At 47.1% G+C, this 144,179-nt stretch overlaps 1 protein-coding gene, 2 long non-coding RNA genes and 1 gene segment (V, D, J or C); all 4 read left to right on the forward strand.

Annotated features, from left to right (window-relative positions):
• Nucleotides 1-6,013: 6,013 nt before the first annotated feature.
• On the forward strand, nucleotides 6,014-10,429 carry LOC139042518 (uncharacterized). The gene is made up of 4 exons (XR_011499309.1): nucleotides 6,014-6,876; nucleotides 7,453-7,594; nucleotides 7,986-8,071; nucleotides 9,716-10,429. It is a non-coding gene; the product is annotated as an uncharacterized lncRNA (long non-coding RNA).
• A 27,792-nt stretch (nucleotides 10,430-38,221) lies between these two features.
• Nucleotides 38,222-64,775, forward strand: LOC123287865 (immunoglobulin lambda variable 1-40-like). The segment is given in 3 exon segments: nucleotides 38,222-38,468; nucleotides 45,216-45,491; nucleotides 60,049-64,775. Coding segments are annotated over 3 exon segments (603 nt in total).
• Nucleotides 64,776-71,980: 7,205 nt separating this feature from the next.
• On the forward strand, nucleotides 71,981-109,796 carry LOC123284006 (rho GTPase-activating protein 20-like; the record flags this gene model as incomplete). The annotated part of the gene is made up of 17 exons (XM_070500820.1): nucleotides 71,981-72,159; nucleotides 78,783-78,932; nucleotides 79,914-79,955; nucleotides 80,584-80,668; nucleotides 84,650-84,727; nucleotides 86,969-87,035; nucleotides 89,461-89,616; nucleotides 92,344-92,513; nucleotides 93,893-94,054; nucleotides 96,823-96,932; nucleotides 98,308-98,497; nucleotides 99,707-100,424; nucleotides 101,322-102,763; nucleotides 104,389-104,589; nucleotides 106,706-106,827; nucleotides 107,692-108,835; nucleotides 109,742-109,796. Coding segments are annotated over 13 exons (2,256 nt in total), but the record flags the coding sequence as incomplete, so codon positions are not given.
• A 1,789-nt stretch (nucleotides 109,797-111,585) lies between these two features.
• On the forward strand, nucleotides 111,586-116,323 carry LOC139042523 (uncharacterized). Its single transcript, XR_011499317.1, has 3 exons — nucleotides 111,586-112,799; nucleotides 113,332-113,420; nucleotides 116,213-116,323. It is a non-coding gene; the product is annotated as an uncharacterized lncRNA (long non-coding RNA).
• Nucleotides 116,324-144,179: the final 27,856 nt, after the last annotated feature.

The raw sequence follows: 144,179 nt of genomic DNA on the forward strand, positions 1-144,179 counted from the left end.
ATCATAATAAGCTTCCCATTCTTTTGCTTTAGTTTTAGAGCTGGCTCTTTCTACTTGTGCGCACAAATACAGTAGCTTTGAGATATCGAACGTTCCCCACTTTGGCCACTTAAGTCATTCTTAGTTAATCCTTCCCATTTTGTTAGATACTTGCAAGCATTGTTTCCACACAGCAAACCAGCTGGAGTTCCATTGGGAGGTCGCCCATCCGGGAGCTGGCCGGCTTTAAAAAGCACGGTTTTCCCATTTTCTTTTTGCTTGTCTGTTTTTTTTTTTTAATAAAGTCTGAACAACTTCTAAGGACAGTGTAGTGGGTCAGAAGTGTGCTGCTTGTGAGTGTTACTCCCCATAGAAAGGTCATAAACACTCTTAAGTGCCTCGGTTTTTCCCTCCAGCCGCCTAATACTGCCGTGGGAGCTCGGAGCGCAGGTGACCAGCCCTTATGTGCGCGTCCCCGGACAAGCCTGTAATTAATTACCGTGAATGAGAGTGGAGTTCCCTATGGGACCGCTGCACGTCGCGAGGATTGATCCTCTGACACTCCCGCTGAGGTCCTTAGTCACCTAAGGGCGCCTTTTGGTAAAGGCCGGGAGGAGCAAGTGTCCCTTTTCTTCGGAGCTGAAGACATTCAGTCTCTCATTTCTCTATCAAGCAGTTTGTTCAGACTTTATAAATACAATTCTTTCCAATTCAAAGCCAAATTAAAAGGACAACCAACCCAGCTCACTCCAAGCTCCTCTAAGCCCCTGAGGCTTAGGAATTCTCTCTAGGTTTTTCTCCACCTAGGAACTGTACCGGTACCCCTCAAAACCTCTAGTCTTAAGACCTTAACCAGCTCATATAAACTCTTGGACCATCGACTTAAAATAAGGAGGTCCGGGTTTCAGGAGAACTCACCAAGGTCACCTGAAGAATGCAGTGATCCGGGGGGCTCAATGGGCCCTTATTGGTACCGAATGCCGGTTCAGTGTAGATTCCAGGTGGCCTCCGGTGGGTTTCTCTGAAATCCTGCCGCGACTAGGCCAAGAACTGTCGACGAAAATAATCCATAACCAATCTATAAATGAAAATTTGGGTGAGTTTATTCTGAGCTTAAATCTGAGGATTATAACCCGGGAGAGTCTTTCCACAAAGGAACAGAGCACTCCAAAGAAGTGGGGGTATAAGGGTGGTTATACACCCTCAAAGAGGATGTTTCACATAGGATTGAAATGTCCCTTTTACAATAGTCGCGAGACTGCTCTGTCGCCACAGCGATTGATGGAAATAGCAGGTAGGTCTTCTGTCTCTGTGAACACAGCAGGGTGGCAGTCTGTTGTCTCCAGCTGGGTGGTCACAGGTGAGCTGGGAGGTGAGTGCAGCAATCAGTTCCTAGCCTAAGGAAAAATGCTTATCCCTAAGGAAATGCTAATGTGGGGGAAAGTTGCACCTTTATCTCAAGGGCCTTTGTTCTGGCCATAGGAAATGTCTAAGTAGATATGCAATGCGTGCTCAATAGCCACAGTCAGGCCCTTTTGAAAAAAAAAAAAAGTCAGGCCGAATTAGGTTTATACCAAATGGCTTCCTCATATACTCCAATATATCCTATTGCTTGCCATTTTTATTTGTCAGGTGTTTCTTTACCTTGGCTGCACAGTAGAATCACATGGGAAGTAGTCTGAAATTCTAATGCCCAGGCTTCACCTTAAATCAGAGTCTCTGGGGTTGGGACCCAGGCATGAGTATTTTAAAGCTCATGGTGATCACAATGCAGCTAAGGTTGAGAACCCCTGCCAAGAAGACTAGAAACACTTTGATGCTTCTACTTGATTTACATTCGGATTCTGACATCTTTCCTTTCTCTCCTCCATCTGGTCTGTTACCAAGTCCCATTGATTTTTTTTCCATTAGAGTGTTTCTCATTTCAGTTTCTTTCTTTTCATTCCTGCCGCCTGCACCAGAATTCAGATCTTGAAGCAATGCCTGAACTTTTAAAATATTCTTGTAAGGGGTTTCTATACTTGCAGTCAGTTCCCCTTCAGTCCACCCTGCATATGCCCTGGGAATTTTCCCAAAGCACAGCTTTCTAAATCAGTGCTCCTAAAATATTAATGTGCATATGAATCACATAGGGATTTTGTTAAAATGCAGATTCTGAATTCAGTAGGTCTAGGTGGGACCTGAGATTCTTTTCTAACAAGCACGAGGTTGATGCTGATACCCTGGGTCAATCACAATTTGATTAACAGGATCGAGAATCAGTCACTTCTCAGTATCTAAAATAAGTTCTCAGTGCCTCAGAGTTGCCACAAGGTTTCTTAAGAGGATAGTTACTAAAAATTCCTGCAGCTAAAACACGAATATCAGATTAATTATTAAGTTAATTAAGGCAATGTATGGACTAATGATGATAGTGCTATTAATTGGGTTGCCAGATATAGGAAATAAAAAATACGTCCCATGTAACATTTAGGACCTAGTTATACTAAAAATTATTTGTTGTTCATCTGAAATTAAGTTTGACTAGAGGTCTTCTATTTTATCAGGCAGCCCTAGTTGTAAACAAAATGATGCGGGGTTGGTGACCCGAGGAGTCGAAAGAAAGATTTCTTAGACTCTCAAGATCTGGCAGTAGTGCTCTTTTATTTAGAGAATAGTGTGGAATAGCCTGGGGACAGGACCCATGGGCAGTCAGAGCTTCTGCTGCCGCCGCTTCTGCTGCCCCCGCTGGCATGGGGACAGAGCCCATGGGCAGGCAGAGCCGCTGCTGCTGCCCCCGCTGGCATGGGGACAGGACCCATGGGCAGGCAGAGCTGGTGCGTGGGGACAGGACCCACGGGCAGTCAGAGCTCCTGCTGCTGCCCGGAGTTGAGGGTTAGGGCTAAATTTAAGGCATAGGTATGTGAGTCATCTCTTTACAAGACAAAGGAAAAAAAGTTAAAATGGTACCAGTGCCGGTAGGGTCCGGCCATGGGGCGGTCCCACAACTTTTAGATAAGAATCAAACCGGATTGAGTAAATGGCAGAAGTCACCGCTCAAATATTATCTTCAGCTAAAGACAAAGGAGGATTTTGGGGTGGGGGGTTAGTTACATGAGGTTGCCAGACAGTAAACAACTTAAGTTCTTGCCTTCCCCATTAAGAGTTTCCAGAGATAAAGCCATCCCCCCTTCCTCCTGGCGCAGAGAGGGAGGCATGGAGATTTCCTTCACAAATGCAATTGTCTCTGATCAAAGGGCAAACAAATTCCACTCCTCGGAGCCTGCTTCTTATCTGTAGTTTTAAAAGTAACCAGCCTAAAAATCCTGAACATAAACTGTTTTAAAATTAAGCAGCCTAAAAATCCTCATCACAAGGACTATGATTCTGAGCTCTTAAGAAGACAATGTTCAGCTTTTAGTTAGTATTTATGCTTTAAAATCATGGCCCAAAACACAACTTTGTACTGGCCAAGAGACTCAGTTTGAATCCTACTCTGATTAAAGTCCTTCTAAATAGTGTGAACAGTCTCAACCTGTGTCGCTGTGTGTAGCTGGACCCAAGGCCCCTCTGCTGGCTACATGCCTTGTCCCCTCACTAGAGCTGTCATGCAGGGGGGCTGGAAACCTTTCACACAGCTGTAGGGCTGACTGCATATTTTGTGGGGCCCATTGAAAAATGAACATTCAGAACCCCTTATGCAGGAAGCAGGGGGAAATACGCAGTTAAAGGTACCAAAATAGGAAGCATTTTCCTTTAAAATATCTTATTACTTATAAAACATAACAGGACTGAAAAAGACATGAATAACATAAATTTACACATTACAAGGCAATCTTATCAGTCTTACTTTATATAACATATACAGTACATGACACTTTCTCAATATGTTGAAACAGATCATAAGATTTTTGTCTCACTTATGCAAATTCCTTTATTATGTCATGAAAATATATAAAGTTAGTAACTTTTATTTTAAATTGATACAGTTGAAAGAGGTATCTGTTATTTTTGGCAGATGCAAGATTGCAGATCACGTTCACTTATGCTGAGGAGAAGAGTCTGTGTTGGTATAAACACTCGTGGAGCCATGAAGAGTGTTTTATAGGCTATGACAACATTGAAGGGATTTCTGATAAATTATTTCAAAATACAAATTTTATTACACCTAGAGCTAATGATCCTTGTGGAAAAATTTTTCTAAGAAGATTTAACCCTTCAAACAAATCAATTTCATGCCATCTGAATTTAATTTTAAATGTAAATTTATACTTTGGCATTTCAATGTTTCCTCTGACATTTCCCATAACTTATGGAGGGTGTATAAATAACTGAAAGCGTGCTCTGCATTTGCATATAACTCAAAATGCCTTTTTATTCATCTACCATTGTGTCTTTGGTTACATGGAATATTAATTTTATACTTGTCTTTCTTATTAACACGTGGTTCTTCTGAAGGTTCATGTGAAAAAAGTGTTTTCTGCTGACTGCAATGATCTTTTAATTTTCTTTACTATTTCTGTTTGTGGATATTTACTTTGCAACATTGCAGCAGTTGTGAAACCAGAGATATTAAATCTTTTGAATAATTCTAACACTCTTCAATTCTCCCCGATATGATTTATTGCAATGCCCAGTATCCACTTTTATTTTGCAGGAATTTCTTGGTTCGAGTTTTCTGCCTGAGTACCACAGTTCGTGTCCTTGCATTCGGGCTTGACAATTGTATTTGTGCAGATGCCACGGGGACAGGCTCCTGGGACAGACAGACCAGACAGCCTGCAACCGCGGGTCCTGGCACACCCCCGTGCAGTGGCCCTCCTTTCTCCTAAGGCTGAACCTGCCGCTGCCTCTGCTACCACCACCACTTGGGGCCCTGCTGCCCCTGGAAACATCCCCATCAGCAGCCAATCTCCTGAACGGCAGGGCTCTGGAAACATCCCAGGGGTTTCCGCCAGGGGATGCATTGTCAGGGGCTGCACCTTTCAGCCAGGAGAAGGAGAGCTGAAGTACAGCGCTCCGGAGTCTGAAAAAAGGACTGGGGAGCAGATGAGAGCCCCAGGGCACCCCGGCTGGTCTCTGGGGACTGGGGCACTAGCCCCTCCTATGGCATCTCCTTCAGGATCTGTGGGTCCCTGAGTTGTGGAAAGCCGCCCAGCCTTCTGAGCTGGGGGCCCGCAGGGTTAGCTCTGGTTGCTCTTGGCACTTGTGGGAGAGCAGGGTCAGAGCAGAGGGCAGGAGTTGGGGGCTGAATGCTGGTGCCCACCCCTGCACACCCCGCGGTGGGCGAGGCCGCCCCTGCCTCCCTCTCCAAGGAGCCGACCACGAAGTCCGAGAAGCAGAGAGGGGAGATGGGGAGGGAAAGGCAGTGGGGCTGCAGGGCACGCTCGGGTCAGCACTAACCGCTGGTGTAAAGGGACGAGTGGCCACTTCTGGCGGAACAACAGGCGGCGGTGGAAGGCAGCGCTCAGGCCGTCAGCGGGCCTGCGGGGGACGCACTCACCGAGGACCAGCAGCACTTTCCGGCTAGGCGCCCGATGCGCACGGCAGAGCTCAGGGTCCGACAGCGCCTCGCAGGCCCGCACCCGGGGCTCTGGCCCCTCCCGAGTACACGTGCGCGTCAGGCCCCGCCCCCAGGCGCCCTGGCCCCGCCCCTCGCTCAACCACTGCGCTTCCCGTGGACCCTGATGTGGTGATGTTAGGAGACCCTCAGCTGCTGCGGTTCCTGGTGAGTCCGCGGCGGCAGTGGGTGGCGTTGGGCCCAGGGAAGGGTAGGTGAGCTCCCGGGAGAAAAGCGGGTCCGCGTGGGGAGGCCTATGCGGGGCCCGGCGCAGGGGCCAAGGATGCGGGCGCCTTGCACGTGGACCCCGCTCCCCACCCACTGCGTCCCAACCCAGGTTGCCGCCTCCCCCGAACTTGGTGGAGCCCGCAGGCCATAGACACTTAGGCAGCGTGGTGTCCCACCTTTAGACTCGCCGTAAGTGGCTTCGGGGTGGGGGCCATGTTGTGCCCAGAGCAGCCTCACAGGGGCGGGGATGAGGGGCAGTCTGGGGCCAACTCTGGGCAGGTGGTGCCAGGATCCTATGGATGCTGTGCACTCTGAGTTAATCAAGGGGCCTTGAGCTTCCCAGAACCAACTAGAACCCCTGGGGCCCCCTAGGATGCCAATGCCACAGGTGGGGGCGGGGGTAAGGCAAGGCCTCAATGGAAGACAGCCCCTCCAGCGCTGCAGTCCCCTTAGTGGGTGGAAGTCTCCATGGCTGGCCTTTGCAAAGCCTCGGGCCCTCAGGGCCTCCAGTCCTCCCACCCACACCAGCCAGAGGAGGGAGCCCCCTGGACCCTGCTTCTCTCTGCACTGTGCCTCCTTAAATTCCCTGGGGAGGAAAAAAAAAGCAGCAAGCAGATTTTCCTTGGAGGAAAAACTGAGTGTTTAGGATTCTTATTGAGAAACTGTTCATCAGCTAGGGTTTGGGCAAGTGGGGTTCTGGGATTCGGGGCAGGGGTGTGGGGACACTCCATCTTTGGTGGAGGCCCCCTCTGCACAGGTTTCTGGCTTCCTGTCTCAGACCAGCAAGGAGGTGGGATGTAGGCCATCTAGCTCAGACCCCCTGGAGGAGAGACAGATTGTGCCTCCCCTGATGCCCTGGATCCCCGCCCTATTGCTGGGTCCTCTGAGGCCCAGACACTGCTGGTCTGTGTTGCCCCTGCTCCATCCCACGCTGAGTGAGGCCAGGCCCTCAGGCTCCAGCATGGCCCTGCAAGACCACTGCTGCCCCCCTGCGGCCATGCAGAGGAGGCTGCCCATCCTGGCCTGGCTGTTGGACTCTGAAGATGGACTTCATCACTGGACTTTCAGTGGGGCTCAAGGTCATTCCCCACGCGCTGGCCTGTGCTGAGGTGACCTGACTCCTGCCCCAGGTGAGATGTCTGCCCCTGCTGCTGGCCACATCCCCGCCCTGACCCCACACTAGGCCTCATCACCTGCCCAGAAGCAGAGTAGAAATGCACAGTATCCCCTCCAGACAGCAGGGCACCCAGGGCTCCAGCCCCATGGGAACCAAGAAGCCTTGGTTTACAGTCTAGAGCATGTGACTGCCTTTGGGGAGACGCGCACCCTTATAACTTCTCTTGTCACACTTGTCACACACAGGTATCAGGGCAGTTCTGGGTTGTGTGATGGGGCCAGCAGGATGACTCACTGTAGCTTTAAGCATTATTTCTCAGACTCGCAGACTCACACAGAAACACGCAGGTCTTTGTGCTCCCACAGGTGGTACCTGTGGCCCCACTTGGGTGCAGGTAGAAAAGAGGTCCCCTCATCACAGCAGGTCACACTCATGGATGATCGAGGGTGAGTGGTTACCCTGCCTGTGTGCGCTCGTGTGCCCCAAGTACACAGTGGACACCGCAGACCCCTGTGCTCAGATGTCTACACCAGGGGCACCATGGGTGTGCCGAGTGCCTCCTGGGTGCTCATCACTCTCTCCCCAACAGTGTGGCTTCTACTCTGCCTTCATGGGTGCTTCGTGTAGTTCTTCCTGGTCACCTTCTGGCATGTTACCCTGAGCCCACCTGTGCTGTGCTGCTGGCTTTCCTGTGGGCTGCATGCAGTTAGCCATGGGGTCCCTGCGCTTGGGTAAGACTCTCAGGCCTTCATTCCATGGTGGGGGAGGTGTGGTTCTGCTCTTCCCAGAGTACCGAGGCCCCTGCCTCCTGAGGATGGCCCTGCCCTCAGCATTTCCTTCTTTGCATTCCAAGGGCTATCCCTGTGGGCGTGTAGTAGGGGCAGGGGGACCCTCACCCCTCAGCCCTCCCCTATTCTGCTGAGAGGCCAGGACACTTGGAGAAGCTCCCAGAGCCTCAGACCCCAGCCTCCCTTTCCTGCTCTCCAACCAGCCCAAACAGGGCATGTCATTCCAGTCCTCAGCCTCAGTCTCATCCACACTGCCTTTCCCCACCATGTCCACCCATGTCCTCTGGGACCAGGCAGAGCTCTGACCAACACAGTATTCCCTCTTGGCTGCCAGGGTTCCTGCTGGACTTCGTCTCCTGTGCCATCATTAAAGGTTTCACCTCTGCTGCTACCATCACCGTGGACTTCAGGCAGATCCAGGTAGGCTCACTGTTGGCACTGGGGCACCTGCAGGGTAGCAGGACCAAGGCCAGGTCCTGATATGTGTGGGTCAGTTGACCCCTTGCTTTCCAGAGCTGGAAGCACATGGTGCTCGCGTGAGTCTCCATCAATGAAAATGACCCTCAGGGGGGATGTTGGGTGAGGGTCAGATTGTGCAACAGGTAATCTGGGGGAGCGGTGATGACAACCCTGCTCTTGGTGGAGATTTCCCGCCAGTGCGCTTGGTTCCCGCACAGGGTGGTTTGTTCCGCTGCCTCTACTACCCTCTCAGCCAGCAGCCTGCACAGCTCATGAGCATCCTGCCAAGATTTTGACAAGCGGATAATACCTCCATGCTCATTTAGCTAGATGATTTCATTTTTTTTCCAATTTCTGTAGACTGTCTTTCAAATGGCTTGCTTCTTTATGTTTCTGTTTAAACCTCCACGAGAAGCACTAGATCAGTGACCACTGGTTACCCGAGGCCGTCATTGGTTCTCCTTTCCCTGGGTCTGACGTTCCTGGGGGGCAGGAGCTGTCTTGCTCCCGACCGTGGCCCCCAGTGCTGTGCTTGGTATAAAGCAGGTCAGCGCTCAGGTGGGTGTGCAGAGTGGACCAGAGCTGTCTTGTACAAATGAAGCTGTGGGGCCCCTGGTGGCAGACTCAGGGCCAGGCCTCTTCCTTGTGACCTGGTGTTCTCACCTGGGTCTGGTTCTCCAGGCTGGCCTGTGCAGTCTTCCCTGATGGAGGGCAGTGAGCAGATCAAGGCCAGGAGGAGGCGTGTGTGAGAATCCAGCAGCTGACATGTCTTCCCTCTCACTCTGTTCTGGGGCTGGATCCACACTTTCCCTGTGCTTCCTTCTCGCCACACCCCTGGGAGGGAGGTTTATCATCATCTGCATTTAGAGATGAGGAAACCCCTTAGAAAGGTGGGTGAATGCGATTTATGTGTTATGTACACACACGTCAGGGGAAGCTTGGCAAATGGTCTGTCCTAGGATAGTCTGTCCTTTATTCTATAAACAATGTCTTTCCTTTTTAGTGTGAGTAATGTCCCTTGATATGATCATAATACAGATAGAGGGCAGCTTCATTGTGCATTCATTACCTGGCAACCCTATGCCCACAATGTCATTAAAACCTTGACCACGTCATGACAGCCATCTGAGAGCCCCTAGGGTGGGGTGGGGTTCTCCTGACTGCCCAGGACAGAAGTGGAGGAGGCGGAGGTAGGAGGTGTCCCCTGGCTAAGTAGCCCAGACTTCCATGGCACCAGTGCCTCAGTCACCTTGGCCCTGGTGAGCGGTGTCTTCACCCAGGGGTGCATACTGTGATCGGTGATAGTCATGTGAACTGAAGGGACACCAAAGGCTGGTATCAGGAACAGGCACACGCCTGGACAAATCCAGAATGTCTTTGTATTTGTTTTTGTTTAACCGTGAAAGGTGCGTTAAAGCCTGATGAATTTTAATAGACACGTGCCCTGAAATATCCCGGCACACAGAGCTGAATTTTCCACAGTTCCTTGTTGCTCTGCCTGCTGGTTGTGCTGCTCTTTGTTCATGTCTCTGATCTTATATAGAGTTTAGGGTCAGACTCAGCTTCGAGAACAGCCTTTTACACACACTGTTGGACTCTTTTCAGTTTGATCCTGAAGGCATCTGTCACTTCTGGAATCCACTACAACGACGAGGAGGAAAGTCACTTCAATGCCTATGAAATGGAACCTTCAGGAGTTTTTAGTTATAAATCTTGGAATCTGGAAGATTCAATTCATGATTGCAAAATATTTATTTCCTAATATTTTGTTTTGTCATAAACTGATGCTTTTGAAAGAGATCTCATTAATTGGGCTGTTTGACGTCTCTCTGGGGTGGAGCAGTAATAAACGCGGGTCCACATTCATGTTCGGGGTGCAGATCCACATGATCCGAACTCTTCCACTTCTTTTCCATTTGATGGTTCCCTGTGTTCTCCTCCCCCTGAGCTACGATGATTCTTTTATGACACTTGTGAATATGTTTTTTTAAACTTTAGGTGCCTTTTTTAAAAAAATTAAAACATAGAAATCCTCATGGATGTTTCAGGATGTCCTAGTACCTAGAACATTCGCTACTGGAATTCCTCTGTGTTTTCATTGCCCTGGTTGGGACCCTTTAAAGTGAGTGAACGAGACTCTGTCCTCCCTTCTGGGGGATGTTTTCTGTGTTGCTGATTCACCGTGCAGTCTTTAGTCATCATTACAGCGTCAGTGAGATATAGTTCACATGTAATACGAGTCACACTTTAAGGTGTGTAAATCAGTGTTTTTAATATTCTCACAGAATTGTGCAATGTCACCACAATCGATTTTGGAAGCTTTCCATCACTGCTCCAGAAGAAACACTCTACTCGTTTGGAGACAGTCCCATTTCTGCTAAGCCCTCAGGCCTAGGCAAACAGAAATTCATATTCTGTTTCTGTGGATTGGCCTATTTTGAACATTGCCTATAAATGGAATCATACGATGTGTGGCCTTTTGAGTCTGGCTTCTTTCACTCAGCATGACGGCTTCAGGGTCCACCCATGTTGCTGCATGTGTGAGCCCTCCATTTCTTTTCGATGCTGAATGGCATTCCATCGTGTGGCTGCAGCACAGTCTGTTTATTCCTCAGCTGATGGACATTTGGGTTGTGTCCACTTTTTGGCTATTATGTATTTGTCTGCTATGAGCATTCACGTACAAGGTTTTGTGTGGAGATCTGCTTTCATTTCTTTTGGGTCTGTACCCAGGAGTGGAATTGCTGGGTCACATGGTAACTCTTGGTGTCACTGTTTGAATACCTGCAAGGAATTTTCCCGAAGCAACTGCACCATCGAGTGCAGACCTGCAGGACACTCAGGTTGCAAGGACATGTGGCCAGCAGGGGGCACCGTGGGGCTATCTCAGAGGTGAGTCTGCCTGGCCCTGCCACCTGGGAAAGTCTCGCAGGCCAGAGGGAAGTGAGCAGTGAGTTCACTGAGCTGTGCTGTGATGAGACTGCAGCAGTCAGGACCTCCGGGACCCTGGGCCATGAAGGGCCAGGCTCTCTCACCACCTGGGGCCTGGGAGGGTGCAATTCTCTTCCTCCTCCTCTTCCTCCAGGCAACAGAGACTGTGCCTAGAGCTGAGGGGTGCTACAGGGGGTCAGGGACCCACACACATTTGAATGTAGGAACTCCTCCCCTGTTGGGTCTTTTAGATAATGAAAGAGATATGGGGGACCCAAGAGTCCCTGAAGGGGTCTTGGGAGGGGAGCTCTTGAGCACCTGCATGGTGCATTGGGCCCCTTTCCCCATCTGCCTCCTCACTTTGCACAGGTGCTGGGGGCCTCTCCTGAGTGCAAGACTCTGGGGAGCCTCAGCTCACCTCTGCTTCCCCCTCACTCACTCAGCTCACTGTTCTCCCTGTGTCTCCCGCTATTGATTCTGGGTCCAGATGGGACTGACTCAGCCACCCTCAGGGCCCAAGTCCCTGGGATAGACAGGCACACTCACCTGCATGGTAAACAGCAACAGTGTTGGCCAACAGAGAGCAGCATGGCTGCAGCAGCTCCTGGGCCATGTCCCCAAACTCCTGATCCACAGGAGTAACAGCTTGCTGTCAGGGGTCTCTGAGAGATTCTCTGGCTCCAGGTCAGACAGTGTGACCTCCTAGATGTCACTGCGATGGCCCAATCCTTCATTCCTGAAAGGTACGGACAATCAGTAGACCTGCCTGAATTGAGTTGTTGTCATTTTCCAGTGACATTAATCCCAGGGCATGGCAATTGTAGGAGACACCCTAAGGGGTCTTCTGTGTTATAGACACCCTCTTCCTTACCTCACTGTGAAATAATGGTCTAATTTCTCCTTGGTAAGGCAGTCAGGAGAAGTCACCCCATCCAGCACAGTGATTTCCTTCTTATCCTGTTGATTTAGAGGCACGAGGAGCCCACAGTGGCTAGTTGTCAGTCTTAACTTCCAGTTCAATGAGATCATTGTTGTGTCTCCTGGTGGCAGCATATATCCCTTTGGAACTAAGAGCTTTAGGCCAACAGAACATAAGGTCAAGGGGACAGAGGTTAAACACTTGGCTAGTGGGTCACTAGGGGTAATAGTTATGTCATTGCCATTTCCACTCCTTGATTCCTGGAACTCTGAATACCGGATGTGGGAGAGAGGGCATCACATGTCAATTAACGATTCAGTGCATTTAAAGCCTCCTGAAAAGCCATGCCCCAGCCCTACAAGGGATCGTCCCCTCGCAAACACTGTACTGGGAATTCAAAAGGCCACTGCACCATTCTGCCAAGCCAGCTGCTTCAGGATGGACAAGTGAATGGACAAGTGAATAGACAGTTAAAAATGATAAGCCAAGTGAATTCCATGAGCATGGGCCCATTGTCTCACATCATTTGCTATGAACTGAGTTCCTTGATCAGAAGCAAGGCTATGTGGAAACCATAACTGTGGGAAAGAGATTCTGAGCTCACTAACGGTAGTTTTCGCAGAAATGTTGTATTCAGGGAAGCCAAGTCCATATTCACAGTGAGTGTCTGTTCAGGTAGAACAGCACACTACCTCTTCCATGTTGGATGCAGTCCAGTGTCATTACCCTGACCCCAGGCAGCTGACTGATGGCTGTGGCGATGCTTGCTGTGTGAGTCACTCAGTGTGGGTCTCCGCTGCCAGCAGAGTGGGTGGCCGGAGCCAAATCAGTCTCTGTGAGTGGAAGTCCATGATGCTGAGCCCATGCAAAATGTCCATCCCTGGCACCGCGTTCATCCCTGCCACCACGTCCTTCCCTGCCACCGCGTCCATCCCTGCCACCAGGACCCCTTTGCTCGTAGCTCATTGGGTGATGCCAGGGCTGCTGGGGAAGAGGCTGATTGGTATCCACAAACAGGCCATCCATTTGATTAAAATCCTCCTGTGCCAAGGTCACCCTTTGGGGAGCATTCACATGTGATACAAATCTCTGCGCATTTTTTGCCCATTCAGAGAGACCTGTCTGCATTTTCTTGGTCAGCAGTTTTCCAACGGTATTGCTTCCAGGGACCTGACCATCAGGCCAAGCAGTTGTCCACAGCCCATGTGTCAGTGCGTGATCCCACTCACGGATCACATTTCCTATTCCAAGCAAAGTGAGCAGCCAGGAGTGCTGCTGGAAGTCCTGCTCACTGGAAAGATTTCCCCTCATCACTGACCTTCGTGGATGCCCCAGAAAGGGGCACAGGGATGCTGCTGTGCACCTTTGGGTGGGACCTGCGTATCACAGAGTGCTCTGGAAATCTGGCCCAAGGCTTCTCCTGCTTCCCAAGCTGATCACAGGGGACTCCTCACGAGGCTGTTTCCACAGGGGTTGGAGAGGCTGCCTCCACCGGCAAAGAAGATTCATCAGAATTTAGAGCTGTTTTTTTTAAAGATTGGCGCCTGAGCTAACATCTGTTGCCAATATTGACTTTTTTTTTCTCCTTCTCACCAAAGTGCCCCCAGTCCATAGTTGTACATTCTAGTTGTGAGTGCCTCTGGTTGTGCTATGTAGGACGCTGCCTCAGCATTGCCTGATGAGCGGAGCCATTTACACACCCAGGATCTGAACCCGTGAAACCCTGTGCTGCTGAAGTGGAGGGCACAAACTTAACCACTCGGCTAGGGGCCTGACCCTGGGGGTCTTTGTGTTGAAGGATCCGCAGGCTGGGGGGTTGCTGGGATGCATGAGAGAGGTGCGTGGATGTCTCTAGGATGACTCATGTACACAGCTGGGGATGTGGACAGTCGATTAGAGCACAGATAAAAGAGGTCCGGCATAGTGTCTCTATCCATGCTTCACCCTGTGTGGGGGAGGGGAGAGGCATTTTTGTCTTTTTTGTTGACTCATTTACGTTTTCATTCAAAATTACTTTTGGACTGGCTACTACTAAGTCTCAGCACTCTCCCGGGTTTGAGTGCCACAGTAGTGAAACAACACTGTTAAGGCCACGGGCATCCTTTGGCTTTTAGTCTGACTCAGCGGTGGAGAAGTTGAGCAGATGTTTTCTGTGACTCAGTCAGTCGGACACAGTAAGTCCTTGCAGGAATAGAGTGTAGAGGACTGAGGTCAAGAAGCAAGCGCTTGGCTAGAAATATATGTATGTAATCGACTGAAGTTTATTAAAGCCATTGTAGCTACACTTGTGGATCTGCTCACTGGGAGAAATAACTTTGTTAATGTTCATAAAGCATGTAGGGTAATATCTAACACATGGCAGTGCCACAGAAGGATCTGTAGAGTAGGAATAAATGATGCATGGGCTGAGAGTAGAGGATTTAGACAAGAAATCTGGGGACATCTGTGCCACCTTCCTCACCCGTTTGCTTGCAGGTTCAGCCCTTCTGCACTTCCCCGGAGGTCCAGCCCTGTCCTAATGCACAGCCCGCATCGTGTGTGGGAGACCCATTCACCCTGCTGTCCACCCTCAGGGCTGTGGGTTCCTGGCTGCTTCCTGGGGGGACTGATGTCCCTGATCATCTTCCCCAGGGTGGACGAGCAACAGGAGAAGCAGGTCTCTCTCCTAAATAATAAAGGTTCTTCTGGAAGAATTCCTTGAGTGTAGTTATTAATGGACCCCTGCCCCACTGAGGGTAAAGGTGGGGACAAGTAAAGAAGGTTATGGAGACTGGCCTGCCATGGCTGGAAGTGACCTGTGATGAGGGAGAGAGGAACTGGTCACCTCAGGCCCCCCACAGAGAGGGTGTGGAGGAGGGTTAAAGCCCTCTGCCCTCTGCCCTCTGCTCACTGGCTGCAGGACATGGTCTCTCTGAGGGGTCAGTCACCCATGGCCCCAACACATAATTAACTAACGGTGGAAGGGGCAGAAGGGTGACTTTATACTGAAGAGGCCATATTTTTGAAGTAAGGAAAAGATGCGGTGACACCTGCAGCACAGCAAGGAGCCCCCTGGGGACGAGAAGCCCCGGCCCCTGTGTGAGGATGGGTGGGGTGCGAGGCAGGGCTGAGTCCAGAGTCTCTCTCTCTCCTTGCTCAGCCCTGGGGTATCCATCCCAGTCACAGGTGAATCTGGGCTCTGAGACAGCAGGGGGTGCTGTGGGCCTGTCCGGAGGGTCTGTGGGGTGATCTCAGCTGGGAACCCAGAGCCTGGAGCCCTGCCTTGTGCATCTGCTCTGTGCTCACTGGGGTCCAGCAGCTGGGAGCTCCCAGGGCCCTAGGAGAGGCTCCCCAGCCCCACCCATACTCAGCTTCCACCAAATGTGGGCCCAGGCACTCCAGGGGAAGGGGGTGGTTTGCATGAAGGGGCCCTCTCTGCTCTCCTGAGGGAAGAGATAAGAGGACTCTGCAGTTCCCTCACTCCTGAGGCTCTGAAGCAGAGCCTGGGTGTCTCCACCGTGGCCTGGACCCCTCTCCTCCTCGCCCTCCTCACTCACTGCTCAGGTGACTGGCTTTGGAAAGCAGGAGAAGTGATTATGGGGGACAATTTGGCTGCTCTTTAACCATAATTTTGTGCACATGCTGCGGGCAATAACCCCAGTCTCAACTCTCCGTGTCTCTACCTCCTCTGTTCCAGGGTCCTGGGCGCAGTCTGGGCTGACACAGGAAGCCTCAGTGTCTGGGTCTGTGGGACAGAAAGTCACCCTCTCCTGTGCTGGAAATAGCAACAACGTTGGAATATTTGATGTGGGCTGGTACCAAATTTCTCACGGTGCCCCCAAAACTGTGACGCTCAGAAGTTCTCGTCCCTCAGGGATCCCAGCTCGGTTCTCTGGCTCCAAGTCCGGCAACACGGCCTATCTGACCATCTCTGGGCTCCAGCCTGAGGATGAGGCTGATTATTACTGTTCAGCATGGGACGATAGCATCAGCAATAACACAGTGCTCCGGACCCATGGGGAACCGAGACCAAAACATGCCAACTATTACTGTGATCTGTATGTGGATCGTGGTGTTTCCACAGTGATGTAAACCCATGGGGAAGTGCAACCAAAACCTCCTCCTATGCTCAGAACGGCTCAGCCCTCGGAGGCAGGAGAGCAAGTGAGAAGGTGGAGACGGTAACACCATCATTGGGAGGGAGGCCCATGCCCCCATCCTCCTATCCAGAGGTTCATCTCCATGTGCCCCTTCCAGGTTCTCCCAGGCTGTGTCCATCCCTCTAGGGTGACTCCTCCAAGACTTTCCTTCCTCTCTCCCTTTCTGCCTGTGATGATGGAGGGAGGTTCAGCTCCAAAATACATCAACCGACAGTGAGACTCGGAGACCCAACCATGACTGTGAGACTCTTCTGACTCACAGAGCGTTAACAGGCCTACTCTCATGCATTAGTTTGATGTTAGAGACCAAATTAATGTTCAACATTTCTTCATATACATAAGCTGAATCCACAGCACATTTGCTGTTCTGTTTCACAGGCCAGATGCTCATCATCATTGCACATGAAGATCATGAAGGCAAAATGCACTTGGGAAAGTTCATTTTTTAATGCTGCCAGAGATAGTTCATGCTCCCTGATATCTATTTCTCAAGCATTTCAGTCCTTGTGATTTTGAGTATCACTTACTTAACCATGAAAAAGTGTTACCTTTTTAATAGTGTAATTTAAAGTCTTCTCTAAACTTCAATATTGACTGTGGTAGATTTTAAAATCATTTATTGACTTGGGAAGGTGTTTGCTCTCTGATAAATTGGACAATCAGATAATATCCATTACTTCGCTCACAGCAAGCCCCAGGAATGTTTGTGGTGACAGTGACCAGGTTTCAGGCGAGTCTCCCCCAACATCACTTCCGCTGAGAGACTGAAGTTTGACTAGGGAACAGAAGGGGGCACTGTTGATCTCCCCAGGGTCTGCACAGTGGGTGCCCCCTGCTGTGTAATCCCACAAACTCCCCAGGGCTGGGGCGTTGGAGCCTCCTGTGCTGATGGGGACCCTGCAGCTGTGTCCTGTCTGGGCTGGGCAGAGTCTCCTGCTCACAGGGCTGTGTAGGGTTCCAGCAGCTGCTTCCTGCCTGGTCCCTTCCACAGCAAACTCTGGGTCTCACCCTCAGACTCTAGTCTGTCTACAGAGCCCAGCTCAGACTTCAGTTAATGCTCAGGATGGAGCAGATTCTCCAGTAAGGGAAAGTCTATGTGAGCAGCTTCTCATCTTTCAGGCCTCTGGAGAAGATAGAAGAGGTCTGGGCCATCCAGCCCCAGCTTGGCACTCAGGATGGCTGTGTCCCCATGGCCTCGACCTCTCTCCTCCTCTGCTCCTCTCTCACTGCACAAACAGGGACAGACCTCAGCGACCCAGCCAGCTCTGACTAGATGTCAGCCCCTTGGACTCAGAACCCCAGCATCTTCTCCCTGTTCCCTCCCCATCACTCCTGTCTGTCTGTCTCCAGGTCCCATCTCCCCGCCTTTGCTGACTCAGTGTCCTCCCTCTCTGCACCTCTGGGAACATCAGCCAGACTCATCTGCATCCTGAGCAGTGTTCTCAGTGGTGGGGGCTTCTGGATGAGCTCATAGCAGCAGAAGGAGGGAGCCCTCCCCAGTATCTCCTGAGTTTCAAGTCAGACTCAGGTAAGAATCAGGGTTCCAGGCTCCCCAGCCACCTCTCTGGATCCAAAGTTGCCTCCACTGACTCAGATATTTTATTTCTCTGGGCTGCAGCCTGAAGAGGGTGACATTACTGTGACACATGCCTCAGCTACTCCAATACTGACTCAGGTCACAGCCCCATGGAGAGTGAGACACAAAGCTCCCTCCACCCTCCTGGCCTGGAGCAGCCACCCTGCACTGGCTCCCCCACGTCTAGCTCAGGGGGTGACTGCTGTTGCCACTTCCTCAGCCAGCACCTGACTTCCTCAGATGAGTGGATCCGCTAGTGTCTCACCTGGTTCGTGTTTCACAGGCAGAAAGCCCTTGATCAGAGACACAGTCTCTCAGTGGAGACAGTGGAGGAGACGAGGGTAGGGCGAATCTGGTCACACCAAGCTCAGCATCTAGGAGACACTCAGAGGTGCTTCTGGTCTGAGTGTTTCAGTCTGGGCTTCTGGAAACAGTACAGCACGCAGAATGGAACTGTGTTCTACATACTAGCAATCAGCCACTCAACATTGAAAATAAAAATCAGTACCATTTATGACAGCATAAAAATACATATTAATGAGGGAAAATATGAGAACAAATAGAAAGTGTTGTACACTGGAAACTAGGAAACGTTCCTGCAAGAAATTAAAGAAAACCTAAAGAATTTGCAGCTATATCTCCTTGTGGCAGAGCGTGGGCACAGCAGGCCTGGGGCTGGTGCTTCTGCAGCTGGGCCTGTGCCGACACCTGCAATGTGCACCTGAGTGATTGTTTCTGAGCATCACCTCCCCCAAGTGAAGGACCCTGTGACCTGTATCCCATCATAGGAGAATCAAGGCCCAGAGGGCTCTTTACAGAAGATGACATATGATTTCAGGATCCCTGACTGTGTCTCCAAGGCTCATCACTGGGACCCAAGTTCATAGTTCCAGGGGAAAGAATCCAGAACCTTTCATTAAATCGTAGATCACTCCGCTTCTGTTCTAACTGCCTCAGAAAGTGACAGAGTGTCCCCGCAGCACACGGTGTGCTGGCCTGGCCCTGGGGTGGTGCACCGTGGCGGTCCTACGCTTTGGGGAACCTTGCATCTCTGCCCTGTGCTTCCTTGAGACTCTGAGCTCTCAGGGTCTTTGTGGGGACTCAGGGTTCAGGCTGCATCCTCTTTCAGTGCTCATCTCAGATTGTTCTGTAAACAGAATCCAGGTCTCAGGGCCCAGAACAGGCTGCCCCTGAACACCCCACAAGCATATTCATTCCTTTGAATGAAAGTTACCTGAGAAGCACAAAGGGCATCCTGGCCCTCCTGTTCTGTTTCCCCTGAAACCAGGGCACACATCCCCAGGTAGAGGGTGCGCTCCCCGCGTCCTGAGCTCCAGAGCTGTGGATTCGGGCTGAGAAGCAACATAGACCTGCTGATGCCCCCCCAAAGGCTGAACTCTGCTGAAACACCTCACAATTACAGGCCCAAATCTAAGTTTCTTTGTCCTGTCATTCCTCACAAATGTATTGCTTCACTGTATAAAATATATACCTACTGCCTGCTTTGTTCACTCTCTGAGCATCATTTCTCTGTGATCTCCAATATGTACATATTAAACTGGGATTTCTCTTGTTAGTCTGGTCTTGTGTCAATTTTACTGTTAGTCCGGCCATAAGAACACAAGAAGGGTAGAAGAGGGATTTCCCCCACCCTGACTCAGGAAAGGCACAGAAAGATCAGAGGATGCAGATGTGGGTGAAGGGCCCCCACCTTTGCTCTGGGGCTGGAGTCCTGTAAGAGATTTGGGGCAGCTGTGACGTCACTTTGGAAACTAAGGAGCCTGTGATGGGATGTCTGCAAACCCTGGCCATGCTGGGGGTGGGGGTTCCAGGTACAGCACTAACCGAGCGCAGCATCAGACGCAGCATCTCACAGTGACTGGTGCCAGGCCCGCAGCCCAGCACTCCACCTGTGCAAGCTCCTCTACGACAGCATCGCTGTGAGGTGGCCACAGCCAGACTCACTGGGAGTGAGAACATGAGGCTCCAAAGGGACAGGGACAGAAATGTCTCAGACCTAGAGCTGTCTGCTGACCCCTGAAGAAGTCCCCTAAATGGCAGCCCATCCACCAAGGAGACAGGCTGATTTCCAGGTAACTACAATCAGGTGAGGTCAGAGAGGAATAAATGTGTACCCTCCAATCCCTTCTCTGGTCCTCCCCTCCTCCGCCCTGTCAGGGCCCAGTCCACACTAGGTCACCTCCTGTGGGGATGACCATGGTGGCAGTGTTGTGAAGCCCTTAGAAAAATGCCTGTTACAGAGTCGGTGCTAATGATTGTTCAATTAATAAATCCAGAAGTAAATTGGAAATTTAACCATGTTTCTTCCAGTGGCAGAAACTGGAAAGCTGTCAGGAAGGAAGGAGGAAACTCAGATTTTAATACACACACTTTTGTACATTTTGAGTTTTCTATGAGAGCATTATTCTTATTGCTATTACTGTACGAAACAAATCAACAAGGAAAAAATTTTTAAATTTCCCCAAAATATTGGCATAAAAACACCACTTAATTTTGCTCATGGACACAAGATAGGAATTCAGACAAGATGTAGTGGGGACAGCTTCTTTCTACTCTATCATGTTGGGGCCTCAGCAGAGAAGACCCCCTGGCTGGGCCTGACTGGAAAACTAGGGGTTGGAATCCAGGGGAGGTGACTTCACTCCCATGTGTGTAGTTGATGCCGGATTTGGCTAGAGGACCTACGTGAGACCTCCCCAAGTGACCTGGGCTTCCTCACAACAGGGCAGTCCTAGGGCATTCAGATGAGGGTTCCACAGGGGAGTGACCTGAGTGACCAGACAGAGTCTCATGGTCATTTCAAACAAAACTTTAAGCATGACACAATGTCATTTCCAAGCTATTGGGCAGTGACAAGGAGCACTAGAGTCAGCTCTGGGTAGAGGGAGGTACCTAGACCCCAGCTTTCAGTGGGAGGAATGTCAGGTGGTAATGCAGCCCTCTCCCTGTGGCATCAGTAGAGAGCTTGTGGGTGCTGGATTTCCACTCTCCACCCAGCAGTGAAGGGGTGGGTGCTCCTCCACATACCCACAGAGGTAGACACAGAGCAGGCCAAGAGCAGAGTGGGGACCTTTATCACTGCCATGTGGTAATGAGCTGCCCTGCTCTCCTGGAGTCAGTGTAGGCATATTTGCATCAATAAGGAGACACTCCTACCTCTCCCATCCAGGGAGTATCTGTGGAGGCTTGGTGGGAAGTCTGCACTCCTACCCCCTCCCAGCAGGGAAAAGATCTCCACCTGCAATGGGGAGTCTGAACATTTCCCCACACCTGGAAGGAATGAGGTGTTGCTCACCTCTTCTCCCCTGCTGGAGTGATGTAACAGAAAGCCAGCTAAGACAAAAAGTTTAAGTACTACCCAAAGTCTCATAATACAATACCCAAAATGTTCAGCTTTCAATCGAAAATAATTCTTCACACTAAGAATCAGGAAAACATCACACAGTGAAGAAAGACAAACAATAGATGCCAACACAGACATGACAAAAATGTTAGAATTACCTATCTGACAATGATTAAAAGCAACTATTAGCAAAATAAATTAACACACATATGAATAAACTTGAAATAAATGGAATAATTGAAAGTCTCAGCAAGGAGATGCAAAATATGTGAAGCAAAACTGATATCAGTGAAAAGAGAAGTAGATCCACAAATACACCTTATGACTTCAATAAAGCCTTCTTAACATCTGATAAAAACCTCAACAGAAAGTCAGCAAGAATATAAGAGAACTCAACGTGATGAACTGATAAGATCCAAGCAACATTCATAGACACTAAATCCAACAACATAGAAGACGTATTAATTTAAAATGCACAAAAATATATAGACCAATATCCCTCACAATTATAGACATAAAATTCCTTAATATATTATCAAATTATATTTTGCGGTATATAAAATATATATAGCATGTCCAACTGTGGATTACTGCAGGGATGCAAGCCTAGCTCAATATGAAAAATCAATCAACGTAATTAACTGTATGAAAAGATTAAAGAAGAAAACTCACATGATCATATCAATCAATGTATAAAACAATTTGACAAAATTTAACACATGATTAAAAAAATCTCAGTATGTTAGGCATAAAGAACAGCCTCACCCTGATAAAATTGATCCACAGAAACCTACAGCTATCACTATCCCTAAGGAGGAAATATTTAACATTTTCCTGCTATCACTGAGAACAAGGCAAGGAGGCCCATCCTCACTACTCTTATTTAATATCATACTGGAAGTTCCAGTGAGTGCAATGAGACAAGGAAAGAAAAGACATGCATATAGAAAAAGAAGAAATGCAACCATGCCTTTTTTGCAAAGGACATGACTGCTTCCATAGAAATTTCCATGGAATCTACAAATGAAAATTTCTATAAGTAATAAGTGGCTTCACCAAATTTGGAGGTCACAAAATTAGTATACAAAAATCATTTGGATTTCAGTATACTAGCAATGACGCATTGGCAGAAATTTAAAGTATATAATCAGTTACTATTCTTCAGAGATGAAAAACTTAAGTGTAATTCTAAGAAATACACAAAAAATTTGTAGAAGTCTTGTACAGATCTTGGATTCTGAGAACTTTCAAATGCAGATGAAATTAATCAAAAAAAGTCGATCTAAATAAATGGAGAGATGCAGTACATTCGTGAGTCGGAAAATTTAGTATTGTAAAGAAGTCAATTTTCTTTTAAATTGATACATGTATTTAATATAATTCCCATCAAAATCTCAACAAGACATTTTGTAGATACAGAAAAAATTATGCGAAAATGTGTATGGAAAAGCTAAGGAGCACGCATAGCTAAAACACTTAAATAAGAGAATAAAGTGGGAGAAATAAGGCCACAAGCTTGTAAAAGTCAAAGTTACAGCGTTTAGAGCTGAATGGTTTTGGTAGAAGGATAGACGCAGATCAAGAGCACACGGTAGGCGTGGTTGGCGGCATTTTGGATGTCCATCACGCAGCCCCGCACAGCCCTCCTGCATTACTCACCGCGACCAGAGAGGGCGCTAAAGGAACTGGCCCTGAGGAGAGAAGCGGATTCCCCCGCCAGCCGGAAGTCCGCGGTGGGCGTGTCAGGGGGCGTGGTCGGCGCTTGGAGGCGGGGCCGCAGCTGCCAGCCCCTCCCCCAGGGCCCTCAGAGCCGGCGGCGGCGGCGGCAGTTGGGCGTCAGCGGACTTGGCAGCGGGGACGTTGGCGGCAGCGGCCCCTCACAGCCTGGACCCTGGTGAGGGCGCCGACCCCGGTCGTGTGTGGCAGGCGACAGTCGCGGGCGCTGAGCAGGGACCAGACTCCGCTCGCGCTCCTCGTCCTGAACGCGCTGACTGACTGGAAGGTGTCGCCGCCCCGCGTGCCCCCTGAGGAGGATGTGCAGGTTTGTCCTCAGGGACCGAGGGCTCCAGGCCCGGCCGAGGGGGCACAGGGCGGGGCTCAGGGCGTCCGAGTGGCTCCTGAGCGCGGAGTCAGTGGGTTTGGCTCATTTAACTTGAGGCTTTGGGAAGCACGAGGGTAAAATAGGGCGAATTGTGCAGGATTTCAACTCTAAACAGCCTCGTCATTTAGGTCTTTTGGGTAATATTGAAATTTCAAAAACTGCAGAAAGTAGTTTGTCAACGGCTTTATCATCGATTGATGTGATAGCGATCACGGAAAATCACTGTTTTGCAGTTGCATTTCCTGTCGGTGTCATTTGGGGCTGTTTTGAGAGAAAACTACAAACTTTAGATGTGGTGGTTGAGAGGGTGGAACTGAAGGGCGGATGTCACTGACGTGAGAAGCTGGAGCAGGCGGATCAACGGTCAGAGAGCGGACCCGCGGGTCCCAGGGCCTGAGAGAGGGGGCTGGGCGTTCATGTTCAATGGGAACAGGGTTTGTATGAGATGGGGAGTGTTCTGGAAAAGGGTAGTGGTCATGGCTGCACAGCATTGCGGATGGACTTAATGCCGCTGCGTGCACACGTAAAGACGGTCGGAACGGTCAATTTTGGGTTATACATATTTTACCATAATGAAAACAGATGATTAGGAGTGGAGAGCCGTGCTTTTTGTGCCAGCTTGTCCTCAAAATGCTCCTTCCCGCTTTCCTGCGATCATTTGGGGCAGAGATCTCCTTTCTAGATCCATTATGCCTCCCAGGAAGTTTATCGTGGAGATTTAAACAGTGTAATTTCTTTTAAGTCTTAATAAGTTTGCAAAGAAATTGGCTATCTGGGGTGAAAAGCCATAAGGAGTTAGGATTGGGGGAGAAAGGATTCCATCTTTCTTTCTTTCATATGGTAGTTCAAGTATCAGTTTTTGAGGAATCTCCATCCTGTTTTCCAAAGTGGCTACAACAGTTAACATCCCACCAGCAGTATATGAGGTTCTCCTTTCTCCACGTCCTAAAACACACTTGCTATTTCTTGTCTGTTTGAATAGCCATTCTGCTTGGGTGTGAGGGGGTATCTCACTGTAGCTTTGATTTGCATTTCCCTAATCTTTTCAAGTGCCTGTTGTTCATCTGTATATCTTCTTTGGAAAAATGTCTGTTCAGATCCTCTGCCCAATATTTAATTTGGTTTTACTGTTGATGTTGAGTTGTATGAATTCTTTATGTATTTTGGATACTAATCCAAATATTAATGCAAACATCTTCTCCTAACTTAGTTTGTCTTTGCATTTTGTTGATGGTTTCCTTTGCTATGCAGAAGCTTTTTAGTTTGATGTAGTCCCATGTGTTTATTTTTCCTTTTGTTACTCTTGCCTAAGGGTGCATGATATTCAAAAAGATACTAAAGCTGACATTTAAGAGTATATTGCTTGTGTTTTCTTGTAGGACTTTTATGATTTCAGATCTTACATTCAAGTCTTTAATCCATTTTGAGTTAATTTAGGTGTATGGTGTAAGATAATGGTCTACTTTCATTCTTTTCCATGTGACTGTCCAATTTTCACAACACCATTTTTTGAAGACTTTCCTTTCTCTCTTGTACGTTCTTGGTTCCTTTGTCGGAAATTAGCTGCCCATGGATGCGTGGTTTATTTCTGGGCTCTCAATTCTGTTCCATTGATCTGAGTGTGTGTTTTTCTGCCACTACCATGCTGTTTTGATTACTGTAGCTTTGTAGTCTATTTTGAATTCAGGAAGTGTGATACCTCCAGCTTTGTTCTTTTCTCTCAGGATTCCTTTGGCTATTCAGAGTTTTGTGTTGTTCCATATAAATTTTAGGATTCATCATTGTATTTCCATGAAAAATGTTGTTGAGATTCTCATTCACAGTGCATTGATTCTGCAGATTGCTTTATGTAATAAAGACATTTGAACTCTGTTTATTCTTCCAGTCCATGTACGTGGAATAGCTTTCCATTTCTTTATGTCTTCTTCAATTTCTTCCAATAATGTCATATTTTTCAGTGTATGGGTCTTTGACCTCCTTGGTTAAATTTATTCGTAGGTATTTTATTCACTTTTTTGAGACTGTAAATGGATTTTTATTTTTGATTTCTCTCTCTGCTAGTTCCTTGTTAGTGTATAGAAATACAACTGATTTTCATATGTTGATTTTGTACCCTGAAACTTTACTGTATTCATTAATTATTTCTAGTAGTTTTTGGTTAATTCTTTAGGGTTTTCTACATAGAAAATCATGCCATCCAAAACTAGTGACAGTTTAACTTCTTCCTTTCCAATTCAGATCCTTTTTATTTCTTTTTATTGCCTAAATTCTCTGGCTAGGACTTCTAATACTATGTGGAATATAATGGTGAGAGTGTACATCCTTGTCTCGTTCCTGTCTTTAGAGGAATAGCTTTCACTTTTTCACCATTGAGTGTGATGTTGGCTGAGGGTTTGTGGTATATGGCCTTTTTTACATTCAGGTACTTTCCTTCTATTCCTACTTTATTGAGAGTCATTATCATAATTGGATATTGGATCTTGACAAGTACTTTCTCTGCATCTATTGAGATGTTCATGAGTTTTTTATTCTTCATTTTGTTAATGTGGTGTCTCACATTGATTGTTTTGTGGATGATGTTGAACCATCCCTGCATCCCTGGAATAAATCCCAATTCATCATGGTGTACGATTCTTTTAATGTATTGTTGTATTTGATTTGCTAATATTTTGTTAGGGATTTTTGCATCTGTGTTCATCAGCAATATCAGTCTGTAACTTTCCTTTTTCGCATTGTCCTTATCTGGCTTTAGTTTTAGGGTAATGTTGGCCTCATAAACTGAGTTAGGGAGTGTCCCATCCTCTTCAACTTTTTGGAAGAATTTCATAAGGATAAATATTAAGTCTTTGAAAGTTTGGTAGAATTCACCAGAGAAGCCATTTGGTCCTGGACTTTTGTTTTCTGGGAGGTGTGTCTTACTGCTTTAGCTTTCTTACTAGTGACTGATCTATTCAGGCTCTTTATTTCTTCTTGATTCAGCTGCAGGAGGTTATATGATTCTAAGAATTTATCTTATTCTTCTGGGTTATTCAATATATTGGCATATGGCTTTTCTTAGTATTTTCAAATAATCTTTTCTATTTCTGTAGTATCTGTTGTAATTTCTCTTCTTTCATTTCTCATTTTATTTGAACATTCTTTTTTTATTTGTGAGTCTTGCTAAGGGTTTGTCAATTTTGTTTTTCTTTTTGAAGAAGCAGCTCTTATTTTCGTGGATCCTTTCTTTTCTTTTTTTAGTCTATATTTCATTTATGTCTGATCTGATTTTTATTATTTCCTTCCTTCTGCTGACTTTGGGCTTATTTGTCTTTTTTCTCCTACTTCTTTAGGTAGAGTTAGATTATTTATTTGAGATTTTTCCTGTTTTTTCTCCATACTGCTTTTACTGCATCCTGTAAGTTTTTGTATGTTGTATTTTCAATTTCATTTGTCTCCAGGTGTTCTTTTGATTTCTCCTTTGATTTCTTCATTGATCCAATAGTTGTTCAGTAGCATGTAGTTTAGTCTCCATGTATTTGTGAGTTTTCTAGTTTTCTTCTCCTAGTTGATTTCTAATTTCACACCACTGTAGTCAGAAAAGATGCTTGATATGATTTCAATCTTCTTAAATTTATTGATGCTTATTTTCTTTTCCAACATATGGTCTATCTTTGAGAATGTTCCATGTGCACTTGAGAAGAATGTTTAGAATATCTATGCTGGTACTTTACAGTAGAATATTATATATAGAGAGAGAGAAAGTCCATCTGGTCTAGTGTTTGCTTTAATGCCAATGTTTCCTTGTTGACTTTCTGTCTGGATGATCTACCCATTATTGTAAGTAGGGTGTTAAATTTCCCTACTATTATTCTGTTGCTGTCAATTTCTCTCTTTACTTCTGTTAATAGTTCCTTTATATCGTTTGGTGCTCCTGTGTTTGATGCATACATATGAATATGTCATGTCTTCTGGGTGGAATGTCCCTTTTATCATTATAGAATGCTCACCTTTGTCTCTTGCTATCTTTTTTGGCTTGAAGTCTATTTCATCTAATATAAGTGTGGTGACACCTACTGTCCTTCAGTTACTATTTGCTTGGAGTATTATCTTCCATCCATTCATTCTGAGCCTTTGTGTGTCTTTAGACCTGACTTAGCTCTCTTGGAGGCAGCATATTATTGGGTCTTGTCTTTTAATCTATCCAGCCACTCTGTGTCTTTTGATTGATGAATTCAATCTATTCCCATTTAGAGTGATTATTGATATGCGAGGGTTTAATACTGCTATTTTATCTATTGTTATCTGGTCGTTCTGTGTTTCCTTGTTTCTTTTTCCTTGTAATTCTGTCTGCAGTTTCAGTCAGCTGGGTTTTTGTGATGTTTTTCTCATTTTCCTTTTTATTTATGATTTATGACTCTGCTCTGATTTTCCAGTTTTGTGGTTAACATAAGGTTTGTATAAAAGATCTCCTAGATGAGAGGTCCTTTTTCTCCTGATAGCACTTTATCTCCATTAGCCTATGAAGATACTATCCTTTTCTTCATCCTGTTCTATGTTTTTATTGTCACAAATTATCCTTTATGTGTGGTGAGTTTGTTATATTAAAGTGGTTATAGTTATTTTTGTTCTGTTTTTTTCCCATTTAGCCTTTATGGTATAACTGTTTACTTAGTATGATATAGAGTTGCAATTTTCTGATTCTGTCTGTGTCTTTATCACCAAGCTGAAATCTTGTCAACCTTTTCCTTTTAGTTTCAGGTACGATGCTCCTTTGAACTTTTCTTGTAAGGGAGGTCTACTGGTGATAAACTCTCTCAGATTTGTTTGTGAAAGCCTTTGTTTCTCCTTTATATCTGAAGGAGAACTTTGCTGGATAGAGTATTTTTGGCTGATAGTGTTTGTCTTTCAATATTTTGAATATATCATTCCACTCTCTCCTAGCCTGTAGAGTTTCTGCTGAAGAATTTGTTGATAGCTTCATGGGGGTTCCCTTTGTAAATTATTTTCATCTCTCTGGCCACCCTCAATATTCTTTCTCATCATTGACTTTTGACAGTTTTAATGTTACATGCCTTGGAGAGGTCTTTTTGCATTGAGATACTTAGGAGATCTATTTCTTTCAAGTACTGGTATATCCAGTTCTTTCCTCAGGGTTGGGAAATTCTCAGCTATTGTTTCTTTGACTAAGCTCTCTGCTCCTTTCTCACTCTCTTCTCCTTCTGGGATACCTGTTATCCTTATGTTGCTTTTCCTAATAGACTCATATATTCCTCATAGAATTTCTTTATTTTTTAAAAAATGTTAGTTCTCTCTCCTCTTCTACCTGAATCATTTCTATGTCTCTATCTTTGAGTTTGCTACTTCTCTCTTTGATATGGGCTGCTGTATTTCCAGTGCTTTCTACTTTATTTTTCATCTCATTTATCGTGTTCTTCTCCTGAATTTCTGTTTGTTTGTTTCTTTAAAGTTTCAGTCTCTTTGATGACGTACTCCTTCTCTTCATTAATTTTATTTCTGAGCTCATTGAATTTTCTGAGTTTTCTTGTAGCTCACTGTCTTCATGACAGCTATTTGAGCTCCCTGTCAGTCAGATGGCAGTCTTCCATGACTTCCAGTTTGATTTCTAGAGACTTCTCATTTCCTTTTTATTCTGCCTTGTTACTGTAGTTCTTCATGGTGTTTGATGAGTTGATCCTCTGCCAGTGCATTTGTGGCAGTAAACACCTTTCTTATTTGGGTAAGACTTTGGGTACTTTGATTCTAGGCTGCTTCTGCATGTTTTTGAGAGCCTGCACACTTCACCATCCACTGCCACTGCAGAGGCATTGTCAGTACCGTCCCTGTGCTGCTTGTGATTCCAAGGTTGTTGGTGCCTTGATGTTTATGATGTTCCTGCATTCTCAGGTGTCACCATCAGGGTGACCAGCCTGCAAACACTTCCTCTGCATTTGGAGTCTCCTGAGTGTCATATTTTCCCACTGGCTCTCCATGGGCTTGGGTGAGGCTGCCCTGTGCTTCACTTGTGCTGCTGCTCCCAGGTTTTATGGCAGCATTGCTGCCAGGAGCAGTAGGTTCACAGGTGTCACTGTCACTGCTGGGTGACCAGGGTCTTGTAGACATTCCCTGCTGCTGGTAGAGTGTGTGTCAGGAGTGCCACCACTGGGGGCTGGGTCGTGGGTTCTGCTGTGGCTCCTGAAGCCTCGGGTCTCAGGTGCCATTTGCCACTGCTGGAGAAAGGGCAAGGGCTAAGACATGAGTACCGTTGCTGCTCCTGCAGCATTTGGATGAGTTTGACTATTTTAGAAATCTCGTATAACTGGAACTGTGCCATATTACAGTATTTGTCCTTCTGTGTCTGGCTTATTTCACTTAGCATAATGCCCCTTGAGGTTCATTCATGTTGTAGCATATGGCAGGATTTCCTTTTTGTTTTTTTGGTTCCTCACTGAATTATATTCCATTGCATGTATATGTTAATTTTTCCTTACTGTTTCATTTGTCAGAGGACATTTACGTTGTTTCTACCTCATGAATATTGTGCGTAATGCTGCAATGAACACAGGAGTGAAATTTTCTCTTTATGATCCTGATTTCAATTTTTTAGATAAGTACCCAGAAGTGGGAGAGCGGCATCATATAGTAGTTGTACTTTTGGTTTTTGAGGAAACCCAGTACTATTTTCCACAGTGGCTGCATCACTTTACATCAAACATTTACCCATTTTTCAATCAGGTTATTTGACTTTTTCTGTTATGTCATAGGTGTTCTTTTATGTATTTTTTATAATAACCTCATATCAGATATATAGCTTACAAATATTCTTTTCCCATTCTATAAGTTGTCTTTTCACTTGCTGTTTCCTTTGCTGTGTATATTTTCAGATAATTGTGACCTCCCTTTTCTAATTTTTGTTTTTGTGTCCTGTGATTTGATGTCATGCCCAAGAAATCATTGCCAACACCAATGTCATTATCCTTTTATTCTGTTTTCTTCTAACACTTTTACAGTCTCCACTATTATGTTTAATTCTAATCCACTTGGAAATCATTTCTGTGTATGGTGTTAGATCAGACTCCTCAGTTTTATTCTTTTGAATATGCATATTCAGTTTTCTGCAAACCTTTTTTGGAGAGCTATCGTTTCTCCATTGTGTATTCTTGGCAACCTTGTTGAAGATCAGTTGACCATCTATGCGTGACTTTATTTCTGGGCTCTCTATTCTGTTTCATTTGTATAGATGTCTGTCTTTCTTCCAGTGTAATACTTCATTGACTATTGTAGCTTTGCAATATGTTTTGAAATCAGGAATTATGAGACCTCCAGCTTTGTTCTTTCTCAACATTGTTTTTTTCTGTTTGAGGTATTTCGTGGTTCCATGTAAAGTTTATGGTCAAATATTTTTCTTTCTGTATCAGATAGCATTTGGATTTTGAAAGTAATTGCACTGAGTCTATATAACACCTTAGGTAGTATAGATGTTTTACCAATACTAATTTTTCCAATGGACATTGGATATCTTTCTGTTGATTTGTGTCTTTTTCAATTTATTTCATCAATGTTCTTTAGTTGTCACTGTGCAGATGTTTCAGTTCCTTGGTTAAATTTATTTCTAAGAGTTTTATTCATTTTGATGTCATTGTAAATGGGATTGTTTTCCAAATTTCTTTTGCAGGTAGTGTGTTGTTAGTGTGTGCAAGCACAACTGACTTTTGTATTTTGTTTTTGTATTCTGAAAATGTTCTAAATTTGTTTGTTTATTCTAACAGGTTTTGGTGGAGTCTTTAGAGTTATCTATATATAATATCCTATCATCTGCAGAGACAGTTTTAACTGTTCCTTTCTGATTTGGATGTCTTTTATTTCTTCTTCTTGCCTAATTGCTCTAGCCAGGACTTCCAGTGGTATAGTCAATAGAAGTGGTGAGAGTGGGCATCCTTGTGTTCTTTCTGATCTTAGAGGAAAAACTTTCAGCTTTTCATCATCTGGTACAATGTTAGCTGTGATTCTGCCATATATGACCTTTATTATCTTGAGGTAGGGCCCTTCTATTTTGAGTTGGTTGAATTTTTTGGTCTTGTTTTTATCATGAAAGAGTGTTGAAACTTGTTGAATGCTTCTTATACATCAATTGAGAGGATCATGTGTTTTTTGTCCTTCATACTGTTAATGTACTATATTACACTGATTGATTTTCATATGTTAAACCATCCTTGCATTCTAGCAAATATCTTACTTGTCCATAATGTATAAATTTTTTAAGGTACAGTTGAATTTGGTTTGCTGGTATGTTTTTTTGGGGGGAGGTTGGACTTTTGTGTAAATATTAGGGATATTTTTGTGTTGTTTTGTTTATTGGTTTGTGTTTTCTTTATCTACATCTTATTTCATTGAAGATGGTATTTAAGGTGCTGGCTTTGGCCATTTTGGTGAGTTACTCGGTTTTCCTGCATTTATTTCATGTGTACATGTTATTTTACTTTGATTTTTCTCCTGTTATCCTGTCTCATGTCAACTTAATTCTTAGACTAACCAGAAGGACATAGAGGGTAGAGGAATTGTCATCCTCCCCTACAGTGGGAACACTGCCTGTCACTCTTCCCCAGGAAATACAGCACCTGATTCTTGGCTCCAGCTCCTCTGTGTGTTGAATTCAGGGATTTGGGGCTGGGTGTGTTCTCACTGTTTATATTCTCTGGAGGAGAGTGTTCAAGATTGGAATTAGGAAAGAGTACATTTTTCTAAATGGATACACAACTTAACACAACCAATTTGAATGAAGTTTCAAAAATATAAACTGAGGAATAAAAGAAAATTATAAGACGCATTTATAACTCTGCATAATGTATTGGAGAAGGGGACATGAAAAGTAGTGTCAAATATTCTGAGAAGAGTTAGACAGCCCATTTGTTGTCACCACATTCACAGAATCCTTGTGAACATACTTCTAGAGCAGCAGTGCTGGTTTCCCATCTTGGAGGACTCTTGGTATAAAGCTAAGAACTGTTCACCTGCCATCAAATCTGACCTCCCCACTGACAGAGTGACAAAATGGAGGACAAGGTGTCCATCAGCACAGAACCACTGAGATGGGTCATCATAGGATTATCAGAGTGAACATATGCCCCACACTGTGGCGCCCACCTGGTGTTCTCTATATAAGTGTGTTTTTATATCTTGTAGTGCATCATTGAAGAGTAAATAGTTTGTTTGAAAAATTGAATAGAGTGTCACAATAATTGTTCTCTGTTTCTGGAAACGAGCTATATGTAGGAAAAAGACCTGCACCCCAACTATAGTGGAGAGTGAAAATTGCAGAGTGAGAGGCCTAAAAGCTGACGTGATGGAAATAAATACAGTACATTTTTTTTATTTGAAATACCAACCCACCCATTTCTACCATTTCTGAGATGTCACCTGACATTTCTAGGACAAAGAACATAAAATTTGTTCCTATTTAAATGAAAAGTAGCAAATGGTATACATTTTCAGTATTAATATGAATAATTGCTGGGGCTGGCCCAGTGGCACAGCATTTAAGTTCGTGCACTCCGCTTCAGTGTCCCAGGGTTTGCTGTTTCGGATCCCAGGCACGGACCTATGCATCACTTGTCAAGCCGTGCTATGGCAGGCCTTCTACATATAAAGTAGAGGAAGATGGGCACGGATGTTAGCTCAGGGCCAATCTTCCTCCGCAAAAAGAGGAGGATTGGCAGCAGATGTTAGCTCAGGGATAATCTTCCTCAAAAAAAAAAAAGATGAATAATTTCTGAGGCTCTAATATATAGCATGGTGACTATAGTTAATAATACATTGTTGAACACTTTAAACTTGTTAAGAGAGTAGATCTTAAGTATTCTCACCAAATACAAAAAGGTGATGGATGTGTTAATTAACTTATTGTGGTAATCATTTGAAAATGTGTGTGTACATATGTATTAAATCACCACATTTCACACCTTAAATATAATACAATATTTACTTGTTAATTATACCTCCACACATTTGGAAATAGAATCATTGGAAATTCCATTTGAAAAGCCATATTTATCTGAGTTATCAAATTATGTAAATTCTTCTCTAGTCATCTCTATATATTACCTACTTTTTCTCTCTATGCAACGGAGACTATGTATTTAGTGGACTTCCTATCTCTATGAATTCACTGAGAAATTTGTGTTCATTGTCACTGTGAAAGGCTAAATTATTCACTGAGAAATTAGTAAAGAAATATCACAATATTTTCACTAGTACAGTTCTGTTAGAGTGAACAGGTTGGGTAAAAAATTACATAATTATTTTGTAAATGGAGTATTTTAGATACAAAAAAGAGTAAGATTAAAGCTGTGTTCTAGTTAATAAATTGATGCTCAATCACACACGTTTATTATTTTTTCACGAAAACTATACATAGGAAGAGAAGTGATGATACACAAAATACACAGAACAGGTAAAAATTTCAGGACAAAAGTGAGAGAGTAGCCAAGTTTAAAGCAAAGTTGGTCTCTTTCATGGTACGAAATTCTTCAGTACGAATGCCCATCATGGCTGATTCACGACACATTTCTACCTATATTTGTGTGTGTGTGTGTGTGTGTGTGTGTGTGTGTGGAAGGGAGAGAGAAAGAAATAAAAGGAAAAGAGTAGGCAAAATACACCTTTCTGAATGTTTCCTTAAGAAGGTGCCTGGTGGGGATAAATAGAGGCAGCTGTGCAGGTCCCCGGACCTCTAGCATGACCCCTGCTCAAAGTAGCCCATCACCTCAGCTCCATCCGCTCTACTGTGTGGTCATTCTCATCTTCTGATGTGAGGGTCCCTGTGGGCCAGAGGATGGTGTGAAACCTCCCTTCTCCTGTCACTCAGCCATGGCTCAGTCACTCAAAGTCTGCTTTCCTTGTCTCCTGTGGTCTCAATCCTTAAGCCCCCTTCACTCCTCAGTCTCTCCCTCCTACAAGGGTCTCGGTTTCACCCTGGGGACGCTGCCCTCTTCGTGGAGCCCCATCCCCTTAGGTCCCAGGGCTGCAGCCCCAGTGTCATCCTGGACAGCTGTGCTGAGAGGTGGGTCCCAGAGCAGCCGACCTCTGTCTTTCTGAGGATGAAGAACAGCCTCTTCTCAATACCTCCCTGCCTTGTTCCTGTTGATGGACCCCCATCCCCACCAGGGGGTACATGAGAGGCATGAAGGGGGAGGGTCGAGGGGCCTGCACCTGCCTCAGTGGAAAGTGGGGTCAGAGAGAGGGGGAGTACCTCCACCTTCCCAAACAGTGAGACGTGGCTGGTCTCAGGGCCTTTGTCCTTCTGCTGTGAGAAAGCAGCACAAATTGTCCCTCTGGGTCCAGTTCTCAGGGCCCTGCGCTCCACTGTGTAACAACTGAAGGGGCATCAGAGAGCCCACCATGTGAGGAGGCCTCTCTATGACACTGAGGGGTCAGCGTGGGGAGGAGGTTGCAGCCCAGTGAAGGCCTGGGTGAGGGCCCCACCCCTTTATGAGGAGGGGACTGTGGAAAAGGCAATGCTTACGGAGGCCCTGCCCTCCCGCAGGTGGGATGCTGACAGTGTATTCTGACATGGTGCAAAGCGCACCAGGGCCAGCAGGGGGCGCGGTGGGCATGTGTCTGAACCACATGTGATGAGATAGAGCTGTGACCCAAGCACCTGGCTGCTTAGCTGGTGCCCTCTGCTCAGTGACCCCTGGGCCCCAGCAGATCCTTCCTCCCAAGGTCCCAGAAGAGCCCATATCATAAGTTACCAGCTCCATGTCATCCAATGATAAACTCCAAGGCAAAGCGGATTGAATCTTGGTTCACAGACAGGCTGGGAGAGGTGAGGGGAGGAGAAGGGGAAACAATTTGGATGAAGGGCTCTTGCTCCCATCAGAGTGAGGGAAGGGATGAGGGATAGATAATTGGGCAGCCCTGTGTCATCTGGGGGAGGGAGAGAGAGCTCTGGGGTGTCTCCGTCATGGTCCAGACCCCTCTCCTCACCCTCCTCACTCACTCAAAGGTGACTGGACTCTGGGGTCAGGTCGGGTCCCTAGAAGGATACAGGGACGTTTCCTTCCCCTTGGTGTCCAGCCTGGGGTGTGGGAAGGGCCCTGACTCTCCACCTCTGTGACTCTGTGTCCCTCATTTCAGGGTCCTGGGCACGGTCTTTGCTGACCCAGCCATCCTCGGTGTCAGGGACCCTGGACCAGGAGGTCACCATCTCCTGCTCCGGGAACAGCAACATTGGATCCCATAGTGTGTGTTGGTTCCAGCTGTCAGTGGTGCTGCCCCAAAACTCTGACTCTTGGAAGTACCAGGCCCTGAGAGATTCCAGATGATTCTCTGTCTCCAAGTCAGGCAACGTGGTCTCTTTGACCATCTGTGGGCTCCAGCCTGAGGACGAGGTGATTGTTACTGTCACACATATGACAGAGACCTCAGTGTACTCAGTGCTGTGTGCCCACGAGGAAGTGAGACGTAAACCACCCCCCTGGGGCCCCTGATCACACCTTCACTCCTCTGTGATTGACGTCACCTCTGTCACCAGCATCTGAGGGTCTGAGCCCCCTACATGGGTCTGTCGATCTGAGCATGTCCGTTCCTCTGATCCCCTGTAGACTGAGCCATTCCCATCGATGCACCCTCTGCCTGCTCATGTCCACACAGGCAGGAGCTCCTTTTCCAGGGCACCCAGTCTCTCCAGAGAGACAGTGATGGGGACAGAGGGAGGCTGACTCCAGTCATGTCAGAAACAAGAAGGACCTAGAGACTGCGCTGGAGCCAACACGGATCTCACACGATCCCAAGCTCCTGGTGACGACAGTGTTAGGAAAATAAGTGTATTAAATTGTTGGGATCTAATTCTCATGAAAAACTGAAAGAAAACATTCTCCATTTTTGGACTTATAATCGATGATCTAATAAAATTCTGTGCATACTCTGCTGATGCAGCTGAAAGGCAAGCTGCTGTGGCCTCTTTGTAGTGACGGGGACATCCCTCAACCTACACCCCTGGTGTCTAGAATCCCAGCTGCCCAGGTCCCTCTCTGACACCAGGAGCAGCTTCATGAAGAGCATCGGGACAACAGTCCTCCTCTAACCGGAGGGCCCAGGTGTGTCAGAGAGGCCAGGTGGGGTGGGGTCTGAGGGCATGTGGGACAGTGTGGGACAATCCTGAGATGGCCCCTCCCAGCTGGGAAGCCACCCAGGGCTCCAGGGGTTCAGCCATCAGTGTGCTCACTGGGCTGTGCTGACCTCCAGGACCCAGGGTCATCAAGAGCCAGGGCCTCCACCCCCTGGGTCAGCTCATCCCTCCTCTACCTCCATCTCCCTGTGAGGACCAGGGCAGGGAGGCCAGAGGCAGACAGAGAGCAAGGGCTGATTTGAGTGTATCCACTCCACCCCCGATGAAAGTTTCAGGAGATCCAGAGAGACTTAGGGCAGCTCCGTCTCCACAGCACAGCTCTAGGGCTCAGAGTCTGGGTCTCTCCCGTGCCCTGGGCTCCTCTCCTCCTCACCTCCTCACTCCCCACACAGGTGAGAGTGACTTACCCTCGGGATGGAGATCCACCCCCAGCTCTGCCCCACGCCCCCACCCTCCTTCACAGTGAGCTGGGATCCTGCCCTCACACTCCTCTCTGTGCCCTACAGTGTCTGTGGCCCAGGCAGGGCTGACTCAGCCGCCCTTAGTGACCAAGTCCCCAGGACAGACGGCCACACTCACCTGCACTGGAAAGAGCAAAAATGTCAGCCATGAGGGGGCAGCGTGGCTGCAGCAGCAACCCCAAGGCCGTGTCCCCACACTCCTGACCAGCAGGAATAACATCTGGGCCTCTGGGGTCTCCGAGAGATTCTCTGGCTCCAGGTGAGGCAGTGTGGCACCCTGAGCATCTCTGGGCTCCAGCCTGGAACGAGGCTGATTATTACTGCTCCGTGTGGGACAGCAGCCTCAGTGCGCACATGGGGCCCCAGGCCAGTGGGGAAGGAGACACAAACCCTGAGCTCCCCAGGCTCACCCAGCGCATGGGGACCTCCCAGAGCAGCATTCACTGCCAAGGAAAGGACAGGGACTGGGTTCCAGCTGACAATTGTGTGGCCTATTCAGGAGTATTAAAAATAATACAATAAGTGAAAATTTCTTCATCTGCATGATTAACAAATATATAGGCAACATCATTGTGAATGCATTTGTGGCTATATGAAGATGCACATTCATACACCTTAAAAATGTGTAATAAAGGATTTCAAGGTTTAAGTAAGAGAATATTAATTTTTCGAGATTTTTCTTTTCTATTCCATTTGGAGGTGCTGGGTTCCCCTGCTTAGAGGGTCCATCTCTCCGACCTCAAGTGGCCATCTACCAGCGTCACCAGCAACCAGCCTCCCCTCTTTTCCTGACCTCGGTACATGACCTGACCTCTGATTTGAAGGCTCTTCCAGTCTTTCCCAGGGTGATCACTTGACTCATCCCACAGATCCCAGCTTACATATCACAGCTTCGTCCAGGCTCCTTTGTCCCAATATCCCAGGGCACACCCCACATGCACAATGTGCCATCTGCACACCCCACATGCACACAGAGCCATGTGCACAACCCACAAGAAAACACAGAGCCATGTGCACAACCCACATGCACACAGGGCCGTGTCAGCATAGGTGTGTTCCTGTTGCGCCCTTTCACTGTCCTCTCACACACCGAGGTCAGTGTCTGCCACAGCAGGCAAGGTTGGAGCTCTAGGGTGGAATGGACAGAGACTGACAGTTTGAAAATAATTATAGTTTTTCATGAAAATAGAAGTGCAGGTGTGAGAGCATCACTGTCCCCATGTAATCCTAGAAGGCCTTTCTCATTCCACTCTCTTGGGAGTAACGTTGGGGAAGACTGCTGTAAAATCGAACACTCTGCGTGGTGTGCTTAGGGATGTCACAGCGGCTGCGGGATGGGCAGTCACCAGCAGGGGCAGCAATGGAGTGTCCTCAGACTTAGGAGAGGCAGGTGTTGGGTCAGACAGATGTTCAACCACTCAGTGGGCTCCAGGGCAGTTGGGCAACCTGTGTCCTCACTGATGTGGGACTTGCCTTCACCCATGAGGCTTCCTGTGACCCTGTGAGCTCCTGGTTTTGGCTTCCTAACTGATGGTTTCCCATGTAGGTGATTGCCTCCTTTTTCCTCAGGGAGTCTTGAACAAGGTGGGGCTGACAGACCATTACGAGCCCCAATGCACTTCCAAGGAGGAAGTGGGCTCCTGGGAAGACTGTGCAGAAGACAAGACACAGCTTGTGGGCGGAGTCCGCACAGTGGACCCTCAGGAGACAGAGCTCAGTGGCGCCTCAACCAAACCCGGAAGTCTTGTTCTTCCAGCTTCTGGTAGGGGACCTTTACAAGATTTTACGCACAGGACCTGCCTTCTCCTTGGTTCCACATGGAGCAGGTGCTGTGACACCAGACTCACAACGCCTGTCTCAGTGTGTTGGTCACTTGGGCAGAAAGTCCACACTTTCTGCCCTGGAAGTCTGCATGTGGCTTATTCTGGCTCTGAGACAGAAGCCCCATAAGTGTGATGACTGATGTTACTTGGGATGCAGTGTGAGTGGGATGCAGATGATTACCCCAAACCTCAGGTGACTGCCTAATATCTTATAAGATGCTCTTCACTGCTGGGCAGGTGGACCAAGACCTCCCCTTTGCTCCCCCTGTTCCACTCACATGCCTCTGTCACTACCTGTTACCAGTACTAGTGAGTGTTAGTGACTAGTCACTCACTGGGGTGATCTCTGCTGTCACTTCTGCACCGGGACCAGAGTATCTAAGGCCACAACGTTCATTTGGATCATTAAGAATGTCTACTTCTTTGTTCCCATGAATTCTATGTCCAAACCATTGATATCATTACTTTAATTGGATTTTCTCATGCTTGCAGAATACTGTGGAATATTAATGGAGGTACATGGGCAAAGGGAATCACCTTTGCCTATTGCTGATCTTTTTGGAAATGCTGCCCTTTACCACTCCATTGACTAAGATGCTGCCACTAGGATTTCATTATACGTGTGTGAGAGAGTGTGTCTGGCCGTATTATAAATGTTTCTGTTTGTGGCTTTTAGTTTTATGTGGCTTTTATTAGGAATTGATGCTAAATTTGGTCAAAATCCCTTCCAGTATCATTTGAGACCGTATGATCATATCTATCTATCTATATTTATATTGTGTGTTATATTAAAATATTTCTTACTATTGCATACAACTTGCATCATTGGAATCAATGACACTTGGTAATAATTCATCAATTCATTAATCTAGTATTGAGATCTCTTCATTAATATTCTATTTAGAACATTTGCATAATATCTAATGTTGTTCATCTGCCATTTTTATTTTTCTGTAATTTAACTGTAACATGCATTATAAATGATATAACTGATCTCTAAAAGAACTGGTAAGTTTTCCATCCTTTTAAGTGTTATTTAAAAATAGAGCAAGTAGATTGGAACCCTCTGGTCTCTGATGTTTTTAGAGCTTCCATGTGAGAATATCTGTCTGTTCAGTCATTCTGTGGAGTGGATCCATAACATTTTGTATTTCTGTATTAAAATAGGTGAGCTTACTTGTTATATTTCCAGTAGAGCCAATTTTGATCCTTCCTAGAAAAGCACGTATTTTACCTATTTTTCACAGACATTATCTCTTGCATTTTCGGCATTTTTCATTTTTCCACATATGACCAGCAGGGGGTGATGTGGGACTGGCCTGTGGTCCCTACAGAGCGGCTCAGGGAGGATTTTTACTCAAAGCAGCGTGGGTACCAGCACAATGCACGGTCCCCTTCCCAGCATCTCCTCTACTACCACACGGATTCAGAGAAGCACCAGGCTCCAGGTCCCCAGCTGCTTCTCTGGATCCAAAGATGCCTCGGCCAACGCAAGGATTCTGCTCATCTCTGGGCAGCAGCCAGAGGATGAGGCTGATTATTACTGTGTGATTGTGCACAATAGGGCTTCTCACAGTGACACAGGCAGATGGGAAATTGGGACAAATACCTCAGCCCACTCAGGCACTTGGAATAGACGCTTCTGCAATTCTACGGTAACTTGTAGACGCAGTAGCTGTGCCTGGAAGTAGTTTCTGGTTCACATCGGCTGTCTTCCCAATTTTCCAGTCAATATACCTGCAATCTCAGGTAAACAAACACCAAAATGAAAACCAAACCAAACAAAATACAAATCTCATGATGACACTGAATCTTTGCCTGGTGACCCATGTGTGATAAAATGAGAGCCTTTGTAGCTGGGCTGTTTGTCTTGAAAGATGGGAAATTAGCCTTTGCTAGATTTCTTCTTGGTGGGAACCCAGGGTCCATCCAGCAGATACACAGTCCTCCACAGCAGGGACTCTGCTCTGTGAGGGGTCAGAGCGGAGACCTTCCCTCCCTCCCAGGCTCTTGTGCTCAGATCTGGCTGAGGCTCACTGTGTTCAAGCACAAAAGATTAAGATGTAAGATGTTGTGAGAAACATCCCAGGAGGAATTCCAGGCACAGAGCTGGCCTGACACACTTGCTCGGTGCCTGGACCTACGGTTGTGATGTCAGCAAGAAGGGGAGACTAAAATGGTGAGCCTGCAGCATGGAAGCTGGGTGAAGTATGTCCCGCAGTTGTGACTTTCCTACCACCGATCCCCCTCAGGGCACATGGGACTCCCTCCGGTGTGTGATCTGGAGCCTACAGGTACACACTTGAGTTCTTCTCTCCTCTTGTATCTCAGTGGACCTTTCCAATTAGACAAAGTGTAAGAGAATGACAGTGGAATATGAGCGAGCAGAAACTCCCTGATATGTGCATGAAGTCAATCCAACCCAGGAAGCTCTTTAGAAGGTCCCAAACCGTCTCCTTTAAGGGAATCAACAGAAACATAGGTTACAATGGAAATCAGCATCAAGGATTCCCAGAAAGAGCCCCTAAGTGTGTGTCCTAGGACAGCAGGGGTTCCAGACCAATCTCCAGATCCAGGTCTGTAAAGATAACCTCCTTGACTACTGCAGGCTCCAGCCAGAGGATGAGGCTGATTGTCACTGTCAAACAGCTGCATGCAACCTCGATGCCAATCCTAGTCCGTGGGGAGTGAGATCCACTCCCCGGTCTGACCTAACTCTCCTCTGTCCCTGCCTGGAGGCAACACCAGCCCAGGTTTTGGCTTCTGCTGTCACTTGTGCTACTAAAACCAGAGGGACTGATGTTTTCTAGTCAGTCCACCTGTATGGATGCAAAAAAAAAAAAACCCATTTTATTACTGGTTTTCCAATGCAAGCAAATCATTTTGTCACCAGAACCTATACAAGCACCTCCCTGCCTCATGCATGCATGGAGAAGAGAAGTCAGCCAGCGAGAGCCAGGAGACCCAGGTCCCCCTCTGCTCAGTCCCCTACATGTCCCATGAGCCTGGCCCAGGCTTTGCTGATCATGCCCTGAGTTCTCACACCCATCACCTCCTCACTTTCCCCAGTTTAATCCCACAAATCTTACCGGTTTTACAGCTACAGATTTTTTGTGTGTTTATTTTATTTTGGAGGGGGAGATGTTTGAAAGCATCTCAGGTCATTGGGATCTAGAGCCTATGACCCAACCCTCCTTATCACAGAGAGCCCTGAGATTACAAAACAATTCACAGACAGCCCTGTTCATTAATCACATCAGCATATGGAGCAGCTACCAAGTAAACCTGGTCAGGGCCCAGTGTGAGTTGTGTAACAGATCTTGGATGCCACTAAGTCAAGGAGGGAGGGCGGACCTCAAAAAAGAGAGATGCACATAGTAATGGTTTACTTATCAATCTTCAGACTAATAACATTGACAAAACTTGACTAAAATAGGGAAAACTACCAGAAATCTATCACAGATTCAAAAGAAGAAAGAATAAATCTCCAGAACAGCCATTAAGGGCAAATGAGCCCAGAGTGATCAGCAGGAGGGAGGGCGCCTTTCTCCAACAGCGCCGTGTTCCAGTGGCCACTGGAGAAGGCATGACCAGCACTTGTGCAGTGGGGTTGGGGGGGTCTAACAGGAGTCCCCCACAACAACAACAGCAACAATAATGGTGACAACAACAACATAAATCAGCCTGTCAGGGTATCCCAGACAGATTTCTCACCAGTATGAACCAACAGAGTACACTGTAGAGTCTTAGGCCTTGAACTTGGTTTAAGATGCTCCAGACATATGGCAGAAGCAAAGTAAAATGTTGGGTAAACCTGAAATATCTGGCGCCGTGAGGACTGTGCGATGCATCCCGTATTTATCCATCTGGAGGTCATTGGTTATCTACAGGCAATTAATGTCTCAGACTCAAATCCCATGAAACGGCCTACTTGTTTTGCTATTCTGGGTAGTGACATCACAATGATCTGTGAGCAAAATCAGGACATCCTCCAGGAGAGTTGAGTGGAGTCAGAGGCACTGGCCCCTGGATCTGAGACCAGCAGAAGTGCTATTGGACAGGTCCTGAGAGGGCAGTGTTCTGGGCAAAGCAGGCACAGAGAATGCTCTACTGGCTCTTGCAGACTTCGGCATTGAGTTTTCTCATTGAAGTGAGGCTTTTTGATACCTTAGTTTGTTTGTTTGGCCTAAAACTAGGTTCTCATACCCAGTCTAGGGAACATGGTGTACAGCTTGTAGCCCCATCTTCTCAGTTTATGCTCCCAAAGCCCATCCTTGGCAGCAACAAATTATCTGATCGTCTCACATTCATCAGATATTCCTCAATGTCAAGGTCAGGCTGCCATGAGGCCAGAGTCCACGATGGGTCAGGGAAAAACCAGAGACACATAGTCTAGCTGTGTTTGATGCAGGGTAGCCGAATGTTCATGGGTACATCCATCCACGCCATTTAGGAAGCACCAACAATTGGCTGGGCTAGATGGGGAATAGGAAGCATTAGAGGATTTGACATGGAATATATGAAATCTGATTAAGTTTATGAAGTCCTGATGCTGCAAAGAAGATGAGTGGGTAGGTGGTGAGAGTGAAGGCAGAGACCTTTCTGGGGTTGTGGATTTGCTACAAATATTAGACTGGCGTCCTGGATGCCGTGTTCAGTGGTGACACAGGAAAGTTTTCTCTTTAGTTGTCAAGTGTGGAATCTCAATAAGCTTCACTCCTTCTTCTCTGAGATTCACTTGAGATGTTCTCTCTCCATTATCTCTTGTGTCCACAGGCTGATTTATCACATGGATCAAAAATGTCCCTGCAGTCCTAGGTATCGCATCCACACAACAAATCCTCTTGAATGAGAGAGACTTCCCTCCCTGATCCATTGAACAGGAATCCTGGTTGTCATGAGGTCCAGACCAGAGCACTTAGACCATTTCCCCTGATTCCGTCATGGCATCCAAGGAGGGGATTTTCTGATCGGTTTGGGAAATTAAAGGCCTATTTCTGGAGCTGCAGTGGGGTTTTTCACATGCTCACCACATGGTTAGGAAATTAGGGGTCTAGAGAGGACAAGAAAAGGCAAAATGTTTGCCTAAGTGGTCCCCACCCAGCACATCACTCTGTCCTCCATCGCCATCATTAGTTCATGTTGATCCTAGCACTGTGGACACTGGGAGCTGAACCGGGGACACAGGCCACAGGTTCCTGTCTCACAGAACTCTGCTTCTGGCTCCCAGACCTTTCTAATGGTCTGCAAAGGATCGATCTCAGTTGAAATCACACCCACTTCCATCAGTGAGGCATCAATCTGAAATTCAATATTCTCAGGAAAAGTAGAAAGAAGCAAAAATCCCTCATGAGGACATCCTCTCTCTAGAGGGAGTGAGAGGATGATTAAGGTTCAAGAAACCACAGTAGTGGCTGGTGCCAATCATCACATGCGCTCCTCTCCACCATCTACCCTGTCCCTCAAGTGAGGACCAGTCCCAGAGGGTCAGCTCATGAATCTCTGGATGCATGCTCCATTCCTGGCCCCTTCTACCCCCATCCCCAAGCACATGCTCCACGAGGTCAGTGAGGGGTCATTGCTGAGATTCTCCACCTCATGGGGTCCAGGTCACAGGTGCTCTATCGAAGTCACCTACCACTTCTATGTTCGGGCATTGGGATCAGAGTGACCCTGAATCAAAAAGGTAAACACCTGACTCTCATACAAGTATAGAATGAACCAGTGTAAAATATTTTATTCAACTCATACATTAGTGAGGAGACCAGTAAATGGTAAGGATTGGTCACAGAGCATAGCAAAAATCAAAGTCCTTATATTTCGGCAGGAATAGAAGCTTTGGAGCAAAGTTTTTGAGTGTTGGAGATGCACTGCTTAATCTCTAACAAGAGAGGGATCACATACGAGGAAAGAATCTGGGTCCTGCACAGAAGGGGACCTGCCTCCATGGGGCCGGTCACTGCTCTGTTCTTGATCCTGATCTAAGAGGAGTTTGATAAGAGACACCCCCTCAGTCCTGACCGCTGAACAGCCAATGGCCACACGAACATGCTCACCCCTGAGGAGGCTGAGCGGAGCATAAAGACTGCCTTTGGGTGGTGGGGAGGCAACATGAGGGGCCACCTGGCCTGACCCTAAGGCAAGGGGAGAGTGGACAGAGCAGTGGGGACTAGAGCTGTTTCTAATTGGCTTTAGTCACTGTGTCACACCTGATGAATCATGGCCTGGACACCGGGGGGTGCTCAGTGCTCGTTCCTGAGGTTTTTGTGGCTCATCACAGCTGGGACCAGCCCCCTGGCACTGCCTGGTGCCCTCTGTTCAGGGATCACAGCTGTGAACTCCCCACTCCCTGGCCATCGTTAGGCAGTGAGACCTGAACCAAGGCCCAGTGAGAGATCAGAAAGCTGGGAGGGTCTGATGTGCATGTGTGGGCCCTCCCTCTGTTAGAGTATGAAGAGGGGAAGGGAGAGATCTGGGAGAAGCTCTGCTTCAGTTGTGGGGCCACAGACGGTGGGAATCGGTGATGACCTCCACCATGGCCTGGACCCCTCTCCTCACCCTCATTGTTCTCTGCACAGGTGACTAGTAATGGGGACAAGGGGCCCTGGGAAGATACATGTCACCCTGCTTTCTCATCTTGTTTCTAGACCCCAGCATCACCATCTCTGTGTCTTTCCCTCTTCTAGGATCCTGGGCCCAGTCTGTGCTGACTCAGCAGGCCTCAGTGTCTGGGAATCTGGGCCAGAGGGTCACCATCTCCTGCACTGGAAGCAGCTCCGACATCAGTGATTATGATGTGCACTGGTACCAACAGCTCCCGGGAATGGCCCCCAAACTCATCATCTATGATAACAGCAAACAGCCATCTGGGGTCCCAGAAGGATTCTCTGGCTCCAAGTCTGGCAACTCGGCCACCCTGACCATCACTGGGCTCAAGTCTGAGGACGACGCTGATTATTACTGTGAGTGCTATGATGACAGCCTGAGTGCTCACACAGTGCTCCAGGCCTGTGGGGAAGTGAGACAGAAACCTGCTTCCCCCCCAGCCATGGGGCTTCCCTGTGCAGCCCCCACTCCTTGGCCATGTCAGCTGCTTCCTTGGTTTCTTTGGCCCCAAACTTTCTATGACTCAATCCAGGGTGCTTTGTTTAGAGACTGTGTCCTCGTCCTCTCCCATTCTTCCCCCACTGCCTGTGTCTGGTTTGAACACATTATTGATTTTCTCAAATCGAGCAGACATTCCTGGATGTGGAGGCAGGCAGTGCTGGCCACAGCATCCATGCAGTGTGTTAGTCCGGCAGGGCTGCCACAGCGAAAAAACACAGATGAGTTGGCTTAACCCAAAGAAAGGTATTTTCTCACAGTTCTACGGGCTGGAAGTCCAAGATCAAGGTGCTGGCAGGTTTGTTTTTTCCTGAGGCCACCCTCCTTGGCCCACAGATGTGTACATTCTTACTGTCTCCTCACATGGCTTTTTCTCTGTGTACTTACCCCTGGTTTCTCTTCCTCTTTTTAGAAAGACACCAGCCCTACTTGCTTAGGAGAACCCCCCATGAACTCTTTTACCTTAATTACCTCCTTTAATGCCTTATATCCAAAGACAGTCACACTGGGGGTTAGAGTCTCAACATAGGATTTTGAAGGACAGAGTTCAGTCCATATCAAGGGGTCAGAAAAGAACCAAGGACACAGAGTCCAGCTATGTTTGACTCAGGATAACTGTCCAGATGATGTGCATCCACACAATTTATTGAACACCTATTATGTGTCAGACTTTGGTTAGGAGCTTAGGATAGTAGGTGGAAAATATGGGAAAGTCCCCATGCTCAGGAAGCTGACACTCTCAGGGGAAGAGAGAGAACAAACAAACAAAACATGCTTTGAAAGAAAGATGTCCTGGGAGAGTGGGGAGAGGCATGGCGGTTGGTGGAGATGGGAGAATTAGGGGGGGTGAACAAGGAAACAGCAGAATGTGATTTAAGTGTATTTAATCCAGGTGCTGCATAGAAGGTGAACTAGGAGGAGGGGAGAGTGAAGGCAGGGACCAGGTGGGGGTGTGGATTATACGATGTCAGACTAGGAGCCCTGGAGGAGGGGAGGAGCAGGTGGGATGGAGAAGAAAGGTCAGGGTCCCCATGTCTTGAAGGTAGGAGGGACTGAAGAATGAAAATGGGAAAGAGAGGAACCGAGGCTGGGCTCTTGGGAACAGTGCGGGACGTAAGTGAGTCGATTACTTGAGACAACATGATGACCCCATATATTTATGACAGGATTATTTAAACCTTATATTTTCAGGAGACATGATCAGCTCCTGACAAATGGGACTGTTCACAAGAAGTCCTAGGAATGCACGTCTCGGTTTACTTTCATCTCACATTTGATGTAAACTACACCTGTGCCTGTTAAACTTTATCATGTTGTTGGAGGAATAGAATGTGAAGGATGAACTCAGTCCCCTCCTTCGCAATGCTGCCCCCATATTAGAAATCTTCCACTTTGGAAAAGATGAAAACCACAATTTCCACCAGATTACTTAATTTTAAACTCAATAAGTGGGATTCTGTAATAGGTTTGTGTTTACATGCTTCCAGAAAGTTCTTTTATGTATCATGAATAGATAACCCCTAATTGGCTACATCTGTCATTCTGTTGATGAGAAAAATGAGCCAAGAGGAATGGACAGGCTGATGACCCTGAGACGACTCATTTGCAGATGCAACCCCAGGCCTCAGAGCAGGGGGTCTGCTCTCCCACTGGGCAGGGTCAAGTCAGACGTGTCCACACATCCTGATCCCAGTCATCCCCTGGGGGACGGGGAAGGATGTGCTGGGAAGCAGGTGTTAGGATGGGCTCATTAGGTCACAGGATGAACACAGTCTAGTAGGAGAAATATAGAAAACTCTACTAGAAATCAAAATGTGATGGATGCACCTAGAGAAAGACAGCCCTTCACTGCAGGGATGAGGAGGGAGGCAGGGCTTAGGCAATGCTTTACATTAGAACCAAATGAAAATGGTGAGAGGATTTTTCTAAGATATGTATGTCATGCTATCACTAGGTTAATACGTTCATTCAGAAGATATGATTTTCCAGAAGTTCAATCAGTCCCTTCAATTGTTAAACACATATGAGCTAAAGTGAGTTTAAAGTGGCCCTGAGCCAGGCACAGAGACCCCCGTCATGTAGGAGAGAACCTCATCTTGCAGGGGCTTTCAACCTGGCTGCTTAACATTCTTTGGTCTGGAGAATTCTCTCCGAGGGAGGAGGGACAGAGGGATACTTCAGTCTGTTTAGAACCAGAAATTCAGGGTGGGCTACAAAGTTTGGATTGTGGTATCAGGAAGACAAATGGCAAAATTTCACAAGGACCAACTGTAAGCAGGGCTGATGAACGCTGCTGGATTCTCTGTGATTGTCTCTACGTCCTCCATGAGTATATAGAGAGTCTCCAGGCTGTTTTCCCACATGGACCAAACTTGCCTCTGCAGTCCCAGGCATCATATCCACACAACAATCAGTCCATAAGGAGAGAGACTTGCCCTCCCTGTTCCACTGATCAGGAAATCAGCTTTCAGGAGGGCTGGACGAGCTCACTTACACCATCACCCAGCTCCACCATGGTGAGCAGGGAGGGGATTGTCTGACTGGTTTAGGTAACACAAGGGCTATCCAGGAGCACGTGTGGTCAATCCTAGGCCAACTGCATGTCTGGGAGACTTGGAGTCCAAATAGGAGAAGAAAATGATAGAAGTTTTACCAAATAGGTCTCTAACATTTCCTCACTCTTCCCTGCACCCTCATCGTCAGTTCAGGTTGGGGCATGTACTGTGGACACTCGGATCTGGGAAGGGGACACAGGCCAGACTGTTCCCGTATCATAAAGCCACAGCTTGGCTCCCTGGCCTTTCCGATATTCCTACAAGAGATCAATTCCGGGACAAGACAGATTCATTCCCATCCACAACGTGTTGATCTGAAATTTAGGTAGTCTCATGAGAGGAAGAAAGAAGAAAAAAAAAAGCTTTCTCTTGATGACCTCTTCTTCCCAGGTTTAGTAAGAAGGTAAAGAAGGCTCAAGAAACCTCCATGGTGGCATCTTCCAAAGCTCACCGGACACCTCTCCCTGCCTTCACTCTCTCCAATGTGGACCAGACTCAGGGACCATCACATGAACCAATACCTCTGTCCACATGCTCCACATGGAAGTTCCTTTTGCTCCCAAACCACAGCAACTGCTCCCTTGGCCACCACTGTGTCATTTCTGGGAGTGTCCACATCACAGAGTAAAGTTCCAAGGGAATGAGAGCACTCAGCCTGATGCTACCTCTGCTGTGACTGCCCATCGAGGACATAGAGAAAACTATTAAGAGCTGCAGTTGAACTGTCCTGGTTTTTCCTCCACCTGGACTCTACATGTCAAGGTCCTTCTGGAATGTCCTTTGTCTATCCAATCATATCATGTAATGTCCTCAGACCTAGAATCATTGATTTTTCCCAAATTCTACCATCTCTCTTATGTTCTCATTTCCTTTCCACCAGTCAGCTAATGACCCCAACCAAGCATCTTCAGCCCATTGTCACAAACATGTGTGTCGGGGGTGGAGTTTTAGAAAAATATAGCATCAGAAAATCAAAGTTTTAGTTGTTCCTGGGAATCACTTCAGGACTCGAGAGAAGCGATTCCTGACCTTAAAGATTCCAGTCCTCAGTCACCACAGTGTCAATAGATTAGATAGAAGGATCCTCTCAGAGATCTCAGTAAGTAACCTAAATTGTCAGGGAAAATTTTCCAAAAGTTAAGCATATGGAGTAAGAACATGTGTCAAAAATTTATTCAACTTATATTTCATTGAGGAGACTAGTGAGACAGTAATAGATTTTAAAGAGTATTTTCTAAATACAGTACATTTATTCTACCAAGACTGGGCCAAGGAAGCCAGTTTTCTACGTTGGAAATAAACTGGTTAATGTCTTCAAGGGTAATAAATCTATGAGCTTTGGATTTCTCTTCTGTGTAAAAGTCTACAAATTAACGTGATTCCATTTACAAGAAAAATATGGAGAAGGGCAGCTAGACTTTAGATTCCTCCATCTTACACTTCCCATCCGATCTTTCCTAAAGGGGAATCTGTCCTCTCTCTGTTGACTCTCTCACCCACTCTTCACTTCTCACCTTCCTGACATATGGCCTCTCCCTGTCTTCCTTTCCAGCACTCCCAGTAGGTCACGCTCAACTAGTGAGCAAGACCCTTCACCTGATAAACCAAACCACATCTGGGATTCCTAAGGCACTTGCCCTGCTAACTAATCCGATTTTTCCTAGTAGCCCATATCTCCGGGGTCATGTTATTTATCTCTGTCTTCCTCTGTTTGTGTCCACTTTTTGGACTTCTCTACATCTTCACCTAAACCCAGGGAATCTTCAAGTCCTGCCCATGTCCTCTCAGCTCTCGTGTTGCCTCTGATTCCCTGCTCTCCTATCATCCCACCAACGCTCATCCCATCACAGACCCATGAGTGCAGCAGTGTCCTCTCTGGCCTCCCTGTCTCCAGTGGTGAAGTTGGGGAAGGATGGCCCCAAGTATGCCTCCCACCCTAATGTTCCTACTTCAGGGCAAGCTCCCTGAGCAGGGATGAGGCTGTCTAGCACAGCCTAGAATTCCACTGCCAACCCCCAGACTCAACACCAGATCGGTGTTCAGTAAACATTTGCTATTGAAGACATGCTCCTCACTACACAGGCCGAGTAGTACTGGATCAGGATGGGGCCTGAACTGGGAGAGAGTCAGCTGTGCCCATGCTCCTCTCTCTGCCCTGAGCCTGAGAGCTGAGGGGGCCCCACCAGGGAGAGAGCATCCATGGGGAGAGGGGACACAGGCAGCCTCATCCTGTGTGTGAGAGACTAGGCAGACCTGCAAATCCTTGTTTATTGAAGTGGAAGGAAAAGCAAAATAAAATTCACAATGAAGATTTCTGCATCATCAGAAAGGAAGCAGTGCCAAAAAAACTCAAGGTGCAAATATTTTGTAAAAATTAATTTCTGCTCAATAATGAAGAAAATTTAATAAAGTCCCTGTTGTGTGATTTAATCAAAATTGTTTAAAAATAACAAAACTTACAGAGAAAATAATATTTCAAGAGGTGGTTATCATTGTAAATGCAAAATTAAAATAGAGCTTTTTTCCCCCAGGAAAATTCATTGACTACTCTTGATTAAATAATGACTTTAGATTTTCACTAATCCATTTAAACATTTTGGTGTATTAATATCTCAAGATAACGCAACCCCACTGTAACACACAGAGAGCGCACCAAACTGACGGCCAGGATGTGCTCTCTGCCCCTAACAACTCCCCAGACTCAAGTGGGCTAAGAGTCTGGTGCATAGAATTCTCAAAGTTTTCTGGCTATAGAAATCTTATTTGATCTTATTATCTGCTTATTTTGTTTTATTTTATTTTGGTAAAAGTTTTTGTTTTTTTTGTTTTATTTTTGGCTGGAGGTGATCTTTCTGGCAAAATCATGTAGAGTGGACATTTTGCCAGATAAAAGCATATAAATCGTTCTCGTTTTTAACCTCCCCACCCCTGCCCAGAGCATTGGTTCTTGAGTATGAACCACATTCTTTTCAAAACTCTCTAATAGGAAAGATTGATCCTAATAGCTACACATGTCACATTCCCCTGGGCCCAGGCTCTGTTCACAATGATTCAGAGGTTTGAGGAAAATGCTTCAAAGAATGTCATTTGTGATGACTTCCTGAAGAAAAGACATGGACTTTTTCCCAGATCTTTCCTCAGGAGTGCTCCTCACATCCCTTCTCCTTTCCCGACCTCTCTGGTCCCTTAGTTCCTAAGGACCCTCGAGTTTCCTGACTCTTCCAGCCACAGGAGTCCCTTCCCCTTTTCCTCCCTGGGCTTCTCCTCATTCCCCAGGGAGCTACCCAGTGTGTGCCTTCATCCTCAAAACTCTCACCCCCGTGTGTCCTCTGTGCACATCTAGTGAGGGGTCAGGCAGGAGGAAAGGGACCTGGATTCCTGAGCAGCCTGGGAAGTGACTTCATGGCTGACCTGTCCCTGTTCTCAGCTAATGAATGTTTTCCTTCATGTAGGGTTTGCATATGAGGCCCCTTCCCCTGAGGACTCCTTGCAAAGTGGGTGAATTCTGTCTCTGATTCCTGCTGAGGAGGCCCAAGCAGACAACGACAGACTGAAATGAGGTGGGAGGCTGCCCCTGAGGAGGGCCTCGCTCTGCCCTCAGGGAATGGCAGTGATCAAAGCAGTGGGGGAGGCAGGAGCCTCTGGCAGGGTCACCTGTCCTCTGGTCACAGATATGGTGGACCTGGGCCTGGGGCAGCAGGGGTGCTGTAGGCTTGCTGCCAAGGGATCTTTGAGAGCTGCGAAACCAGACACCTGTACCCTGGTCTCTGCTCACTGCCCCCTGGGCCCAGGAGCTGGATTTCTCGGGGTTCCTGGTGATTCTCAGCCCAGTCTCAGCCCAGGTCTATCCCTCCCAGAAATAATGATCTCAGGACATTGTGTGTGTGGTGGGAGAGGCAAACATGAACCGAGGAGGTGTTTGGTTGGCCAGGAGAAGAGGAACAAATTTGTATGAAGGGCTCTATTCTCTGGGGATTGAGGAGGATGAGAGAGACCTGCAGCATTTCCATCTCAGCAGAGCTCCGGGGCGTCTGCACTACGGCCTGGATTCCACTCTCCTCCCCTTCCTCCTGCACTGCTCAGGTCAGGACAGTCCTGATTCCCCAGCCCACTAAACTACCTCCCAACCACATGGAGGAAATGTCCCTCTCTCTTTCCCTCCCTCCACCATAATGGCTGTTTGTGTTTCCAGACTCAGTCAGCCTGTGTGACTCAGTTACTCTCTGCGTCTGCCTCCCTGGGAGCTTTGGCCATGCTCAGCTGCACCCTGAGCAGTGAGCAGAGCACCTTCTACATGGGATGGAATCAACAGCACCCTAGGAAGACCCCTCAGGATGTGACGTGCCTGAAGAGTGAAGGAAGCCACAGCAAGGGGGATGGAATTCCTGATCATTTCTGGGGCTCCAGCTCTGGGGCTGACCGCTACTCAACCATCCCCACCAGCCATTCTGTGGAGCATCTCACAGCATTGCTGTGTCATTTGTTGAAGCAACAGTGATCCAGATGAATGGGGAAGTGGGATGATCCTGTTTCTTCTGACCTGCTACCGACACTGTCACATGGCTCCCAGAAAGAGTGTCTGGTGTCCTGACTATCAAAAGTGTTGGATTTTTTCTTCTTGTTTCTCCAGGGAAGAGCAAGGCATATAGCTTCCTACCATGAGCTCCCCAGGCAGCAGGCAGCTGGAAAGCTGCTACAGAGTGACCTGGTCCTGCAGTAATGGTGCAAATGTAGAAAGCAAACCTGGTGCACCCTGCTGTCTCGTGCGGTGTCATTCCCTAGGGGAACAGGAATACTCTCCTCTCCAGGCGGAAACCCCAGGATGACGCCCCTCACTCCTGCCTCACTGGAGTTCATTGGAGTGACCACCTTAGAGGTATCTCACTGATCTTCTGGACCAAGGATTTTAGAACTCTTGCAATAAACTCGAAAGCACATGCTAATTTAAGGAGGAGAGAAAGAGACAGAGGCAGAGAGACATAGGAACAGTAAGAATGGTGGGAGTAAACGCACTTGACTCTTTCTTATATCTTGAGACATTTTATCTCAGGTGTCCAGGACGTGGGTTTGGTGAGTGAGAGAGAAGGAGGAGGGACTGACCCCATCACAGTGAAGAAAAGAGGTGCTAATCCAGAAAAATGAGGGAGAAATGAGAAAGATGCATTAAGGCCACCTTGACACCCCTGAGACTGAAAGGCAGGACTCTGTGACCTGTTGAAAAGCACGCACTCCAGCCTCAGAGGCGGCCGGTGCAGCCGGAATCCTGCCTGCCCTTTCCTCCCCTCGCTCATCCACGGCCCGGCTCAGTGCTCACTGGGACCCACAGGGGGTGACTTCCTACCTCCCCTGGGGCCTGGGGACAGATGGTGCCCAAGGGACTGAGAGAGCCCTAGTTCCCTTGGAGCTTGGGTGACAAAAGACACACAGACTTGGGACAGCTCTGTCTGCACTGTGAGTCCTCAACAGGCCTGGGTGTGTCCACCATGGCCTGGTCACTTCTCCTCACCTTCCACACTAACTGCCCAGATGTCATATGACACATGTGTGACCAAAATGGCTACATCAAAAGTACATTAATAATCGCTATTTTCACATAAAAAGAGAAACAATCCATTAAAATGGGCAAAAGATCTGAACAAACAATTCACAAAGGAAAATAAATAATAAAAAATTTTAAAAAGTGCTTGGCCTTATAAGTCATCAGCAAAAGGGAAATTCCAACTATAATGAGACCTGGACCAAAAGGTGGCCCATAGTGAGCCAATTAGCACAATCAGAGCTGCCTCGGCTTAATGGAGAGGAAGGAATATGCACCTACAGAAATTATGCACCTACTTGGGGCCGGCCTGGTGGTGGCAGTGGTTGAATTTGCACCTTCCAATTTGACGTCCCTGGGTTCGCTGATTTGGATCCTGGGTGTGGACATGGCACCTCTCAGCAAGCCATGCTGTGGCAGGGGTCCCACATATAAAGTAGCAGAAGATGGGCACGGGTCTTAGCTCAGGGCCAGTCTTCCTCAGCAACAAGAGGAGGATTGGCAGCAGATGTTAGCTCAGGGTCAATATTCCTCAAAAAAAAAAAAAAAAAAAAACGAAAAAGAAACTATGCACCTACAGAAACTGATGGAATGAGAAAGTCTAACAAACCAAATGTTGACAGGGATGTGGGTCCAGAGGAACTCACCTATATTACTCATTTGGAATGTGAGATGCTTTGAAAACTTTTGCCAATTTCTGATAAATTGAAATCTAAACATTTAGTTTGACTCAGCTTTTCCAGTTTTATATATTTAAGCAAAACAAAAAAGAAAGAAAGAAAACAATGTCATAAAGGGAAATATGTAAGAATGCTCATGCTGGAAAAGACCTTTTAGTTGCAACACCAAAAGCTCCAACCAAAAAAAGAAAAACCAAAAAAACAAATTGATAATTTGGAATTCATCAAAAATGAAATACCCTGCACTTTGAAAGTCACTGCTAATAGAAGGACAAGACAGCCATTGACTGGGAGAATATGCATGCAAATCACTTACCTAATAAAGGACTTGTGTGGATAATATGTTGCAGAGTTCTTTCCATTCAATAATTACAGGAGAGTTCAATTTAAAATTAGGAAAGATATTTCAACAGACACTGCACCAAAGATGATACATGATAGCAAATAAGCTCATGAAAAATTTTTCAACATCATTATATATTATGGAAATGCAAATTAAAATGAAAATTATATGCCACTAAACCTACATGAGAAGGGACAAAAGTACAATACTGAGAGGAGGTGGCAAAGCTACTCTCACACGGCTGGTGGGAGCACGGAATCGACAAACTAGTTAGGAAAACAGTTGAGCAGTTTCTAAAAGGGTTAAATATATAGCTTCTTAAGACCCAACTGCTCTGTTTACCCAAGAAAAAATAAAGTGCATACTCATTCAAAGACTTGTACACAAATACTCAGCAGGTTTATTCATTTATAACATAAAGTTACATATTAAATTTTATTTTAACTACTTAATATATGAAATTCACATATTAAATAAATGCAAACAAATTTACTTCTAACATAAATAACGGCTTTATGTATAAATAGCCCAAAGTGTAAAAGACCCAAACGCTCATGAACAGGCGGATGGAGAAGCAGACTGCGGCCCGTCCATACTGTGCACCCAGGAATGGCCTGTGGATAACTGTGAAAACAGGGATGGGTGTCAAAATACATATGCTCAATGAAGGAAGCCAGACAAGTAAAGCTGGGAAACCAGAACAAAGATTTGAATTATATAAAATTCTACACAATGGACATTAATTTATAAAGACAAAAGCAGATCAGCAATCACCTAGGGATTGGGGAGGGGATGGCGGGATGGAGTGGTTTCAAACTGGTGATGTCAACATAATGACAGATACAGTCATTGCCTTGACGGTGGTGATGGATTCACCAGTGTGTTCATATATTCATGAGAGCTTGCCAAATTACGCACTTTAAAATGGCAGTTGATTATTTGAAAATTAAACCTCACTAAAGCTGTCATAAATACATCTCAATCCCTTCTTGGTGAAAGAAAAAGTTCTTTCGAATCGGGCTCCAGCTCTCCTCAGAGCCACAGCTTCAGTGTCGTAGACCACTGCAAAGGTCCCCTGTATGGTTTGCCACCCAACCACCAACCTAGTCTACTTAATGTCTCTGAGTATTTGCAAACACTGCCGATCTTCCAAGAATCAAGCACATTTCCTAGGAACAGTTATTGCTTTGTCCACCAGCAGAACCCCGGTCTCCATTCAGACCCAGGGCTCCAGTGGCTCCTTCATGTGGCCCCTGTGGAAGGAGCTGCTCGGGTCTTTGCTCCCAGAGCCCTCTGCTTCCTCGCTCACTGCAGACTCAGTCTCATTGTCCTGTGGTCAGATTTCCACATCTCTTCCTCCTAGTAGTCCAGGAAGCCCACAGTTAGGTTGTTTATCAATATCACTTACGTGGGGGCAGAGCACGGGGTGTGGCGCATGGATGTTTGTGGACCCACAGTGACCAGGCTGTCAAGCCAGTGTCCCTGACATTATTTCCAACCTGAGACTGAAGTTAGAACAGTGAGCAGCAGGGGGCTCTGTGGGTCTTCCCCAAGGTTGCACCTTGGGTGCCCCCTGCTGTGTAATCCCTCAAATCCTCCAGGGCTGGGACATTGGTGCTTGTGTTTGCTGAGGGGTCTCAGTAGCTGTGTCCTCTCTGCTCACAGGTCTGAGTAAGGTCCCTCAGCTGCTTCCTCCCTGGTCCCTCTGATGGGGCAAACTCTGAACTCACCCATCAGCTCCTCCATCTAAGGAATCAAGCTCAGACTCAGCTGGTTCTCAGGATAAAAGTGGGATCATCATTAGGGGGAACAAATTTGTGTGAGCAGCCCCTTCTCTTTCAGGTCAATGGAGAAGATCAAAGATTTGGGGGCCACCCAGCCCTGATCTGGGGCCCCAGCAGGCTGTGTGCACCACGGCCGGGACTCCTCTCCTCCTCATGCCTCTCTCTCCCTGCACAGGTAGGGACAGTCTGCAGTGTCCAGAGTCAGCTCCTGAGCCTGTGTCAGCCCCCTGTGGCTGAGACCCTCTAGCTGCTTAACCTTAGTCTCTGCCTCATCATCCACGGGTGTCTGTGTCTGCAGGTTCCCTCTCCCGGCCAGTGCTGACTCAGCCACCTTGCCTCTGCATCACCTGGAGCATATGCCAGACTCACCTGCACTGCCAGCAGTGACATCAGTGTTGGTGGATACAGGATATTCTGGACCAGCCAAAGCCAGGGAGCCCCCAGGTATCTCTTGCTCTGCCACACAGACTCAAATGAGCATCAGGGCCCAGGATCCCCAGCCACTTCTCTGGATCCAAAGATGACACAACTAACTCTGGTGTTCTGCTCGTCCCCGGGCTGCGACCTGAGGACGAGGCTCACTATTACTGTAACACATGGCCCGGTGTCACTAATGCTCACATGTGCTCCAGACCCCCGAGGACGTGAGACACAAACCGCCCCCCCCCACTCTCCTGGTCTGGTGCGCTCGCCCCTCTGGTGGCTCAGGAGATGGCTTCTGCTGTCACATCTTAGACAAGACCTGATTTTCCTAGAACCAGAACAGTTGACAAAGTCATACCCTTTTCTTCATATCATGAAGAATATCATTGCTAATATATTCTTATCCAACTCATGTTTGCATAGACAAAAATTGCTTGTTGAGAGAGAAGATTCTCTCAGTGGAGACATTTGAGGAGGCCAAAAGAGATCGAGTCTGCCCATGCCCAGCGCAGGGTCGAGTGACTGCGATATGCTTCCGGTCTGACAGTTTCAGTTTGGATTTTGTGATAAAATGCCAAGATGCAGAAATTAATTGTATTCTATATAGCAGTAATGAACCTTCAATTTTTAAAAGAAAAACAATAACATACAACATTACTAATATTTAATGAAACGTGGATATATCTGAGAAAAATTGCAAATCTTATATACTGAAAATTACAAAACCTTTCAAGAGAAATTTAAAAAATAAATGAATGAATAGATATTCCTAGTTTCTGGGTCAAAAAACTGACTGTCACTAAGATAACAGTTCTTCCCGAAATGATCCAAAGACTCACTGCAAGGTCTTCAGGTAAAATGTAATCACGATGAACCATGAGGGAGAAGATCTCAGCAAAGAAAGAAAATGCTAAGAGCAGACATAAATGGCTCACAGCCCTGGGATGCTCCTTCTCTCCCTCCCGGGGAGCTGATCCATCTGGGAAGGGAGGGGTGGAGCATCGCCTTTGAACTCCAGAAACAGAGAGGTTGTTTTCGATGATCAAGGTGAGGCAAGGAGAGCAGCGTTAGTCCCAGAAGAGTCAGAGGCCAGGTGGGGAACCTGCTCTGAGGGCTGACGGGCAGAGGGTGGGTGCAGCAGGCCAGGGCTGGATGCCACTGGGCCCTGAGCCCGTGCTGACACCCACCATGTGCGCCAGGGGTGATGGGTTTCTTGTTGTCTCCTCACCACAAGGAGCACCTTCTGATCTGTCACCTGTGCATGAGGATTGTGACCCAGCGGCTCTCAGGAAGAAGGTGCTCCCAGGGTCCCTGACATCATTTCCAAGGCTCAGAAGTGGAACCTGCATCCATGAATCCTGGACAGGAAACCCAAAGGCCCTTCTCACAAAATCATGTATTACTGGCGATAGCTGCCTGGCCTGTCGCAGAAAGAGTGTGAATCCGTCCTTCAACAAATGGGGCGCCGACAGCCTGGTCTCGTGGGGTTGTGTACAGTGCACAACCATCCAGGAATATTCCTGGACCTCTGCTTCCCTGTGACCACGACCTCCTGAGGTCTGTGTAGGGCCCAGAGCACAGGCTGCCCTTGTGCCACCGTGTATCACAGATTGTTCCACAGGACAGGACCCTGCAAAGGGCCAGAACGAGCGAAGAGCAGGCAGAGATTTGGATGAAGGGCTGTGTACGACTTATGGTTCTCCTGAGCACAGAATCAGTAGGATGTGTCTCTCTCTCTCTTTATCCATGTATCTATGTATGTATCTGACTATCGTCTATCCATCTACCTATGTGTGTATGTATGTGTGTATCTATCTATGGAAATTTATTTTAAGAAATTGTTTCACATGATAATAGAGACTGGCAAGTCCAAAATGTGCAGAAGGCTGGCAGGCTAGAGACCCAGGGAAGGAAGAGTAGAAGTTACAGTTGGGTTCTGAAGGCAGTCAGCTGGCAGAATTCCCTCTTCCTAGGGGAGGTCAGTCTTCTCTCTGTCAAGTCCTTCAACTGATTGGATGAGGCCCACCCACATTATGGATAGTAATCAATTTCAATCAATGTTTACTGATTTAATTATTAATCTCATTGAAAACATGCATTCACAGAAACTCTTAGAGTAATGTACGACCAAATATCTGGGTCCTGACGGAATATCATGGCATACATAAGCTGACATGTAACATGAACCTCCACAGGCCCCTCCCTTCCCTCTGGGTGTGGAGGAGGATGAGAGATGTGAGGTAGCTGTGCCTTAGCTTTGGGGCCTTAAGGGGCAGGGTTCAGGTTGTCCTCACCATGCCTTGGGTCCCCCTGTTCCTCACTGACCTTGAACACCACACCTTTAATGGCTCCCTGACACACGTGTAGGCACACTGCCCAGGGCTGCCCTGCTCCCTGCAGCGTGGACGTGTCCTGTGCGCACAGCACTCTGCTTCTCTCCCTGCTGAGCCGGCCTCCTGCGGGGACTGGGATTCCCGGATAGAAAGCCAAGATCTGCTGCCCCGGAAAAAAGCGCTGGATAGAATGGAGTGATTTTGACACATCAGCCCCTGGGATATCCAGTTAAAGCTCCAGACCCATCGGAACAGCCACACTCTCACAACCTCAGTTCTCTTCTCGGTCTCCACATGGCCCTCGGCCAACAGCTCTGGTTTCCAAGTCGAGGGTGAAGCTTAGCATCACTAACCAGCACAACCCAGATGCCACAGTGCTCTTCCAGTGTGGGAGGGCTGGGGACCGAGAGTCACACTCCTTGGGCAGCAAGAGTCCACACCCCTTCAGTGCTAACGAGGGGCTGACTTTGTAGCATTATTATTAAATTTGCAGTGTCTCCTCACCTGATCAGTGAAGACATGAAACACGAGTTGGGAGCTCCTCCCCTCACAGTCTCCACAGCCAGAGCTTTCTTCTCAGTCAACGCTCAGGTTTTGTGGCTCCCATACTGGGTGACTCTGTTATCTTTGCAATTTCCCCCTCACTTATCATCCTCTCTGGCAATCCCAAACGTCTGCTGTGAATCCTCAAGTGAGTCAGGCTGTGGACAACATGAGCAGGGACCCCAAACCTCCCCTTCTCCATCTTTTATGTGTTTCAGGCTCCTGCTTCCAAGCTGTGCTCACACATCCATCTGTGGTGTCGGGTCAGGTCTCGGGAACAGGATCATCCACAGCAGAGAAAGCAGCACCTTGAGATGATCAGTGTGGCCTGGCGACAACAGCATCCAGGCAGAAGCCCTAGAAACGTGGACCCAGGTGTTCTTTTCTCACAGCATGAGACAGACCCTCTGGCTTCAGGTCTGGCAGGAAAGCTTCCTGAGGGTCTCTTAGATCCTGTCCTAGGACGGGGTTGGCCACTGGGACCAGACATGAGATGATCTTGACACAGTGTCCAGATCTGTGAGGAATCACGATGCAGCCCCTCCCCCTCCCCCTGTGAGCCCGTCACTCTCTGGTCACTTCCTCATCTGACTCTACATCCGGGTGACTCTGCCGTTCATCTGCTGCCATCCCTGAATGTCTGGAGACTTTGTGGGAGCTGCGGCTCTGAGGATGGCTGCGCCATTCCTGACAGCCTGTTCACACCCTCATCACTGCTGCACAGACAGAAGCTTTATTTTCAGGGCACAAATTCTCTCTAGATAATTGATGGAAGAGTCAACAGAAGGGTGATGCCAATGTGTCCAGCCGAGTTAAGAACCTGCCAGTATCTGACCACAAGGAACCCATGTAATCCAATCCCAGATCTTTGTCAGAAACCCAAAATATGCCTCTATTTTCCTGTTTTACCCAATCCCAGGATGGTGGCCCTCTTCCTGTCCTCTTGAGGCCAGGAGCAGTAACTTCCATCCTGATCCCCTGGGCCTGACCCTCAGCTCTGTGCATCTTGCTCCCTGGGGGCTCCCTGCCCTCAGACCCCAGGCTCCCTTGTGAGGACTGACCTTCCTGCATGAACAGGAACCCAGGGGCAAGGCTGCTCCGAGAGTCACAGGACCCACTTGGGTGGAGGGGAAGAGGGTACCTTGACACCTGTGTGTCCACATCCTCGGGACAGTTTGTGTCCCTGACCTCAGGACTGTGTCAAGACTGCAAACATGTGTTTCTCTAGCCAGATCAGGAGAAATCGGTGAGAGTTTATCAAGGCAAAGAAGAGACCACTGTTCATCATTTATCACTCAATGAAGGCACAGGCCTTAGGTCTGTCAGCTCTCTGGAAGATTCTGGAAATGGAAAAGAAGACTCCACAGCTGGTGTTGGAAATCAAACACAGAATTAGTGGATGTAAAGGTTTACCATAAGCCAAGAGAGACAGAAGTGGGACTCAATCGTGAGAGTGAAATGAGTGGATTTGTTTCAAAACCATCCTTTTTTGGCTCCTTTCTCATTGCAAAGGTTTAAGTAGAAAAACACAGATGACGTTTTCAATAAACGCTTAAGAAGATGACAATTAAATTCATCTCCATGCCTGTAAAATTAAATATAGAAATAAAGCAATAAGGACTACTTCCTCAATGGCTTAAGGATGGTGTATCTTTAAACCAGAGAAAAGCATTATCCCAGAACAGAGAAGACTAGAATTGTTCCATTTCGGTCTTGGACCGTACGTGATGACTACCGACACAGCTCTTCTGAAAGGTTTACCCTGAGATTTGTGTCAAGTCAAGAATAGAAAAAAAGAGAAAACATTTAAATATGAAGAGTTAGATTTTAATTATGAAAGCTATAAGTATGTACCTAGAAGTCTAGAGATTGTACTGAAAATTAATTAGGATGAATGAAAAAATTATCTGAGTCACAATGAATAAACATAGTATCTCATGTTAAAAGTATGTAATCTAAAATGTAGTTCAAAATGTATATGATTCTGTTTCCAGTATAAAAAATTAAAAATTTGACCATATCTGTAGAAAAACAATTACAAATTTCAGCACGTAATAAAATAAAAAATTGAACAAATGGTGGAATGTTTCCTTACATGAAAACAGAGTAAAAATGTCAGCAGTGAGTAGACAGGTTATATGGGCACCTTTATTATTTATGTTGTGACTTATTCATACGTGTTTCCCCTTGAGAAAGTGTGGGTTAGCGTAAGCAGAGGTCACGGTGCACGTGACACGCCACCACTGCAGAGCCTGACATGGACCAGGCACAGTGACCCCGTGTGCTGCCCACTAACTGGCATTTGCTGCTAACCCATCCCTCCCTCTGATATCTGAGGGGCCGCACTGGAGCAGCACCCACTGTGGGGACAATGACGTCCTCCCTTCAGCACTTCCTTGCTTATGTCGTTCTGGAGCCTCTGCACATAGGGAGCAAGGACTGAGACTCAGCTTGACAGGAAGGAGAGGCTGGAGAGAAAACAGAGTGAAAGAGAGACAGAGACCAAATTTCTTGGGTCCCAAACTGTGAGTGCACAGGGTCAGATCTGTGGTGCCTTTGTGTTTTTATTCCCTGCACTGGGGATGGGTTATGACACCCCACCTCAGCCCAGCAGTGGAATCAGTATGGGGACAGTGGAGACAGTTGTGGATGGTCCTCAGCGAGAAGGCCACAGCAGTGAATTCTGAGCTGAATGTGACCAAGAGGCTGCAGCCTGAGCAAGGCCTGGGTGTGGCCCCTTCCTGTGGGGAGTGAGAGGCAGAAGCTGAGCCAGGGGTGGAGGCAGGGGATCTCTGTCTGAGGGGCTCCTAACCCCTCATGTCAGGCCGAGAGGAATAAGGGCTGGGGCAGCAGGAGGTGCTGTGGGCCAGTCGCTGGAGGTTCCATGGGGTGATGGCAGCTAGGAAAACAGCCACCACCTGAGTCTGTGACCCATGTCCAGTGACCTCCATGCCAGGGTCCCAGAGCCTCAGGGCCTCCACCCAGCCCACTTCTCCCTAGGTCAGACACCGCATGTTTTTTGGAGGGAAGGAAGGGGATTTAGGGAAGAGGTTTGGAGGCTGGTCCTCGGGGACTGGGTGAGATGTGAGTGAGCTGTACCTCCTGAATGATGGTCTATGGACACACGTGGGGGGGTTGAGGTCCTGAGCTCATCCTTGTGATGGAAATATAGACAACAGCCTTCTTGCCTTGTTCAGTGGTGACAGGAAGGTTGTAGTTGTCAAGTGTGTCATCTCAATGGACTTCCCTCCTTCTCTGAGATTTATCTGAGTTGTCCAATGTCCATGATCTCACATGTCCCTAGGCTGATATCCCACATGGGTCAAAAATGTCCCTGCAGTCCCAGGCATCACACCCACACAATAAACTCTCCTGAATGAGAGAGATTGCCCTCCCTGATCCATGGAACAGGAATCTCAGACTTCATGAGGACAGGACCGGAAGAGATACCTCACACTGTCTCCCCTGACTCCATCATGGTGAGCAGGGAGGGGATTGTCTGATTGGTTTGGAAAATGAAAGGCCTGTCCCTGGGGCTGGAGCTGGAGCAAATCACAGGCTCACCACATGACTGGGAGATTTGGGGTCGGAGAGGAGAGGAAAGGACAGAAGGTTTCCCTCAGTGGTCCCAGCATGTGCATCATCTGCTCTCCACCCTCGTCATTAGTTCATGTTGGGTCAACTACTGTGCACACTAGGAGCTGGGCAGGGGACACAGGCCAGGCACACCTGTCTCATAAGACTCTGCTTCTGGTGCCCTGGTCTTTCTAATGTTCTGCAAAGGGTCAGTCTCAGGTGAAATGACACCAACTCCAATCAGGGAGGCCCCAGGCTGAAATTCAATACTCTCTGGAGAGGGAGAAAGGGGCAAAACTCCCTCATGAGGATGTCCTCTTCCCAGAGGGAGTGAGAAGGGCGATTACATCTCAAGAACCCACACTAGTGGCCATTGCCTGCCATCACCGGGCTCCTCCCCTGCAAGTGCCTCCTCTCTCAGGTGAGGAACTGTCCTAGAGGCCCAGCTCATGGATGTCTAGACACACACTCCAGTCCAGAGCCCTTCTGTCATGTTCCCCCAAACAAGTGATTCCTCAGGTCACTGAGGGCTGATTTCTGAGATTCTCCCCCTCACAGGGCCCAGGTCTCAGGGGCTCTGTCCCAGTTACGTTCCTCTTCTGTGTCCTGGAGCTTGGATCAGAGTTAGCCTGACTCAGAAAAGTGAACGGTTCACTCATACAAGTAGAGAATGAGCCATGTGAAATATTCTATTCAACTCATACATTAGTGAGGAGACCAGTGAATGGTAAGGATTGGTCCAAGAGAAGAGCGTAGCAAAAATCAAAGTACTTCCATTCCACCAGGAATAGGACGTCTGAAGCAAAGATTTGGAGTGTTGGAGACACGCTGCTTAATCTCTAACAAGGAAGAGATCACATAAGAGGAAAAGAGTCTGTGTCTTTCAATTACTGCCACCACTGCTTGTCCTTGGTTTCAATCCATTGTCTGTTTTTCTCTAATCGAGCAGACATTCCTGGATGCTGGGGCAGGCTTCCCTGGGGACAGAGTCCACCAGGGGTGTGTGAGTCTGCCAGGGCTGCCATAACATAACACCACAGATGGGGTGGATTAACCACAGATGTGTTTTCTCACATTTCTGCAGGCTGGAAGTCCAAGATCAAGGTGACGGCAGTTTGGTTTCTCCTTGGCTTGCACGTGGCTGCCTTCTCACTGTGTCCTCACAGGGACCTTTCTCTGTGTGCTCATCCCTGGCTTCTCTTCTTCTTCTTATAAACACACCATCCCCACTTGTTTGGGCACCACCCTCATGACCTCATTTACCTTAATTACCTCCTTCAATGCCTTATCTCCAGGGACAGTCACATCAGGGTTAGGGTCTCAACCTAGGATTTTGAGGGACACAGTTCAGTCCATATCAGGGAGTCAGGGCAGAATCAGGGAAACAAAGTCCAGCTCTGTTTGACTTAGGCTAGTTGACTCTCCATATTATGTGCATCCACACCATTTACTGAACACCTAATTTGGGTCAGACTTGGGTGTAGGGGCTCAGGATAGTAGGTGGACAAGATAGGAAGGGTTCCCATGCTCAGAGTGGTGACACTGTCTAGGGGAAGAGAGAGTACAAACAAGCAAAATATACTGTACAGGAAAGCTGTTTTTGGAGAGTAAGGAGGGGTGAGCTTGGTGGGGTGGAGATGGGAGCATTAGAGGGGTTGTCAGGGGATCAACAGTATGTGATTTGTTTATGAGGCCCAGGTGCTGCATAGAAAATGAAGGAGTAGGAGGATTGGATGTAGGTAGGGACTAGGTAGGAACTGTGAACGACACAAATGTCAGACTGTGAGTCTGGCTAACCGGTGGAGCAGGTGGGATAGAGGAATAAGTTCGGATTCCCCATGTCTTGGAGGAAGGAATATTGAAGGATGGTGTTGGGAAAAAGAGGAACTGAGGCTGGGCTCTTGGGAAAAGTGCGGGTGTGGGGTGATTCAATCAATTGAGACAACATGATGGCTCCATCTAGTTGAGACAGGATTATTTGAAGCTCACATTTTCAGGAGATATGATCAGCTCTGACAAATGTGTCTACTCATTAGGAAGGCCAGGCATGCGCATCTCTAGTTTACTCTCCTCTTACATTTGATGAAAACTTCACCTGTGCCTGTTCAATTTCAGCATCTTGTTAGAGGAACAGAACACGAAGGATGAACTCAGCCCCCTCCTTCTCAATGCTGCCCCCATATTAGAAACGTTCCACTTTTTAAAAGCCAGAAAATGACCCTTTCTACCAGATTAATTAATCTGAACTTCAGGAGCAGGATTCTGTAATGGGGTCATGTTAAAATGCTTCCAGAGGTTTATTTTATGCAAAAAAGATTGATAATGCCTACTTGGCTTCTCTTCTTATTTTCTTGAGGAAGAAAATTGGCCAACAAGACAGGACAGGCTGAAGAGGCTGAGACTTGGCTCCAGATGGGACCTCAGGCCTCATATGAGGGGGCCTGCTCTCCCACTGGGCAGGGTCCAGGAGGATGGTCCACACATCCTGATCCCAGTCATCCCCTGTGGGGGCTGAAAGGCTGTGCCGGGAAGCAGGTGTTAGGATGGCATCATTTCCCAGGCAAGCAGAGTCTAGTAGGAGAAATCAAGAAGACTCTCCTAGAAACCAAAGTGTGATGGATGCATTTCAAGAAAGACAACCCCTCAGTGCAGTGAGAAGGAGGATCTAGGCAATGCTTTACCCCAAAATCAAGAGAAGATAGTGGATGGATGGGTGTGGCTCCCCCCTGGGCACTGGACAGTTTCCTTGTTGGGCAGGGTTGGCCCTGGGTCACAGCTGATAAGGGCTGTGCTGAGACAGAAGTCTGCTTCAGGGTCCACAGCTGGTACTAGTCTGAAGACCTGCTTCCTGGGGCTTAAATGGGCCTGTCCCCAGCCCATTTCCTGCCCACAGACCACTCTGCACAGGGCTGGAGCCAGGGCACAGGGCTGCCTCAAGATTCCCAATCAGACTGAGGTCAGCAGGCCTGCCTCCAGGGGCACTGATGAGCATTTGTCTTGTGCAGTTCCTGGATGGGCAGGACTGCTCCTGGACTGTGGCTAAGAGGGGCTGGAACTGGATCACGGGCTGCTTCAGGGCTCACAGCCAGGGACACGGTTGTCAGGCCTGCTAACTGAGGCACAGACGGGAGTGACTCCTGCTGGGTCCATTGACAAATGGTGCAGGTGGCAAGAAGAAGACAAAAAAAAGATGTGCCATGTTCACAGGGGTATGGCACTGATCTGGGCCTGTGGTCAGGACCCCCTGAGCACGGGCCTGCCTTCTCAAACACCATTCCTCAGCCTTGGGTTCCGCCAGGATTTCACAGTCTCCTACCTGGATCCAGAAGCTCCCACAAAGGCACTTTTCTCCATTGATGGCTGCCAAATCATGGTTGCTGAGTGAGGACACGAGTGGGGGACTGCCTATTCCATCATCTTGCTGATGTCACTCGCCTGTTAAGTGATATTTAAAAATTTTAGGTAATGTATTTTGTTCTCGGATGGTTAGTCATTTTTGTGTTCAACCTAGGAAGAATTTGTCTATTGCCAGGACATGAAGATGTTACTGTATTTTTTCTAGAACTCTTATGATTTTAACTTTTATATTGATGACTATGATTCAAATCAGATTGAGTTTTTCATATGGGGCGAGTCAGTGGTCAGTGGTCACTATTTCCAAACCACAGGCTTGTGATCCATTAAAGAAAAGCCAGTGACTATTTCAACAGAAAAGAATTTGGTAAAATTTCAGAACTTGTTTGTGATTTTGAAACAATCTCTCAGGAAACTGGAATCAAAGGGAAGTCCCATTCCCTGACGGAAGACAGGAAAATAAATAAATCATCAAAAATCATTATTCTAAGTTACTTTATGTTAGAATTTCTCTATTTAAAACAGAGATAAAACAAATGTCACACATCAGAAGAAGCGATCTGTTAGAATTGCTATGAGAGCAGCATCCTTGGTCCTGCAGAGGACGTTCTAGATTATGAGCTGCCCCACACGCAGGGACGTCCTTGTCTGTCACAGTTTTTAAATTAAATGATCATGAGGAATAGTCCTCCAGGCTCTCTAATGGGTCACATTTTTACAGATCGTCATAGTAAAGTTGTTCTGGAATTCAAATGCTATAAAATCTCTTCTTACAACCCTTTATCCTAGATGTCTGACTCAGTCCAAGGATAATACTCCACCAACCAAATTGGAAATATGAAATGTTTAAATAAAAAGTAATAACACAATATACATCCACTTCTTTAGGGAATGTAAACAGGGTAAACTAATCAGAAAAACAAAATGATGATAAGAATCATAACTGCATTCTTTGTTCAGTATTTCTATGCTTAAATTTTATCTAAGAGAATATGCACAATGGGATCAGATGTAAGTGTGGAAATTTCCTAGTAAATTATTATAATAAAAACAGGTATTTGCTCATCTCAGCGTGGTCAGTATCTCCAGCAGGTGATGTGTGAGCCTGGTCCTGATGGAAGGGGACAGCGGTGGGACAGGAGGACCAGAAGTACCAAAAGGAGAAGGGGACACTGGGTTTCAGGGTTAAGCATCCTCTTAGCAAAGGGGCCCTACTTGTGCTTTTGCATAGGCTCCAGGGGAGAGGTGAGCCAAGAGGTCGGAAATAAAGATGGTCACATATACAGAGACTTTGAATGTGACACTCAACAGCTTTACATAATCTTGACAGTGAGAGAAATTGTGTGAAACATTTAAGCAGGGAGGTGCCTTTATCAGATACATGCGCTTGAAATATCGCTCTAAATACAGAGTAAAGAATGGAATACGGTGGGCAAACTGTGGGATGAGGCCACACTGAGGGACTCTGCAAGGCTGGGGGAGCAGGGCTGGGCTCCTGCACGTGGCACCTGGTATGGGGCAGAGCCATGTGCAGCTGAGGGGAGGCTGGGGACAGAGCACAGAGAATCTCAGTGTCCACGTCCTGAGGGAGATGAGGGGCTCTCAGCCAGCAGGAGCAGGCTCCAGATGCCCAGAGGAATTATGCGAGTCTATGCACTGCCTCTTTCTCCTGCTGGGATCTAACTTCCATGTGAATAGGAGTTTTCCCCTCTTATGTCACTGCTGTATCTACAAAGCCCAGAAAACTGTGGTGCAAAGGACAAACTCAGCAAGTGTTTGCTGAAAGAGTATTTGAATTCTCCTGAATTTCAAACCTTGTTGAAGAGCAGATCTGAGGCAAAGACAATGATTTCTGCTTTCTGGACAGCTTGAGCCTGGAGTTCTGAGTCGAATTAAGAGTAGAGGTTAAGTAATAATGGTGATCTCATTGTCTATAGGACAGAAGAGAAACTCCCCCTTGACCCTGGGAACAGTGACCAGGGAGATGGACTGGGTTCCAAGGCTTCACGCAGAGAAAGAGAAGGATGCGCTGGGCCTGCAGGGACTGAGGAAAAAACCATGGGGAGCAGGCGGATGGGGGAACAAACTGTGAGCACAGGAGACAAGTTCCATGAGCAAATAAACTGCAGAGTGTGGGTGAACTTGATAGAAGTCAAATAACATTCCACTTAAGAACATGTATGATAGACTTTTTTTTTTTTTTAAGGATTGGCACCTGGGCTAACAACTGTTGCCAATCTTTTTTTTTTTCTGCCTTATTTCCCAAACCCCCCCTGTACACAGTTGTATATCTTAGTTGCAGGTCCTTCTAGTTGTGGGATGTGAGACGTCGCCTCAACGTGGCCCGACGAGCTGTGCGCGCCCAGGATCCGAACACTGGGCCGCCGCAGTGGAGCACGCGAACTTAACCACTCGGCCATGAAGCCGGCCCCTAATGATAGACATTTGTTAACAAGATGTTAAATATAGAGCTCATGATCCAGCACAAGATCAATGAAATTTTAATACTCAATTTTTTAACCCAAAATCCTATGAAGGACCCTAGTGGGAAAACCTGTGAAGAGAGGATGATGGGGTTGGTAAGCTGTGTGTCCATAGAAGAGATGATTCTGAACAGGGGGAGATGGATGACAGAAGCCAACAAATGAGGGTCTAAGACTTTCTCTGCCAGGTTGGACTTTACTCTAATACAAGATGGCGTGATGGGAGCTGCACAGCTCAAATATTAGGATTCATTGTGCTTCTTTGATTTCTCACTAGTACAGGCAATAGATTACCTAAAAATTGGAGTTTAAAACACAGATAAGGTTGTGTGAGATTATTTGGAATTCATTGCTTTATGCACAAGTGATGGAACACTGAACATGGATGCGCTCCCTAAACCACATTAAAATGAAGGGATATGATGTTTGCAACATCTTGTCTCATGGTTAAAACACTTTAAATTCCAATTTCTGTACATTTTTCCACCTTCCATGTGCACTGCCTTATGAGAGAGTGATACAAGAGACATTGCCTCCAATGTATGTGAATGCCATTAACAGATGATCAGACCATGGATGTGTGAATAGAGACAGTGACCTGGTGAGCTTCAGAAACCAGCTGTGCTCTCAGGGCTTTGGCCCTGGTGAGGGATATGTCCTGTGACCAGGAGGGGGCGGTGCAGGACAGCCCTTTGGTCCCTACAAAGCTGCTCAGCAAGGACCATTCACTCAAAGGAGCCTGGGCCTGGGGGCTGGACCCTGTGCTTACTGAAGGAGGCTGAGCAGCTCTGTCCTCTCTGGCCTGGCAGAGTCCCCTGAGCAGGGAACTTTGTGTTGTCTCGGTAGGTGCTTCCTCCCAGGGCTCTCCCAAGGGGTGAGGCCAACCTCCATCCTCCTCAGTGTGTGCTGTGAGCTGAGCTCCAGCACCAGGGCTCAGGGAGGGGCTGGGCAGTCACTGGATGGAAACCCATTTTCATGGGCAGCCCCTACTATGGCACAGGGTGGAGACCACGGGGATGTGTACACCATGGCCTGGTCTCCCCTCCTCCTTGTGCTCCTCTCTCACTGCACAGTTGGGGACAGGCTTTGGGGACAGAGGGAAGCCCCCAACATCACTTCTCCCTTGCTTAGACTTCTGAGAAATTTCCCATGATTCTTGCCAAGCAACCATGCCTGTCTGTGTCTGCAGGTTCCCTCTCCCAGCCTGTGCTGACTCAGCTGCCCTCCCTCTGCATCTCCTGGAAAAACAGCCAGACTCTCCTGGACCCTGACCTCTCACTTCAGTGTTGACGATTACTGGATATGCTGGTACCAGAAGAAATCATGGAGACCGGGCAGAGAAAGGATCCTGTGGTGATGGAAATAAATGTCCTGTATCTTGACTGTATCAATGCTACTATCTTAATTATGGTATTGAACTATAGTTTAGAGAGATAGTACCATTCGGGGAACCAGGTAAAAGGTTGATGTAATTTCTCTGGGTTGTTTCTTACAACTTCCTGTGAATCTACAATTATCTCAAAGTAAATAGATTAGTTTTAAAAACTCAAAAGATGCAGGCAAAACCAGAGAAACAGATATGTCAGTTTGTCAGTTATGGCATGCGCCTTAGAACCCTGACTTCATAACGGCCGGTGACCTTGACAACTCCAGAATCCTCAGGCTTCAGGGCCTAGTTTACAGTGCTCTGCCAAGTGCTGTAGACGTGCTCGATAGTCAGTGCCAAGAATTGAAGAAAACGGGATGTTTTCGTCAATCAAAAAGCGCTTTCAGCTTTCAGGCGGTCGTTCAAGGCTTCACCTCCGCAGGTAGTCTTTGAATATACTACTCTTGATCGTCCAAAGGGACTAGCAGTCACAGGAAGTGTTCTGTTTTGTTTCTCCTAAAACATGGGAACTGATTCTTACCTTCAGCACTGCTTTCATGAAAAGCTACTCATGTTCACAAGGTTCAGTGCTGCTGCGTACAGAAAGCAGGCTTTACATACTCAAGGGAGACTCTTTCTTGGCTCCATGAGAGAGAATTTTCTGTAGACCTATGACAATATCTCCCTATTCATGAAAGAGTTTTTGTGTCCTGTGAAATTTAGTTGTTTTACCTTTTATGACCAAAGAGTCATAGCTTAGAGGTTAGTTATAGCTCAACAAAATAATATCTAAGACCCTGTTATGTTTAGAAACTTATTGATGTTTCCAGTATTATTTGCTGATCTTTGAGAATTTCCCCCCAAAACTTGAATACTGATTTAGCTACGATTGGAGTCAATTTTCCAGAATCTTCAGTTATCTAAATTTTTATGTTAACATGAAACTAAATTGTAATTACTTTTTCACAAATCTCTAGGTCACTTTATTTTATCTGTCTCAGGCCACAAATTGTCCTGGGTTTTGGTGTTTTTTTTTTTTTTTACCTTCTTGTAATATTCTCAACCTTTGGCCTCTTGGTTCTCCCCTTCCCAACAGCTCGTGGCCATCTTTGCTTTGCTGCTGCCCCCTTCTCTCCACCTCTAAGAGTTGGCATGCCCCGGGGCATGTCCTGGAAACTGTTCTCCATCTACCTCAACTCCCTGTGTGCCCTCATCTTTTTTAATAGCTTTCTGTAATTTGGAGACTTGAATTTGAGCTATAGAGTTCTGTTTTGGGGATCGAGGCTAATTTTTAGTGTCGTGTTAACCTTGACCTTTGGCACAAAACTCTATCAGGTATTTGATGGGTGACTGGTTGTCCTGTGGTGTTTGTTGCTTTGCAGGGAAAGCTCTTCTGTTGAGGTGGACACCCACAGTGAAAATGCTACGTCATCTGAGAGTGCCGGTCGCACTCTGCTGATCCACGGCCCCGTGGAACTCAAAAGAGGCTGGAGGAGGCAGAAGCGACACCTCTTCTTGCTCAGCGATCTGTTGCTGATAACTAACACCAAGTACGTGTACACTACAGGCTCCCCTGATTACCATCAGATTGCATTTTCACCAACCCTTACTGTGGGAAAATATTAAGTGGTTTTCTTCTTTTGCTTTTGCAAATGTTTTGATCCTCCCTTTAGTCAACAAGTACTGACAGAGGTCTTGTTCTGTGCCGTGTCCCTGTAGAGAACACGATTGTGAATGTGACAGGCAGGGTCTCTCCTGCCTGGAGCTTCCGGACAGATGATAAAAATAAGAGGAGGGAAATTACACATTGAAGTTAGTGCTTCTCATGAGAGAGAGAAGAGGGTACCATGTGGAGAAGAAAATGGGACCATCCTAGAGAGGGGCTGTCTATGAAGGTCTCTCCAAGTTGGCAGACTTTAAACCAAACCTATGGGGTGAGAAGCAGCCGCATTCCTAGACTAGGTGGCTGAGCCTTCTATGGTGAGGGACCAGCAGGACTCAGTGGGTGCAACTCAGCCCTCTGGAGGGAGGGGTTCAGGAAAGGCTGATGTGACTGGAGCCTGCAGTGTGGGGCACAATATCAGGTAAGATACTGTGGTCAGGGGTCCAGCCACACAGGGTCTCCACAGGCCACAACAAAGGTTGAAATATTATGCTGAAGCATATTTAATTAAGCAAGTGACCATATCTGGTTTATATTTTTAGCATATTGTTCTGCCTATTGCTAGATAGCAGATTGGTGGGTAAGCAAGAGTGGATGCAGGGAGACTAGTTAGGGAGGCAGTGGTTCTGATGAAATATGACAGGGACTCCATGTTGGGAGTGGCAGTGAGAAGAGGCAGCAGACAGATTTGGAACATATGTTGGAGACAGAACCAAATGGATGCACTTTCTTCCCAACCCTGGACACAAATGTAACCAATATCCAGCCTAGAACATGGTAATTGCTCAATTAACATCTAACGGTAGGTGGATGCAAGGTCATCTCTTTACTTTCTTCATCTCTGTTTTCATGATTTATGAAACACCATAAAAGATAAAGAATATTTCACCAAACAAACTATTAAGAAGCTTTTTCATTACTAGAGAAAATGAAAACTCTTTTCTTGGCTGCCCTCACCGCTAGCTCTCAGTTAGTTACGCCATGTCATAGGTAAGACACGCAAGTACTGACTTTGCAAAATGCTATATTTAATCTGAGCGACATTAATAATAAGAAGCATGATTTATCAGAAGTTTTTTTCTGTCAGGAATTATGCTGAGGACTTTATGTACCGAATCTTGTCTGACCCTTGCAACTACCCAGTGAGATAGGCTCATTTTCCTTATCTTATGGAGGACCTTGATGCCCGGAGGTCTGCTGCCTTTCCCCAGGTCACCACCTTAGCAATTAGTGGAGTCCACGTTTGAAACTAGGTCTGTTAATTTCAGCACACAGGCTCTTACCCAACCTGTGGTGCTGCTGCCTGTATTCTCTCTTTTGTCTGGATTTCACAGAACACACCACAATCAACTAGTTTCTCTCTCATCCTTGAAATCAACCTTTCCTTTGTGGTGAGGAAATGGCTACCTCACATCCTGGTGAGAAATGGAAATGAGAAACAAATGAGAAGTCTAGCTATCAAAAAAAAAAATCAGAGGCCAAAATAAAGACGATAAAATATATTTAAGATGAGTGAAATTGCCTCCAGATGTAGGCTTGGAGATGACGATGTCATAAAGAGGACAGAGAGAAAAAGATTCTGTCCAGGGCTTGGCATGAGGTCCATTCAAGGCACTCTGCTCCTGATAGAGGGAATGAGGCATTATTTTAAAAAGTGTAGACTAGTTACCAATCTCTTTATTTAAGCAAGGTTAGTATAGGAAACTGAAATTTCTTGGATGCATTCTTGGGACCACACAAGGAGCATCACAGACGGCTTGTTTAGTTTCCCCAATAGCCCTCCAAGGCAGGTACTGTTATCATCTCCAGGCTTCAGATAGGAAGACAAAGACTGAGGAAGGCTCAGGAACTGGCCTGATGTCATACACAGGAAAATGGTGGGAGAGACTGCACTGCAGGTCTGCCTTCATCCCAAGGCCATGCTCTTCCTGTCACACCATGTTGTATTCCTCCATGCTCAACCTGAGACACACAAAAGCAAGCAACCACAACACTCATCTCCTGCTTGTCAGGACTTTGCAGACCGCTCACATTCAATTTTTAAGGGGAATCCGTTCTCCTTCACTTTTCTTTTCTCCTTTGTAATTGTTACAGTATTTAGGAGAGTAGGAGACCTTTGTTTTCCTACCAGAAGCCACTTGTCTCAGATACTGCTAACCTCTGAATGGGTCTGATAGAACCTACAGTACTCTGCTAAAAACATTTTATATTGATACAGAGTTCTTTTCTCCTAGCAAATTGCATCCATTTCAGAGCTGAATTTTTATTTTGGTTGGTCTATTATCACAGAAGATGCCCACCATCTTTCACATACTGCTTTTCAGAGAGCTCTCTGTGTCTGCTCAAGGGTTTCATAATGTGACACAATCTCTATCAATTTATTCAATAATATTCTTGTTTATGAGACTCAGTTCCTGCAAGATTACTTTTATATGCTTTCTACATCCATTGGGAATTTTGGAATGTGTAGGTGATCTAAGGCATTTGATTTGCTTCAGAAGACCTTGATATAGAGAGAGCAGAGATTTTTGATAAGGTAACTGTCTTCATCTGGTCAGGCTACCAAAACCAAATATCATCGACTGCTTGGCTTAAACCACAGAAATGTATTTACAGAGATTCATTTATTTATTATTAGTGCTTCAAGTGGACCTCATGCCAAGCCCTGGACAGAGTCTTTTTCTCTCTGTCCTCTTTATGACATCACCATCTCCAAGGCTACACCTGGAGGCAATTTCACTCATCTTAAATATATTTTCTTATCTTTATTTTGGCCTCTGATTTTTTTTTGATAGCTAGACTTCTCATTTGTTTTTCAGTTCCCTGAGCATTCTGTTCCATTTCTCACCAGGTACCAAGCAGATGAGAGTTAGTCATTTCCTCACCACACAGAAAAGAAATTTATTTATTTACAGAAATTTGTCATGGTTCTGGAGACTGGAAATCTGAGATGAGGCTGTCAGCAGGGTCGGGTCCTCATGAGAGCTCCCCTCCAGGCTTGCAGATGGCCGCCTTCTCCCCATGGGCTCGCATGCCTCTCCTCAGTGTGTGCCTGTGGAGAAAGAGCTCTCTCTCTTCCTCCCAATCCTATTGGATTAGGACCCCACTCTTATGACCTCATCTAACCTTAATTACCTCCTATAAGCTTTATCTCCCAAAACTGACATATGGGCTATTAGGGCTTCAAGGTATGAATTGGAGGGTGGGGAGTGGGGTGGGAGTTGGGGACACAATTCAGTCCATAGCAGGAAGCAAGCAGTACTCAATGCTGCCACCTTGTACAAGAGTTTACCACAGCTTTTAGAAAGCTGGCTACTAGATCATTTCCATAATAAACATTTGAGGACATTCATGATTACTGTTCATATGAGAAAATTTATTTATTTTTTTCCTACCAAGAAATAACAACTTCAATGAAATAGCCACCCGCAACAAGCCGCTTATTTCCTTTCTGTCATGCCTCGCTCTCAGATGGAGGATTGTGTTATGTCCTGGATCGATCTGTTCAAGTTAATCACCTGAGTTTAGTGCCTGCTTTTTCTACTCAGGGAAGGGGGTGGAGTGATTTAGGTTCCGTTTTTCCTCAGTGTGTCTTGAGGCTTCAGTTGGAAACTCTTTCTTCTCCAGGTTGATGCTACAGAAACCAACACAAAGGGAGTAAATAGTTGACTGACTGCTTCGTATATATTAGTCAGACTAAATGAACTTTAGTTTGTGTGTAATAATAAAGGGGATTTATATGTCCTTTCTTCATGAGGAAATTATATTTCTCCCATTGTGCTGGATGTTAATAATAGTCAGTGGAAATTGTTTGGAGATTTTTTTCGTTTTTTTCATACTACATTAGAAACTTTGGTTCTCAAGAATTAAAGTCAGATGGGAACTTTGTTAACATTTTTGATATTCATTAGAATGCTAAATAAGAAGTTATTTTTCAAATGAAATTATGACTTGTTTTTTTAAACAGCATCTACTTCATAAGATACTAATACTCGTAGAGGCCCATGGAGAACGTACAGAAAGGAAGAGACTGTACTTACTTAGCTCACACCCCCCTCAGACATCTCTCTCCTCATATTTAGTTATTAAAGAATATATAAACAACAAAATCCAATTTTGTTTAGGTCAAAAGATGAAGATGACTATTAGCTTATTATCAGTGGCATTACAAAGATTCTTGCAGAAGATACCATGACCCCTACTCCCAGCATCTAAGGGAACACCTGTGCCTTAGAATGAGGGGAATCTCCCTAGAATCTGTGACTTTCCACAGTTCACCGGGGCTCATGCTCCTGTGTCCAAGTTGAGGTAGAAGAAAGCAAGAGGGATACCATCATCTTAGCAGACCGATAGCGAGGGCCCATGCGGTAGAAATAAAAACTGCCTTTTTCCTCCTGCTCCCTTTGAGCCAGTTTCCATAAGGTTCATCCCTTCTCATTTCTACTGACATAATCTGAAGAGTCAGACACTGAGAGCAGAGAAATGCGGTGAGATCTCAGGAGAATCCACTGTAGTACAAGCCTTTGATGTAATACATTTTCAGTATTTCCAGGCTACCATTTAGGTTTGTTGATAGAATGTCAGGAGATTGATCCTCTCAGTCTCAAATGAGAGAACAATACCGTCAGAAAGCCTGATGGCTCTGGGGGGAGAAAGGAGGCTGAAGGTAGGAACGATGAGGAGGGCACTACATGGAACTGTACAGGTCAGCACTCATGGAGGCCGAGTGGTTGTGAGCGTAGGCTCATGACTTAGGCTGTCTGGCTTCAAAGCCCATCTCTTGCTTTTGGCAATTTTCTTAATCTCTCTGTGAGTTTCCTCATCTATAAAATGGAGCTAATAGATATAGTGGATTGAGGATTAAGTGAAGTAATGTTTGTAAAATATGTAGAATAGTGCTTGGCATGTGGTGGGAGCTCAATAAATGTTATAGGAGACTGAAAACCATACTCTGGGCTTTTGACAACTCCATGGTTTGGTTTCAAGGAAGTGGATAATCTTGGGAATTTATGGAACTTTGGAGAGAATTATTGAAATGACTCTTTCAGGTGCACGTATTTGGAATTTTCCACACAGTACCTTAGGTGTCTCCACACATGGACATCTACATGTCAAAACTTTTAAAATCTGTAAAAACAAGTAGACACGTGTCTCTCTTTCCTATCGGCAGTAGACGATTTTTAGCTTCGTAATGCTTTTAGAGTTACGATCTAGAACAATTATTTTATCTGAGAATTGATTGTGTTTCACACAAATCTTCAAATACATCAACATAGGGTAAAAATGTGAAATAAATGTCTAAGAAGCCACCTGTGTCACAAGGCATATTTGCATCCACTGTACCCTAACGTTTGAATCTAGGTCATCCTTCAGGTAGGCTTACTGCAGAATTATTTTCGTTTCATAAATCCCATCGAAGGCTTTTTGCTTTAACTGTTCCATGAGTCAGCAGAGTCTTAGGGGTTTTTGAACCTGAGGTGTCTTGGATCTCATTTTAGCTTTAGCGTTTCCACATGTGGTTCTGAATAGGAGGCAATTCCGAAGTGGCGTGCCCGTGTTCCCTAGGCATCCTTCAGAGGACTTGTACCGTCTAAATCTCAGGCTCGCCTGAGTGTTAAATTTGTGAGTTAACCGAGAGATATAGTGGTTTCCATGTCAGAGGTCAAAGGAGATTAGGCAGAAACTGTCGGAAAACCATTTCATTGCTGACAAAGTCCATCACCTTCCGATTCCTCAGAGATAAATGGGAAATATCTTCATGACTCACATGTAAGACCTCCTGGGCACTGATGTGGGACCAATCGATTGATTGGTTGAATTTTGAGCTCAGTCCGCACGCTAACAGTTTTTCAGTTTGATCCGGAACCTGATAGAAAATGGTATGAATGAAATCTTAATAAAGGAAATTTAAAATAACCTATGCTTAAACGCTAGAAAATCTTTTAAAAAATTAAGGCTGAAAATGTATTTTAAATCCCTCTGATCCAAGCTTATTGCTGTTTTAGTCTGATTCTCAAGAAAAAAGTTGTATAATTATCTTTATAAATCATGTATCATGTATCTTTGTTCAGCTACTCAAAGGCTTTTTAAAGTAAGCAAGACATGAACAAATAATAAATTAATTATAGTAATAATAAATCATTAAGTAAATAAAATGATATATGTGAATATAATAAATATAACAATAATAAATGAATAATAAATGAATTAATGGTTCTCTAAAAAAGCTCTAAAATGTAGAGTATGGTCCGTACTCAATCCTCAACATGCAGAAAAATGGCTATTTGCTGCCATTGTGTTTTCAGGGCCTTCCTGGGCCAGGCGTCACTCAGCACACACTTTGTAAAGACCCATCCAACCCCTGACTGTGCGGAGCTCAGAGGGTCACAGAGCTAAAGGAGGCACGTTGCACCCTGGGGCAGTGAGAATTGGCATCTTACCATGAGCACAGCTGTTCCCATAACATTTAAGAAACAAACTAACAGAGGTCTTGTTTGGTTATCTTTCTAGTTACAAAAAAAACTTTAAAATAAAAAATAAAGTACCCCTGAACACCATATGGATTGCCAACTGTTTGGACAAATTTGGAGAAGCCGACACCTCTGCCAAGAGGTCCTTTGTCTTGGGCTGGCCCACAGTGAACTTTGTGGCCACCTTCAGGTAAGACCTACAGCTTTTGTATTCAATGACTCCTTTTCTGACCTCTCATAATGACACTTGTATGTACTTTCCCCCAAAAGGTTTTTATGTGCAAATTGATCATGAACAATGGGAACTATTGGAGTAATTTCCTTTCCTTTTTGGATGAGTGCTTTTTCAAATGGGCTCTAGGAGCTACTTGGGGAGGTGGATGTTCAGGGTACATGGAGTAAGGTTTAAGGCCCCTCTCAACATCCTGCCCCTAATCCCCAGTGAGTAGCTGTGTTTTTAAATCACTGGAATATCTTCCGTGAGCAAGTACTATTAAATAGTCCAAGTCAGTTTGAAAAATTGCTTTTATACTCTCAAATTCATTCCCTTAAAAATAGTATTTAATTATACAAATAAAATTAATCATGTCATCAAATACTGGGTTGCCTGAATTGCTGTGTACATATTGTCTTATTTGGTGTCTATAGAGAGGTGACAATTCAAGACAAAGGTATGGTCCCAGAGTACAAGTTAGTGTTCCGAGACATGTTCTAAGACTGGCACGAGGATGGGGAATGTGGCTCCCCGACCCTGGACATCCTGAGTCTACACTTCTGGGTTCACAGGGGTTCTTTTTTATATTTGAATAGCACTGCCAGCTGCAGGAACGCTCTGAGGTATAATTAACCCTTTTCCTGTTCTGGAAACTGAAACTCAGAGTGGTTAATTGATTTGCCCGTGATCACATAGCTTGCCTCACATAGTTGCAATTACGTGTTTAGATTCCACACCAACTGCTCTCCCACTTTACGATCTATTTCCCATCGCTGTAACACTGCTTGGAAAACAGCAGGGCCCATCAAATGCCCAACGATGAGGAGAGAACAACTGACACGCACATCCACGTCAGTGGTAAACGGCTGCTGCTATTTTCATCTGCAATGGCAGTTCTAATATCTTAGTATAAGTATTTTATGTAGTTAATTTTTTCTCCCTTTTTTTAAATTGCAGTTCTTCAGAACTAAAGGAAAAATGGCACTCTTCCCTTCAAAGGTATTTTTTCAGTATACGTATTCTAAATCTTTGATCCACAATAAAAGATTGCAGATCTCTTCATGGCAGCGCCCTCAAACTATTCTCCCTCTCTCTAGTAGAAGCTGTCCGAGCATCCTCAAATAACTCCTTGTTTAGATTTACCCGGCTGCTACTGCAAAAATGTCCTCTCACTTACATGCATGTTTTGCTTATTTTTGAGGAAGTTCTGCTTGTCACTCTCATCTTCCCCTTCTCTCCAACCTAATGATTGGATCCAATGTTACTCTCAAAACACACGTTCAATTTCCCTAAGTGCAGGTTACTCTACTGAGTGATTCTCAAAGCAGCTGCTACTTCCTACCCTTGAACCCAGGAAGGTGCTGGGCTCTCCAACCAGGCAGGAAAGCTCTGAGGACTGGATCTACTGCCAAATCTCACACGACAGGGGCAACCCGTTATTTTCTGGGTCATGTCATGAAGTATTTTTGCATATTTTTCCAACTCATAATTTGGTTTTGCCGAGTCTATTTATATGCTTTCAAAAATAACCAAGTAGACTGAAAATATTAGCAGTATAGATTATTTGAAAAGAAGCTAATAGCTAATCCATCCTACTCTATTTTGGGTTATTATTGAATGTGATTAGGTGCATCAATCTAGCCAAAGAGAAGGACCAGCCAGAGAGCATTCCCCTCAAAATCGTCACTGAGGACATTAAGAACTGTGTCTGTGTGAGTATTTTTAAGAGCAAAAATTAAATTAAATTCCAAGTTCTTTATTTGGGCAGAATGAAAGAGAAAGGCATAGACATAGACAGAGAGAGATGGAGGTAGAAACAGAGAGAGAGAGAGAGAGAAAGGGAGAGAGAAGGAAAGAAAAACAGGAAGGGGAGATGAGGGGGAGGGAGGGAGAAAGGAAGAGAAGGGAAGAGAAAGAGAGAATTTAGAAGGTACCAAGTGGAAAACTGTATTTTCCTGTATCCATACTGTGACATAAAACGTGAATCCCAGGTGATATGAAGCAAGAGGAATCTATGATGGCTTCAGTGCTTAAGCATGAAAAGAATATTGCATGGTAAACATTCCTAATGTTTCTCTGTATCCTGCTAATGGTAATTATAGTGGCTTGTTGTAATAAAGTGATTTTCACAACCAGGTATTTCCTATTAGAATGAAACATTTTTTCCAATTGTTGCTACATGCAGAGTGGCCTGGGTTGTTTCCACAGTTTTTTTCTTCCTAGGATGTTTTATTTAGAATAATTGTAAAGTTACAGAAAAGTTGCAAAAATACAAATGGTATAAAGAACACCCATATACCCTTTAGCTAGATTCACCTATTTGGTTAACATTTTACTCCATTTGCTTTATCATGTATTTTGTTGTCTCTCTCTCCTTCTCCATATTGTGTATGAAGATACCTATTTTTGAGGGTCGCACATACGTCGTGGTCCTTTATCCTTAAACACTTGGGTATGTCCTAAGCATAAGGGTATTCCCTTCTATAACACCATACAGTTATCGCCTTTAGTACATTGAACATTGGTGTAATACTTGAAGCTACCATTCATGTTCCCATTTTGCCAGCTGGCCTCAGTAATGTCCCTCTTCTAGGAGAGAATCTACTGGAGGGTCAGGTATTAAAAATGCGGAGAAGTTTTGAAAAGTCTTTCATTCTGAGGAATGTCAGCACTAATTGAACTGAAAAGGTTGAGACTTTTAAGAGATCAGTATATTTCTACCTTATTTTTTTGATGCCACTGGGGAAAAAAACCATTCACCTCAGTTGTTTCTATAGAATTTGATCTCTGAAACTGTAGTGCAGGAGCCAAGACATTGACCCTGAGGAGCAAATATTCTGGGTGTTTTTCATATCACTTTGTTCTGTTATCTGTTACGGGAGCTCTCGATCACACACGATAGTATGTGAAGGTGGAAAAAGAGGCAGTTTAAGACAGTTATTTCCTGGCCAGTAGGAAAGCCGTGCAAATATTCTGATCTGTTTCTGAGTATCCGAGAGATGCTCTGCTTGAGGAGATAAGACTGGAGTGTTCCCTAGGAAAGCACACAGCCTGCTCTCATTTCACTTAGGGCAGGGGTTGCAGTCAGAATTTTTCATGGAAAATCACCTTTAAATTTTTGAAAATGAACTTTAATTGCATAAACGTTACACAAAACAAACATTTCTAATGTTCTTCATTCATTCCCGAAGATCCAAATTTCCCTCTAATTCTATTTCATTTCACCATGGAGAAACTTTCCTTAGCATTTCTTGTTATGCAGATCTGGTGCCAACAGATTTTCTTAGTTTCTTTTATCTGAAAATGTCTTTATTTCACCTTCACTCTTGAAAGATGTGTTTGCTGGATGTAGAATTTTGCCTGCAATTTTTTTTCTTTCGGCGCTTTAAAGATGTTCCGCTGTCTTTTGGTCTTTATGCTTCTGATGAGTTGTCTGTGATCATTCAAACATTAATCATCTGCATATGATCTGTCATTTTTCTTCAGCTGCTTTCAAGATTTTTTCTGATTTTTGGTTTTTAGCAGTGTGGGTAAGTATCAGAGCATGGTTTTCCTTGAATATGTTTTTTTGCCAAACAAAATCCTGTTTGGCATTTTCTAAACTTCTTGAGTTTTTAAATTTATGTCTTTATGAATGTAAATTATGTCTAAAGTTTGGGAAATTTTGGTCATTATTTCCTCATTTTTTTTTTCCCCGTTTTTTCTCTTCTTTCTTTCTGAGATTCTAGTTACACGTATATCAGACACTTTGATGTTGTCCACAGGCCCCTCAGGTTCTGTCATTTTTTTCAATCTTCTTTTTTCCCCTTTACTCTTCACATTGGATAATTTGTATTATCTACTTTCAAAATCATTTCCTCTTCCATTTGTCATCTTCATTATGCAATTTAGCCTGTGTAGTTTCAATGTTTTTTTCAGATTTCAGATAAAAAATTTCTATTTTTCAATATTTTTAATTTCTATGCTGAGATTCCTATATTTTTGTTTATTATGACCATATTTTCATTTCTATAATTGAGCATAATTGTAATAGCTGTCTTTGGCTAATAATTTGAACGTTTAGATCATCTCAGGGTTGTCCTCAACTCTTGAGAATTGATCACATTTTCCTGGTTCTTCATATATCAAGTAACGCTTTAGTTCTTATGAAAAAAATCACATTTCCATTTTTTTCAAATTATTTGATGAAATAGTTAATTTTTTTAAGGCGTTTGTTTGCAAAGAGCTCTGTCTACTGGAATTTATCTGTTTTGGAGAACAGACAACATGCAGGAAGAAATACACACATCCCTGGAATGACTATTTTGAACATAATATGTTCCTTATGCCAGGAAAAACCGTTATCTTACAGACCAGATAAATTAGGGAGTGATGATTAGCATTTGAAAAGAGATTCTTTTACTTTAAAAAATCTTTCATGGGAGAGTTTTTGATTGTATTGAAGGGACTTCAGACATCTTAAAAACAGCAGCACCCTTACTTCTGGTTAGGTCCCGAGGGAAACCCCATGGTTGAATGCCCCCAGACACGTCAGCACAGGAAGCTCCCAGCATGCCTGCGTCTGGGCCCTCGGAGCTCTACCACTGGGTTCTGAAGCACTTTCTCATAATCCTTAGGGCTACAAGTAGTTGGAAATCAATGAATGCTTTCATTGATAGAAGTCCCATTATAAGCAAGTTTCAGGGCCATCTGTCATATCAAGCAATTGAATTCATACGAAGAAAAATACAATGAAAGGACAAAGAATGAATTACGAAAGGATTCCCTTTGTTTTTAATGTCATCTTCAAGCCTCTGAGTGTCCCCTTATGCTGTCTGTCTTCTTTAAGCACCGTTGATTTAGGACAGGGGCCTTCCTGCCTGATAATACTCCAAAACTACGTGCGCAGTCAGTGTTCTTGGTTACCGTTTTTCTTCTTTTAAAATGTCTTTTGGAGTTAAGAGTTCAATAGATATCTCAGAATCCTATTAATTGCTTTCGGGTACTTTTCTGTAAACTGTCTTCCTATTTTAATGGAGCAGTTTCTCACTGTGAGGTGTGGCAGGGAGCTATTGTGAATACCCTAGTCACTGGCAGAGTTTGGAATGGAACTTGAGTTTCTCAAATTTTCAGTCTAATTTCCTGGAGTCATTGGTTTCATTTAATTTTCTCAACATATCTTGACAATGAAAACTTAGTGACCATCATGCCAGACACAAAGAAAGTACTCACTAAAGAATAGCTTTTAAAAATGCCTTTTATAGCCAGTTCTTCTGATTTTACCAATACCAAGTATGTAATTGCAAAGAAATAAAGCCATATTACAAAAGCACAGCTCAGGAAGAGAAAGGGTTCAGCTCCTCCTTCTTAAACCACCCCCCCTCCATTACAGAAATAGCCTCAAGGTGCTGAGGACCAGCCCACGGGCCTGCCCGGAATTCTCAGTCTTTCTCCTTCTTGCTTAACCTGTTATGTTTTTTATGCCACAAATCCTTTCAGAGAAATGTTTGATTTACTGAAATGCTTCCTACTAGCCTCATGTTATACAAAGGAATGAAAGTAAATGGTATTTAGGGGTTCGTGCTCTGCATGTGCTGTGCTGTATCACTACCTGAAAACGAGCTTGCCTTTAGAAAACGGATAGTAATTTGACAAAAATTATTTAAATTTTTCAAATTTAAATTATAGCAATTTTTCGCATTTATTTTTTACAGTCTGTAACTGTAACAGTGACCAATTCGGATACAGTGAATAACATTATCAACATGTCACTACCAATGCTTGGAATAACTGTAAGTTACCTGCAAACTATTTTTACTTAAAAACCGACTTTAATTTTTGAGATTTGTGTGTGTGTGTGTGTTTGCATAATGCACATGACAACTGATTATTATGGATTTCAAAGTCATATTTTGTCCCCCTTCAAATTTGGAAATTGAAGGCAGCAAAGCTATATTATTAACCTATATATGGTTGCTATTCTTGTATTCCCATTTTAAATTTTGTGCAAATGGAAAGTAATAGCATAATGAAATTGGGCTATAATTTTAGAGTGCTAATGGCAACATGCATTTTTATTGTATGTATTTTATACATGGACAATCACATAAGATTCTAAATATTTCCTCCTCCACTGGACTGTTCCTTCTGTATATTCTTTCCTGATTCCTCCCCTCCCATCGCCATTTGCCCTGGTTGTCATTCAAGGACTCAATCTCAGTATGATGAACCCTAAATAAGATGTTTTCTTGTGAACTTTGATATAAAGACCACCGGGCTACAGGCTCCACCCCATTGATGCAGACCCTGAGGATGAGTTGGCTAATGCCCTTTGTGAATTGGTAAAGGAGGAGACAAGTTCTGAATGAGACCACGAATCCAGGGGTGTTTGTGTCCACATCACTTTCATCCTGTTCTGCTTTTAAGTGTCTGCTCTTTGATACTTTGATGGAGCTGGTGTGAGCTGTTGAAATTCTTTTTGGTGAGAGATACATATGTTTGAGGACGAGGTTGTGTCAGGGAGAAGAGAGGGAGAGTGACATGCAGATGGACAGAAAACAAGGAAGCACTTGTAAAGCACGACTCCTCAAATAAAATTCTCTGGAAATGTAAAAATGCCCTGCTACAGTGACAGGGCGTAATTACAAGACTTGTATTTAAAATTTGCCTAACCCAATGGTATAATAAAGCCTCTTAAAAGCTAAGGGCAACCAGAATTTTCCACAAGGAGCCAATGATTTCTGTACAAACAGAATTAATAATAATACATTTTAAATGAATTGGAATTTATATGCATGAGTAAAGCACACTTCTGCATTGATTTCTAACCTAGAAGATGTGTACACTCTGAATAACAATTAAACCTTGGAAGAGAGTGAGTGTTTTTAGGGATGAGGTTAGGGAGATTGATTAATGATATAGCTCATTTTATTTCATGATTTTAATTTTCCTTAGTGTAAAGTGATCAATCTCACTAGACAAAAAAATTTCTATTTTAATGAAGAGTTGGGCTTATTTGGCTATATATGTATGCCTGATTGAAGAGATTCCAACACAGTGTTTCCAATCCCTACCTTAAAAGAAAAGGTTTTTATTAGCTCTCATTTCCTATTTGCAACACAATTTTGAGCAGATTTAGCTGTGCAGGCGTGTGTGTGTGCCTGTGTGTATGTGTGATGGCCGCCATAGCTGGGACTCTCCTTCAGAAGGGCTAGACTGATTTTTAATCAGGAGTCAAGGGCAAGCACGGTACCTATCAATCACCAACAATTCCGTTTCAAACATTTTTTGCTTTATCCTCTCTTGGAGAACTCTTTAAAATAATTCAGCTGTCTTTATAATTTTGACTTGATCATTCCGAGTAGGCTTTACAGCATTACTGGCAATGATTCTGCTGGGAGTGGCTGTGCTCTGCATCTGACCTGTTCTCTCGGTTACAGTTCTTGTGGCTTCTTTCCTGCGTCTGCACCAGAGTCAGTGCGCTGACTTCGCTGGGCCATCTCCTCAAGGCCTCCTGGGCTTCTGCCTCCTTTAGCTCAGGGTTGCTGAGCCATCGAGGCCTTTCAAGCTTTACTTTCATGGAACAGTCATGGCAGGGTGTGTGGCTCTCAGGACAGCATGCTTGTCTGGGCAGGGACATTTGAAGGCAAAAGCCAACATTCTCCAAGGAGTCTGGAGATAGCAGAAGGCAGGACTCTCAAGATTAGACTTTTCCTCCTTAATAAAGGGGGCATAACTGTGATTTCTTTTGCTATCGGCCATGCCCAAATTGAGGGGCTGACTGCATTGTGGTTCCATAGATCCTTGGCCTTCATCAACAGGGACAAGAATCAGGGAGGGTCTATTGGAGGCTGTGAGAGGGATAAGGGGTTACTGAAATCGGCGCCATTGACTCCAAAAAACTGTAGCCACCCCCATTGACCAAATAGCATTTATACTGGCCCCAATTTTTTCTTTTTGGAAGCAGAAATGCTAAGGAACTGGTACCTGCTGTGAAAGATTTAGTGTGACACATAGTTCTTTTTGTTTCCAAGGGCTCTGAGAAAGATTACCAGCTGTGGGTCAGTTCCGGCAAGAAAGAGGCCCCATGCCCACTCACTGGTAAGTGTCTGGGAACATCTCAGAGGGGGCTGATTGGGTAGAAAACTGCAACTCTGAAGTCTCCAAGGAACGGTTGCTCAGTCTCAAGCTCCAAGACCCTTAAAAGTGAAAATCTTATGCAATATTCCTTCCTACATTTATTAAATAATTACTAAGCACTTACTCTATCCCAGGCACTGATAACATCTCTTCATTCCACGGCTTATGGTCTAGTTTGTGGGAAATGTGAGTTTTTCTTCTTTACTTTTTTACTTGACAAGCAGAGCTGTCTTGAAAAACTTATACATACTTACTTCCTCAGGTATGATGGCAACCTGGATCGGAATTTCTTTTCCCATCTATTTATTTTTTTATATTCCAGTCTTGAATTCCTCTGTTCCATTTCCTAACTACTAAGTAGCCTCTATTTTGTGAGAATCTTAAAAAATCCAGCCATACCTCTGAATCCAAGTACAAATATTTATTTAATACTTGCTCTGTGTCCGAAACTTTTCTCAGCATCATAAGGAAGATGAGATAATTGCAGTTAACTCCTCACGTCTTCACTGACTAAACCACCGGTACTTTGCTGTTTCTCAGGCCGAGTTTTCTAGTATTGTTCTTGAGGTTATTGATAAATCGATTACACCTCTCCTAAAATCGTTATTAGAGCAAGTGAGCTAAAAGAATAATAATTCTTGGATCACCAAATTTGTTCAGTGTGGAAAATAGAGGGACTAAGACAAGGGAAGGGACAGGCTCTGTTGCAGACCTGGCAGGAGGTCTTCTCAGCCTTCACGGAATTGAAGAGAGTGAGGACCTTGCTCTGGATGAGCTTGGGCTGAAGGGAGTGTTATGGCTGGTTTGATCTTCTATCCAGACCACTAACACTGTCTCCCTGTCGGCAATAAGGCTGTTTTGCTTTCTTCTCATTCATGTGTTCACTGCAGGAGCACTTTGAATTTCCTTCAAGAATTTTTCTTTTGTGTTCATGACTTGGCTAACTCTCTGGTGCCAGAGGACTAGCTCTCAGCCGCCTCAGCTTTCGACATGGCTTCCTCAGGAAGCTTAATCATTTCTCACTTTTCATTTAAGGTGAGAGGTGTGTGACTCTTCCTCTCATTGAACACTTAGAGGCCATTGTAGGGTTACTAGCTGGCCTAATTTCCATATTGTCATGTCTCAGGGAACAGGGAGTCCTGAGGATATGGAGAGAGAGGGGAATGTCAGGTCAGTGGAGAGGTCAGAACACACACGCATTTATCCATTAAGGTCTCCATCTTAGATGGGCAGTGTTCATAGTGCCCCAAAACAGTTACAATAGTACCATCAAAGACACTGATCACAGATCACCATAACAACTATAATAATCATGAAAAAGACTGGAATATTGCAAGAACTATCAAAATATGACACAGCGACATAAAGCGAGCAAACACCGTTGGAAACACGGTGCTGATCGATTTGCTTGACATAGGGTTGCCGGAAGTTCTCAATTTGTAAAAAGCGCAGTATCTGTGAAATGCAATTAAGGGAAGCACAATAAAACTAGGCATGCCTGTATTCTTCAAGAATGAAATCCACACCACACTGTTGGGGAAAAGTGCAATTCTCCACAGTGAACTCTATGGAGAGGAAGCAATTTAAAGCATGGAAGAGCAAAACAAATCACATGGCAGGCAACTCCCGGTGATGTTGGGGGCAGTTTTCCACTCTGTAAACACTGTTTTGCACTTTGCTTCTGGGTTTCCAACACCGTGCAGCCTTCCCTCTGATGGCTGCCTGGCAGGGCCCTGGGTGGTTGGGCAGCCATGGGAGGGCAGCTGAAGGCACAGAGCCCTGCTGCTCTTGAGGAGCCCTTGTCTTTAGAACTGACAAAAGGAAATAAAATCTGTGTTAAAATGACATTACAAGTGAGACAACAGTGATCACAGCAATTCTGAACATATATGGTCCAATTCTTTAAAAACCATTGACCACCAATGTTTATTAATATATTTTCCTTGATCCTTATAAGTCTGTGTGAGGGTAAGCATTTAAAAGGATGAATGTCAGGCTCAGAGAGGTCAAGTAATTTGCCTCAGATGTACAGATCTAGTTAGTGTCAAGGCAGAAACTAGAAGGCATTAAATATTCTCGGAGGGAAACACAACAAAAGTCAAGATTGTGCAATGCACTTATGGATCTATGCATTCCAAAGAAAGCAACGTGGTTAAAAATCTTTTTCTCTTTCCTTTTTAAACTCTTTTGCTTGGGCACCTGCTTTTTGCAAGGTGTCGCCTGTGAGGGTGCACGTGGCACTCGCTCAGGAGCACAGCCTTCTTCATCCAGAAGCTGCGGGAGAATGGCAGCACACACTGGTGTGGCCCACATGCTCACAGTAAGGAGGTTTGATCCTAATCCATCACCATAATCCTGATGCATAGTTAGGTTTTTCTCTGTACAGGACATGAGCATCCCTACATAATTAAAATGAGCCATCGTCCAGCCACTGGGCTCCTGCCACAGGGACCAGAGGGCTCCACCTTCCAGGAGTCCCCAGACACGCAAGGCCAATTCATCCTGAAGCCAAGGCACCCAGCCAGGAACCAACAGAGGAAAGGTGAGCCCCTCCCCTCTGGCAAGCGCCTTCTCTTGGCTCATGTCTCCACTTCCCAAACGCGTGACACAGAGCTGATTTTCCATGTGTGGGTGGAGAGCCCGTGTGGACAGGAACCCAGTACCCACCCAGAATCAAGCTTAGAGAAACTCCAAAGGTCTAAAATCAAGACCCAGCTCAATTCTAGGAAGGTTTTTTTTCTTTTTTAATTCTTCTAGGTAGACAGTTGCTCCCTTCTCTGTATCCCTAGAGCACTGTTGCCATATAGTTCTGTGTCTGCACATCCATGTGTCTTCTCAGAGCATGTGCTTCTACAACCCGAGAACGTGCCTTCCCGATCTCAGGGATTTGTCCAGTATCTCGGTCTGTCACGGGAGGGGACCAAATGACCACATGTCTTAGACACACCTGGAATCAAAAACTCCAGTGGAGTGAAGAGTTATGGAATTGAACTGGACTCTCTTCTGGGCTTGGGCTGAAGTAGCCTTGGGATGCCAGAGAGAACTGGACTCTCAAGTCTGTTCCCACAGCAAGCTCGCTTTCCACGTCTGCTTCAGACCCAGGGCGAGACCAAAACTAGACTGAATGTTTATGGTCAGGGCTTTTTTATCTTCCTTCTTGTCATTTTTTCCCCTACCACTCCAATATTCTCCCATTGATATTTCTTTCTCTGAAGAAGACATTTTATTTATTTGGGAAGTATTTGAGCCAGAATAGAATTTCTACTTCAAAGTATTTTTATTATGATTGTTATTCTAGAAGGATAAATTTTCAAAAAATTTATTTTTTAATACACACACCCTAATTGGAGGATGAGGAAACACTAACCTAAATCTTGCCAGGACTGTTTAAAACTAGCTAGGTTTTGGGGGCCAGCCCGGTGGTGTAGTGGTTAAGTTCAGTGCGCTCCACTTCGGTGGCCCAGGGTTTGTGCGTTTGGATCCCAGGTGCTGACCTACACCACTCATCAAGCCAAGCGGTGGAGGTGACCCACATACAAAATATAGGAAGATAGGCACAGATGTCAGCTCAGGGCCACTCTTCCTCAAGCAGAAAGGAGATTGGCAACAGATGTTAGCTCACTGTCTATACTTTCTGTCTATGCTCATAGAGTAGCTGAATGTGTAGCTTTGTATCAAGGGATAGAGCACTCTTCTTCAGAGCATTCTTGTTTAAGCTGAATAATGGAATACATTTGGATAGTTTTAGAAATAATAAAATCAGGTTAAGAGTAGGAAAACCAGGTTGCATACAACAACTCAACCTATATTTTAACGTGTATCTGAGACAAACATTTGTACATGCAGACATATAGAAATCTTCTCCTGGAGTTAAGAATGTATTGGCTTGCTTCTCTCTTTTTAAAATGGTAGGGGTATGAATGCCAGGCAGGAAGAAGCCTTAGTTAGGGGAGTGGTGGCATTCCTTCCTGACTGCTACCTTCTGGAGGCAGTGAAATCAAATGGAGAATGGGGGTGGGGTCTGCTTTGGGGGGGGGAGACAGATGTCTAGGCCTCCTTAGGCCCTCTGAGTGAGGGAGATGAGATTTATCAAGGCTGCTATGAGCCATGCCTTATGCTGAGTGGGACCTTCTAGTATTTAGTCCAAAGAGGTGTAGGTAGCATCATTTACATTAAAGTTGACCAAACCAAAGCTCAAAGAGTTTTCAGTAAACTTATCCGACTAAGCGGCAGAACCAGGAGCCTTCTGTTTCTCGGATCCTGCTCTCTCTGGTCCAGCCCCAGGAGCACTGCATCCATGTGAGTGGACATGGAGATGCACTCACTCCTTCCCAGGAAGGCCGAGTGGTTGGACGTTGAAGGCTACTTGGTGAAATGTTGCTTCACTGTTTATCCTTCTACAACTTGGCTCCTCTGTTGACATTTTTAGTATTTGGTATAAACATGTGATTTAAACAAATGGTAAGGTACCTTCTTAGGTAAACATTCATAGCTGAGCAGTAGAAACTTGGAACTCAGCTTTTCCTTGCTGATCACCTTTCCTTTGAAAAGCATTCTTTTGACAGGGGCTGTTGGGTAGTTAAAAATCATCTTTGGGTAGCTTTGTGGGGTGTCCGAAGAAACACGGCCACCTGGAATCTTACCACATAGCCAGCATTTAATGACTACTTCCCAAGGACCCTGACTGCTGATAGTCATCATGGAGCTGCCTGAACGTTGTGGCCCCCAGAGCAGAGGCCAGAGGCGGGCTGAGAAGTGGGCTCAGGCAGGTTGTGTCTTGAAAGGCAGATCCTTTTGCTGAAAGAAAGTTGACCATGGTTGGGCGTTCAGAAAGCAAACAGGGAATCTAAGAGTGGGAGGAGACTTACTATGAAAGTAGATGATTGCCAAACTCTGCTTGATTTGAAAACCAAACCTGGTTAGCTTTCGAAATGTGATCTGTCACCTGAATCCACCGTTCATACTAAACATCAGAAAACATGGACAAGTACAAGTGAAGTGTCTCATGCAACAGGCAGGAGAGAGCACTGCCTAGGAAGCATTTCCCCTGGAAGAAGTGACCCCGAGTCTGAGCAAGCCTGTAGGTTTGCAGGATGAGGGGAAGAAGAGCACGTTAACACCACAAGGATGCAGTTGGCCAATTTCCAAACGTGGGAAATTCTGTGCAAAAGCTGACTCAGTTCCTCTTTCTTCTTGCCATCGCAATGAATGTGCCGTAAGTAAATTAAACTAACTACTACTGATAATCTCACTTCTTCTTTGGATTCAGGAAAGAAGTCAGTGAGAATTAATTTTATGGGCAACTGGGCCCTCCGGCGTGGCTCCAGCACCTGCCAGGACCTTCTGCACGTGACGCCACCATCCCCAAAGCCAGGGCAGCTCTTTGGCATCAGCCTCGGGGATGTGTGTGAACGCGACAGCCTGCCCCCTTCTCTTCTGGTGGGTCTCATTTTGGTCTTCTGTGGCTTTCCTGAGGAGGGAGAACTCTGAGAGGTCAAGTGTCTCGTTTAAATCTATCCCTAAATGGAGAAATCTTTAGACAGCCGCTGGCTTTGGGGGAAAAGCTTTGCTAATATTACGTCAAAGAATAAAATCTGATTTAGGTACTGCTGAGTCATAAAGCAAACACTACAAAAAAAAGATACCCATGTCCATTCCATAGGTTTCAGCAAAGACCCACATATGCCTGCTCAGATCAATGCAAATGGGCTCTATGTGGATGAGTCTCTGAGAGTCCACCCCGTCTCATCTTCTCTGAACTCCACAGTAGTCTTCAGCCTCCTTCAGCTGAGTCTACTCAATCTCACTCCTCAGAATCTCTCAGGTGACTTTGACCTGTATTTCCAGTGCTGAAGCATACAGACTCAGCCTCTGGCATATGTGGATCCTTTCATCCAAATAGAATGTGTCAAGTGACAGCCACAGAATTTGGCCTGTGTTAACTCAAATTGGTGTATGGAATTGTCAGTGTCAACATTTATTGAGTGTCCAGTATCTCTCCAAGCACTCTACCAGATCTAGGGAACTTTAGGCTAACGACGAAGAAATGTGTCATGCCAGTCCCATGCTCCTACTACCTCAGTCCTTGCAAGTTTCACAGCAAATTTAGGGGGTAGCTATGATTATCATCATTCCCACTTCACAAACGAGAAAAAAAGTAACCTCACTAAAGTGTACACTGTGCCCAAGGCCACACAGCCAAGATGTAGCATTATAGGATTCGGGTCCCTTGGATTACCTGACTCCAATACCTAGAGCCTTTCTGCACCACAAGCAGAGGACATGAAGATGCAGCAAAAGGAAAGGAAAGAGTGATGAGAAGGGGATGTAATTAGAGGAGGAGGAGAGGGGTTTGGAGACCCCGATTTTAAAAGAGGGAAAGCAATCCAGGAAGTAGAAATAGGGTACGCAGCCCCTTAACGGGGAATGAACAATGGGACACGGGTATGGCACGAAGATTTCCATAGCTGGGGAAGAGCAGCTATATTAGGGCACGATGAGGAAAGATTGGTGGAGTAGGAGCGGGTGATTCCATAAAGGCCTGGAAGCAGGGAAGTTTGATTCAAAAGTGTCAGTTCACTGAAAAGGAAAATCTGACTTAAAAACTGTTTGAAATGTTTCAGCATATGAATGTAGAAGGGATGGTTGGGTAGAAAATAGAGACACTGAGAAAAAAACTTCTACGTTTGCTTGCATGCCCCCCCCCCCCCCTCCAGCACTGCACCTCGCTTACCCCAGCTCAGACAAGGGGGGAGCTGGTGCTCTTGGCTCCTGGATATGAGGTACCATTGATTTTTTCTTTCTCTTCTTCCCTATAGGATATGCTTTGCTTTCTTAAGCAAAAAGGGCCGCTCACAGAGGGCATATTCAGAAAATCGGCCAATATGAAATTATGCAGAGCCCTAAAGGAGACATTAAATGCTGGGGACAAAGTGAACCTGGACTGTGAATCTGTTCTTGTGGTCGCATGTGTCTTAAAGGTAGGGAAACTTCTAGCATTATCCACACACAGCGTAACTCTGAAGGTACATGATCAATTTCCTTCACCGTGATTGCCCAGGAACCATAATAGGCATAATAGATTGAGAAACTGAAAAACACTTCACGAAGTCCAAATTTAAGGGCGTTGGTTTGGGTGTTAAAAGCCCCAAATGTTAGATATACTTTCCTTTTTCATCACACACTACCTTCTCCTTCTTCATTCCTGAACATTATCCCAGAATAATAATAATAAAAATTCTAAACACACACTTAGATGTACAGAACGTTTACCAGAACAAACATCCTGTTTTTGATGACTTCTTCACCATTGTCCTAATGAAAGCAAAGTTTACAAAAGAAAATTCGTATGAAACATTTGAAAATAGATAGAGAGGTTGACCGTAGTCAGTAAGCCAACATTTGTCATTCAATGAATCAAAAAATGCTCAATGAGTGACCAAAAGCTCCGTTCACTTCTTCATCCTTCTTTCGCCTGTCTCTTTTAATTTAAAAGTAGTGTAGGGGTGACTTCACTATTTTTTGCCTTCTTTCACCCTTACCAAATTTGGCATCCTTTATTAATGTTTGTTAAGCTTAACCCACCACCCACGATTATGGTCACACAGTAACAAGCTCCTACCACATGCTTCTTCTTATAAATCTGACTTTTAAAGTAGGTGCAGCAATGAAAATTTGTTTGGAATTCTGAAAATTCAATAGATTTATACAAAAAAGGTTTTTAAATGATACCACTAAATCACAAATATCCAGTTATGTTTCTATGAAGGGAATCATAGAACAGGGAAAGAATTGACTCAATCCATCTTGGTATTTGTTAACAGCTGTAAAGAGGAATGTCATAAGTAGAAATGACTACAATAGGTTATTAAAATTCTCTTATAATCGAGATTCCATTTGGTCTTTCCTTGTTCCCTATGATTGTTCAGCTCTGTGATAAATAGGGACAGTTCAGAAGTGGCTTAGAGTCGACCACTGTGACACTGGGATGATTAGAAATATACTCTAGGCATGCAAATAGCAAGTTGAGTGTTGCCTTCTGTGAGGTGCCCACCTGGAACTGATTTTCCAGCAAGAGTTAGAGTTGCCCATCAGCAGAGTCTTGCCTATCTTTCTGTTATAAGTACACACTAGCAAGGGGGTGGCCACTCGTGGGTATAGTTCTTAGACATTCCTAAAGTTGACTGATCTTGGTGGGGAATCAGACTTTGCAACTTGGCTTTGATAATACCATGCCCAATGAACTGGGGTGTTGACCTAAACCAGAAATGAGTACATCATCAGGACCACATTGAGTTTGCCATTGAGCTGTCTAAAAACAGAGGTCCAGCAGTGAATACCCTTGGCATATTCTGCTCGGGTCATGTTCTGGCTTCACCACACTCAGCCTCACCAATGGGCTCCCACAGAACAGGGTTCAGGAAACAGAGAGGAGACACATGCTCCGAGTGCATGTAGTGTGGTACGCATGAGGCAAGGGCCCTCCTGCATGCTCCCAGACTCAAAGAGCCGGCCAGAGTTGGACTGCTTCCTCTCTCCAAATATATTGGAAGCACTCCATAGGAAACACGGTGAAAAGCACTAACTACCATGGCTAGCTACAATACCATGGGTACCACACACCAATCAACATAGTCAAAGTGAGAGGACTGGGACTCTGTCCGTTGGCTTCTCTGCTCTGTCCCCAGTGCTCACAATAGTGCCTGGTACTAACAGCAGCTCAATAGGGATTAGCATGAGTGAACCATCATTAGATTCTCATTAGGATTGTTGCCCTGAGGCACTTCTCGAGCAAGCCACCACTAAGAGAAGGCATGTGCTGCTGAGTGAGAACAATGGAAGCTAGGTGTGCTTGGAAGCTAGCAAGACAATGTGACAACTTCCCCTCAGTCTTGCACAAACATTAAAGCTTTGTAAATTTTAATAGGCCCAATTCTACGATGTTAAACTTGTTCCTCAGCCCTCTAAAGTGACAGATGTTCCAGGCCTCCACTTAGGAAGTGGACATTTGTGCGTCTGTAGCCCTGATACTCAGAGGCCTGAAGTTGCGATGTATCTAAGTTTTTAGTAAGTTTCTTCTTTTGGAAGGATCTGTATGTCCCACTCACAGACTGTAAGGGGTAACACATTGTTACCCAATGGGGATTTTAATATATTTCCAATGTCTGCTGCTTCCCAGTCTGCAGGATCAAACGTTCATACAGTTAAAACCAGGATGAATGAGGCTATTGTGACGCAGTGTTCTCCCAAGGAGCACACATACCTCAAGTCAGAAGGCTCAGTTCTCTCTTAATATGTGTGCAAGAGCACAAGGGTGTGCGCGTTTGGTTTGTTTCAGAACTTCTCTTGCTTGAGTTAAGAGCAAGCACTGTGTCTCAAACGGGGATGGGTATTTCTTCTCAAGAAACTAGCAGGATTGAGGATGACGTCTCACCGGACCTTGTCAGTTTCTACTAGTTTACTAAAATGGACACCAAGAGGAAGTTCCAGGTGATAGAAGGGGGCTTTCTCTTCGCTCCCACTGTGGCCCACTCTGCTTTGATGCTTCTAAGTTTTAGAAGTCCAAGCACCCACTTCAGGGTGTGCAGGTCAGTGGAGAGGTGGAGCTGAGCGCTGCATTGGTCACAGTGTGGGGAGCCTGAGAAGGAAGTGGGGACAGAAACTCAACTTTTCAACTCCATGTTTTCCCTGTAATTTGTCCAATATGTATTTGCCATAAGAATAATACTCTTCTTTTGATGTGTGTAAGGATTTTCTTCGAAACATCCCAGGGAGCGTCTTTACATCTGACCTCTATGCTAAATGGGTCAGTATAACTGATGGAGAGAACGAGGAGGAGAAAATCGCTGCCACTCAGAGGTAACGATGCCATGATTACTCTACTGGGGCACACCTCCAAAGTACAATCAACATACTCTTAGGAAAATATTAGCTTATACTTTACAGCTTTGTCCACTAAAATAATGACCAATGCCAAAGAGTTTGATTTGACCACTCCCACGGAGGCCAGTTCAAAAATAGTGGCATGCCTTACTGCTCTTATTGAGTTCTCGTTCTTCTCCTAGTCTTGTTAATAAGGAATCCTTGACCATTTTATACCTTCTGAATATGTTGTCGACGAAAATAATCCATAACCAATCAATAAATGAAAATTTGGGTGAGTTTATTCTGAGCTTAAATTTTAGGATTATAACCCGGGAGGTCTTTCCACAAAGGAACAGAGCACTCCAAAGAAGTGGGGGTACATAGGGTGGTTATATACCCTCAAAGAGGGTGTTTCACATGATTGAAATGTCCCTCCCACAATAGCCACAAGAGTGCCCTGTCGGCACAGCACTTGATGGACACAGCAGGTAGTGGGTCTGCTATCTCCAAGGGCGCAGCAGGAGGCAAGTCTATTGTCTCAAGCTGGGCGGTCACAGGTGAGCGCAGTAATCAGTTTCTAGCCTAAGGAAAGATGCTTAATCCTTAAGGAGACACCAACGTTGGCAGGGGGAGGGAAGTTGCACCTTTATCTCAAGGGCCTTTTGCTCTTGCCATAGGGAATCTCTAAAGCAGATATACAATGCATGCTCAATGGCCTCGGTCAGGCCCTTTTGGAAAGACAAGGTCAGGCCCGAATTAGGTTTACACCAAAATGGCTTCCTCATATATTCCAATATATCCTATTACTTGCCATTTTTATTTGACAATATGAAACTGAGAGCAGATGAAATCCTTTGGTCCAAGAGAGATGCTAAAGGACCAATCTGCCAGGGATATGGTCTTACCTTTGTCAAACACTTAACTAGCCAGAGAAGTTCTTATCTGGTTCAGGAACTGAACTCAATGAAACATTTTTGCCTGGAACTTTGCTGGGCTCTTACCCTGAGACAGTGTTCCTATATTGCTACCTTCAAAACAAAGGGAGCCTTTGAAATTTCATCGCTGTTTAATTTAATCAATGAGCTTTTGTGAACTTTAATTGAAGAGTTTCTGCAATGTTTCAGAGTTTTAAAATATATTTAGATTAAATTCGATGTTAATAAGATGTGCCCGAATGAGAACACGTTCTAGGCGTTTCAGGGAAATGTTTCAGGCAGCATGTTTGGGAGGGCCATTTCTGCATTCTCGTGCATGTTCACTGGGCTTTGTGCCTGCTCTACAAAGAAGTCCTCTGCTCCCTTTCTCTGTATTTCCAACTTCCTGAGCAAAATGACGTGCTGTCTTTAAAGGTCCATTTTTGTGTCTTTAGGCTTTTGGATGAGCTGCCCAGAGCCAATGCAGAGCTCCTGCGCTATCTTTTTGGAGTGCTGCACAACATTCAGCAGCATTCGTCCGTCAATCAGATGACAGCTTACAACTTAGCCACCTTCATAGCCCCAATCATTCTTTGTTTGCCCAATGCCTGCAGCGCAGAATTAGAAAGTGACATCACAAGAAAGGTAATGAAAGCTCTCATTTGCGTGCCCTAGGGGTCAGAGTCCCCACTTGGAACCCAAAATGGACGGTGTTAACTCTGACAGACCAGTTTTTGAAAGTGTATCCGTTGAGTGGCAGAGTCATTTATCCTCCTCTGTGGGGATGGGAAGGAGGGTTGTTAAGGGGGAACTGTGAGCAGTTGAGTCTCTCCTCCCTTCCTGTCCATGAGACTAAACTCTGGACCTACTGAACAGCAGAGAGAGAAGTGGCCAGATATGACAGAAAAGAACCTGGGCTTTGGAGTGTGACAAGCCAAGTTTCAACTCTCAACCTAATCACTGAGGGATGTGTAACCCTGGGCAAAGTTTCCAAGCCATGGTTTCTTCATCACACGATGGCGACAACACCCAGCTCCTCAGGTCATTACTGGCACATCCTAGGCAGCTTGGGCAATATGAGCACCCATGGCTCCACACACTTTGGCCTTCCTCTGCCAGCTGTGGCTCATTCAGAAAAATACTTGGCTACTATTTTGCCTCTGCTATAGGGTGAGGAAACTAGTAAAAGATTCCAGAATATCCTATCAGAGCTACAACATGCCCAATAAGATCATAGCTGTTTCCCAAGAGAGTTTCCCAGAAAGTAAGGGTGAGGCAGGCAATGCAAGAGGAGGGGCTGCAGCCAGACAAACTGAATGGTGTCTCTCCAGCTGCTTTCTTCCCTCACAAAAACCCACAGAAATCTCTGCTGCCCAAGTTTAAGCAGCACCTAAACTTACAAATGAATTTCACGTATCCATGTCTATTGGGTGCTTTATAAATTTTCCTAAGATGCGATATGTCTATTATATCTCAACAAAACTGGAAAAAATGTTTAATGAAAATGAATAGATAAAATTTCATAAGAGACTATACATCTTCCCCCAAACATCCTATGTGGGTTACATTTGAAAATTGCCTTTGTTTTCAAGATGTAACCATTGATATAAAAATGTTAGCTTTTAAACTAGACCACAAATTATGCCTTTAGTCCACTGATGAAAAGTATTTTAAAACCTGTGCCCAAAGTACTCACGAAAGTATCACAGTTCCTTCTTAGAGAAAACTGGTTCTCTGAATTTTTCTTAGTATTCTTCCAAAATTTTTGTTAGAGCCAAGATTCATGTATGAAATGTGATTTATAACTATGCCATATTGAAAAGAACACCCCGTTTTTACCCTTTTGTGTTGCAGATTTCTCTTGTGCAATTTTTGATTGAGAATTGCCTCCAGATCTTTGGAGAAGACATTGCTTCCCTCCTGGGGGAGAGCTCCATGCATTGTGATGGCAGCGAGAAGGCTGCAGATCCTTCGACTGACTTCGGAGAAGACATTGCTTCCCTCCTGGGGGAGAGCTCCATGCATTGTGATGGCAGCGAGAAGGCTGCAGATCCTTCGACTGACTTCGGAGAAGACATTGCTTCCCTCCTGGGGGAGAGCTCCATGCATTGTGATGGCAGCGAGAAGGCTGCAGATCCTTCAACTGACTTCGGAGAAGACATTGCTTCCCTCCTGGGGGAGAGCTCCATGCATTGTGATGGCAGCGAGAAGGCTGCAGATCCTTCAACTGACTTCGGAGAAGACATTGCTTCCCTCCTGGGGGAGAGCTCCATGCATTGTGATGGCAGCGAGAAGGCTGCAGATCCTTCGACTGACCTCGGAGAAGACATTGCTTCCCTCCTGGGGGAGAGCTCCATGCATTGTGATGGCAGCGAGAAGGCTGCAGATCCTTCGACTGACCTCGGAGAAGACGTTGCTTCCCTCCTGGGGGAGAGCTCCATGCATTGTGATGGCAGCGAGAAGGCTGCAGATCCTTCGACTGACTTCGGAGAAGACGTTGCTTCCCTCCTGGGGGAGAGCTCCATGCATTGTGATGGCAGCAAGAAGGCTGCAGCTCCTTCGACTGACTTCGGTGAGAAACAGGCAGCGAGGCCACCAGGGGTCATGGGAGATACCTAGATGGGGGATCCCAGAGCACATCCCAAGGGCAGTGATTCCCATCTGCTCCTCCTTCCACAGGCTGGCTCACAGGTCAGGCAGGGTTGCACACTGTTGTGAGACCAAAGAAAGAAGTCAAGGTCTCTGACTTCAAGAAGTTGCTGGTGCAGCTCGTAACAGCTTTAGGAGACATCATGGGATAATAGAGTGTCTGGGAAATTTTTCAAACAAAACTTCAAATCTATTATGTGTATAATAGATGTCCTCTTGTTGAAACCAGAGTGAGGGCCCCGAGGCGCTGCTGCTCAGTGGTCCCTGAAGCACCGAGGAATTCCAGTGCTCTTTGAAACAGATTAAGAGGAGCAGCATCATTGAGAAAAAAAGGAGCTGACTTGATGTCAGACAACCTTTCAGAGTACTGCAGACTCCTGTGCTACCATTTCCTGGCTGTTTGATCTTTGGCCAATTATTCTAGCTTGTTTTCAGTTTCTTCATCTCTAAACTGTAGGGGGTAATAATGTTTAAATCTTAGGAGTGGTGTAAAGATTAAGTAAGATAATGGATGTAAAATAAATTTGTGAAAAAGTATTTAAGAAGGCTAGTAGAAGTGCCCCTGATGCTAGAGCTGGTATTATTGGCGCCTCGCTAATCACAGCTAACGGGCAGGAGTCCATTCTAGAAGGTAGAGTTTAGATTCAGAACCTGGGGGCCTGTATCATGAGCCCCTTCCTATTTTTGACATTTCTTGGTTTCAGACATTTACCTCAATGCTCTGAGGAAGTCTTTAGGAAAATCCATTTCATCGCAATGAGATGAGTCTAGTATCTGAGAATATGCTTATACTAAGACAATCGTTGGTTTTTCATTTCAGGAGTGTCAACCAAGCAACCTGTTGAATCCAAGCCAGTGAGAGTGATAGTGACTTACATAAAGGCACAACTGCAGAATGATGCCGAGGCCCCACGTGGCGTGGGTCCACCCAGCTCCCTGTCTGCAATGCTTTCAGTCACTGAAGATTAGAGTCTCCATAATCATACTCGACCCTTTCCTTTCCTTTCCTTCCTGTAATATCCCACCAAGAACGCTTTCTCCAAAATTCTACTACCTCTGTTATGTTCTCATCACGTAGACACCAGTCAGCTAATGCCCCTGAAATCATTTTCAGCCCCTTGTAACAAAAAAGTGTGTGGGGGTGGTGAATTTCTAGAAAAATACAGGGTCAGAAAAGGAAAGTTTTCGTAGCTCCTGGGAATCACCTCAGGACTCAAGAACAGTAATTCCTGAGCTTGAAGATTCCAGTCCTCAGTCACCACAGGGTCAGTAGATTAGATGGAAGGATCCTCTCAGACATCTCAGGAAATAAGCTCCCAACGTGTCAGAGACCAATTTTCACAAAGTTAAACACATGAATCTCACACACTAGAGTCTAAACTTGAGTCCAAATGTTATTCAACTCATCTTACTGAGGAGACCAGTAAGGTGGTAAAGAATGTTTTTGAGTATAGTACTTTTATGGGACCAAGCTGGGGCCAAAGAAGCAAATTTCCTTTGTTGGACATAAACAGTTAATGTTTTAAAGGGTAATCAATCTATAAGCTTTGAATTTATCTTCTCCTGTGACAAAAATCTACAAATTAACATTATTCTATTTTTATGACACACAGTGAAGGACATCCAGATTTGGACTCCTCCATCTTACACTTCCCATGCAAGGTTTCCTGGAGGGGAATCTGTCCTCCCTCTGTCAACTCTCTCACCCACCCTTCACTTCTCACCCTGCTGACATGTGGCCTCTCCCTGTCTTCCTTTCCAGCAGCCTCAGTAGATCACATTCAACCGATGACCAAGCCCCTCCACCTGACAAACCAAAGCACATCTTCTGGGATTCCTAAGGCACTTGCCCTGCCAGGGTCTCGTAATTCCTGAATTCTAATCTCATTTCCCTGGTAGTTCACTTCTCCCAGGTCATGTTGTTTATCTCCATCTTCCTCTGTTTATATCGTTTCATGGACTTTTCTACATCTTCGCCTAAACCCGAGGACTCTTGACGTCATTCCCAGGTGCCCTCAGCTCTCGTGTTGCCTCTGATTCCCTGCTCTCCTATCATCCCACCAACGCTCATCCCATCACAGACCCATGAGTGCAGCAGTGTCCTCTCTGGCCTCCCTGTCTCCAGTGGTGAAGTTGGGGAAGGATGGCCCCAAGTATGCCTCCCACCCTAATGTTCCTACTTCAGGGCAAGCTCCCTGAGCAGGGATGAGGCTGTCTAGCACAGCCTGGCATTCCACTGCCAACCACCAGACTCAACACCAGGTAGGTATTCAGTAAATATTTGCTATTGAAGACATACCCCTCACTATATAGGTCACGTGGTACTGCATCAGGATGAGGCCTGAACTGGGAGAGAGTCAGCTGTGCACATCTTCCTTTTTCTGCCCTGATCCTGAGAGCTGAGGGGGCATCAACCAGGGAGAGACCTGTGCATGGAATTCCTTCCTAAAGTGCACAGTATGGAAAGAGGGGGCAGTAACGTTGCAGTGGAGAAAACGGACAAGCACTACCTTAGCCAGGCGATCAAGGTCAACATCAACAGTCATACATCTAGTTAATAACAATGGACCTGTATAATTTCATCTGTTGTAACCAATATCCCCGATTGAGGTAAGATGCTAGTAATAGCAAATCAGAACAGAGGTGTATGGGAACTCTCTGTGCTGTCTTTCTTAAATTTTCTATCAATCTCAAAACTGTTCTAAAAAGTAAAGTCTATCTTTTAAAGAGTTCCCATTAAGTATAGATGAAAAATGGTATCTTGGGTTTTCTTTAATTGGAGATGCTTTGTTTACTAATGCAGGGAAGTCTGTCCACATTTGGGTTGGCTACTTACATTTGTTCTTCTGTGGATTGCTGATTGTCATGTGCCCCTAAGGTTTATGGTTATCTGTTATGTGACATTAGTGTAGTCATAGCTCACTGACACAGTCTCATGAACTGCCAGAGTCCGAGGAAGTATTAACTGCCTGCTTTTCATTATCCAAATACCCATTTTACTGATGAAGAAATGGAGATTCAGAGAGGCTGAAAAATTGAACCAAGTCCACATTTAGTGTCACACCTAGACCTTGAACTCATATCTGTCTGACTCCAGAATTCCATAAACACCACACTATACTGGGAAGTACCAAGTGTGTGACATTGGCAGGAGGAGGGGGGGATCCTGACAGCTGGCTGGGTGTCCAGTGACAAACTTTAATTCTGTATTTTAATGAAGTGATGACACCCCAATGGAGGGCACCATCCAGGCAAACTAGAAGTATGTAGGAAGTCCCTGAGTGGCTGCTGTGAGAAATGGCTCATGAGGGCAATGAGCTTTGTGTCCCAAGCAGAGGGACTAGAGTAGGTCACTCCAGACCTACTGAGAACAGCAAAATGGATCCTCTGTAGTCGCCCTCAGAAGAAATGCAACTTTCAGGGGCCAGCAGGGGACACAATCTCATGTCATACATCATCATAATTTAATGTTGGCACTGAAAACTGAAGCCAGGAAGGGGTATCGCCTCTCCTCAGAATTCTTAAACAGCATCCAAGCTGTGGGGGACCCCATTCACCAGCACTTGCTTGTCAGGTCTTGACCTCAAGAAATTGGGCAGAAATCCAAAGGCTCTCGACTCAAGGGATGGGATTTGACCTCTGGCTTGGCTGCCTGTCTTGTACAACCTTGAGCAAATCAATTCACCACTGGGGTCCTTGCTTTGTTCATATCAAAACAGGAACCACTGCCCTACTGACCTCATAGAATTTTCCAGCAGATGAATAATAGTACTGATGGCTAACAGTTACTGCACAGTCACTACAGACCGGTATTTTGCAGGCATCATCGCATTTAATACTCACGGCAATCATGCTGGCCACGTACTTATATTACCCTTATTTTATAGATTGGAAAACAGCTCCAGAGGAAGGATATCGTTTGAGGTCACCCGGTTTGTGAAGATGAAGTCAGAATTTAGAGCCCATGTTGTTCACCGATGAGTTATGTCACTAACCACGTTCCAAAGTGATGCTAGATGGAAAGAATGCTGGTGCTTCAGAGTCCTGGGGCAACCTTGAGAAGCTGCAGAGGAGTGGATGACCACAAGGTGGGGCTTGGTATTTATCACTGGGTGGATATGCAAGCTGAGGGGGTTTGGAGAAGAAAGATGCAGAGAGAAATGAGCTTGACTGGGGAAAATGAGCAGAGAGGGAGAAGAGAGAGTTGGGGCAGCTGCCAAAAGGAATGGAAATCTAGGAAGACAGAGCTACTCGAAGGGGATTTTGAAGAAGCTTTGCTCTCAGGTGTACTTTGTGATAGCTATTCTCTGGCCTCCACTAAACCTTCAGGAAAATCCCTACTTTTCCTCAATGCCTTTAGAGGTGGATCCAGGGTTACTCATTGTACTGCTCATGGATGGCAGTGCTTCATTTTCATATTCCCACCTGCCTCAATACTTGTTATCCTACTGTTTCAAGATAGGAAAACCAACTCCTATCATAACCCTAATGGGTTCTATCTGGTATCTCCTACGGGACTTAAGGGTAGTAATACTCTACAAAAATCAGTTGGTTTTCTAATTAACAACAAAGAACAAGATTAAGAGGATATTAGGAAAGCAGTTCCATTTCCAAAAGCATCAAAAATAAAATAGAAAAGGCTGTAAACTGAAAAATACAAACATTACTGAAAAAAACGAATTTAAATAAGTGAAAGGGCAGCCATGTTCACGGACTGGATGACAATACTGCACAGGTATCCATCAATACCACCCACAGTGATCTCCACATTCAATGCCATCTCATTCAGTGCTCACCTCCCTCAGGTCAATCCACAACGTCTCCTGCTCTTCCCTGTGGTTCCTTGGTTGGGAAAGTGCTGGATAAACATCTGTTCTTTTGGATTCAGATCCTAGACACCTAACACTCAATAATTCCATGGAGCTCTTAAAAAAATCTTGATTAGGGCCCAGTACCTTACAGTCACAGGCTATGAGAGTTTTTAGTACAGCAATGGGAGAAGAGCCCTAACATAGGGAGGAGGTTCCATTGTAGTAACGTTCCTGTTCTATCGGCCCTCACACTGAGTAAAACTACAGAACTTGATTAAAAATATATTAGCTACATCAAACAGTCATATAAAGTAAGGAATTTATATTTATTTTAAACTAATATGCGTATTATAAAATTACATATAAAAACATAAATATATGTAATGTATTATATGGAGAGAACTTCGTATGTAAAATGCATTATAATGTATGAAATGCTACATATTGCATATTATGTGTTACATGTTGCATCTTATATATGTTGTATATTATATGTTACATATAGAGAGAGAGAAAAAGAAGAGAGGATGTAGGGCAATTTCATTTTCCGATTCTAGGAAAATAATGAAACCCAAACCATCAGGAACGGTATCACTTGAGCAGAGCATAGGTGCAAGTACCATCCGTGTTATATGCAGAAACATTCACCTTGACCCCAGGGGGCATCTGGGCTGAGACTAGATGACTGAAATCTCTGGGCGATGGTGAACACAGAATTGGGGGACAGCAGATATGAAGACGCACTGAGCCACATGCCAGACGCCCCAAGCGCAGACAGAGCTTGTGAGCTTCTAGCGGTGGAGACTTGACACACTGCGGGAGAGGAAAATGAAGTTACTGGACCCACTGAAACGGGACTCATTGATCCTCTAGCCCATGGTGGGCAGTGTGCATCAGCGTGGTCCTTCAGACGTAAACAGCACAGCCCAGGGAAAGCTCTGACCTGGGTCAAGCAGCATCACCCAACAGCCACCAGGGGGAGCTCCTCCCTGCACTTTCCTGCTCTGTGAAGGGCCCCTGAGCCCCGGGTTCTTCTCCCATATCCAGCTTCCCAATCCCTCCATTCACCACTGGCTCCACACCTTCCCTATAGGAAGGAATGATTCTGACCCATGATGCCTTGAGAGTGTCTGAGACAGTTTCTGGGGTTGGGTGAGGGCTCCCTGCAGAGGTCGGGGGTCCTGGCTCATTACTATGGCCTCCCAACTTATTCGTGATGGAATATATAATAAATGCGTTAGCTCTAAAAATGTCCTAATTTTAGTAGCTATTTATAAGTAGTATGTCATTAGTCATTTATTTCTATATTTTACAGTGACTTATGAAAGCTGATATTATTTGTGTTTTTCAGATAATTCAATTATTTTTTCTAATTCTTCCTTTTCCTCTTAAGTTTTAGATGCTCCTTCTCTTCAAATTTCGTGCTCATCAAAGTACATATTTTTCTGCACTGTATCAAAGAATCCTTTTTTTAATAGAAGACACAGAATAATTCAGTATGGACCTTTGTCTGAGGTGAGTTGGGGCTCTCAAATACAGATGACGGGAAAGGAAACAATAACCCTGCACATTTTATGAAACGATGTGCTAGCAATCCTGGAATGAACATAAAATCATATTTGATTTCACGCTGTGAGAATGCCAATGTGGTGGTTAAATTGCAAAGATTACTGGAGAAGTTTTGTCTTCCTCCTGCTCCTCTCTAATTCCAAATCCCCTCAGCTGCTCTGCCCGTTCCTTCTGCCCCAGATAGCACTGCTGAGGGAAAAGGGCGTTTAAAATGCTGCATAACGTTCACACCAACTCGGTCAGACTCATTTCAGTGTCATTCTTTACATAATACGATAAATAATATTCTTCTCATGATTCATTCCAGAGACATTGACGAACTCCACACAATGAAATGCCTAGACAGACAGTAACATAGGGACACAGGAAGTTCTAATTTGCAGTCTCCTGTACAACTAAGACTGAACAAATGTCACAGAGGATGGGAATGACCTTGGTGGTGGTCAATAGGGGGACTGCCTTATAACCATTTATTAAGCTCTGCCCGTATTTTGGTGCATATTTTCAAATTTATTTTGCGTATATTTTTAAAGCATTTGTAATATATAAATATTGTTTTATGTAAAAACCCCAACAGAACCTGTCTCAGACCTGGTCAGTATCAGGATTCAAGTTACTGGGAGTTGTTCACTTGGTGAATTTAGAAAATCAGATGGCAGTTATTTGTTCTCTGGCCAGAGTTTCATTTGTCATCTGAGAGAGAGAGGCTGCATGGGGCTCACTCCATTTGGCCCAAACAGAAGTCTGCAGTCTCTTGTCAAATAAATGTCTTTATGTTGTTGCATATGCAAAATACCCTTCTCTTTTCAGGCTGAGTAATATTTCTTGGCATTATCTTTATCTATTCATCTGTCGATGGACACTAAGCTGTTTCCATATCTTGGCTCTTGTGAACAAGGCTGCAGTCAACACAAGAATGCAGATGTCTCTTTGAGATTCTGATGTCAATTCTGGTGGATATATACCCCAAAGTGGGATCGCTGGATTGTGCTGAGTGAAATAAGCCAGTCACAGAAGGACAAATATTGTGTGATTCCACTTATGCGAGCTATCTGAAACGGTTCAACTCACTATAGTTGACAACACTGCATTGTGTCATTGAAATTTGCGAAGAGAGAACTTAAATATGCTCGCAAGAAAAAGAAAGAGAAGAAAAGAGAAACCTGTGTGGTGACGGATATGTTATTTATCCTGATGAGGGGAATCCTTTTGCAATGTATCAAATCATGTCATTGTAAAGAGATAACACGTTTATTTGGCAGTGATGCCCTATTAAAACTGGAAAAATTCCCCCCCAAACCAAAAAAGAAGAAAAAAATGTCAAACTCACAGAAACAGAGGAGAATGATGATTGACAGGAGCTGGGGGAAGAGGAAAGAGGGAGCTGCTGTCCGACAGGCACAAAGTTTCAGTCGTGCAAGATGAGTAAGTTCTAGAGAGCTGCTCACAGCCCTGTGCCCAGAGTTCCTGGTACTGCAGTGTGCGCTTATGACTTGGTTAAGTGGGCCGACCATAGGGTAAGGGTTCTTACCACAATAAAAAAAAAAACTGGGCAATTTCTGGTGATCACAAAATGCTTAGAGTATATAACTGAAGGAGTAGTACATGAAATATCAAACTTCAAAATTAGATAATTTCGAAGAAATGAAAACTAGAATTGTTTGACATTGAAAGAATTAATATCTCACTAAATGTATTCTCTGAAAAAGATGTACAGTGTTTATAAATGCAGCGTTGAGAGGATCTGACGGGGTGACATTTTAATAAACTACTTGACGTTTAGTGGATACTCAATAAATGTTCGTTCTCCTTTCATTTCTGGTAACTTTGGACCCAATTCCTTCCCAGAGGCATCAGAAGAGATCACATCCATGTGCTTAGAGAACGTCACGTGTGCTCTGCGTCCTCCACGTAGGCAGGGCGGGATGGCTGAAGTGGGCTGGAGTCCCCACAGGTAGGTGTGTCCCTGATCAAACCTTAGCACATCAGGTTCTAGTAAAATAGTTTCTCCTTAGAGCAGACTTTTTAAGAACAGAATGCTCTAGCATATTTCAAAATTGTTCATTTTTTCTTTCCTCTGTGAGAAGCACAATATTTTTTTCTCAGACATTCACTGTAAGAAGCAGGTCCAGCTGCTGGAGGCAAAACTCACAAAAGTTTGGGCCCCTGTGACCAGGTCCTCCTGGAGTTTTAACTCTCTGAGGGTCCACACTTGTCCACACTGGGCCTCCTGCAGATTGTCCATTACAGGTTAGGCTTCCCTGCCCCAGCACTGGTCCCCTTGGGGGCTCAGTTGTGATTCTCTGCGTTCACCTGTGAGTCTCCCCAATCTGGGGGCGGCAATTTGCCCTATGACCTCACTGCTCTTATGAACCTAAGAACAGCTGGAGCCTTTTCAGTTTGTTCAGCTGTTTAGTGTTTGGGGATGGAGTGGAGACTTCCAGGCTCCTAACATCATGGACCAGAAGCCAGAAGTCAAGCCAACACCTTATTTGTTTTATTTATAGCTCTTCTAATTAATACGGACTGGACATATAATAAAGGGTCCATATTTGAAATGCATAATTTGATACCTTTTGACAATTTATACCCCTTTGAAAACATCAGCACAATCAAGAGAGTGAACATTTCCACCCTGGCACAGTGCTTGTCCTAGGCTGTGCTGCTGGCACTTCCTGCCCCAGCAGTGGCAGGCTCTAATCTGGGCAGTGCTCTGCCCTGCTTGGGTGTCCAAAGGCCTGGCCACTGGGTGGGTGCCTCCAGTCCGGAAGTGTTGAGCCTGGTGCCTGGACCACCCAAAAAGAAATGGTCCTAGTTCCTGAGAGCAGGGGTCTGATTCGGTCCTCTCTTCTCTCCCCAGGTGGCTGGAGATGCTCATGTTCTATCCCAGGACCAACAAACAGAACCAGAAGAAGCAGAAAGTTGAGCCACCCACGCCACAGGTAGGCAGTGGGTTTGCCAGTTGGTGTCCACTTTGTGGTTTCAGAGATGAGGAGCTGGGGCAAAGCGAGAGTACCCCAGAAGATTCAAGGGCTTCAGGACCCAGCCTAAAATTAGGGGTGAGGGAAGGATTCAGGTCAGGGCTGAGGTGGTCACCAGCCCTGAATGTTGTCTCCATCCTTCCAGTGGTCTGTGGGCTACAATCTGCATGCTCCTCTTCAAGCCACAGGGCAGGACCCACTACAGGGATAGGGTGGCCTGCTTGTGTGGTCTGGGGCTGCCCCAGGAGGCTTCCAGCCAGGGGGCAGGTGCTGAGAAGCAGTAGCAGAGCGTGTGTCTCTTCCCCTGGCTGTCCTTCCAGCTGCTGGGAAGCAAAGAGCATGCCAGGAGGGGTTGCTGGCTGCACACACTCCTCGTGCGCCACAGTCCAAGGAAGGACTCAGCTCGGTTCCACTTTCTACACAGAGATGCTCTTGCAGAGAGCAGGCTGAGAAAGGGGAGCCAAGTGAAGGGCAATTCGGGGACCCCACTCTTGCTCTGGGGCCTTGACCATAAATGGAAAAAATTGGTGCTGGTCTTGATTTTTGTGCCCCTGCTCTGACTCCCATGTGACCAGAGTGGGAGGTGGCTGGGGTGGTCCCACCAGGTCCAGTCCTTCCCCAAAGACCCCTCTCCTCTTCCTTCTCTTCCCCAGCCAGTGTCCAGGGGCTCAGGGCACCAGGAAAGGTTCTGAGCCTCAGTGAACTGATTTGCAAAATGGGCTTGTTTTGATCCGGTTATAGGATTATTTGTGAGCTTGAAAGGAGGTCTTGGGCCCAGTGTGGGTGCTCAGTAAATGTTATTCCTTTCCTCTGCGCTCAGGCTTCACTGTTACCAAGTGTTCTTGCCTGATCGAGCCTCGCAGTAACCCTGAGAACGAGCAGAGTGGAGATTGGGGGTCCCTTGGGCATCTTGCAAGGCCCAGAGCCTGGCAGAGGTCCAGGCATAGCAGAACATGGCTACCCCCAGGGTTCAGCAGTCCTTCCTGGTGCTCTCTCCTTCACTGAGTGGCAAAGATCAGCCTGGGTGGAACTGGGTCCCCCTTCTCCTCTACGCCCCCCGGGTCTCCCCTGGATTTGCCTGCCCTGGGCTGCTGCACAAACCCTCCTACTAGTAGAGTGCAGCTCTGGGCCTGCTCTCAGCTGATGGTCATTGTCTGCCCTCTGTCTACCCTCCCCAAGGAGTCCTAGGCTAGCATCCTCTGGAAGGTAGTGTCCCTGGCAAAATCAAATGGGAGTTGTTCCTGGAGACTGAACAGCTTCCTGCTGGGGAACAGCAGACACACATGCAAATCCCCCAAAGCTGGCTGGTTTGAGAGAAAAAACTCCCAGGCAGAATAACAGAGTTCAGGGTTACGCTGCGTTTCCATAGTAATACCTTGGAAATAGTGCCGTAGCAGACCTCCTGCCTCCAAATAAGGCAACTACACGTGCAGAAGACACGCTCGGCCCAGACCAGGGAATTTGATGGTGCTCCTGCTCCCTAGCCGTTCCCTCCCCTGTGACGTCCCCTCCCCCAAATAATGCTGGCCTTGGCCAAGCTTCACCTTTTCTGTTGGTAGCAGGAGCCACGTGATCACAGGGTGGGAAGAGCCCCCACTTCCCTGAGGGTCTGTTAGAGCCCAGGCAGTCTGGGGTCCCAGCCTCTTCCACTCAACCCCTCCCAAGCCCCAGCAGAAGCCAACCAGGCAGAGTCTCTTTTCCTTTGCCCCTTGCTCCTCAGAGCATCACCTTGAGGCTGCTGGTTTCTGGAAGCTGTGAACTTTCATCAGGGCCACGCTGCTGTGAGTCAGTCTCATGGGGTGAGGTGGGGCCTTTCCAGAGGAGAGCTGCTGATCTCTGAGAAAGCCTCCCTTCCTCAGCCTGATGCCGGAGTCCTTCTAGTGCACCAGAGGAAGCTGAGGGGGAAGTCTAAAGCCTTTGGGGCCCCCGTAAAGGCAAGAACCCAAGACCCCATACCTGGCCTCTGTCTCCATGGCCTGGGAGTTTCAGATCAAACCAATGGGGAGCTGCTACACCCCATTCCAGGCCAGAACCCTCCTTCTCATTTGGTTCCTGCTCAGTTTCTGTGCCCAGGAAGTAGAAAGAAAGGCTGTCGATGAAACCCCTTCCAGAGAGGTTCCATGGAGGTGATGGAGGCCGCTTGGCCCGGGCCTACCTTCCTACCCTATTTCCTCTTTCCTCTTGCTTTGAAAACCCTTTCTGAGTAGCCAGATAAATAGCACAGACTTCATTATAGCATTGACATCCCTGAGCAGTGCCGCTGTCCTGGCCACACAGGGACATAGAAAACCTGGTGCCTCCACTCCTTCCTTGTGCACAGGCACTCAGGGTCTCTGTCGGCATGAGCTCCAGCATCCCTCTCCGCCACAGTGGTGACAGTGTGCGGAGCGGTAGCAGTGCCATGTGGCCCTGGCCTGACCTGTGAGGCATCTTACTTTCCACATACCTGCTTTGGAGAAGAGAAGCAACTTTCCCTAGAGACCAGGCTTCCTCCCATCACCCACCCAGCCCCTCTCCTGGAAGCCAGCATGGCTTTTCTGCTGCCAGACTGTCCTTCAGTCCCCGCTGACTTGATCAGGCTTTGGCTGCTGTTCATGGCCCCCATTCTCTGGGAAGAGTCCTCCAGAAGCAGGGAACGTGGGGAGGGATCTGGGGATGCAGCCAGCCCTGCACAGGTTGGGGGGCCCTTGGTGTGGGAAATGCATGCATTTCCCTTGCATTTGAGGCCTGGAATTTCCTCTGCCTCTTGCAAAAATTAAGCATAGATCTACCATATGATCCAACTATCCCACTGCTGGGTATTTATCCAAAGAACTTGAAAGCACAACGGCATAAAGATACATGCACTGCTATGTTCATTGCAGCATTATACACAATAGCCAAGACATGGAAGCAACCTAGGTGCCCATCAAGGGACAAATGGATAAAGAAGATGTGGTATGTATACACAATGGAATACTACTCAGCCATAAGAAATGATGAAATCCGGCCATTTGTGACAACATGGGTGGTCCTTGAGGGTATTATGCTGAGTGAAATTAGTCGGAGGGAGAAAGTCAAATACCGTATGAAATCACTCAGAAGATAAAAATAACGACAAACAAATACCTAGCAACAGAGATTGGATTGGTGGTTCCCAGAGGGGAATCGGGGCTGGAGCAGGGCAAAAGGAGTGATTAGGTTCACATGTGAGGGGGTGGACTATAATTCATTTTTGTGTGTTGAACATGATGCAGTCTACACAGAATTTGAAATATATCATGATGTACATCTGAAAGCTATATAATGTTATAATCCAATGTTACTGCAACTAAAATGATAAAAAATAAAAACATAAATTAAATTTTTTTTTAAATAATGAAAATTTGCTACCAAAACAACACAGTAATGATTCATAGAGGCAACATATTAAGAGGATACCAAAAGTGCAAATGGAATATTTACCACATATATATTTTTTTATTCCTAGACTGTGCTTTGTGACCTGCCTTTGCCTGGAGGAGTCACACCTTGCATGCTGATAACAATTCTGGGCACAGTGAAGCGCAATGCAAACAGGTGAACAGCAAGATTAGCAAGTCTGTCGTATTTGCTGATTGGTTTAGAATTTTTAAAACTACACATTTAGAATCTTGGCTATACCACAGTACGGGATTATCCCATAAATCAATATGTATTCCCAATACGGGGACAACGTTTCCCTCACTGAATCTTAAACCAGAAGAATCAAGAATAAAACAGAGTCCTACTTTCTGAGGACAAAGAGGAAGAGCAGGAAACCCATTCTGTTGGTGTTTCCTGGCAGTGAAAGCCTTAGAGCTCAAGGAAACGTGGAGCTTTTGTAATGTGATGCCTGGCCGTCTCTCCACCTCTGAGCCATACATTGTGTAAAAAACCAAGCATGCACATTATGTCTACATGTCCATCAAAAACAAGGTGTGAAAACAAAAAGACCCCACTGGACATTGTTCCGAGTTGGTCTGAGCGCTTGAAAGTGATGCCGCTCTGTCCTGATGTGCATACAAACCTCCCCGCAGTTGTGCAGGTCACAGTGCAGTCTCGGACCTTGCGAGCTCAGCTGCCATTTCTATCTTCATAGTGGGGGCAACAGCAGGGTCACAGATTCCTATGGTGTTAGCCTGGTCTACAGCTGACAAGTGGCAGGATGGAGAACCCCAGTTTTCTGAGCAGACTCTATATACTTAGAAGATTTGAACAGATCCCTCAAGTTACAAGACTTCCTCAAAATAAATCAACCTTTGCCATTGGAACTGGTTTGACTGAGGTGAGCTAGGATGGGGTAAGATTGGAGCTAACAGGTAAATCCGTGCTGATCCATGGCTGCCCTGGGATGCCTGGGCCTGGTGATCACCACTGGTTATACCTACGTGTAAAACAAGAAGGCTAAGGATATCCTGAAGCTGTCCAGTACGCCCATCCCTGAGGTCAGTGGTGCCACTAAAGCTACTGCAGCCATTAATTCATCTGTGTTTCTGGGTCTTATGACCAGGACACAAAAGGCACAAAGTCAAGCTATGCACACAGGTTTATTCAATAATTTGCAAACAGACTCCATGAGTGTCTGTCACCTTTTTCCTGGTGAATCAAAGGGAGCCACCTCCTCTGTTAGCAGGAGATAGACTCAGCTCTGATCTGATCATTTTACATCCAAATGGCCCACTCACTCCAACCTCCAGCCAGCTTCCTCTGGTTCTGCATGAAGGTCACCACCCTAAGCCAACTGCTACTTCCACACAGCCTGTACAGCTTCTGATGGCACAGTTCTTCCCTGCACAATAAAGCTTGCCTCACAGCAAAGTACAAAACATATATACCCTCTGCCTATGTCCCCGTCCATCTTTCCTCCCAACATAAGGTAGGACCCAGCACACCTTACCCTGTGCACACAGCACTCATGATTTGTTAATATCTGCTCTCCTCCCTGTATGACCCCTCTCATGCAGGACCACACTGATATACATATCTTTGCTTTATTTAGGGTTATTGCATTGGAAAATTTAGCTCCAGGAACACTAGAGATGCAGACTGACACTGCGGCCACTCAGAACTAATTCTGGTTGAAGTGGTTAAGGTGGTCTAAACTGAAAAAATTATTGCTTGGTCCTGCAAATTCTATGTGAGGAATTACAAGAAAAAAAGAACACTGAAGGCAGTAGAGATGACAGTATCTTGCTTTTCACTGCAGAGGAAATATAGGCATTGGATTTTCAGTCAAATACAAATTCTATTGCCATTGGCTATCTTGGTCTTTTCCCTGTGAATTTAATCATTGGAAGACACAGTGTGGTGTATGTGTTCATTACTGGGTGAATCAAAACATACAGAGAATCATTGTTAAAAGGTCTAGAGTGCAGACGTTGCTTTAAAACCAGAGCACATGCTGATTCTGTCAGTGCTCTATGGGGTTCGCTGAGACACTGAGGGAAAGAGTTAGTGATTCGACAGCCAGGACTTGTGTTTGCCTTGACATCCAAGTGCAGGAACTGGGGTCAAAAAGCCAAGCAGCACTTTCGTGGGGTTGGCCCCGTGGCCGAGGGGTTAGGTTCTCGCACTCCGCTGCATGCGGCCCAGTGTTTCGTTGGAGCGAGTTCTGGGCGCGGACATGGCACTGCTCATCGAGCCACGCTGGGGCAGTGTCCCACATGCCACAACTGGAGGGACCCATGGCTAAGAGTATACAGCTATGTACTGGGGGGCTTTGGGGAGAAAAAGGAAAAAATAAAATCTTTGAAGAAGAAAAAAAAAAAGCCAAGCAGCACTTTCATTAGTTCCACTTGACATCATGGAATGTTTACCACATTTATTGTCACGACTTTACAACTTAGCATCGGAATACTGAACTTTAACGATGTTGTCTAGCTCTTGCTGTGTCAGGACTTGGCTTTTGGTTAACTATGAGGAAGCCGAGTATTTGAAAGCTCTTATTTGCCATTAATAGGGATTAAAAGCAGGCTGGCAGGGCAGGAAGGAGGTAACCGTTATTCTCTGCAAAGTAAAGCATAAAGTGCCCTCAAAGTGGCCCGAAAACCTCTGTGAGAAAACCTTGAAGATCTTTCATGGGTAGAGGTGGTAAAGAGGGAATGACAGCTGACTAGAATGATGTGACCAAGACAACGAGGCAAAAAACTCAGCACGTTGTCTTGCTTCCTGTCAGATGCTCATGTATTACATCCAGTCCTTGGCCCAGTGTACCGTCAGTGTGATTTCTGTTTAGAAAATTGTCAGGTATTTATACAATGATTTGCTCTTTAGAAAATTGCATGTTCTTCACTTGATACAAATGCACAGCTTGAATCATTTTACTAACTCTGGTCTTTGGTTTAAAACAGGCTTGCTTGAGATTTCAAGAGAGGGCATGATGTCGCCTTCCACTGTAACCCGCGCTTCAGTAAGAACAACAGGGGAGCCATTGTTTGCATTACAAAGCTGGATAATATCTGGGGAAAGGAAGAAAGACAGGCAGATTTCCCCTTTGAAAGTTGTAAACCAAAGTAAGTTATTGCTACTATGAGATATTGAAAATGTCTGTTGCTCATGGGACTCGCTCTAAACCACAATGCCCTTGAAATGAATTTTCATCAGCTCTCCTGAGACACCTAACTAGGACATCTCCTCCACATCCCAGGGGACCAGGCACTGCAGGCTGGAACAGGGCAGGAGCGCTGACCACAGGACCTTGGCACATGTCAGGATTTGGAGATGGCTCTTTAAGGAGGTGAAATGAGGTCCTGATGCAACGGGACTGGGGTCCTTATGAGAAGAGGAGACACAGATGCAGAGGAGCAGCCCCGTGAGGACGGAGGCAGAGATGGGAGGGAGGCGGCCACCAGCCCAGGGTCCCTGGAGCCCCAGACACTGGAAGAGGCCGGAGGGACCCTCCCGTGGAGCCTCCAGAGGGAGCACAGCCCTGCAACCCTTGACCTCAGACTCTGGGCTCCAGGATGGGGTAGGACGGATCCCTGGGGTTCAAGCCCCTGAACGGCCCTTCACCTGGAACTCTCCGGACCTGCACTCTGCCTCACCCATCCAATCCCGTTTTGCAGACTTGGCCACCCCTCAGCCTGATTCCCAGCCCCCGAGCGGCCCAGGCAGCCCCGACAGGGCAGGCCAACGACCTGGGTGGGGGGACCGGAGGCAACTGCCCCCCAATAACGATTCCCCTAAACCCCATCTTCCCTCTGGCATCTGATACGCAGACGCCCTCGGCTAGCACCCCATTCCTTTATATCCAGGCCGATGACACCCGGCCCCCCCCAGGGCTCCCCGGCCGAGCGCTCGGTGTCCGGGGGTGATTAACGCCCAGCTTGCTGCGTGAAAGATGTGAGTCCTGACTCGGTTGGGGGCCAAGCGGCCCCAATTAACACAGCAGTGGCTTTCATGTTCACCTCAATTAAGCCGGCTGCCATTTCCTGAGTCGTTTCCTGGGCAGCGTCCCGCGGTGTCAGCCACACATCAAAGGGCCTCGCGGGCCACGCAGCAGGTGACACTCATTTGCACACTGACCCAGGCAGGCAGGGGCTGGGGGTGCTCTGCGAGGGACCCGGAGCTGGTTGGGGTGAAGGGTCATGGGGTCGGGTCCTCCAGGGAGGGTCCCTCCTGCCTCTTCTGCTCATCAAACCATGTGAGGCAGCATCTTGCATACAAAATGCAGGAAAACGGGCATGGATGTGAGTTCAGGGCCACTTCCTCAGAAAAAACTGATCTCTGATTCAAAGGATGACTCGGGTCTTGAGTCAGAGGCCGCTTCCCCCTTTGATGAGCCTGGTGGTGGGGAGGTCACAGGGCATGGTGGGCACTGCCTCCTTCCACCTCTGAGGTCCGACCACCGTCCTTCAGAAGCGCAGGACCTGACTGACCCAAATCACCCATCACAAACCGACTCCCAGACAGCATTGCCTCCCAACCTCAAAACCACCATCAAAAGGGCACAGTCGGTCCCCACATTTGCTTGTCTCCTTCCCCGTGCAAAAACCGACGCTCCATCCTCGGTGCCGAAAGCACAAAAACAGATGCCTGCATCCTGGGACGGTGATCTAGCCGCTGTTTGCAGGAGGAATAAATGAGACCAAAAACGAATGGGCAAAATACAGTCCATCTGTGCAGTGGAATATTATGCAGCCATGAAAAAGGAGCCCATGTCCAAATCTCCTTCCTTTTCATGGCTGCGTAATATTCCCTCCACAATGGACTGTGTGCTGTTCCTCCATTTATGCAGCTGTGGACACTTGTGGCATTTGATGCATCTGATTTTTATAAGTCGGTCTATTAACCTGAGCCGCTTCCTGTCCATTTTCCTTTCTCCAGGGGCTCAGTATTTATTCCCAGGCCACGTGACCCTGGGGCATCATGTCCCTGGGCAGCATTGACGGCTGTCAACCCTGCAGAGAGGCCCCCCCGTCCTGCTGTTTGCACACATCCCCACCCACCTCACCCCCATCTCCACACAGAGCTCGCCTGTCAGATGCAGCAGGCGATGCAAAAAAAATCCGGCACAAAGTGGATTTTTCATTTCTCAGGAATACTTGGGAAATGACTAGAAGGAAACACTAGCAAAAATTAGCAAGAGTGACAAGGCAATGGTAATGAGCACGCTGTCTTTCAAAAGAAGAAATCATTCAAAATATTTCTTTATCAGAGTCGCAAACACAATCATGTCCTCTGGTACAATAAAATCACTTTAAAGATATATTCCAGCACCCTGCTCCATTCCATCCCATTTCCCGTATATATTCTCTATCAGTGCACATCACACTGTATATACATATTCCAGCACCCTGCTCCATTCCATCCCATTTCCTGCATCTATTCTCTATCAGTGCACATCACACTATATATATATATTCCAGCACCCTGCTCCATTCCATCCCATTTCCTGCATATATTCTCTATCAGTGCACATCACACTATATATATATATATATATTCCAGCACCCTGCTCCATTCCATCCCATTTCCTGCATATATTCTCTATCAGTGCACATCACACTATATATATATATATATATATATATATTCCAGCACCCTGCTCCATTACATCCCATTTCCCGTATATATTCTCTATCAGAGCACATCACACTGTACATACATATTCCAGCACCCTGCTCCATTCCATCCCATTTCCTGCATCTATTCTCTATCAGTGCACATCACACTTTATGTTTACTCATGAGATCTAAACTTCGTGTACAAAATACTCATCACCCTGAATAAGAGAGCATGCAAGACGGCACAATCAAGCACACAGACTCAGCACGCTCTTCACAGTCTACTTTCCTTCAGAAGGTGGGCAAGTTCCTTTCCCTCCAGCTCTCATTTTTCTCCTCTGCCAATATTTATTCATCCACCAGATCCTAGTTACTGTCCAAAAAAATTTATCAGCAGTTCTCTATATTTTAGATACCAGACTTCCCTCTGACGTACTAATGGCAAGCATTACCCCATTCCATTGACTTTCTTTTTATCTTTGTTTTCTTTGATGTAAATGTTTCTTATTTCCATATATATAGGATTTGAATTTTTCTATTTTGCCACCAATAATTTCCTTTAATGTTTCTATAATTTCTAATTTACTCAGTAACTCCCCTGTCTCAGATTGTATCCTAAGAAATTATCAGAAACTTGGACACACTGAAAGGGATCACACTTATGTGGAGATGGCAGTGGTGGGGAAGGACAGAAAGGGGTGGAAATGTATAAATTTTGCCTTGTTTGACAGGCATCTTTACTTCTTTCAGTTTTTAAAAGAGTGCCATTCCTGTCTTCCATTGTAAAGACCAGGGAAATAAAAATCTAATGTTGAGACATAAAAGAGAAGCTTGAACAAAAGTTGACCTTTTAAAAGATGTTAATTGAAGGATTACGTATAATAGGAAAATTAGAAATAGCTTAAATAGCTAATACGAAGAGAGTGATTAATTTGTAATATATAGCATATGTAAAACATAAAACATATACAGCAATTAATTAAAACATTTTCTTTTAAAGAAAGATGTGGTTTTTAATAACTGAAAATTTAACATTTAATTAGGTCATCAGGGACATAATTAGATTGAGCTATTTGCAGGAATTTTTAAACTATTTTTTTGTATAAAAACCATTATTACAATGCTGGTGGGAATTAAAACACAAGAAAGGGTCACGCGATCTTGCCAGATCACCCAGCTCCTCCCAGGCTTTGTCAATATGTGTGTGTGACTTGTAAATAATTGTAGTCTGTCAACTCTGTATTTATACATTTTCAGAGGTGATTTTGGAGATGTGTGCTTAAATTTTACAGAGATTTTTTAACAGTGTTTTGAATCATATTTTATGAGTTCTAAAGCACCATAAAAGAAAAATATTTGTCACCTTATATAAAACATCTACATAATAAAAACGCCAATCAACATCTTTATTGTATTTCTGCTATGTTTTCTCAGACAGTTTCTGAGGGAAGAACCATCAACAGCTTTTACTTATTGCTGGAAGAAAGCGGCAATCAGTGGATGAGAAAGGAAAGTCTGAGTGAGTTCTACTTTCTTTAAGTCTCCAAATGGACACTTAAGGGGGAAAATGCTGATTCAGAGCAATGGCTGACAGTGTTCTGGGTTAAGTGAGAGCCTATTCATCCTCTAAACATGTAAGACTGATTGGGAAACAGCTCTATATTTGTTTTCTAGAAAGACTCCACAGTTTATACTTGTGGCCAACTAATGTTACATTTTGTCATTCTTACTAATTTTTTATAGCAATACCTCTTGCTCTTGATGTCTCAATACTTTAACTAAAAATGCTCATAATTTCTAATGGTAGATCCAAGGATATTGTTATTATTGTTGTTGTCATTATTAGTATTTTAAAGTACCATTTATTGAAAATCTACTATTTGCCAGGTACTGTAATATAATTTATCTTAAAACTCCATGGAGAAGAGACTGTTATCAAACTGAGGTTTATGAAGGATTACGTCTCTTGCCCAAGGCCATATATGGCCTTCAACATTTGGATTTAAAACAGTGGCAGGGTAGAGATTAAAACCCAAGTCAAAGCCCACACTCTTTGCCACTATCCTGTACACATCTTGGGCCGCTGCTAGACACACCGGAACCACCTGTTGGATATGCCAGAAACATCTGCCGGATACGCTGAAACCACCTGCCAAATATGCCAGAATCAGGTCCCGGACATGGTGGAAACACCTGCCAGACACGTCCAAATCACCTGTCAGATACGCCAAAACCATGTGCCACACATGCCGGAACCACCTCGTGGACACATCTGCTGGATACTCCAGAAACAGGAAAACCACAGGACGGAACCAGGTGCCATACAAGCATGAAGCCCCTTCCAGACTAGCCTGAACCACTTGCTGGACCAGCCTGAATCACTTTATGGACATTCCAGAACCACATGCCCAGCACGCTAAAACCGAGTGACTGACACGCCAGAATCCCCTGCTGAGCACACCTGAACCGGTCACTGTGAAACCACCTGCCGGATACACCAGAACCAGGTGCCGGACATGCCAGAACCACCTGCCAGATACACCAGACACAGGTGTTGCACATGCTGAAACCAGGTTCCCAACATGACTGAACCACCTGCCAGACACGTTGGAGCCACCTGCCGGATATGCCAAAAACAGCTGTTGCACATGCTGGAACCAGGTGCTGGACACACCTGAACCACCTGCTGGACAAGCTTCAACCACCTGCTAGACACAAGGGACCCACTTGCCGGACACGCCGTCGTCACCTTCAGGAAACGCCAGAACCATCAAGTGAACATGCCGGAAGCACCAGCCGAACATGCCAGAGCCAGGTGCTTGACACGCCATATCTGCCTGCCAGACACACTGAAATCACCTGCCAGATATGCCAGAACCAGGTCCCGGATACGCCAGAACCAACTTCCAGGCAAGCCAGAAAAATCTGCCGGACACGCCGGAACCACCCCTCAGAGTGGCCAAAACCACGAAAGTGAAATGACGGGATCATGTCCTGGGCATGTTGTAGCCACATGTCAGACACGCTGGAATCAACCGCTGGACATGCTGGAACCAACTGCTGGACACCCCGGAAGCACCCACCGCACATGTCAGAACCACCTTCTGGACATACTGGAAACTCATGCCAGACAACAGGAACCCCTGCCTGACAAGCTGGAACCACCTGAATGACATGTCAGTACCACTGGTCGGACATGCCAAAACCAGCTGCAAGACAAAACTGAAACACCTGCCAGACAAGACTGAACCACCTGCTGGATACACCTGAACCACTTGACAGACACTCCAGAACCGCATTCCAAGCATGCCGGAACCACATGTCCGATATGCCAGAAGCAGGTTCCGGAGGTGCCGAAACCACCTTCAGGACAGGCCTGAACCACCTGCTGGACATGCCTGAACCACCTGACTGACATGCTTCAACCACCTGCTTGACTCCCCGGAACCACCTGCTGGACACCTGTTGGATATGCCGGACCCAGGTGCTGCATACACTGAAACCACCTGCCAAATGCCCCAGAACCAGGTGCCAGACATGGCGGAACCAACTGCCAGACATGTCCAAATCACCTGTCAGATATGCCAAAAGCATGTGCCGGTCACACCAAAAGTACCTCCAGGACACGCCAGAACGATCTGCCAGATACGCCAGAAACAGGTACAGCTAGGGTGGAACCAGGTGCCAGATAAGCCCGAAGCAGCTGCTGGACTAGCCTAAACCACCTCCTGGATGAGCCTGAACCACCTGCTGGACCATCCTGAACCACTTTATGGACATTCTGGAACCACATGCCAGGCACGCTGTAACCAGCTGCCCAACACGTAAGAACCACCTGCTGAACACTCCTGAACCACCTGCCCGACACGTGGGAACCACCTGCCGGATACACCAGAAACAGGTGTCACACATGCCGAAACCAGGTGCTGGACATGACTGAACCACCTGCCAGACATGCTGGAGCCACTTGCTGGATATGCTAAAAACATGTGTTGCACACCCCGGAACCAGGTGCTGAACACGACTGAACCACCTGCCGGACAAGCCTCAACCACCTGCTGGAAGTGACTGAACCACTTGCAGGACACGCCATCACCAACTTCAGGACACACCAGATCCATCTGTTGGACACGCCAGAAGCACCAGCCGAACATGCCGGAGCCAGGTGCTGGACACACCAGAACTGCCTGCTGGACACACCAAAATCACCTGCCGGATATGCCAGAACCAGGTCCCGGTTACACCAGAACCGGCAACCAGAGAGGTCGGAAAAACCTGCCGGTCACATCGGAACTACCAGTCAGATACGCCGAAACCACCACCCCAATTTGACTGGATCAGGTCCTGGACATGTCGTAGCCAGCTGCTGGACACACGGGAATCACCTGCCAGACATGGGGGAACCAACTACCGGACACCCCAGAAGCACCCACTGGACACGTCAGAACCACCTTCTGGACATACTGGAAACTCATGCCAGACAACAGGAACCCCCTGCCTGACATGTTGGAACCACCTGAATGACACACTGGTACCACTGGCCGGACATGCTGGAACCACGTGCCAGACCAAACTGAACCACCTGCCAGACAAGACTGAACCACCTGACAGATACCCCTGAACCACTTGACAGACACTCCAGAAACACATGCCGAGCACGCCAGAACCACCTGTCAGGTATGCCAGAACCAGGTGCCAGACACGCCGGAACCACCTTCCAGACATACCTGAACCACCTGCCAGATATGCTGAAATCACCTGCCGATACCCTAGAACCAGGCCCCTTATATGCCGGAACAACCAGCCAGACATGCCGGAATCACCCACCAGAAACAGTGGAACCACCACACAGATATATCAGAACCACCCACCAGACCCGCCAGAAACACACCCCAGACACGCCGGAACCACCTGGAACCACCCACTGGACACACTGGAACCACTACTCAGACATGCCGGAACCACCAACCAGACACACCGAACCAACTTCCGGACACAGCAGAAGCACCCACCAGACACCCCAGAACCATCTTCCAAACGTACCAGAACCACATACCGGACACACCAGAACCACCTGTTGGATATGCCAGAACCAGGTGCCGGATACACTGAAACCACCTGCCAAATAAGTCAGAACCAGGAGCCGGACACGACAAAAACGCCTGCCAGACAAGCCGGAACCACCTGCCTAACATGCCAGAACAAACTGCTGGACATGCCGAAATCACCTTCCGGACATGCCAGAAAGAGTTCCTGGATATGCCAGAACCAATTTCCATAAAATGCTAGAACAACCTGCTGGACATGCTAGAATCAACCACCGGACACATCGGAACCACCTTCCTGACATACCAGAAACTCATGCCAGACACACAGGAACCCCCTGCCTGTCATGCCAGAACCACCTGAATGACATGCCAGTACCATTGGCCAGACATGCCATAACCACCTGCCAGAGAAAACTGAACCACCTGCCAGAAAAGACTGAGCCACCTGCTGGACATGCCTGAACCACTTGACGGACATTCCAGAACCACATGCCAGATACGCTGGAACCACCTGCAGTACAGGCCTCAACCACCTACTGGACATGCCTGAACCACCTGGTGGACACACCGCAACCACCTTCTGGATGCGCTGGAACCATCTGGTGGACATGCTGGAACCACCTGAATAACATGCGGGAACCACCTGACTAACATGCCGGAACCACGTGCCAGACACGCCAGCACCACCTGCTGGAAACCCCCGAACCACAGCCCAGACATACTGGAAGGACATGCTGGACATGCAGGAACCAATTGCTGCACACACCTGGACCACTTGCTGGACACCACCAAAGCACATCCTGGAGAGGCCTGAATCAGCTGCTGGACATGCCCAAACCACCATTTGGACACTTCAGGACCATGTTTCAGAAATGCCTGTACCACAGGACGGCCATGTCTGGACCATGTGCCGGATGCATCTGGACCAGCTGACAGACATGCCTGAACAACCAGCTGGACACCCCGGAACTACCTGCCAGGCATACCGGAACCATCCACTGGAAACGCCTGAATCACCTGCCTGATATGTTGGAACCAACTGCCGGAAATGTTGGAAACAACACCCGGACAATCTGCAACCACCCATTGGAGACACTAGAATCAGATCCTGGACACACCGGAAGCTCCTGCCGGACACTCTGGAACCACCTTCTGGAACCACTGGAATCACCCACCGGATACGAAGGAACCACCTTCCAGACACACCAGAACCACTTGTCAGATTCGGCGGAACCAGGTGCTGGACATGATGAAACCACCTGTCGGATATGCCAGAACCAGGTGCCAGACACGAGAGACCCACCTGCTGGACAAGCCGGAACCACCTGCCTGACATGCTGGAACAACCTGCCGGACACGCCAAAATCACCTGCCTCATACACCGGAACCAGGTCCTGGAAAAACCTGCCAGACACACCGAAACCACCACCTGCACACTCCGAAACCACCAACCCGATTCTGGCAGTTCCTGCAGGTGGTTCCAGCATGTCTGGCAGGTGCTTTTGGTGTGCTGGGACCTGATTCTGCCATCTCCGGTGGGTGGTTCCAGAGTGTCCTTGTGGTGGTGTCCAGCAGTTGGTTCCAGCGCGTCAGGCAGGTGGTACAGGCGTTTCTGGGAGGTGCTTTGGGGGTGTCTGGCGAGTGGTCCGGGTGTGTCTGGCAAGTGGTTCCAGCATGTCCGGCATGTCCTTCCAGTATGTCTGGCCTGTAATTCCTCATGTCCAGCCAGTGGTTCTGGCGTGTCCGTCACCTGGTTCTGGCATGTTTGGCAGGTGGTTCTGGCAAGTCCACCAGATGGTTCTGGCTCATCCTGAAGGTGGTTATAGCATATCTGGCAGGTGGTTCAATCATGTCCAGCAGGTGGTTCAGTCTTGTTCAGCAGGTGGTTCAGTCGTGTCCAGCACCTGCTTCTGGCATGTGAGAAAGCTGTTTCTAGCATATCCAGCAGGTGGCTCCAGTGAGTCCGGCAGGTGTTTCAGTTGTGTCCAGCACCATGTTTCTGTGCGTGCGACACCTGTTTCTGGCATATCAGGCAGGTATTTCTGGCATGTCCAGCAGGTTTTTCACTCAAGTCTGGCAGTTGGTTCAGGCGTGTCCAGCAGGTGGTTCTGGCATGTTGGGCACCTGGTTCCAGCATGCCCAGCATGTGATTTGGGAATGTCTGTAATGTGGTCCTGGCTGGTCCAGCAGTGGTTCAGACTAGTATGGCAGCTGCTTCAGGCTTGTCTGGCACCTGGTTCTGGCCTGTCCTGGACCTGTTTCTGGTATATCTGGCAGATGGTGCCGGTGTGTCTAAGAGGTGGTTCCGGTGTGTCTGGCAGATGGTTTTGGTGTACTCAGCAGGTGATTTGGAAGTGGCCGGCAGGTGTTTCCTCCATGTCTGGCAACTGGTTCTGGCGCATTTGGTAGGTGGTTTCAGTGTATCCGGCACCTGGTTCCCCCATATGCAAAAGTTGGTTCCAGCATGTCTGGCAGGTGGTTCCGGGGTGTCAGACCAGAGATTCCACCATGTTTTGCAGATGGATCAGTGCTGTCCAGCAGGTGGATCAGTCGTTCTGGCAGTGGGTTGCAGCATATCTGGCGGTGGTTGTGGCGTGTCCAGAAGGTGGTTCTGTCGTGTTCGGCAGGTGGTTCTGGTGAGTCAAGCAGGTGGTTATGGCATGTTTGGCAGGTGGTTCAGGCGTGTCTGTCAGCTGGTCCAGGTGCATCTGGCACATGGTCCAGGCATGGCGGTCCCGTGGTCCAGGCATTTCTGAAACATGGTTCTGACATGTCCGAAAGATGGTTTGGGCGTGTCTGGCATCTGATTCAGTCCTCTCCGAGAGGTGCTTTGGGGGTGTCCCACAGGTGGTCCTGGTGTTTCCGGCCAGTGGTTCAGCATGTCTGGCACGTCATTCGAGTATGTGTGGTCTGGGGTTCTGGTTTGTATAGCAGGCAGATCCAGTGTGTCTGGCACCTGGCTCCGGCATGCTTGGCAGGTGGTTCTGGCATGTCCACCAGATGGTTCCGGTGCATCCTGAAGGTGGTTATGGCGTGTCCAGCAGGTGGTTCAGGCTTGTCCGTCACTTGGTTCCGTCGTGTCCAGCACCTGCTTCCAGCATTTGCGTCACCTGTTTCTGGCATATCTGGCAGGTGGCTTCAGCATGTCCAGTGGGTGGTTCAGTCATCTCCTGCACCTGGTTATGGCGTGTGCAACAACTTTTTCTAGCGTATCTGGCAGGTGATTCCAGCATGTCTAGCAGGTGGTTCATGCTAGTTTGGCAGGTGTTTTGGGTGTGTCCAGCAGGCGGTTCTGGCCTTAGGGCACCAGGTTCCGCTGTGTCCAGCACTTGGTTCTGGCATATCCTGCAGGTGGTTTCAGTGTATCTGGCCCCTGGTTCCAGCATATCCAACAGGTGGTTCCGGTGTGTCTAGCAGGTGGTTCAGATGTGTCTGGGAAGGGGTTCTGTTACATTCGGAAGGTGCTTCCGGCGTGTCTGGTGGGTGATTCCAGTGTGTCTGGCAGTTGGTTCCAGCATGTGTGGCTGGTGGTTCCATCGTGTCTGTTTGCTGGTTCTGATGTGTCCGGTGGGTGCTTCTGGGGTGTCCGGCAGCTGCTTCCCACATGTCCAGAGGGTGATTTCACCACATCCAGCAGGTGGCTATGGTGTGTCCAGGATCTGAATCCATCAAGTTGGGTGGTGGTTTTGGTATGTTTGGGTGGTGGTTCCTGCGTGTCCAGCAGGTGATTTTGGCGTGTCTGGCAGATGGTTCCAGTGAGTCAAGTAGGTGGTTGCAGCGTGTCAGGCAGGTGGTTCAGGTGTGTCCAGTAGGTGGTTCAGGCCTGTTCGGAAGGTGGTTTCGGCACATCCAGCACCTGGTTCTGGCATATCTGACATGTCGTTCCAGCGTGCCCAGCATGTGATTCCAGATTGTCCATCAAGTGTTTCAGGCATATCCAGCAGGTGTTTCAGTCTTTTCTGGCAGGTGGTTCCAGCATGTCCTGCCAGGGGTACTGGCGTGTCATTCAGGTAGTTCCAGCATGTCAGGCAGGGGCTTATAACATGCCCAAGACCTGATTCTGGCGTCTCCAGTGCATGGTTCCAGAGTGTCCGGGTTGTGGCTCCGATGTGTCCAGCAGTTGGTTCCAGCATGTCAGGCAGGTGGTTCAGGCGTTTCCAGGGGATGGTTCCGGTATGTCCAGCAGGTAGTTCAGGTGTGTCCAGCAGGTTGTTCAGGCATGTCTGTCAGCAGGTTCAGCTGCATTTGGGACATTGTCCTGGCATGGCCATCCCGTGGTCCAGGCATTTCTGAAACGTCGTTCTGACGTGTCCAAAAGGTGGTTTGGGCATGTCCAGCATCTGATTCAGGACTGTCCAGGAGGTGCTTTGGTGGTATCTGGCAGGCAGTCCAGGTGTGTCCAGCATTGATTCCGGCATGTCCAGTGTTTCTTTCTAGAATGTCTGGAGTTTGGTTCTGGGACGTCCAGCGGGCGATTCCAGTGTGTCCAGCACCTGGCTTTTCAGTAGGTGGTTCCTGCATGTCCACCACATGGTCCCAGCGTGTCCTGAAGGTCATTCCGGCATGTCCAATAGGTATTTCAGTCCTGTCCAGCAAGTGCTTCAGGCTTGTTCGGCAGTTGGTTCAGTCGTGTCCAGCACCTGGTTCCAGCGTGCGTGACTCCTGTTTCTGGCATTTCTGGCAGGTGATTCTGGTGTGACCAGCAGTTGGTTCATGCAAGTCTGGCAGGTGATTCAAGCGTGTCCAGCAGGTGGCTCTGGCATGTCAGGCAGCTGGTTCCACCTTGCCCAGCATGTGGTTCCAGAATGTCCGTAAAGTGGTTCAGGGTGGTCTAGCAGATGGTTGAGGCTAGTCATGCAGCAGCTGCAGGCTTGTCTGGCACCTGGTCCTGGCCTGTGCTGGACCTGTTTCTGGTGTATCCAGCAGGTGGTTCTGGCATGTCCTGCACATGGTTTTGGTGTATCTGACAGGTGATTTGGACGTGTCTGGCAGGTGTTTCTGCCATGTCTGGCACCTGATTCTGGTGATTTCGGCAGGTGGTTTCAGTGTATTTGGCACCTCGTTCCGGCATATCCAACAGGTGGTTCCGGTGTGTCAGGCAGGTGGTTCAGGTGTTTCTGGCATGTGATTCTGGTACGTCTGTAAGGTGGTTCTGGGATGTCCAGTGGGTGCATCCAGAGTGTCTGGCAGTTGGTACCGGCATGTCTGGAGGGTGGTTCTGGATGTCTGAGTGGTGGTTCCAGTGTGTCGGGTGGGTAGTTCTGGCATGTCTGTTGGGTTGTTCTGGCGTAAAAGAGGCCAGGTTCCGGCGTATCTGGCAGGTGATTTTGGCGTGTCCAGCAGGTTGTTCTGGCAAGTCAAGCAGATGATTGCGGTGTGTCCCACTAGGTTGTTCAGGCATGTGCAAAAGGTGGTTCAGGTCTATCCTGAAGGTGGTTTCTGCACGTCTGGCACCTGGTTCTGGCATATCTGACATGTGGTTCCAGCGTGCCCGGCATGTGGTTCCAGATGTCTGTAAAGTGGTTCAGTAATATCCGACTGGTGGTTCAGTCTTGTCTGGCGGGTTATTCAGCTTTCTCTGGCTTGTGGTTCCGGCATGTCCTGCCAGTGGTACTGGCGTGTCATTCAGGTGGTTCCAGCATGTCTGGCAGGGGTTTCCTGAGTGTCTGGTATGAGTTTCCAGTGTGTCTGGAAGGTGGTTCTGATGTGTCAGGAGGGTGCTTCTGGGGTGGCTGGCAGTTGGTGCCCGCATGTCCAGTGAGTGATTCCAGCGTGTGCAGCAGGTGGGTACAGCGTGTCCAGGACCTGATTCTGTCATGTCGGATGGTGGCTTTGGCATCTTTGGGTGGTGGTTCTGGCGTGTCCAGTAGGTGATTTCAGCATGTATGGCAGGTTTTTCCACCCTGTGTGGAAGTTGGTTCTGGTGTATTCAGGACTTGGTTTTGGGGTATCCAGAAGTTGATTTTGGCGTGTCTGGCAGGCTATTCTGGTGTGTCTGGCACGTGGTTCTGGCTTGTCTGGCATGTGGTTCTGGCATGTCCACCACCTGGTTCTTGTGTATCCGGTGGGTGGTTTCATGGTGTCCAGCACCTGGTTCTGCTGTATCTGACAGGAGGTTCCGGCGTGACTGTCAGGTGTTTCCAGGGTCTCAGGCAGGTGGTTCTGGTGTGTCTGGCTGGTGGTTCAGCTGTGTTTGGCAGGTGGATCAGTGCTGTCCAGCAGGAGGATCAGTCATGTCTGGTGGTTGGTTTCAGCATATCTGGGGGTGGTTCCAGCATTTTCAGAAGGTGGTTCTGGCATGTCGAGAAGGTGGCTCCATCGTGTCTGGCTGGAGCCCAATAACCTGCATCCCTTGGCAGACAGTCCAGAACCACCTGCCAGGCACGCCAGCACCACCTGCCAGCTAAGCCAGCACCAGGTGCCAGACACAACTAAACCACCTGCCAGACAAGTTGAACCACCTGCTGGAGAGGTCTGAGCCACCTGCCAGACATGCCAGAACCATGTCCTGGGCACGCCGGAACCACCTGCTGAACAGGAAGGGAAAAGCTGACAGACAGCCCTGATCCACCCAACGGACATGCCATAACCACAGTCCAGACATGACAGCATCACCTTCTGGACATGAGAGAACCACATTCTGGACATGCCAGAACCACTCCTCAGACACACCAGAACCACCCACCGGACATGACAGAACCACCTTCCAGACACGCTGGAACCACCTGACACACTGGAGCCACCTTACTGACATGCAGGCATCACCCAACAGACATGCCAGAACCACCTGAGGGACACGCTGGCACCACCTGCTGGTTACACCAGAATGAGGTGGCAGGAATGCCAGAACCAGCTGCCACTCAAGCCTGAAAAATCTGTCAGACCAGCCTGAACCACCTGCTGGACATGCCTCAATCACCAGGCAGACACACTTCATCCACCCGATAGACATGCCAGAACCAACTGCAGGACCCACCGGAACCACCTGCCGAACACACAGGAACCAAATTCCAGTCACATGGAAACCACCTGTTGGATACACTGGAACTAGGTGCCTGGTTCACTGAAACAACAAGCTGGATACGCCGGAACCAGGTGCCAGACATGCTGAAACCAGGTACCAAATATGCTAAACCCACCTTTTGAATATGCCAAAACCAGGTGCTGGACACTCGCAAACCACCTGCTGGACATAGCCAGACCACCTTTCGGACATGTCAGAACCACATTTCAGAAACACCTGGACCACGGGATGGCCATGTCTGGAACACGTGCCAGGTGCACCTGGCCTACCTGACGGACATGCCTCAACAACCTGCTGGACACGCCCGAACTATCTGCCGGACATAGTGAAATGATCCACTGGAAATGCCAGAACTGCCCAGCAGACATGACAGAACCACCTTCTGGTCTTGCCCCAGCCACATGCTGGACACTCTGGAACCACCTGCCTGGCACGCAGGATCCACCTGCCGGATATGCCAGAACCAGGTGCTGGACTCGCCAGAACCACCTGCAGGACTGGAGGGAACCACCACCCGGACATGCCAGAACCACCTGCTGGACAACCCTTAACCACCAGCCAGACATGCTGGAACCACAGACCAGATATGCAGGAAGGTCATGCTAGACACAGCAGAGCCACCTGCCATACCTACCTGGACCACCTGCCACACACGCCTGAAGAACCTACTAAACACTTCCGAACTGCCTCCAGACAAACCCAAACCACCATTCTGACATGTCAGAAACACGTTTCAGAAATGCCTGGACCATGGGACTGCCACACCTGTAGCAGGTGCCAGAAGCACCTGCATCACCTGACGGGCATGCCTGAACAATCTGCCAGACATGCCAGAACCACCTGATGGACATGCGAGAACCACTTCCCTGAGATGATGGAACCACTTTTCTGACAAGCAGGAACCATGCCCCGGACACACAGTAACCACATGCAGGACATAATGATCCCCCAGCTGGACACAAGTGATCCACCCACCAAACGCAGCTGAATCACCCACGGGACACACCAGAATCACCTGCCAGACATGATGGAACCACCTTCCGGACATGCTGGAACCACTCATTGGACACACCGGAACTACTCACTGGACATGATGGAATCACCTTCTGGGCATGCCAGAACCACCTGACTGACATGCAGGAACTAACTGACTGAGACACCAGAATCACCCGCCAGTCATGCCAGAACCTCCTGCGGGACACACCACAACCCCCTGCCAGTTACAGCAGAACCAGCTGGCAGGAACACCAGAACTGGCAGATGGACAAGCCTGAACAACCTGCCGGAGCAGCCCGAATCACCCACCGGACATGACTGAACCACCTGCCAGACATGCCAGAACCACATGCTTGACTCGCCAGAACAACTTACTGGACGTGCTGAAATCACCTGACAGATACTCCAGAACCAGGCCACTTATATGCAGGAACCACATGCAGGACAAGCTGGAATGACCCGACAGGCAGCCTGAACCACAACTCAGACACACCGGAACCACCCACCAGACACACCAGAGTCAGGCCCGGGACACAGCACAACCAACTGCAGGACATGTAGGAATCACCTGTAGGACACACCGGAACCACCTTAAGAAAATACTGGAACCACGTGCCAGACACACAGGAACCACCTGCCAGACACCATGGAACCAACTGTCAGATACGCTGGAACCAGGCACCTGATACGCTGAAACCACCTGCTGAATACACCAGGACCATGTGCCAGACACGCCGGAAGCATGTGATGGATACACCAGAAACAGGTCCAGCACAGGCCAGAACCAGGTGCAGGACATGCCTGAAACACCTGCTGGACACACCTGAACCACCTGCTAGACCAGCCTAAACCACTTTACGGACAATCCAGAACCACATGCTGGGCACACCAGAACCAGGTGGCCAACACACCAGAACCACCTGCTGGACACGCCTGAACCACCAGCCAGTCTTGTAAGAACCACCTGACAGATGCACCAGAAACACCTGCCAGATACGCCAGAAACAGGTGTCGCACATGCCAAAACCAGGTGCCAGACATGATTAAACCACTTGCAAGACACGCCAGAACCAGGTGCCCCACACGACTGAATCACCTGAGGGACAAGACTGAACCATCTGCCAGAGAGGCCTGCACCACCTGCCAGACATGCCGAAACCACTTTCTGGACTGTTTCAGATGCCAGAACCGCCCACTGGACATGGGTGAACCAGCTGCCTGCCACGATGGAACGAACTGCCGGAATCTTGGAACCACCAATGGGACACTCTGGAACCACCCACCAGAGACTCGAGAATCAGGGCCAGGACACGCCAGAAGTACCCACAGGACACACTGGAAGCACCTGACTGACATGCAGGAACCACCTTCTGGACACGATGGAACCATGACTATGGCACTCCAGAACCAACTCCTGGACATGCTGGAAGCACCCAACGGACACGCCGGAACCATCTTCCAAACATAGAAGAACCACATGCCAGACACACAGGAACCACCTGCCAGACACGTCAGAACCACCTGTTGGATATGCCGGAATCAGGTGCCAGATACACTGAAACCACCTGCTGAATACACCAGAACCAGGTGCCGGACACGCCACAAACACCTGCCAGACAAGCCAGAACCACCAGCCTAACATGCCAGAACAACCTGCTGGACACGCCAAAATCACCTGTAGTTCCGGCGTGTCCAGCACGTGGTCCTGGCATATCTGAGAGGTGGTTCCGGCATGCCAGGCATGTGATTTCAGAGTGTCCGTGAAGTGGTTCTGGCGTATCTGGCAGGTGATTTCGGTGCTCTGTCGTGTCCAGGACCTGGTTTTGGCATGTGCAACACCTGTTTCTGGAGTATCCAGGAGGTGGTTCTCACAAGATTGGCAGGTGGTTCAGGCTGGTCTAGCAGGTGGTCCTGGCGTGTCGGGCACCTGGTTCCAGTGTGCCTGGCATGTGGTTCCGGATTGTCCATCAAGTGGTTCAGGCTGGTCTAGCAGGTGATTCAGGTGTGTGTGGCAGCTGTTTCAGGCATGTCCGGCACCTGGTTCTGGCCTGTGCCAGACCTGTTTCTGGTGTATCCATCACATGGTTTAGGAGTGTCCAGCACATGGTTCTGGCATATTCGGCAGTTGGCTTCAGTATCCTGGGCGCCTGGTTCTGGCGTATCTGACAGTTGGTTCCGTGGTGTCTGGCAGTTGGTTCCCGTGTGTCTTGTGTGTGTGTTTCCAGTACATTCTTAAGGTGGTTCTTGCGTGTCTGGCTGGTGGCTACTGTGTATCCGGGACCTGATTCCGGCGTGTCCAGTTGGTGCTTTCAGAGTGTCCTGGTGTTGGTTCCGGCGTGTCTGGCAGTTGGTTCCCACATGTCCGGTGGGTGATTCTGGCATGTCTGGCAGGTTGTTCTGGCCTTTGACAGAAATTGGTTCTGGCATATCCAGGACCTGGTTCTGGTGTATCCGGCAGGTGATTTTGGCGTGTCTGGCAGGTGGTTCCGGTGAGTCAAGCAGGTGGTTCTGGCGTGTTTGGCAGGTGGTTCAGGCGTGCACAGCAGGTGGTTTAAGTCTGTCCAGGAAGTGGTTCCGGCATGTCTGGCACATGGTTCTGGCTTATTTGGCAGGTGGCTTCAGCGTACCACGTGCCTGGTTCCGGCGTATCTGACAGTTGGTTCCATGGGGTCTGGCATGTGTTTCTGGTACATTCTTAAGGTGGTTCCTGCATGTCCGGCAGATGCTTCAGTCTTGTCTGGCAGTTGGATCAGTCATGTGGGACACCTGGTTCTGGCGTGTGCTGCACCTGTTTCTGGCGTATCTGGCAGGTGGCGCTGGCGTGTCCGGCAGGTGGTTCCATTATGTCTGGCACATGGTTCCTGGGTATCATGCAGGTGATTTTGACGCGTCCTGTGGGTTGTCCCAGCGTGTCCAACACCTGGTTCTGGCATGTCCAGGAGGTAGTTTTAGCGAATCAGGCACCTGGTTCCAGCGTATCCAACAGGTGGTCCTGGCATGTCTGGTAGGTGATTCTGGTGTGTGCGGCACATGGTTGCGGTGTATCTGGCAGGTGATTTCAATGCGTCCAGCAGGTGTTTCCAGCATATCTGGCACCTGGTTCTGTCATGTTTTGCAGGGTTTTCATTCATTACCTGCACCTGTTTTTGGCGTGTGCAATACCTGTTTCTGGATTATACTTCAGGTAGTCCCAGTGTGCCCAGCAGGTGGTTCTTGCAAGTCTGGCATGTGGCTCAGGCACATCCAGCAGGTGGTTCTGGTGTGTTGGACACCTGATTCCAGCATTTCTGGCAGGTGGTTCCCGACCATTCAGCAGGAGGTTGCACCATGTCCCCTACCTGATTGCAACGTGTGTTTTGCGTGGTTCTGGTGTGTCCCTGTAGTGCCTCAAGTGTGTCCTGCAGGTGGTTCCAGCACATGTGGTCAGTTTTCCCGGCGTATAAGGAGATTGGTTCCAGCCGTCAGTCGAGTCTGGCTGTTGGTTGCAGCTTATCCAGGGGTGGTTCTGGCATCTCCACAAGGTGGTTCCAGTGTGTCCAGCAGGTGATTCCAACATGTCAGGTGGGTGGTTACAGCACATAACCCCAGGCCAGATATAATTAAATGATACGTTGGATATGCCCAACCACTTGCTGGAAACACCCAGACCACCTGCTGGACACCCCCAAAGCACTTCCCGGAGAGGAGCAAATCAGATGTCTGGCACACCCAAACCATCTTTTGGGCACATCAGAACCATATTTCAGAAATGCCTGGAGAGGTCGGCCATGCCATGTGCCATGCCATGTGCCAGGTGCACCTGGACCAGCTGACTAACAGGCCTGAACATCTTGCCAGACTTGCCAAACTACCCTCTGGCCATACCGCAACCATCCACCAGAAACGCCTGAACCACCTGCCTGACACGCTGGAACCAACTTCTGGAAACATGGGAGCCACCACCTGCAAACTCTGGAACCAACCCCAGAGAAGCAAGAATCGGGTCCCGAACATGCTGGAAGCACCTGCCGGACATGGTGGGACAACCTGCATGAACTGCCAGAATCACCCACCGAACACAATGGAACCACCTTCCTGACACGCCAGAAGAACCTGTCTGACACGCTGGAACCACCTGCCAGGCACGATGGAATCACATTTTGGACATGCTGGAACCACCCTAGGACATGCTGCAACAAACCACCAGAGATGACTGATCTACCTGCTGGACAGAACTGATCCACCTGTCGACCATGGCTGAACCAGCAGCTGGACACAGCAGAAACACCTGCCTGACACCCCAGAACCACCTTCCTGACAAGCTGGAACCACAGGTCGGATACAGCAGAAGTAGGTGCCAGACAATGCAAATGCACCTGCCAGATATGCCAGAACCAGGTGCCAGACATACCAGAACCACCCTCCAGACATGCCAGAGCTAACTGCCAGACATGCCGGAAGCACCCGCCGGACACGCCAGAACCACCTTTCGAACATAACAGAACCACATGCCAGATACACCTGCCCCACCTGCCTGACATGCCTGAACCACCTGTTGGGTATGCCAGAACCCGGTGCCGGACACACCAGAACCACATGCCGAACAATCTGGAACCGCCTGCCAGACACGCCAAAACAACCTGCTGGACATGCTGAATTCACCTGCCACACATGCTGGAATCATCACCCAAACATGCCAAAACCACCATCTGACATGATGGAATCAGGTCCTGGACACGACATAGCCAGATTCAGGGCACACCGGAATCACATGCCAGACATGTGGGCACCAACTGCTGGACACCCCGGAAGCACTCACCTGACACATTGGAACCACCTTCCAGACGTACCGGAAACTCATGCCAGACACTCAGGAACCCCCTGCCTGACATGCTGGCACCACCTGAATGACACGCCAGTACTACTGGCAGGGCATGCCAGAACCACCTGCCGGACAAAGATGAACTACCTGCCAGACAAGACTGAACCACCTGCCAGATATTCCTGAATCACTTGACAGATAATCTGGAACCACATGCTGGGCATGCAAGAACCACATGTCAGATATGCCAGTACCAGGTGCTGGACGCCCCAAAACCACCTTCACGACAGGCCTGAACCACCTTCTGGACAGGCCTGAACCACCTGCTGGACATGCGCAACCATCTGGTGACTTGCCGGAACAACCTGCCAGACACACCAAAATCCCTTCCTGGATACACCAGAAGCACGCCATTATATGCTGGAACAACCCAACAGACATCCCAGAATCAACTGCCGGACACTCCAGAAGCACCCACTGGACACGCCGGAGCCACCTTCTGAACATACCGGAATCACATGCCAGACACCTGCCACACATGCCAGAACCACCTGTTCTATATGCGGGAACCAGATGGCAAATACAGTGAAACCACCTGCCAAATACACCAGAACCAGGTGCCGGACATGGCAGATACACCTGCCTGAAATGTACAAATCAGCTGTCAGTTAAGCTGAAACCCTGTGTCGGACATGCCGAAACCATCTGCTGGATACGCCAGAAACAGGTCCAGCACAGGCCGGACCCCGGTGCCGGGCAAGCCTGGAGCTGCTGCAGGACTAGCCTGAACCATCTGCTAGACCACCCTGAACCACTTTACGGACATTCCAGAACCACATGCCGGGCATGCCAGAACAAGCTTCCTGACACACCAGAACACACTTCCACACAGGCCGGAAAAGCCTGTGGCACATGCCTAAATCACCAACCAGACACACAAGAACCACCTCCCAGACATGCCAAAACCACCACCTGAAATGAGGGAATCAGGTCCTGAACACACTGTAGTCACCTGCCTGATACCACGCAAACACCTGCCAGACACACCAGGACAACCTGTTGGATACGGCAGAACCATGGCCAGACACCCTGAAACCACTTGCCAGAGATGGCAGAACTAGGTGCCAGACACGCCAGAACCACCTGCCAGACAGGCCAGAACAACCTGCCAGACACACCAAAATCACCTGCTGGATACGCCAGAACCAGGTCCTGAATACACCAGAAGCAACTTCCACAGAGTCTGGAAAAACCTGCTGCACATGCTGAAATCACCTGCCAGACACGCCGGAACCACCACCTAGACATGCAAAGACCACTACCCAACATACAGAATCAGGTCCTGGACACACTGGAATCACCCTCTGGACATGCAGGAACCAAAAGCTGGACAACCTGGAAGCACCCACCTGACACATCACAACCACCTTCCAAAAATACCGGAAACTCATGCCTGACACACAGGAACCCCAAGCCTGACACACTGGAACCACCTGAGTGACACGCCAGTACCACTGGCAGGACATGCCAGAACCACCTGCCAAACAAGCTGAACCACCTGCCAGATACGCATGAACCACTTGATGGACAATGTGGAACCACATGCCGGGAATGCAGGAACCACGTCAGATATGCCAGAACCTGGTGCTGGAAGTGCTGAAACCACCTTCTGGACAGGCCTGAACCCACCTGCTGGACACGCATGAACGACCTGCTGGGCACACCGCAACCACCTGCTTGACTCGCTGGAACCATCAGCCAGATAGGCCAAAATTATCTGCCAGATATGCTGGAACCAGGCCCCTAGATGCCAGAACAACCCAACAGACATGCCAGAACCACCCGTCGGACACACTGGTACCACCACTCAGACACACCAGAACCACCCACCAGACATGCCAGAGCTAACTGCCAGACACGCCAGAAGCACCCACCGGACACGCCAGAACCACCTTCCGAACATAACAGAACCATATGCCAGATACCCCTGCACCACATGACAGACATGCCAGACATGCCAGAACCACCTGTTGGATATGCCTGAACCAGGTGCCAGGTACACTGAAACCACCTACCGAATATGCCAGAAACAGGTGCTGGACATGGCAGAACCTGGTGCCCTAAGTGCAGAGCCACCTGCTGGACACAACTGAACCACCTGCCAGACTTGTGCGAACCACCTGATGGACATGCTGGAATCACCTGCTAGATATGCTAGAAAAAGGTGTCACACACTCCGAAACCAGGTACTGGACATGAGTGAACAACCTGCCAGACACGCTGGAGCCATCTGACGGATATGCCAGAAACAGGTGTCACACATGCTGAAAGCAGGTGCTGCACACGACTGAAGCAAGTGACGGAACAGCCTGAACCACCTGCTCGACACACTGTAACCAACTTCAGGATGCACTGGAACCATCTGCTAAACATGCCGGAAGCACCTGCTGAGCACGCTGGAACCAGGTGCTAGACACACTGGAACTGCCTACTGGACATGCCAGAAACACAGGCAAGACACAATTGAAGGACACACCAGACATGCCGAACCACTTGCCAGAAACACCCGGACCACCTGCCGGACACCCCCAAAGCACCTCCTGAATAGGACTGAATCAGATGCCGGACATGCCCAAACAACATTTCGGACACATAAGAACCATGTTTCAGAAATGTGTGGAACACAGGATGGCCATGCCAGGACCAAGTGCCAGATGCAACTGGACCACCTGACAGACATGCTTAAACAACCTGCCAGACACACTGGAACTACCCACCAGACATACTGGTACCATCCACCAGAAAAACCTGAACTACCTGCCTGACACACTGGAACCAACTGCTGGGCACGTCGGAACCACCACCCAGACACTCTGGAACCATGCACTGGAGATGCCAGAATCAGGTCCTGGACATGCTGGTACCACCTGCAGGAACTGGCAGAATCAGCTGCTGGACACGGTGGACCACCTTCTGGAAACGCCAGAACCATCTGCTGGACACAACGGAACCACCTTCTTGACACACTGGAACCACCCCTGGATATGCTGCAACCAACCACTGGACATGACTGATCCACTTGCCGGACAGCACTGATCCACCTGGCAAACACGGCTCAACCACCAACCGGACACACCAGAACCACCTGCCTGACACCCTGGAAACACCTGCCTGACATGCCGGAACCACCTGTAGGATATGGCAGAACCAGGTGCCGGACACTGTAAAACCACCTGTGGGATACGCCAGAAGCAGATGCCGAACACACCACAACAACCTGCTTCACATGCCAGAACCACCTGCCAGACATGCCGAAACAACCTGCTGGACACACTGAAATCACCTGCTGGATACGCCAGAACCAGGTCCTGAATACGCCAGAGGAAACTTCTGCACAGACTGGAAAAACCTGGCGTACATGTCGAAATCAACTGCCGGACATGACAGAACCACCACACAGACATGCCTAAACCACCACCCGACATGACGGAATCAGGTCCCGGACGTGCCGTAACCACCTGCCAGACACGCTGGAATCACCCACCGGACATGTGGGAAACAACTGCTGGAAACCCCGTAAGCACCCACCAGACACATTGGAACCACCACACAGAAACGCCAGAACCACCAGCCACACACGCTGGAACCAACTGCTGGACACCCTGGAAGCACCCTCTGGAAACGCCAGAACCACTTTACTAATGTAAAAGAACCACTTGCCAGACATACCACAAACACCTGCCAGACACACCGGAACCACCTATTGGATATGCCAGAAGCAGTTGCTGGACATGGTGGAATCTGGTGCCCTAAGGCCAGAACCACCTGCTGGACATGCCCGAAACACTTGCCAGACTTGCGTGTACCACCAGCCGGACATACCGGAATCACCTGCCAGATACGCTAGAAAAAGGTGTCACACATGCTGGAACCAGGTCTTGGACACGACTGAACCAAGTGACAGACAAGCCTGAACCCCTGATGAATTCATCGTAACCACTTTTAGGATGCGCCAGAACCATCTGGTGGACATGCTGGAAGCATCTGCCAAACACACTGGAGCCAGGTGCCAGACACACTGGAACCGCCTGCTGGACACGCCAGAACCCCAGGCCAGACATACTCCAAGGACATGCCGGCCATGCCAAACCACTTCCTGGATACACCCAGACCACCTGCTGGACAACCCCAAAGCACCTCCCGGAGAGGATTGAATCACATGCCAGACACTCCCAAACCATCATTCAGACACGTCAGAACCACATTTCAGAAATGCCTGGACCACGGGACGGCCATGCCTGGACCATCTGCTGGATGCACCTTGACCAGCTGACAGACATGCCTGACCCACCGGCCGTACACGCCAGAACCACCTGCTTGACTCACCAGAACCACCTGCCCGACACGACAGAACCACCTTCTGGACACACTGCAACCACCCCGGGATAAGCTGCAACCCACCACCCGACATGACTGTTCCACCTGCTGGACAGCACTGATCCACCTGTGAAACACGGCAGAATCACCAGCCTGACACCCCAGAACCAACTGCCAGACATGCCGGAATCACCTCTCACATATGGCAGAATCTGGTACCGGGTACCCTGAAACCACCTGCCGAATATGCCAGAACCAGTTGCCGGACATGGTGGAAACACCTGGTGGCCACGTCCTAATCACCTGCTGAATACACCGAAACCATCTGCCGGACACAGCCGAGCCACCTCTTGGACGCGCTGGAACCATCTGCTGGTTACGCCAGAAACAAGTCCAGGGAAGGCCAGAACCAGGTGCTGGACAAGCCTGAAGCAGCTGCCATACCAGCCTGGACAACCTGCTGGACCAGCGAGGACCACTTTATGGACATTCCAGAACCACATGCCAGACGTGCTGGAACCAGGTGCCCGACACACCGGAACCACCTGATGGACATGCCTGGACCACCAGCCAGGCTTGAGGGAAACACCTGCCAGACATGCCAGAACCACCTGCCGGATACGCCAGAAACAGGTGTTGCACACACAGAAACAAGGTGCCGGACACGACTGAACCAGCTGCTGGATATGCCAGAAACAGGTGTTGCACATACCAGAAGCAGGTGCTGGACATGACTGAAGCACCTCCCAAACAAGACTGAACCAGCTGCTGGACATGATTGAACCAACTGCCTGATGTTCCGTAACCACCTTCAGAATGCGCCAGAACCATCTGGTGGACATGCCGGAACCATCTGCCGAACACGCCAGAGCCAGGTGCCAGACACACCTGGACCACCTGCCGGGACCTGATTTTGGTGTCTCCGGCAGGTGTTTGCAGATTGTCCAGGTAGTGGTTCCGATTTTTACAGCGGTTGGTTCCAGAGTGTCTGGGAGGTGGTTCAGGCGTTTCTGGTGGACGCTGGGCGTATGTCCGGCAGGTAGTTCCAGAGTGTCCAGCAGGTTGTTCAGGCATGTTGGGCAACTGGTTCTGGATTGTCCGTAAAGTGGTTCAGGCTGGTTTAGCAGGTGGTTCATGCGTGTCCGCCACTTGGTTCTGGCCTGTGCTGGACCTGTTACTGATGTATCCCTCACATGGTTCCATCATGTCTGGCACATGGTTCTGGCATATTCGGCAGGTGGCTTCAGCGTACCGGGTGCCTGGTTCCAGCGTATCTGACAGTTGGTTCCATGGTATCTGGCAGGTAGTTCCTGTGTGTCTGGCAGGTGGTTCTGGAACATTCTTAAGGTGGTACCGGCGTGTCCGGCAGGTCGCTGCTGTGTGTACGGGACCTGATGCCATTGTGTCGGGTTGGTGCTTTCAGAGTGTCCGGGTGTTGGTTCCAGTGTGTCTGGCAGTTGGTTCCCACATGTCCGGTGGGTGATTCCGGCGTGTCCGGCAGGTGTTTCCCACGTTTTATGGAAATTAGTTCTGGCATATCCAGGACGTGGTTCCAGTGTATCCGGCAGGTGACTTTGGTGTGTGCGGCAGATTGTTCCGACATGTTAGGCTGGTGGTTCCGGCTTGTGTGGCAGGTGTTTGTGGGGTGTCCGGCACCTGGTTCTGGCATCTTCGGCAGGAGGTTTCAGTGTATCTGGCACCTGGTTGCGTCATATCCAACAGGTGGTTCCAAAGTGTCTGGCAGGTGGTTCCTTGTGTCTGGCATGTGGTTCTGGTACGTTAGGAAGATGGTCCCAGCATGTCCGTTGGGTGCTTCCGGCATGTGCAGGAGTTGGTTCTGGAGTGTCAGAGTCATGGTTCCAGTGTGTCCGGCGGGTGGTTCCAGGTGGATCTGGCGTGTCCAGTGGGTGCTTCAGGTGTGTCTGGAGTGTCATTCAGGCATGTCTGTGTGGTGGTTCGAGAGTGTCCGGCGGGTGGTTCCCACGTGTCTGTCACGTTTTTCCGGCGTCTAAGGGGCCTGGTATCCGACAGGTGATTTTGTCGTGTCCGGCAGGTGGTTCCAGCGAGTCAAGCACGTGGATTTGGCATGTTCGGCAGGTGGTTCAGGCATGTCCAGCAGGTGGTTCAGGTCTGTCCGGGAGGTGGTTCCGGCGTGTCCGGCACATGGTTCTGGCATATGTGAGAGGTGGTTCCGGCATGCCCTGCGTGTGATTCCAGAGTGTCCATCAAGTGGTTCTGGCATATCTGGCAGGTGATTTCGGCGTGAGTCAGGTGGTTCTGGCATGTCCTGCAGGTGCTTCTGGCGCGTTCTGGACCTGATTCTCACATCTGTGGTGGTGGTTCCAGAGTGTCCAGATGATGGTTCCGATGTGTCCAAAAGTTGGTTCCAGCCTGTCAGTCAGGTGGTTCTGCTGTGTCTGGAATGTCATTCCCTGTTGTCCTGCATTTCGTTCTGATATGTATGATGATTTGTTCCGGAGTGTCCAGAATTTGGTTACATCGTGTCCGGCTTGTGGTTCCGGCATTTCAGTCACATGGTTCCATCATGTCTGGAGCATGATTCTGTCTTGTCTGACCTGTGGTTCCAGCATGTCCGTTGACTGGATCAGGGTTGTCTGTCGGCTTCTTACTTCCTGTTCAACAGGTGTTTCTGTCATGCCCATGAACTGGTTCCTGTGTGTCTGGCAGGTAGTTGTAGTTTGTCTACCACATTGTTCCAGCACGTTTGGATGGTGGTTGTAGGGGGTCCGGCAGATGGCTCAGGTCTCTCCAGCAGGTGGTTCAGGTTGCCTGGCAGGTGGTTGAGTCGTGTCCAGCACCTGGTTCTGGCTTATCTGGCAGATAGTGCTGGCGTGCCCGGCAGGTGGTTCTGGACTGTCCACCAAGTGATTCAGGCGTATCGGGCAAGTGCTTCATTCTTCTCTGACAGGTGGTTCAGGCCTGTCCAGAAGGTGGTTCTGGCGTGTCCAGCACCCAGTTCTGGCATATCTGACTGGTGGTTCCGGCGTGCCCAGCATGTAGTTCCAGAGTGTCTGTCAAATGTTTCAGGCGTATCCGGCAGGTGGT

This window comes from Equus asinus, chromosome 29 (assembly GCF_041296235.1).
Source record: "Equus asinus isolate D_3611 breed Donkey chromosome 29, EquAss-T2T_v2, whole genome shotgun sequence".
Lineage (NCBI taxonomy): Eukaryota > Metazoa > Chordata > Mammalia > Perissodactyla > Equidae > Equus > Equus asinus.